Source organism: Metopolophium dirhodum, chromosome 1 (assembly GCF_019925205.1).
Source record: "Metopolophium dirhodum isolate CAU chromosome 1, ASM1992520v1, whole genome shotgun sequence".
Lineage (NCBI taxonomy): Eukaryota > Metazoa > Arthropoda > Insecta > Hemiptera > Aphididae > Metopolophium > Metopolophium dirhodum.
Window position 1 is genome coordinate 90925361 of NC_083560.1, and position 144179 is coordinate 91069539.

The window sequence follows — 144179 nt, forward strand, 5'->3', positions numbered from 1 at the left end:
AAAATGAGGGTTATTCTTATATAATAACTGTTATAGATACGTTTTCAAAATTTTCTTGGGCTTTAGAACTCAAAAAGAAAGATGGAATTAATGTTTCAGAAACATTTCAAAAAATAATAAAACAAGCTATATCACAAAATCATCAAGCACCAAAATTACTCCACGCAGATAAAGGTTTGGAATTTGAAAATAAACATTTTAAAAAAGTTTTGCAAGAATATGGAATTAAAATGTATCACACCCAAAATGAAGAAAAATCGTCAATTATTGAAAGATTTAACAGAACATTAAACAGTAAAATGAGATTACATTTTGAAGTTACAAATTCTAAAAAATGGATTAAAATTTTAAAAAGTTTAATATATGAATATAATTTCAAAGACATACATCGATCTATTGGTATGAGACCTTGTGAAGTAAATAAATCTAACAAAGATGATGTTTTTCATAAATTATTTTCTACAAAAAACAAACCTAAACCAAAAATTAAATTTAGTGTAGGTGATAGAGTAAGAATAACAGCTTCTAAAAAAACATTTGGTAATAAATATAGTAATAATTGGACAAAAGAAATATTTATAGTTAATGAAATTTTATACACAAATCCTATTACTTATAAAATTATAGATTTAAACAATGAAGAGATTATAGGGAGTTTTTATAACCAAGAGTTACAAAAAACAAAATTTTAAATGATACTTTTTTAATAGAAATTATTCTATTAAAAAATTGAATGTAAAAAAAAAATAATATTTTCTATAATAAAGAATGGAAGGATTAAATAAAATTGAATCTTTAGTTAAAGAAATTGATATCAATAATAAAATGGATGTATTAAATAAAAAAATATATCCTGCTAAAACTTGTGATAAATGTAATTTAACAATTGGTTCCAAAAGTTGGTCTGCTCATTTGAAATCTATTCGTCATCAAAAAAATGATATAGATCAAACAATTTTACCTTGTAGAGTCAATACAAAATATAATGGTGTACCAATTAATCAATATAGACTAAAAAATTTTAATTTTTTGAAAGTAATGCAAAATGAAATAAAAAAAAGTATACAAAAAAAAAATAATAAATGTTATGTGAAATTTTGTGCTTTTGAATACTATGAATATTCTGAGAGTATTAAATATAATCTAAATAAAATTCCAATTGATGGAAATATTTTCATTATTAGTCAAGGAGATGATGGTTTTGGAAATGGAAAGCCTTATGTTTCTAAACTATTACATTCACCAACTTGGTTAGAACTTTGTAAAATAGCTAATGAGCAAATTATTACAACAGGTGATTATACTCACCATTTTCTAGATGATATTAAGTTTATTCAAGATTTAGGAAATATTAAAATGTGTGAATTTAGTATGGGATCTTAATATTATTTAAATATTATTTTTAATAAAAATTATTTTTATTAAAATATCGTCGTCGTCATGCAAAAACTGACTACATGCATAAAGTGACCAAGTGAAATAACATTATAAAATGGGTTATTTCAACCATATTATTGTATGGAAAAATTGACCAAGTGATATGATTAATATTTTACGAGATATAAAAAAGCAGTTTTGACTAACTGCAGATTTCGTAAGTATTTTTCTAGCAAAAAGTGATCAAGTTATTTAGTCACTTTTCGCATGTCAATATTAAATATATATAAAAATATTGTTTAAGCAAAAAGTGACCAAGCTATTTAGTCATTTATTACATGTGTACCAAAAACGTTTGATTTGTACAGTTGGTACTTGGTCATTAAATTATTAATAAATAATAATCATAAAAGTAAAAAATATTGATAATGATTGACGTATAAAAATAGGAAATTATAAATATCTATATTTTATAAATAACAAATCTATGGTAATAATTCACGTGACATGGATATTATTATCACCCAAAATATTATTGATAATATTATAAACTTATTTAATTATTTACTTGTCATAGTTGTTAGTTGTTTTTATATTTTATTCATCAAAATAAAAATTTAGTTCACTGAAGTACAGCTATTTAAAATGAATAATCGAAGTAAAAAGCTTGTTGCATTGTGCAAAAGTAATAACAGTAAGTAATATTTTAATTTCCTGCTACCTATGAAGTATTGCCATTTTTTCATAGCATTAATATTATAATAAAATCATAATGTTATAATTAATTGTCCTTTTAAATAAAATATAGAATCAAATAATGCTAATCCTCAAACAATTCAATCTCTGAATGTAATCAATGAATCAAAGATAGTGCATTTAGAAAATAATATCCAAGTCTCAAGTTCACAGAACTTTATTATGAAAAAATGTAAGTAATATGTTGTTAAAATAAGCAGGTAACAAACTCATAACTTTATAATTAATTAAGCTTTAATATAATCACTATTTTTGTACTTATAATATTATAACTTTTTTACACTTTTATAGTTCTGAATGATGTAATTACAGTACCAAAATCAATTGACATTGATTATCAAAACTATAGTAACAATATTACCTCATACAATGATCAAGACCTGAACATACTAGAATCAACTGATATTAATACACAATCAGTAACTGGACCATCTCAGATAGATCTACCTAATAATAATCTCACAGAAAACAATAATAAAGAAACTGATACATTAATTAACAGTAATACACGTAAGATAAAAATACTAACTACCTATTATATTATTTATATTTAAATATAAAATGTTGAAAATGTTTTATAACATTATTTATTAATTTATTTTCAGCTAAATAATATTTGTTTTTGTTTTTATACTATCATGTTAGCAGGTTCAAATTATAATACTAGATTTCAATTAAATAAACAATATTCTACTGATCAAAATGTACATAATAATAAGATATTATTAGGTATGTAATTTTTAATAATATTTGTTAAACTATTTTCAAATAATTAATATTATTCATTTTATAGATAGTAGTGATGAATGTGATGATAGTGGTGATGAATGGCAACCCTATAATAATAAAAATAATGCAATTGACTCTGATAGTGATGGTGTGATAGGGACCTGCAATGATGAAAATATTTTTGGTGTGATAAACGTTACAGAAAATACAGAAAATAAGAAAACAGGAGAACAGAATATAATTAAATCAGTGATAAATTATATTATTGATGAAATTTGCAATCAAAGTAAAGACACATTACTTGAAGCATTAGATGAAACCGTGAATAGTCAAAGTAAAAAATTGGTTAGAAGAGTAAGGGGTGATGCAAGTAAATGGAAAAAAAATGTTATTTCTAAAGAAAAAAAAAAACTTAAAAAACCTAAGGCTATTGATTGTTCCCACTGTAAATTTAAATGCTCTATTAATTTTGATGAAAGTTATAGAAATGAAGTTTGTAATAAATTTTGGGCTTTAGATTATAACCGCCAAAAAGATTTTATTTTAGCCAATGTAAATATAAAATCTGTCAAACGCCATGTCCCAATAACAAATATTAGAAAAGCTAAGGAAAACTCAAAAGTATATAGTTTTAATAATAATACAGAACATAATATTCAAGTTTGTAAACAATTTTTCTTGAAAACATTATGTATTAGCCATGGGCCTGTAGATAAAGCATTTGAAGGATTAGGCACAGACACTGGATTATTCATGGACCATGATAAAAGAGGCAAAGCACCATCGGTGAATAAATCTTCTGATGAAATTATAGCTAATATTAATTCACACATAGAAAAATTTCCTACAGTTGAATCCCACTACTGTAGATCTACATCTAAACGTCAATATTTAGATCCAAATTTATCTATATCAAAGATGTATGAGCTGTATGTGAAAGAATGTAATGAAACAGGTCAAAAACAAGTAAGTTTATCATTGTATAAAAAAATATTTTGTGAAAATCATAATTTATCATTCTTCAAACCAAAGAAAGATCAATGTTTAACTTGTGAAAAGTATAACAAATCTGCAAAACCTCAATCCAAAGACATGGTTATAAATTATGAAAATCACATCCGGAGACGTGATGAATCTTTTGCTGCAAAAAAATTAGATAAAGAACGAGCTACAAGTGACCAATCTTTTTGTAGTGCTACATTCGACCTTCAAAGTGTCCTCCAAATTCCAAGTTCTGAAGTATCAGCCATGTACTACAGTAGGAAACTTTGTGTATATAATTTAACATTATACGAGGCTGCTGCACCAAATAATGCATTTTGCTTTTTATGGACCGAAGTTAATGGTCAAAAAGGAAGCTCTGAGATTGGATCAGCATTATTAAAGTGGATATATCAACTCCCTGAACGTATTAAAGAGATTTCCCTGTATTCTGATACATGTAGTGGGCAAAACAGAAATCAATATGTTGCTGCATTATTTTTATTTGTTGTAATTCATACAAACATTGAAGTACTCCATCACAATTTTATGGAGAGTGGTCACTCATATATGGAGGTAGATAGCATGCACAGTGCTATTGAGTCAGCTAAAAAAAACGTACCAGTCTATACCATGCACGATTGGTTGAATATCTGTCGCCTAGCTCGTTCTCAAAGAAACAATAAAAAATGTTCTGGGTACTCTGTTCATGAATTATTATATACAGATATTTATGATCTAAAAAGTCTAGCAAGTATTTTAATAAAAAATAGAACTATTGATAACTATGGTGATCAAGTTTCTTGGTTAAAAATTAAAGTTATGAAAAAAATAAAAAAGGGATAATACAGTTCAAATACAATTACTCAGACAATGAATATAGAAGTATACACGTGGGTGGAAAAGGTAGGCCTTCTAAACTTCCTGAAAATTTAAAAATGTTGTACGACAAACAATTAAAAATATCAGAAAACAAAAAAAAAGATCTCATGAAGTTGTGTAAGTCTGAAGCAATACCAAAAGACTTCCATAATTGGTATCAAAATATTCCATTCAGCTCAAAGAAGAAAGATACAATACAAATTTCAGATTCTGAATCAAATTCTGAATAGCATACCATATTTTAGTTATTATGAATTAACTATTTTTTTTTTATTTGTAAACAAGGTCGAAAGTTATTTTTTATTTTTTTGTTATTTTATTGTAAAACAAAGTTATCTTTTTATTTTTATTTTTTGTTATATTTATAATGAATAATATTTACTGTTAAAACTAAGATTTGGTTTTAGTAATATACAGTTTCAATAGGATTAAAATAGTTATTAATGTTATTTAAATAATAATACCTAAAAACAGTATTAGGTAATAACACATGTTACCTTCCAAGTTCCAATACTGTATGTTTATACCATTGTTAATAATAATAACATGCTGATGTACATTGTGCATTTTATATTACATTATAATTTAAATTAAAATATAAATGGAAAAAATGACCAAGTGCTTAAAATGCCACTTAGTCATTTTTTACCCATATTAAATTTCAAATTTTTTCAATTTAAGCTTAAAACAAAAGAAATTGAAAAAAAATTATTGAACATATTAATTATACACATTATTACAGTTTATATGATATCAATTTTGAAAAAAATGGATAAAAATTGAATTTTTCATAGCATATCTAAAAGTAAAATTGATATAACCTAAAACTATAAAAATACACTTGGTCAGTTTTTGCATGACGACGACGATATTGAATGTAAAAAAATAATAATATTATCTATAATAAATAATGGATAATAAAAAAATTGAAACAAGTGTTAAAGGAAATGTTAACAATAATAAAATGGATAACAAAACTTGTGAAAAATGTAACTTAACAGTTAGTTACAAAAATTGGTCTAGACATTTGAAATCTATTCGTCATCAAAACAATGATCCAGATCAAACAATTATACCTCGATTTAGAGGAACATACAGAGGTACAACAACAAAAAATGTAAGAACAAAACAAGAGAGAATACCAAAAACAGATAAAACTTGTGATATTTGTAAGCTAACAGTTAAATACAACAGTTGGTCTAAACATTTACAGTCTATTCGTCATCATCACATTAATAGTATTAATGGTTTTAATTTTAATGCAGAAATGTTTGAACCAAAAACAGATAAAACTTGTAGTATTTGTAATTTAACAGTTAAATACAACAGATGGTCTAAACATTTGCAGTCTATTCGTCATAAAAACAATGTTATAAGAATACCTATTTTTAAAAATGAAGAAACAGCATTTAAAAGTAGATTAAGAACTTATACTGTTACAAATAAAAATATGGGTATTAATGATGTACAAGTGTTTTTAAATCGTTTAAATAATCCAGTAATAGAAAGACTTAATCAATCATTAAAAAAAACAAATTTAAAAGTAAATATTTGGTTGAATGCTATATATAAGAGAGGTACTAATGAAGAAAACATGGAATATAAAGAATGTAATTTTAAAACACCAAATAAAATTTTAACAAAAAATTCTAACTTAAATGATTTTTATACAAATGCAAAAATTAAAATTGTAAACGAAATAGAAGATTTTGTAATGAAAGATTCTCAATGGAGACTTCATGAAATTTTAAGTTTGGGAATAAATATAAATAAATATGTTCCTTTTAAAGGTTCTTCATATATTCCATTACCTAAAAACATTGGAAATAAAAAAGCTATTATAAATGTTAAAAATAAAGATGATAAATGTTTTCTTTGGGCAATACTCTCTGCCTTACATCCTGTTGAAGAACATGGAGAAAGAGTAACTAAATATAAAAAATGGGAACATGAATTTGATAAAGAATTTAAAGATATTGATTTTCCAGTAAAAATCACAGACGTTCCGAAATTTGTTAAAAGAACAAAAGATATTTCTATTAATATGTTTTGTTTAGATAACAAAGTAATTGTACCTTTAGAAACGAATGAAATCGAAAAAACTAATCATATAGATTTATTATATTTGACAGTGGATGATAAGGATAATAAAGGACATTATTGTTGGATTAAAGATTTAGGGAAACTAGTAGGAAGACAAAACACTAAAAATACTAAAAAAAGATTTTACTGTAAAATGTGTTTGAATAGTTTTGGTACAGAAAATATGTTAAATGAACATAAACATTATTGTACTAATAATAAAGCAGCTAAAATAATTCTACCAGAACCCTATAATAAAACTTTAGAATTTGAAAATTATAATCATTCATTAAGAGTCCCTTTTGTGATTTATGCTGACTTTGAATGTACACTTCAACCAATATATACTTGTCAACCAAATGATACAGAGTCTTTTACAAAATGTTATCAGAAACATATACCTAATAATTTTTGTTATTATATTAAATATAGTAATGGTGATTATAAACCACCTGTAAAATATTCTGGTCCAAACGTAGCTAAAGAATTTTATGAATGTTTGAAAAATGAAGAAATACTTATTTCTGAAATATATGATAAAATAGTTCCTATGAAATCATTGAATGTAGAACAATTAAATAATTATAATAAATCTAATAAATGTCATATTTGTGAAAGATATTTATCAGATTTACCTCCAATGTTAGAGAAAAAATTTAAAATAATTAAAGACACTATTGAATATTATAAAAATACTGATGATGTTAAAAATTTTAAATTGTATGAAGATAAACTTAAAATAATTAAAGACACTATTGAATATTATAAAAATACTGATGATGTTAAAAAATTTAAATTGTATGAAGATAAACTTAAAATAATTAAAGACGCTATTGAATATTATAAATTATTAAATATTATAAAATATTGTAAATTTAACAAATTTATTTTGAAACAAAAAAGTAAAATAAAAAATCTTATAAAACAAGTTCTTTGTCCTCAAACGGTTAAATTGTATGAAGATAAACTTAAAATAATTAAAGACACTATTGATTATTATAAAAATACTGATGATGTTAAAAAATTTAAATTGTATGAAGATAAACTTAAAATAATTAAAGACGATATTGAATCTTATAAAAATACTGATGATGTTAAAAAATTTAAATTGTATGAAGATAAACTTAAAATAATTAAAGACGCTATTGAATATTATAAATTATTAAATATTATAAAATATTGTAAATTTAACAAATTTATTTTGAAACAAAAAAGTAAAATAAAAAATCTTATAAAACAAGTTCTTTGTCCTCAAACGGTTAAATTGTATGAAGATAAACTTAAAATAATTAAAGACACTATTGATTATTATAAAAATACTGATGATGTTAAAAAATTTAAATTGTATGAAGATAAACTTAAAATAATTAAAGACGATATTGAATCTTATAAAAATACTGATGATGTTAAAAAATTTAAATTGTATGAAGATAAACTTAAAAGCGAAATAGAAAATAAAAATAAAAATATGAGAAAAGTTCGGGATCATGACCACTTAACTGGAGAATATAGAGGAGCAGCACATTCTATATGTAATCTTAATTACCAAAATCCTCGTTTTATTCCAATTGTTTTTCATAATCTTTCAGGTTATGATGCCCATCTATTTATAAAAGAATTTGGGAACGATACTGAAAAAATAAAATTGCTCGCAAATAATGAGGAAAAATATATTTCTTTTTCAAAAGTGATATCACGTGTAGTAACTAGGAATGGTAAAGACATAAAATTATCTACAGAATTAAGATTTATAGATTCATTCAAATTTTTACCTAGTTCTTTAGACAAATTAACAAATAATTTAAGAAATGATTCGAAATTAAATTTAAAAAATAAATTTAAAGAACTTAGTAAATATTTTCCTGAAGAACATTTAGATTTAGTTACTAGAAAGTTAGCTTATCCCTATGAGTATATGGATAGTAAAGAAAAATTTAATGAAACATGTTTACCTCCTATTGAAAAATTTTATAGTTCTCTCACCGATAAAAATATAACTAAAAAGGAATATGAAAACTCACAAAAAATTTGGAAAGTGTTTAATATACAAAATATGCGTGAATTCACAAGTTTATATAATATGATTGATGTTTTATTGTTAACAGATATAATAGAAAATTTTAGAGATATTTCTTTAAAAATTATAAATTAGATCCTATGTGGTCTTTTACAACACCAGGATTTGCGTGGAATAGTATGTTAAGAATGACAAAAGTAAAATTAGATTTATTAACAGATGTCGATCAATTGTTGATGTTTGAAAATGGAATAAGAGGTGGTTTATCTCAATGTAGTCAAAGGTATTCAAAAGCAAACAATAAATACATGGGAGATATATTTAAAAAAAAAGAGGAATCAATATTTTTAGAATACTTGGATGCAAATAATCTTTATGGGTGGGCAATGAGTAAATATTTACCTACTGGAGATTTCAAAGGGTTGATAATCTGAATGATTTTAATGTAATGAATATTTCTGATGAATCATGTAAAGGTTATATTTTAGAAGTAGATTTAACTTACCCTAAAGATCTTCATGATCTACATTCAGATTTCCCTTTAGCACCGGAAAGACGTTTTGATGACAAAAAACTCCCAAAATTATTAACAACTTTGTATGACAAGAAAAAATATATAATACATTATGAAACACTAAAATTATATATTAATTTAGGTTTAAAAATAGAGAAAATTCACAGAGTTTTAGAATTTAGTCAATCCCCTTGGTTAAAAGTGTATATTAATTTTAATACTAATCTCAGATCAGAAGCTAAGAATGAGTTTGAAAAAGAATATTTCAAATTAATGAACAACAGTGTTTATGGACGTACTATGATGAATGTTCGAAATCATGTTGATATAAGATTATGTTCTAATGCAGTCCAACTAGAAAAATTAATTGCAAAACCAAATTTTGATCGAAGAACAATTTTTACAGAAAATTTAGCTGCAGTACATATGAAAAGATGTAAAATAACTTTCGAACAACCAATATATGTAGGAATGTGTATTTCAGATTTATCTAAAATGTTAATGTATGAATTTTATTATAATATTATAAAGAAAAAATATGGAAATAGAGTTAGATTGTTTTATACAGATACAGATTCACTTATATTAGAAATAAAAACTAATGATTTTTATCAAGATATGAAAATTATGTTAGATCATTTTGACACTTCAGATTATCCAAAAGATAATATTTATGGTTTACCTTTAGTTAACAAAAAAGTCTTAGGCAAGTTCAAAGATGAATTGAATGGAAAAATTATGACTGAATTTATAGGTTTAAGATCTAAATTATATTCACATCGAATCTTAGATACTGAAAAAGAAATTAAAAAAGCTAAAGGTGTTAAAAAAAATGTTGTAGAAAATAAAATATGTTTTAATGATTTTGAAAATTGTTTACTAACAAAAAAATCAAAATATATTAAACAAAATTTATTTAGAACTAAGAAACATGATATTTTTACTGTAGAACAAAACAAAAAAGCTTTAAGTGTTTATGATGATAAAAGATTTATTTTGGAAAATTGTATTGATACATTAGCTTGGGGACATTATAAAATAAATATAGATAGAAATGATTTTGTAAACCATCTCAATACACTAATTAGAAATCAAAATCAAAAAGATTAGAAAAATAGATAATAATAACGCGCACCCTATTTGGGTGCGCGTTAAATATCAATTTCTTTTTAATACATTTTTATTTTTAATAGAACAATTCTATTAAAAAATATTTTAATTATTATTGCATTTCATAAGTTTTGCGAAAAATATTTTAATTATTATTGCATTTAGATTTTCTGATCTTTTTGCTCATTGTTTTCTTTGTGATCTTTTATTGATATAATATGAAAATTGAAAACTGTCCCAGGACATACATATATATACTACTTATAACAATATGATTTTGTTTCATAATTCTTAGGTGTGTCCCACTATTTTCACACAAGTTTTCACGATTCTGGGAACATGCAAACAACACGATGCTCATGACACAGTTGCTATTCCATTTGTATATGCACTGTTGTCGTCAAAAGAAACGGTTCAGTATGCCACTGTGCTAAGAGCAGTACAATCTTCATTTAACGAACACAGGATTGTTTGTGAACCGGCTAAGATCATGACTGACTTTGAAAAATCTATAATCAACGCTTGTCAAGAAGTTTATCCAAATTGTCCTCTCAGTTGTTGCTTTTTTCATTTCGGTCAATCAATGTATCGACAAATTCAATCTGTTGGTCTTCAAGCCACATACAATGACCCTGATGATCGTTCATTAAAAATGTACAGTCATATGATGCTAGCGTTGGCATTCGTACCTTTGGCTGAAGTACCTCGCATTTTCTCGCTTTTGAAAAATGACGCGCCTGAAGATTTATTACCAATTTTGGAATATTTTGAAAAAAATTATGTTGTAGGAGTAATAGCTTGAGGGCGAAGACGAGGAATTCTTCCACGTTATCCGCCAGAAATTTGGAATCAGCACCAAGCCGCTCTAACTGGTTCACACAAAACCAACAATGTAAGTGAGGGGTGGCACAATCGCTTCCAGCTTGTTATTGGAAAACATCATCCAGATCTTTACTCCGCTCTCGGTGAGATCCAAAAAGAACAAGCTGATGCTGAGATAATGATCGCGGAGCTGAGTTTAGGACGAAAAGTTAGAGCACTACCAAAAAGAAAATGGCGGGATTTTCAAAAGCGAATAATGTCCATTACTGCTGAATTTAATACATACCAGCCGTTACAATTTCTGAGGGCAATCGCACATAATATTGTTTTGTAATTTTGTTTTTAACGATAACAGCATTTATTATGTTATTATACTTTTTAGTTTTTTTTAAATAATTTTTATATGCATATAATTTGTCGATTTTAAAATATTTAACGATAACGCAACAGCATTTATTATGTTATTATACTTTTTTCGGGTAAAAGGTGTTCGGTAAAAAAGGTTTCGGGTTTTCGGATTTTCGGATAAAACACCATTCGGGAAAAAGTTCATTCGGGAATTTCGATTCGGGAAAAAGGCGTTCGGGAAAAAAGGTTTCGGGTTTTCGGATTTTCGGATAAAATACCATTCGGGAAAAAGTTCATTCGGGAATTTTGATTCGGGAAAAATACCGGTAACCGTCAATTTGTCATTCATTCATTTTTTTCATCAACCGTCGTAGTGATGCTAAACTGTTATTAAAATTGTTAACTGTTATCAACTGTTATTGTTACAAAAAAAATAACAGTGAAAATAACTGTTACTGTTATTTTTTTCCATCCAATATCCAAATCAATAAAGCACGATTGTTATTATGTTACTATTGTTACTGACTAGTAACTGTATGCCAGGGGTTTCCAGTTCAGATTTATCTTGTGTTTCTGTTATATTGATACATTAAATAGCTATTCCCTAGTAATAATTTAACTAATTAAAGGGCAATGTTATTGATAGCCGATTGGAGGCTTTGGTTCTTAAGTCAAAATACCTAACCATCTTATGTATCGTAATTTTTAAGTTTAAAAATCAACGTATTCGAACTTAGTACACATTATGTTAAGTGTGCATAGGGATTAGGGACCTTTCGTCTCTACTAATTGATAGTGAATAGGTACATAATTTAATTGTATATGGATATTTAGTATTTATTTATTTCAACTTACTATATACTACATACATATTATATAATATTTATATATTCCTATATTAAGTTGATACATACTCCCTATAAGCAAAGCTTGTGGCGGGAGTAGGGAGTATTTTACATAATTATTTATATTTTTTACACAGTTTACAAGTATAGCTTTAATTTAATTTTTAAACGTAATAAAAAATAATAACCTATTAATAATATCTATAACTAAACAAATCAAAATAAATGTACAATAATAATGATAATGAGACACTTGTCAAACGAACGCTTGTACATATTTTTAATTGCTAATTTAAATTTATTTATATTATATATTTGCTTAATTTCAGTAGGGAGTTAGTTAAATAATTTAATACCTTTATTTATATAGTAATTTGTCAATTATGCGGTATTTAGTTTAATTAATTTTAAATTGCCATTGTAAATTTAACTTCGTTTCATAATTATTCCTTAAAAATAAAAAAACATTTCCCTATTTGACTTAGTTTTTTTTACTATTTTAAATTTTATTTTATGATTATATAGTACTATATTATATTATAGTTTATGGCTTATGTTAATTATTATTATATTATATAATGCTTATATGTTATTATTAATTAATAAATAAATATATTTTTGAGTATTAAAATTGTGTATTTATTTATTTTTATTAATTCATATTATTAAAATTACCACTTCATTAGAATATAACAAATATTTGAGGCTTAGTTTTGGCTGTTATATTATTTATAGCAGTGAAGTAAAGTAAACATGAGATCCTAGTTAAAATATTATATCTGTTTAGTACTATAAGCCTAGCTGTAGTGGCAGGCAAGATATTACAAACAAGATTATGCAGGTTTATTCCTGGAATAAATGTGTCCCATCTTGCAGTAAAATATTTTAGTATTATAGTCTGTATCTGTCATACATAATTCATTCAGATTTCTGATTTCTTGCACATTACTACTCAATTCTATTGCCAGTATTGTCCTAGTGAACTAATTTTTTAAAGTGTCAAAAAATTGTAATATTATTTAAAAATATGAATTATGGATAGACGCACAAGTAGTATTTGGGGATATTTCACTATTTTTGGAAATATTACCATCAACATCTACTTCTGATGTATCTGATCAAATCCCTATACCATCTTCATCAAATGCTTTCTCCTTGATCCAAGCTTCAAATTCTTCAGTCCGCAAACGTAAACAAACATCTGTTTCAAATTATTTGCCAACAAAATTATCAGTAGATGCTAAAAAAAAAATCGATCAAGTACTTTTAAAACTTTTTGTAAAAGATTTTCAACCTTTTAAAGTTGTTGAAGATTCGGGCTTTATTGAATTTGTAAAAGCGTTGAATCCTAGTTATGAACTGCCTAACCGTAACACGATATCAAATGTATGAGAGATGTTTAGGAGAAATGAAAGAGTTGGTATCTACCATTGAAAGTGCTTGTTTGACCACTGACTGCTGGACATCCAGGAATAATGAAATCACCATTCATTTCATTGACTCCGAGTTTATATTAAAGTTTATACTTTTAGAGTGTCGTTCTTTTAACTTGAACCATACTGGAGTTAATTTGAGCCAAGCAATCAAACAAGTATTGGTTTCTTGGAATTTAAACGACAAAATTACATTCGCGGTCTCCGATAACGCTTCCAATATTAAAAATGCCCTCAATTCATTATCTTTTAAAAATATGGGAAAATATTGCTCATACATTGATCTTAATAGTACAGTCAGCCCTTGTTCTTGAAAATGACCTAATAGACAGTGTTAAAAGCATAGTATCACATTTCAGAAAAAGCACTGTAGCTAATAAATAATAATGTATTTAAAACTTACCAAATAAATAACGGTATAAAAGATCCAAAGAAGCTTATTCAAGATGTACAAACTCGGTGGAACTCTACCTACTACATGATAGATAGATTTGTTGAGATGCAAACATCAATTAGAGGTACATTAGGTTTATTGGATAATGCTCCTGATACTTTGAGACCCGAAGATTGGACCATTTTACAAGATCTAATTAAAATATTAAAACCTTTCGCAGAGGCTACAAAAGCAATAAGTGGACAAAAATATATGACAGCTTTACTTGTAATTGTTATAGTCCAGGGGTTATACAAAGTGTGCAATAGTTTAATAAAAATGAATTTGTCCCCAAGAGCATTGCTTGTAGCTAAAAAGTTACTGAGTAATATGGATGCAAAGGATGTTTTTAAGAACTGTGAAAAAAGTATGACACTTTCTAAGTGTACATTCTTAGATCCCCGATTTAAACACCTGCCTTTCATGAATATGAATCCAATAAAAAATGAAATCATTGAAAATATAGCACAAATTATTCGAGATAAAGAACCACAGAGTCAATCAAATGTAAATATACAGCCGGATCCAATACCCGAATCTGAAGAATTATCAATTTGGAGTGAAATTGATAGTAATGTGGCAAGATTTTCACCATTGGGGACTGCAAAGTCAAGAGCAATAGTCGAAGTTCAACGCTACTTGGACGATGCAGTTATATCCAGAAACGAAGATCCGCTTAAATGGTGGAAAGACCAAAGCTATAACTACCCTAATCTAAGTATATTGGCCAAAAATAGTTTATGTCATTTAGGTACATCAGTTCCCTGTGAAAGGATATTTTCAAGTGCAGGTTTAGTGCTAAATGATCGAAGCTGTCGTCTAAAAAGTGAGAAAGTTCATATGTTGTTATTTCTTCATTATAATTTAAAATAATTTAAACAATATTGTATTTTTATATAAAAAATACTTTATGTAAAAGGTAAAATTTATTTTATTACATTATAAATGTAGTAAACAAGTGTTTATAATTTATATTCATAAAGGTTAAATAGCTTGAATTGTTTTATATTGAATTTGAATAAGTATCAAATTACTAATTAGACATCATTAAATAAAAGAAAATTATAATATACCTATAGTAATATTAATGTTATTTTGTAGTACTGTAAGCAGTGACAGTAGTATCAGTATCACTAAACTTAAATAATTTATACTAATTAAATAATATTACCTATGTGTTAAATATTTTAATAAAATAAATTTTGATATTTTTATTACCATTACTTTTCCAATTTCCTTTTCATTATTTATACTTCATAGGTAGATACTGTAGTAGTGTAGTGTAGCATATACATCCTCTGTTAAAATAAATATCTTGGTTGATAATTATTTTAATTTGATACATGCGCAATTAAAACGTAGGTATATATTATATACTGTTTATAACTATTAACTAAGTAACAACGGAACGGACTGTTATTCCGATGGTAACTACTAACTAGTAACTGTTATTAAAAACAATTAACGAATAACGATAACCGAGAACACAAATTAAAATTAAAATCGATGTTTTCTAAAAGAAGAAAACCAGTAACTCAGTAACTGTTATTTTTTCTTCCAAGTAACAGCTTGTTATTGCTACTCGTCTGATAACTGTTACAAATAACTGTTCCTGTTATTTTCACCCATCACTAAACCGTCGTGCCGTACGTACCACCGTCCACCACTGACCACTGTACCAGGTGATTACTGAATAACGTAAGTACTTATTTATTCAAATAAATTAAATAATTATTAACACATTGGGGACGAACGCCATTATAGGACAATTAAATAAAATAATCGGAAAAATATCGATATTCAATATCGATTCAATTTAATTTATATATCAACTCCGAATTCAATATAAATAAAATATTGATATTATAAATCGATTTTTTTGTACACACAGTTCTAGAAGTTCTTCAGACGTGCAAGCAAGTGGTACCGCGTTATGAACAGCGCTCGTCTTATCGCAACAACATATTAAAAATAGTTCTGTCTACCGTGTAACATAAGTCATAAGTTTTTTATTTTTTGAAAAAACACGTTGCACTTTTCTAAAATCAATTTTTAAAGTTGATTCATTTGGAATAGTTTTATTGCAATATTTTGAAAGAAATGACCGAAAATGTTCGTTGTTTAATTTGTTTAGGGGGATATTCGCCGCTACAAATGCGGAACATAGGTCAGCATTAAAATCAGACTTACAAAATTGTTGAATGAATGGCTGAACTGCATTATGTTTTTCAGCTTCAAGTTTTTACAATACTTCTTTGTGTTTTTCTCTGCCAATATGTTGTTGAACGTTATATTTTTTATCCGAATTTATTTTGACTTCACACAATTTACAAAATATAATATTTCCGTCAGTCATAAGCACATTTTCACCGAATTCTCTTACGATTTTTTTTAATTTTAAATTTAAATTTTTAACTTTTGGCATTTTGACGATTAAAGAAATTATTTAGAACACTATACGTTTATACCTCACTGATTTTCGATTGATATTTACCGGCCAACTAAAGTATTAGCACGTGCTATAAAAATACGTAGGTATAATTCAGATAATTTTCCCTTTCCTTGAGTCGTAAATACAACTATAGATAATTGTAGATAACACTATTTCAGCACAATAACGACAGTTATTTTATCAGTCATATATTTATTACTGGTTTTTTCACGGGTTTTATAATTTCTGGTAATACTAATATAGTCCAAGACGTATAATATACATAGAAATAGATAAAAAATATAATATATAATATAATATAAAATATATAAAAATCAAGAAAAAATAACCAAATAGGGGAAAATCAATAAAAAGCAGATTTTATGGAAAAAAGCAAAAAAAAGTTTACTTCATTAAAATCAGAACGATTCAAAACGTATTTATATAAAAGAATTATCTTTCTATCACACTTCCCTCAAAAGAAGCATTTGCTACAAAATCCGAGCCCTAGTCATAACAATAGTCGCGTTAAATACGGTGCTTGTCTTAAACGCAATAACAAAATAAAAATAGTTGGTCTCCATTGTGAATAAGAAATAACTAATAAGAATCATAGAAATAACGAATCAATGTTCATTTTCAGTGTACATCGAGTGCTTGAAGAGTACGGACGTTAGTCGCGTCTTATCTTTATTTTTATTTGTGTTTAAATAGTTAATTGGCTTATAATTTCTAGATTATCGACATCAAGTGCTTGAAGAGTACGGACGCTAGTCTCGTCTTATCTTTATTTTTATTTTTTTTTTCTCTTTTTGGCTTATAGTTTCTCGATTATTTTCTATAAATAAGTATAAGTTGTGAAAATGTTGTGTAATGAATGCAATGATGATATTTTTGATGGAGATGAAATTAAATGTTCAACGTGTATTACACTTTTACATTTCGGATGTGCTTCGTTAAGAGAAACCTCGTTTAGAAAAATGTCAAAAAACGCTAAATTGAACTGGATTTGTAATAAATGCAAATTTTCTGTTCCAAAGGATAAAACACCGACTTCGGTAAGTGCTACAGTACTTAATAGTTTGGATTCATGTACCTTATCAAACGAAACTTTTAAAAGTCTAATTGACTCAGTTAACTACATGAGCGATAAGTTTGATAGCTTTGGCAAACAACTACAGGAAATGTTAACGACAATTAAATATATGAAGGAGGAAAATCAAATTTTAAAAGAACAAAATAATAAACTGAAAAATGAAGTTACTTATTTAGATCAGCGTATTAATGTCTTAGAACAAAAATCATTAGAAAACTTTGCTGAAATTGTTGGTGTTCCAGAAACAAATAATGAAAATTGTATTAAAACAGTGGAGGCAATCGCGGCATCAGTAGGAGTTGAAACAACTATTTTGAAAGCTTATCGTATCCAGTCGAAATCCCAAAACAAACCCAGAAAAATGATTGTTGAATTCCAGACAAACCAGACGAAAAGAACTTTGATAGAAAATGTAAGGAAAATAAAACTAACAGGTGTAACTGTTAATGCTAATTGGAATAATGATAAGATTTATATTAATGACTGTCTAACTCTATTTAATAGAAATCTGTTTTTTAAAGCTAAAGTGTATGCACGTGAAAAGAGTTTTAAATTTGTTTGGTTTAAAGACTTAAAATTGTTTATTAAAAAAAGTGAAAGTACAAAAGCCATATTAATTGATAATGAGGACGCTTTATCTAAACTAATTTAATTGAACACCATTAAAAAGCAGGTAATTTTTGTTTATATTTTATATCATATTTTAAATGGAAAAATATTTAAATATTGAAGGATATCTAAGTTATAAAACTAATTATTTTGAATCTTTTTCTGAATTTTATCATGTAAAAAATGTAGATAGTAATAATTAGAGACCGGAATTTTATGCATTTGCATGTTCATACTGAGTGTATGCACTTATACGAGGGTTTGAAATGTCAGCAAATCAGACCTAACTGATTCCATAGACCAAATTTAATTTTGCATATAATTGCATATTTGGAGGGTTGGGGCATATTTGTTCATAAATGCATATAATGTGCATATTTATTCAGTCTTAGTAAAATAATCAAACTATTTCATGTTTTCATTTTGGAAACTGGAATTTTTAAATATTGGTGAAAAAAAATGACTGTCAACACTCAACCTGATATAGAATATTATCTCGTATATAGTTCGATAAACTATTATCTGACAAATGAAATTATCTACATTAAACATACATGTCTTAAGGTTTTAAAAAATTTAGGATTCATTTATTGGCTACACTGCATATTTGAAAAGTGTGATATTAAACTGATATTAATTCGTAACATTTCACGTATCAGTGTTTTATCAGGAAGAGAAGGAAGTGTCTTACCCCCAAATTTTACACCAACGATGAGTTCTTGTATGAAATTTGCGCCTATAACTTCTGTGGACGTTGAACGATCCTTTAGTACATACAAAATGATATTAACTGAAAAAAAGAACAAATATGACCCCTCAAAATATGGAAAAGTATATTGTAATTAATTGCTATGAAAACAAAAAATAATGGTGTTTTTTTAATTTAAATATTTTGTTACTATTTAGATGTTGAAAGATCCAACACTTCTATATAATTTTGTTATGTTTTATTTCTTTAAATTGTTTTAAAAACATATTATAATGATGTTTTTTAATATTTTGTTTGTTAACTATTTAGATGTTGTCGATGTTGAAAGGTCCAACACTTTTATATAAATATATAATTTTGTTATGTTTTATTTCTTCAAATTATTTTAAAAAGCATATTAAAATGATGTCATTTTTATATTCAAATATTTTGTTGATTATATACAGGTATAAAGTAATATAAATTTATGATGCATATTTGAGCATATTTTTCAATTATTTCTGCATATTAATGCATAGTTTGACCCTTTTGCTTTGCATATTTGCATCATATTTGCCACATTTTTAGTGCATATAATTCCGGTCTCTAGTAATAATTATGTAAATATTTTTTGTTGCAATATTAGAAGTGTAAACGCCAATTTCGACGAATTAATACTGTTTTTAGAAAGTGATAAAAATAATGAAAAATTAGATATAATTATTCTAACTGAAACTTGGCATAATGCTTCAATTCATTGTAACTACACTATTGATGGCTATAAATTATTTTTTTCAACTATAAAGAGAAATCAAAATGATGGAATAGTTATTTTTGTTAAAAACACTTTTAATGTAGACTTTTTTGAATACGATTATGTAGAATCAAACATAGTGAAAATTTCTTTAATGAATCTTTGTCTGCCAATAAATATTTTATGCATTTATAGATCACCCTCGACTGATATACGTAGTTTTTTGGAAACATTAAGTAAAGTTATAAAGGAATATAAATATAAAGGTGGCTATACTGTTCTCATTGGAGATATAAATATTAATATTGTTGGCGATAATTTAATTAATAATGAATACCTAGATCTATTATCTGTGAGTGGTTTTGCGTCATTTATAAACATTAATACCAGATTACCTAATGGTCGTAATCATGCTTGTCTAGATCATATATTTATTAACAGTAATGAGCACTTAATTAATTTAGTGAACTCTGGTGTGTTGCAGACGGATATAAGTGACCACGTTTCTATCTGTGTTTCTTTACCAATAATCAATACCTTAAAAACTAAAGATAATACTTTTTCTATAATTGATCATAATAAAATTAAATTGTTATTACTAACAGAAAAATGGTCTGAAGTATATAACAAAACTAACGCTAATGAGTGTTTTAATTCATTTCAAAATATAATTAGTAAGGCTATTGATTTATCAACTGTAAATAAAGTGGTAAGTTGTAAAAATAAACGTTTAAAAGAGTGGATGTCCGCGGGTTTACTATGTTCTACACGACATAAACAAGCTCTATCTTTAAAATGTAAGAAAAATCCTAATAATTTTAAATTAGCTACCTATTATAAAAAATATAAAAATAAATATACAAGTGTTCTAAGACTTGCAAAAATAAGTTTTTATGAAAAAAAGTTTAAGAGTGTCTCTCATAGTTCAAAAGCAACATGGCAACTAATAAATGAAATGACGCGCTCTAAATCAAATAACAAGGATAAAATTGAAACGGTAGTTATTAATGACCAAATGTTTGATGCAGAAACGGATCCTGAAACGGTATCTAATATTTTTAACAAATACTTTGTAAACGTAGGAAAAAAATTAGCTGAGAATTTTAGTAATGAGGTAAATAATGAAAATCTAATTGTTAATAATACTTTTTGTTTTGATAAATTTTTTTAGAAAAAATTGAGAGTGCTGAAGTTCTAAAAATTGTAAACAGCTCTAAAGATGATACTGCGGCTGGTTGTGACAGAGTAACGATTAAGTTATTAAAACATATTATAGAATTAATAATTGATCCGCTTGTTTATATTTATAACCTCAGTTTAAAGCAAGGTGTTTTTCCAGATAATCTAAAGGTAGCAGTTATTAAACCTCTTTTAAAGGGTGGAGATAGTAAGAATATTAACAATTATTGGCCAATATCCCTGCTAATAAATTTTTCCAAAATCCTAGAAAAAATAATTAAAGTAAGGTTAATTACTTTTCTGGAAAATAACAAACTTTTATCTAAAAACCAGTATGGATTTATACCTGGTATTGGTACAGAGGACGCTCTTTATAGTACTACTCAGTTTTTATATAAAGAATTAGATAGTGGCAACAAAGTAATAGCGATTTTCTTGGACTTGGCAAAGGCATTTGATACAGTTAATTATAAAATTCTATTACAGTTACTGCCTAGTTTTGGAATAAAAAATGTTAGTCTAAATTGGTTTAAAAGTTACTTAATAAATAGAAAACAAATGGTAAAAATAAATAATGTTGTTGGTCATGAAAGTTCTATTAATTACGGAGTTCCGCAAGGCAGTGTTGGGTCCTATTTTGTTTATATTATATATTAACTCCATCTGTGATATTAATATTGATGGTTTGGTCGTTACTTACGCGGATGATACATGTCTACTTTTCTCGGACAAATCGTGGAATGGAGTTCATGATAAAGCTACATTTGGTTTGAATAAAGTTTATAAATGTCTATGTAATAGAAATCTAACATTAAATGAAGATAAAACTATGTTTATGTCTTTTTCTATTAATAGGACCTCAACTTATACTGATTGTAACTCAATAACCATACATAGATGCCTTAATACAGAACTTTGCAACATACATACATGTAAAATAATAAATGAAGTTTCTAGAATCAGATATTTAGGTATTGTTTTTGATAAACATTTAAAATGGAATTTACATATACATAATTTATTAGGAAAGTTACGTACAATAATCTACAAATTTATAAAGCTTAAGAATTTAATACCTACACAAACAATTCGTATAGTATATTTTGCTTTATATCAGTCGATTTATCAGTATGGGTTATTAATTTGGGGTGGACTAGGTGAAAGTATTTTAAAACAGCTACAAGTAAATCAAAATAAAATAGTTAGAATATGTTTGAATAAGTATGCTCTTGAAGGATCGACCAGTCGAAACTATAGGGATTTGGGTGTTCTACCAGTTAAATTCCTCTATAAAAAAATAGCAATCATGTTTATTTTCAAACAATTAATAAAGGGGAAAAATAACACATTTTCTGTAAATAAAAGAGAAAATTTGGTTTATAATATTCCCGTTAAATATCCCAAAAAATCTTTCGGTCAATCGTTTGTGGACTACTTGGGGCCTACGTACTTCAACTTAATGCCATATGAGTATAAAAAAAACATCCATCAGCATCAAAGTAGTGTTAAACAACGTGTTTATAAGTATTTATTCTTAGAGTTAGTTTAATTATTATTTGTTTTATGAATATATTGATAGATAGTTATATTCAAGTAAATTAACTTGATAATGTCAAATAATATTCTGTTATTTTTGATATTACCTTTTTATGAATCTTAATTCTAAATTTTAATATGTTAAAAAATGTCTATTATTTTCTATTGTAATTTTTGATTTTTCTATATTTATATTTTAAAATTGTTTTATTTAAATAACTAACTAAACTGTTCACGTTTTTTTTACTTATATAATTGTATATTATTATTCTTTTTTCTTTTTTGATCTTTTTTAGAATAGCATTGTTATACTCTCTATCTCTAACTCAAGCAATGCTTAAAAGAGATAGATAATCAAGTATTGTAATTATCAATTTGTTATTGTAAATTGTAAAATTTTATTGATAAATAAAAAAAAAAAAAATGTGTCATCAACTATTATACAATATTAATATTATTTAAAATTTTTAAAATAATATATTATTTTTATTATTATTCTAAAATAATACTTCAAAATGCAAAATAAACCAGTTATATCTAAGTTGTTACATATTACAAAAAATGTGAAAATGTAATATGTTTCGATTTTGATTTTGATGACTTATATTTGAACTTAAAAACTATTCATTTTTCAGTGTTGTAAAATTAATAAAAATGGCACAAAAAAAACAAGTATCAATTTCTTCCTTTTTTAAGTTAAAACCTTCGCCGCCTTCTACCTCAGAATTGAATTCAACACAATATAACAACGATACTTCTACAAATAAACGGGCATCCTCGCCAGTAAACTCGATTGACTCTGTCAAAATTTGTCGTACTTTAAGCTTCGATACAAATGATTCAATTAATGTTTCTAAAGTTATTGAAGACATAAACTACAGTAATAATTATGATATTGGGTTTTATACTAACCGTATGTTATCGAATGAAGATATCTTGATTGTCATGACAAGAATTAGAATGCCAGATATATCTTACAAATTCCCACCAAAACTATATACAGTTCAAAATAAACCAAAATATTTAAAGTTCCAGTATTCATGGCTATTAAGATTCCCTTGGTTGGTATACTCGATAAAAGAAAATGGTGCATTTTGTCGAATCTGTGTAGCTTTTTCTAAATCTAATGAAAATAACGGACAAAACTTAGGTGCATTAGTAAAAAAAAAATATGATAATTGGAGAAATGCAATAGTTGATTTCAAAGAACATTCTAACAAGGGTTATCATAAAACGTGTGTGTTAAGTTCAGATCATTTTATTGATGTTATAAAACATCCTGGGAAGTCTATAACGTGCAAAATAGAAACTGGAAAAGCTTAACAAATTAGAAAAAATCGAAAAAACATGTCTCCAATAATTCAAACAGTAATTTTATGTGGTAAACAAAATATTCCGCTCAGAGGACATCGAGATTCCAAGAAACTTATTGTTGAACAAGAAAATGACAAGTTAATCCAAAACCAGGGGAATTTTAGAGAAATATTAAGATATAGAGCGCAAGGAGATGACCATTTGAAATCATTTTTGGAAGCTGAAGGAACAATAAAATATACAGGTGCAACACTTCAAAATGAAATCATTGAATCCTGCAATAAAATTATTTTAAATAAAATTGTAACAAACATAAATTCCCAAAGATGTTTTACAATACTTGCTGATGATACAGCCGACATTAGTGGAATCGAACAAGTATCTTTATGTGCACGCTATTTAGATGTTGAAAATATGATTATTAAGGAAGAATTTCTTCAGTTTGTGCCTACGACAGATACTACTGGAAAAGGTTTAGTCGATATATTATAAAAAATTTACATTCATTCGATATAGAAACAAAATACCTAAGAAGGCAGGGTTACGATGGATGTGCATCTATGTCTGGTCAATTTAACGGATTTCAAGCTATTATTCGCCAAAGTTACCCACTTGCGACGTATGTTCATTGTGCTGCTCATGTTTTAAACCTTGCTGTTTCTTATTGATGTTCTATACAAGAAATACGAAATTGTTTAGGAAAAATATCTAAAGTTCGAGATTTTTTCATTTACCCGAAGCGGAAAGACGTGTTAAAAAATGAAATCGAAGAAAGTCAAGAATGTATTACAAAAAAAAACATTAAAAAGATTATGTGCAACTAGATGGGTTGAACGTTTTTATGCTGTGAATGATTTTCTTGAGCTTTTCGAGTACGTAATTGAATCGTTATTTATAATTTCGAAGTGAAATGACACTGAAACATCATCACAAGCAAGCAATTTACGAACATCAATACTGAAGGGAGATTTTATAATTTGCTTACTTATTGTGAATAAAGTATTTAGTTATGGACTACCTCTTTTAAAACAACTTCAAAGAATAAATATTGATCTAGGTGAAGCTATGGATTTAGCGGAAGATACAATAAAAGAACTTAAATCTATAAGATCGAATGCTGAGTCTGAATTTCACAAAATTTTTGAAAATGCATTGACCTTAGCAAATAAACTAGATATAAATAATTCCATACCACGTATTACAGGAAGACAAACGAAAAGAGTAAATATTGAGACAAATTCGCCAGAATCATATTTTCGAGTTGCTTTTTTTATTCCTTACTTAGATAAATTTATAGATCAACTAAATTCAAGGGTTGTGAATCAAAAAATGTTATTATTGGACTTCAAATCATTAATTTCAACAGACGAAAATGAAGCTCACTTCTTACGCCTGGCACAAAAGTACATGGTTGACTTAAATGAATGTGAAGAATCTGTGTTATTGGCTGAGTTCAAATTATGGCAAAGACGTTTAGAAAATATTAGATCATCAAATATACCAAGAAATGCCATGGAAGCAATAGTTTTATGCAATAGACAAGTTTATCCAAGTGTATTTAAACTGCTACAGATTTTTGCAACTTTACCAGTATCAACTGCATCTAGCGAGAGGTCGTTTTCAAACTTGAAAAGAATAAAAACATACTTGCAAAACACAATGTCACAAGTAAATCAACATTGGTTAATTTATTCTTTTATAATTATGAGTTTTTAAGTTTTTTTTTTTTTTTAATATAGGGGCGGTTGAATGGTTTAGCTATGCTAGCTATCCACAGAGAAGTTGGAATTGATGTCGATGAAGTGATCGACCAACTAAGTTTAAAGAAGAGGCGCTTAGATTTTTTACTATAGGTCTATAGATTTAATTTAGTTTAAAAACTGTTAATATTTTAAGGTAATTTTTTAAATAAATATTAGTAATCTGCAGTATTAAGTTATAACCTACAACTTGTCTACCATTTACATGAGTCTTAATTATAAGACCGTTAATTCCTAACATAGTAATATGTTAAAAAGTAATTTGTTCAATGTGTTTTTTACATCAGTTAATAATTCTAAAAATGTTGTTTGTGAGGTTCAATAAACGTTGGACACCCCTCGATAAATCACCCAAAATACGCCACTGGCCGCCGCAGTAGTACGCGTCTTAGACAAGTTCTGTTCCGAACGAGGGATACCGGATCGAATAATTACAGATCGAGGTACGTGTTTTACGGCCAACGCGTTCGGAAAATTTTGTAGCGATCGAGAAATACGTCATACACTGAACTCCACACGTTACCCGCAGGCTAACAGGCAAGTAGAGAGGGCCTATCGTACAATTGTATCGTTACTTAGTGTCACGACCACCGACCACAATAATTGGGACACGCAACTACGGTAGGTACGTCGAGAATATGTTGAACACGGCACCGAATAAGTCAACGACAAAACACCGTACGAGACGTTGCACGGTTACCTACCTCGTTTTCACAAGGGAATACTACCTACGCTGAGCCTCATTCGAAATAACTGGCGGGACCCACAGGAAATTCAGACGGAGGCACGACGAAACATTATCAACGCCCAACGGGCAATGAAGATTTCCCACGACCGCAAGAGGTATGAGGGCGTAAGGTACGAAGTTGGTGAAATAGTGGTTATGATAAAACCACCAGTTCCGCATATATCCGCAAAACTTCAATCCAAATACCGCGTAAAACCCCTTCAGGTTATGGAGGTACTGCCAGGCGACACATATCGCGTTGCCGAACTCGCAACAGACAGGCACGAAGTGTACGCCACGACGGCACATGTCTCGCAGCTCAAATCGTGGAAGGTTCTGAACGAAGGGCACGACGACAGTGATGAGGGCAAGAACGACGACCTCAGCTACGACAGTGATGAAGACATCGATGGTACTGCCAACCTACCTAAAAACGACGAAATCCTCGCAGACAACAACGGGGAAGGAAGAGCCGAGCAGACCATGATAAGTTCGTCAAGCCAGGACGATAATGGTCCCAAGCGCAGTACGAGGACTCGACAAACTCCACAACAGGTTAAAAAAAAAAAAAAAAAAAAAAAGAGTAACATTTCAGTTTATATTCGTTTCTTTTTTATATGTATATTTATATTCATGTTAACGAGGTGTCTGGCCCGGGGACGGTCCAGCGGTCAGGACGGTCGAATGTTAGCGCCACCGTGGCAGCACTGACTCGCGCCGGCCGCTCGACCGTGCTCGGCCACGACTGCCTCGTCCTGTTTTGCGCGAACCGCGGTGTGCGACGTTTTGCCACCGACGTCCGGTTTCCGACGACTGCCGTTCGACCGTTTAACTATTATTTACTATTGTATTGTAACGTTCAATAAAAGTGTAACTCTTAAATAATAATTGTGTTTTAACTTCAGAGATCCTGACATCGATATTCCTTAATAAAATATTAACAATATCACTATGCATCTGAATTAGAGAATGAGAAAAAACTGGTATGTAATGTTATACATTTCTTCAAATACATATAGCATGGAAATTTCATATTAGAAAAATATTAAATTATCCATTTTAAATGTAAAAAAATCGATTTTTAAAACCGATGTGGAAAAAAGTGTGTTGCGATTAACAGTTATAAATTTAGTGAGCTTAGAGAAAACAATACAACTAAAGTTTTTCAAAAACAATAATATGGAAGTTCGGATGCACAAAACATACCGCTGGAGGTCTTCCGACGTATATTTGAGTATATAGAGATTAATTAATTACATGAATATAAATTAGAAAATATTTTGACTAAAGATATTATTTCGAAGATATTTTCACCGGTCGCCGTTTTTCAAAGTGTTTATGGCTCATTTTTCTTCTTTTTTTTGATAAAATTGCTCCAACACAAAATACTCGCTCAACTGGAGCACTAAATGGCAGTGGAGTATTATACTTTCATCAGTGTAGGAGTAAAATTAAGAGTGTCCAATTTCTTTGTTGGATTTCCGTCTCTTTAAGAAGTCGCCCATTCCATTTCGCCAGCAATGTTTTCAGGTTTTTTTGTGTCCAAGAAAATAAAATGATGAGTTAGCATTTTCATCACTTTCACTATCAACATAATCATGTTCACTTATGGGACTGTTTAAACGTCCACCTAATGGCATATTTGTATGAGTCAACATAACAGCGTCTCGCAAAAGAGTGACTGCAGTATTGTTCTTGTATTCATTAGCTATCCAAGCCGTTTAAAAAAATTGGACGTGATCTCGCTGCAATTATGAGGAATTCATCATTTAAAAGTTCTCCAAATCTTTTATTACTCCTTCATGGAGAGAAGTTATTAAATGCTTACAATAACACATGTGACTGTTTTTGAGTTTTCAAATTTCGACATTAGTTTCGTTATAGTGGGCAATAATATTAACATAATATTATGTACACCTTGAAAAACTAAATTATATGTATATTAAATATTGGAAACTATTACAATTATTATGCCGAGAAAATAATAATAATTGGTGATAAATTCAAGTTTTTAAAATTATTCTTATTTTGAATCATACTTGAAGGATATTAAAGGAATTAGCTAGTAGCCCAATAGTTGTACAGTATTATACAGTACTCTTCGATAAAATCAGAATCGCTCTTTTTATTTTTGAAGACTAATTTCATCACACATAGTATTAAATTTAGAAGTACTTGACCTATAACAGTTAAGAAAAATTTTTATACTGTCATATACAGAATTCCACCGAGTAACATTTGGTGTTTTGAGATACATGCCTAAAGAATTTTTATTTTGTCAGCAACTTGGGTAGAACGATTATGCTTATTGAAAATATCATTTATTTCTGCAAAAGTTGGTTGACTTTGTTTTTTTATATTGGTAACAGAGTAATGCAGCTACGGAATTCTATGAAATAATGTAATAGGCATTAAATTATATAATTAATACTTCTAATAAAATAAAAGAATAATAGAATCATGTTTCTCTAGAAACCAAATACACATTATCATAATAATGCTGTTTTTGTTATGACCTCCAGAAATGACTAGTTATACATGATTTATTTCATCTGAAAGCTTACATAGATAATCATATAAACAGGAACCTATATCATTAGCCCCTCTTTTAGCTATGGGCTTACTCCAAATGTAACGGGATGCATTAGAAGAAATAATAATATCAATTTTCAAATTGTAAGTCCAGAGCTATCGCTTATAAAATACAACTGATGACTCTAAAGATGGAGTTAGGAAGCATTGCTGGAGATCAAAGGCTAACACAAGTGTATTTGTTAAAGCAGTTGATGCATCAATTCTTTTTGAATTATAAACCTCTTCTGCGCTATATTGATGTTCTTTTTTTCAGTTACAAGCTTATTTTGTTTTCTTTATTCAAATGATTTGAAAGTTGCATTTTAATTCTATCACATTAACCACACGTATATTTTTAGTGTTTTTTATCTTTAAAATTCTCATAGACTACTTACTGGTTTTTAAACAGATTTTACATAATCGTCATATGGACATTGTAGTGTGAAGTAAGGAAGTAAATATTTTTTAGCCGTCTCCTTCCGACAGTAGTGGATTTCATAGCTGGAAAGCTTCTTAATATGTTTTTTTACTAATGTTATATCCTCAACACTCTTTTTGCAAATAAAAATGCAATTGTAATGTAATTGTTAGCGAGTGGTTTTTTTCTGCCTTCATGGTGACGCTTTTCGTAGTGCTCTTCCATTCGCACCTGCCCGTCAGCAACTGCATCATTCACCTGTTTCTGCGCTTCACTCTGGTTTGTCCGCTTGCTTCGGGTGCGGCTGAAGCTGGACAGTGCATCACCTGTGTACCGAGGTCGATAGCCATGCAGAGCTTCTAATGGTGTCTTTGTACTAGTTTTATTAACGGCGGAATTGATGTGTGTTTCCAATTCTCCAACTTTATCGTCCCAACTTTGTTGGTCAGTGGACAAAATACTGAGTAATGGTACAATGGTTCGGTTGGCCCTCTTTACTTGTCCATTAGCCTATGGGTGGCTCGTCTAAATAAGCGTGTGTTATATGTTTCGTAGTCAACAAAATTCCTCGAACGCCTTCCCCATGAATCAAGTGCAACTGCGGTCACTGATTATTAGTGTTGGGAAAAATCCGGATTTACCGAAGTTCGAAAATCCGGATTTCGGATTTTGAAACATTGAATTAATATTTTTAATGGATTCCTTATATTAAAGCCTTGATTAATACACATTTTTTTTGTAATGAATTAATATATTTATAGGAAAACTTTTAAAGCAAAAATATAACAACAACAACAACAATTATCAACATCGCAATAACATGTAGATATTACGACCTAAACTCAATTTATACATGAAATTAGTAAAAACATTTATAAGTATCAGAATAATTTATTCAAAAAGACACAATAAATAATATCTAAATATACTTTGTTTAACTAACAAAAAAGTAAAAGTAATAATGCAAATATATACTTAATTACAAAAATAATAATTTATAATAGTAACAATGAAAATAATAAGTTGTTAATTATGTCTTAATAGTTGTTTTTCAAAAATACCAATGCTGACAAATGATACGGCGTCATTCGGTTTCGCTTGGGTGTAATTATATTACCTGCTGTAGAAAATACACGTTCGGACGATGCTGATGAAGCAGGAATGCATAAGATATTTTTTGCCAATACTGATATTTTAGGATATACATTTTCCCGGGCTTTCCACCATAAACATGGGTCCTCGTTGTGATTTATTTGAGGCTCTGACAAATAACGAGTAAATTCGTCCTCGTCATCATCAGAGAATTGGCCCATTAGCTCGTCTAATATAGTTTATTTTGCAATTTGAGCATTGCCACATACAGTTGTCGAAATGTGATTTACAGATAATATTTCTGAATGAACAATTGACTGAATACAGTATTTAATTTTTTCCGAGTGTTCAAATTTTAAATGTTTGTACCTAGGATCAAGTAGACTTGCTATTTGAGATACATTCACCGGTATTTCATTAGTATTTTTCTCAGACACACTTTCCATAGAAAATCTTTTAGTCAAATCTTTGGAAGCTGTGTTTTTAAACATGGTAGCGAACATACAGTCTGTTTGATTTGAACTCGAGTGTTTAGTGATAAGACTACCAATAAGTGGCTGAACCTAAAACACAAAAACAAGTTTTTAAAGTTTTTACAATTAAACAATAAAATTAATTATTAACAAGGTTTTTGTTTATATTAAATATTTATTGACAATTATCTTGATGCTAGAAATAGAGCAAAAAAAAAAAATACATCAAACTTATCTGACAATGTTGATGAAAGTGAAAAAACAAAGAACATTTAAGAACATTTTTTCAAATAAAAAAGATGTTTGCCTGTGGGACTCCACTCATGAGTATCTGCAGTGTTACGCATAATAATGTATTACAAATTTTCATGTTTTGATTTTATTAAAAACATTATTTTCATATCATTGCTCATGTAATTGTATATTGTGATACACTGGCTAGCATTAAAATTATTTTGTTTTTAGATTCGACATCTGATGATACTGATAACGGAGAAGTACATTATAATATGCCAAATAAACCTTCAGGTAAAAATACTTTGTAATATATTATATTTATTTTTATAAAAAGTGAATGTAAAAATAAGTATTACTTCAAAATAGTTGAATCATATTCTTATATACAAACAAAATTGTGGTAATTTATTTATTTTTTTTTTTTTTTGTTTATCATACAACAATAATTAAATATAATGTTTTAGATTAATTAGATGTTCGCATGCAAATAAATATTTTGTACTAGTTTTTTTATTGAAAATTTTAAATACGATTTTCAATCATGGATTTTTCTGATGATGAATGCATAACATTAATCAGTTATATAAATCGCGTCCTATTTTATGGGATCCGTGCAATTCTATGTACAAAATGACAAAAAAAAAAATTGATTTTTGGCAAGAAATTGCAAATGAGATGGGAAAAGATATCAATCAAACCAGGAAAAAAATGGATAGTTTGTTTGCGTCATACCGGAGAGAGAGGCAACGCGGAGGAACTAATGGTCATTCTGGAGCTGGAACTAATGAAATATACCATTCAAAATGGTTTGCGTTTGCAGAAATGCAATTGTTAAATGACAAATTCAAACCTCTGACTACTACAGATACAATAATTAACGTATGTGCCTGCACGTTTATTCAAATAATTTTTATTTAGGTATACCTAAACATAATTATTAATTATGCATCAATCATTATCATAATTCATAGATATTATTTTAAAATGACTTGTGTATTCAATTATTATATAAAAATTAGTTCGTAAAAAATTGACAAAAAATATTATAAGAAAATATTATCACATGTATTACAGTAAGTAAATTTGAGTATATAGAGCGATTAAAATATATTATTTGAAAAATTACTATTTAAGTATAAAACATTTTTGTTTAATAATTAATTACGAACTAATTATAATTAAAAGTTTTGATTTTTATTTAGTAAATAATATATATTTTAATGATTTTTTTCCCGGACTTTTTTTCATAATATCCCTCTCAGCTCTAACTTACACATTTGTGTATGATAATGCAATACACTTAATAGCCTTAAATTATTTGTACAATAATATAACTTTGGTACTGACCTACACATTTGTGTAGGTAAATCAATATTGTCATAAAAACCTGAGATATACCAAGTGCTTATAACACTTAAATATATTATATACACATCATTATAGTATTGTAGGCTTGTAAACCATTATTAAAAATATTATTTGTTGATTAGGTTAGCAGAAAACATACCAACACATTTGTGTAGGTTAGGTATCAATAAATAAAATAATATATTTTTATACACCAATATAACCATACTTTTATTTCTTAAATGATTATTACAATTTGAATTTTTTTTATAAAATAAAAACCAAAAAAAAAATAAGTCATCTCGACTTTAACATAATTATTTAACTTTTAATTTTAAAACTTATAAAAACAGTAAGTACCTATACTGAGTTAATTTTTAGTTTAAAAAATCTATTAAATATGACTATATTTTATTTATTTTTATGAAAACTAGTAAAGCAGTTGTTTTTTGCTGTAAGGCATAAATAAATATTACATTTTGTACATATTACCCTCGTTCTACTTTTGCAATTCTTCATCCTGCAGTTCCTAGCCGTTGATAATTTACTTACTTCGGGCCAATGTTCAAATCCGTCTTTTACCTTTGTTGTTGGTGGAACTGGAGCTCTATAATTTTGTGGCCTATATAGTTTTTGAGGAACTTCTTCAGTATCTGACGAACTGGATTCTTCAGGTAATGAACGTTTTTTTACAGTTGTAGATAGCCATTCTTGAGCAACAGACATTTTAAAGTTCATAAGGTCCAAGATTTCTTTTTTAGGTAGTCGCATTTTTTCAGCATCTTCACGGTACTCCATCCACGCGTTCACTATAGTTAAATCGATAAAATGTAATGCCACTTTTAGGGTCCACTTTTTAGTTTTTACCCATGTTCGATAACATTCAATCTGTTGATCACATACGTCAACTCCACTCATATATTGATTATATGATTTTACAATAGCTGGACAAGGAACTTCAATTTCTTTGCTTTCTGTCTTACTCCACCTCTTTACCGTAACATGTGGCTCTACTCCTGCTATAGTAGATAGTAAAGTAACACATTTGCTATCTTTCCATTTAACTGCTGTAATTTTGTTATCACCTCTAGTGAACTCTTCCCAGGCACCTCTTTCAAATTTTTTGTCCTGACTAAAATTAACATTTTTAAGCCGATTTGACATTATTGTACCTGTAGCCATTATTTTTTTGCTTATCAATCGATCCATTAACGGCACTGTAGTAAAATATCGATCAAAAAATAAAACTGATCCTTCGGGGATAGTTTGAGATAAATGAATGACAACCGCAGGTCCTAGTCCCAACGTTTTATCTTGAAACGGTGTTTCGGCACATTGATATATTTCAAAATCTAAAACTTTGCCTTTGGACGTTGTAATAACAAAATTTTTTAAACCTGTAGGTCGGGGTTTATTTTTTACGTACTGCCTGTTGGGACATCGACCTGTAAAAGGTATCATCTGCTCGTCGATTGAATAACAGCCAATCGAACGTGATATACTCCTACAAGCGTTACGAACTTGGTCGACAATTGGTTGAATTTTCCAAAGTTTACTATTATTATCGGTTGGACGGTTATTTATATCAACATAGTGTAGACAAGTACGTAAAATTAAAAATCTGTCCCTAGTTATAGCTTGAGAAATACAAATCAAACCATAACTTCTATTCCAGTACATACGAAGTCGTGGGTACTTTATTATGCTAATCATTGCATGAACGCCGTATAATATTTTAATTTCGTCAGCTGTTGTTTTAAGTTCTTTACCCATTTTATTTAAAGCGTACATATTGGTGTATAATACAGCGTTTTCAAAATGTTGATTTGATAGATATTTTTGAACATAAGCCAGAGGTGAGGGAATATTAATTGGTAAGTGAGGTCCATATGTATTATATCCTGGCAACAGTGTTCCAGTAAATGGTTTTTGTGACCAACCAATGTTTACTTCTACTACATTTTGTACAAGAGAATCGCCTATTGCATGTTCAGGGACCGACATAATTGGTATTTCAATTTGATTAGGAATAATAATTGGTACATTACCATTATGTATACTTTGATCACAATCTCCATCTGAATCTGAAAAATCAGATTCTCCAACATTTTGTGAAGTTTTGGGCTTCCAAGTACGATCAGCATCTGAATCATCTCCACTCTCACATTCAAAATCTGAATCACTTAATGTAGCCATCAGTTCAATAAAACTTGTACTTAACTTCGCACGACGCATAGTTAATATTTAAATTAAAATTCAATAAAATCAAAAAATATTTAAAATTATTATGACACCTACTTAACACATAAGCCGAACACGCACTAATGTGTAGGTCAACGATACGACGTTATTTCGCGTGAATGGTGAACAACAACTAATGTCTAATAAATAAATTAAAAACCTCGTAAGATTTTAATTTAAGTCTATATGTATTACGATAAGATATGTTAAATACGAGTTATTTATAACCATCGGAAATTGACTATATTTGGACTGTATAAATGAGAAATTAAAAAAAAAAAAATATGTACTAAATTATAAATAGAAAATTGTGGAATTATTCTGATTGGTTATCGGTAACATACACAACCGTGTTGTGTAGGAACGAAACCCGTATCATATTTCATAAAAATAATACAATATTTTGAATCTAACTTACACATTTGTGTAGGTTAGTAAACAATAAGAACTAAAATAAAACTTAGGCTCGGTATTTAATTATTATGCACATAAGTGTAGGATAGGTAAAAATTAAGGGATAACTAAAATTTCGTTTGCCATATTATTTTATAAATCAGGTTTTTTGGTACTACGATATAATCAAACACATACTAGGGCATGCTAACTTTTTTATAGCTACTTTATTAGCGACATTCATAATCATTGAAGTTTGGAGTTTGGACTGTCTGGAATAGGTACCCGACTGTCCTACCGGCTACCTTCCTATAGTACACATCTGTCCTATTGTATTTACATGCGATAACTCGTAAATGCTCACAATACTGACTCAAATACATACATACAGACCCGGGCTATTATTTATATTATGGTGTCTGCTTATTTATTTTAATTTATACTGTATAACTATCGACATTATAACCATAATTCCCTAAGGGCCGCACACCAGAGAAATTATAAACATGAAACATGAAACTATAATTGCATGAAACTAGCCGATATATTTGTATAGGAAGCACACACCAAGTTTCATCCAACTATTTTTATTTATAGTTTACGAAATTTATAACACGAAATTTGTTATTCTGGTTTCATTGTTTCAGTTTCATGACCATTTTCACACAGTCATGCACGTTTTACTCAGTCATACATGTTTAGTTTTACTCAGTAAATGCTCTATTATATAATTTGATTTATAAGCTTATTTACTATTCAATATTTACAAACTTAAAATAATAGTACTAGTTTAAAAAACAAGATTTTTTTTCGAATTTTTCCACGTACTGAAAGAAAGTAAGTAGGTAGGAACTTTTATTTTAAACCAATCAATACAACAGAAATATACTTTAAATTAAACTTATACTTATTTGTATATTATTCATATATTTTTTGTTCAACATATTCTGTAGTTAATTAAAAATGCCGAAAAAAGAAGATCCTGTCTTTAATACACTATTAGTTGAAGCAGTAGAAAAACATCCATGTTTGTACATTAAAATTTAAATGAATATAGCAAACGTGAGTCAACCCAACTAGCTTTGGAAAGTATTGCTAAAGAAGTGAATGACACAGGTTAGTTAATATAAATACCTATTTTGTATCGTAAATATTATAAATATTATTATTGATATATTCTAAATATTATAGTATGTAAAAAACGATTTTTTTAAAATGTAAAACTAAACAAGTTTTGTAACATCATATTTTGTTATTATTTATATTATTTACAAAAGTATGCTGATAATAAAATAAATGTAACAATAAGCTACTGAATATAACTAGCACATGTAGTCCAGTGGTTATTTAATGGATGACTGACATATCCATATCACGTCTAGTCCACAAGTTACTTCGGATAGATATCATATAGATATCCATACAAGATTACTTCTGGACTAAATTTAATATGGATATGTTGGTCATCTATTAAATATCCACAATATCATAATGATTTACCCATATAGGTAATGGCGCCGGTATAGTCGGTATAGATGCGGTTGTTATATCATCGTTTCCTGCGCAAGCATACACACAAGAGCACAACACACAACTTATTATTGATACATGGGCACGGTGTGTTATTGTGTACTTGTGTATTGCAGTGTATAATATTACTGTATATCACTTTAGTCGTAGCTCGTGTATACTAGCTAGTATACTTCGTAATCATAATTAATAATTATTACTAAACTTATAAGTTGTATTGTTTGAACGCGGACCGCCAATTCTTGAGTTTGGCATCACGGCCGCTATGCGCGCGCCGCGCAGTCTGAAGTCTGAGTAGAATCGTCTAGAAACTAGACGCAACTTCCGCTTATCCGCTCTAGCGCGCCGGTCGTCACTCGTCAGCCTGCGATTTATCCCCGCCGGTTTCTTGTTCCCGGTTCGACTTCGACTTTGACAGTTTGACGCGCGGTCATTATATTATATTATATAATTTGTTATTACTTATTACGCAATAGTCAATACTCATTACTTTCTCTTGTCATAATAGTGTCGTTTTCGTCGTTCTAGCCGTTCTAGGCTCTAGCTTTAATCCGCTTTAATCCTGAAGTTCATATATAGCGCATAGTATTATATGTTTGTCTATGCTTATGTGCTACGGTCCTATATTCTATATACAGTATACGGACAAGTGTCTTTTGTTGTGCGTCCTCATCCACGTTATTATCCTTGTTTGCCACCCGAAACCACGTGATGTGCTAGTTTGAGCTTTCTGTGTATATTAATATTATATTATAAATGCTTATAATAGCACAAACAGTATAGTGACAGTACGTTTCCGTCTTAACGCATGACCTTTGCGCGAGCCCGTACTTATTTTCGTGTGCTGTTCTATCCGAGCCACAACGCGTAACCGTTAGGTCGTAAGTGATGGGCAGAAACGACTATTTGATACTACCGACTATTAGTCGGTTTTCCTCACGTACTACCGACTATTATTCGACTAATAATTTTCACGACCAGCTATATACAAATCATAGAAATTAGTCGAATGATTAGTCGACTATTTTTTTCCAACCAACTAATATGAATAAATGAAATTAGTCGACTAATTATTCGACTACTTTTTTCAACCAACTAATATGAATAAATGAAATTAGTCAACTAATTATTCGACTAAAATAACTGATAAATCGATAATAAATTCTAAGAAATTTAAATTGTAGTCGTAATTCTATTTAAAACTAGTCAAAACAAAAATACCGATAATGACACCCACGACGCACGTCGCACACACTACAAAGGTTTACATAGGTTAGGTTAGGTTACATCTCTGCTACCTCAGTACCTTCAGAGAGAATTTTTTCAAAAGCAGGTGAAATCATGTCAGTAAAAAGAAATAGAACACATCCAAAAAATTTAGATATGTTAATATTTTTAAACAAAAATTTAAAACAGTTGTAAATTTGTATTTATTTTTCCTAGTAATGTTTATGTTTCTTGTTATATTATTATTAATTTTGTTATATTGTTGAATTAAAGTAATTCATGCTAGTTTGCAATCAGTCCAATAAAAATCAGTTGAATAATAAAAAAAAGTCGAATTGAATAACGATAATAAGTTAAATAATAAAAATCGAATAATAATAATTAGTCGAATAATAAAAATGAGTCGAATAATAATAATAAGTCGAATAATAAAAATGTTCGAGTAAGTAAATTAGTCATATGGTACTACCGACCAAGTCGGTAGTAATTAGTCACTTTTGCCCATCACTGGTTGTCGTGTACCGTTCTGTCCGAGACACCACGTGACCGTAAGTTCGTAAAGTCTGTGCTACTCCGTATATAGTTGTGTACCGTTCTGTCCGAGCCACCATCACGTGACCGTCACAGCGTTCAAAATTTCAGATCAATCTACGCATTATTGGACCCGCGGTCGACATTGTGATCCGTGTAACGTCACAATAATAGGTGTATTCACTATAGGTATGTTATTTAACTTAATATAATAACTATAATATTATAGAGCTTAAATATATATATATATATAATAACAGCGTTCACCCCCGCTACCAATCACGGCCCGAGTTGCTTGTATAATAATATTATTAATATTATATAGAAGGGTCATCGTCAGCTCGACGCCGATTATCTGAGCAGATCGTATAGATAGTACTTATATATACTTCATATTATTATTTTAGAAAAATAACTTGGCACTGCCTTATTGTTCATTACATATTTTTATTTAAAAATAGGTATATTTTTTAATTCATATTTATTTACCTACCTATACATGCAGATACCGAATATAAATTAATATTAATATTATTTTGAGCATATGCGTACCAATAAGGTGCCTATTGAATTTTTACAAATTACCTACATTAAAAATAAATTAGGTATAGGTATATGTATATATATATATATATATATATAAATTTAATATTATTAATGAGTTCTACTACCAATATAAGAAATATATCTACGTGTGTGAAGTTGGGGGACCAAAGCTAGGGGACTAATTCTCGGACGACTAAGTGATAAGACACCTTGTACGTTTTGTTGCATTTCATATAAGTTCAGGGGTGCCATAGTATTGCACCGAAACCGTCAAATATATGTCGCCCTATGTCACACAGTAATTGTAAATTGTTTTAAAAGTTATTTTAAAATAATGGAAAGTTAGGTTATAAATTCAAAATTCCTCTAAAGACTATACAATCTAACACACATTGTTCTGTTTATCTTTACATTAGCTAATAAGGGTTTAAACATGTCATTTATCTTGAATTATTTAAAACATCACTTTTTGCGGAAACAGGTATGTATAAACTACTGTCTATTGTACTGAATAGTTTAACCATTGTTTGGAAATGTAAGTCTTTTATTCATTATGTGATGAGTAGTTACCTGAGGCACTAATTACTGTATTATGATTTTTCCGTCGTATGTTTACATCACAGTTTATAGAACCATATTTATTGTAAATACATTAATGCATGGTATTAATACATTTATTTGTAATTTAATATAAGAATGTAATGCTTATGAACTATTCAACTATGTACAGTGACGCATTTAGACATTTTGCACCCCTGTGCAAAACAAATTAAGAGGCCTAAACCACGGGAAATATGGGAGACATACCTCTTAAATTGTTTTTCCTCAAAAAACAACACATCCTTAATAGTTTTATACAATTTTGTATGTATCAGTAAGTATTATATTACCAAGATGTTTTTGCATACTACATGAAGATCATTTATCCATTGTACATTAATATTTCATTGAATAATTACTAATAACAGTTACTTTTTAAATGATTATTGGATACTGTAAAATATGATGAGTAACTTTATAGCTTATAGAAATGTATATGTTTTAATTGAGTTTCAGCATGAATAGCGGATTAAAATGCATATGCTGTTACAAAATTAATTTGATGACAAGAATAATTCATTTATCCATACATTTACTGTCAAAGCATTATGATCTATGACAAGAAATCATCGTTGAATTATGATCTATGACAAGAAATCATCGTTGAATCTGTTATTAAACACAATACTGTTGTATCCTTTTCACATTTTAGATTTAATACATACGATTATAAAATCATAAATCAAATTTGTATTGTTCAAGGCAACACATTTTATAAAATGTTATTATTAAAGCATATTACTTGGAATGGTAATTACTAGGGCTCAGATTTTATGTATTTATATAACCAAAGTAGGTATTTATACAACAAAAATATGTGCTAAAGAATTCAAAATATGTATTATCAAAAAAAATAATTATAATTAATAATGCAACCAAACTAGTCTAAAGTAACCTAACCAGACGAGTGTTGTAGACTGGAATTTAGTATGGAGGGAGGGGTTTCATAATAGTTCAATTTTACTTGATAAATAAATAAATACATTTATATACTTATTTATATGTTTGAAAAAGTGTTACTTGTCAGTACAGACGTGGTTATTTTTTTAGAATGAATAAATTATGAAATTAACTTAGATTATGTTTGTTTGAAAATATGAACTAATTATCATAGCATACTGATCTACACTTAATATATTTGACATTATTGTATCTGTTTGTAATAATTAATAATCAACTTTATTTAATATTTGTATGCTTAAATTATTTTAATTGTAATAACTATGTCTGCTATTGTCACAGTATTCACAAGCTCAATGGCGAATTAAAATAGGAGTGTATAATTTTTGAATATAATATATTTTTGTAATTTTAAAAATTAAAACCTATCTATTTTATATTTTTCAGGTGTTGTGATCCTGCTTTTTCCAAACGATTTCCGCACAGCAGCCTTACCTTATTTACAGCAGCATCACATCAACTCACATAATAGTTGTAGTTAGTATTAGTGGTAGTTTTAGTTTTAGCTATAGTTGTAATAAAAAAAAAAAAACGGAGTTCTCCCACCCCCCCTAAAAAAAAAAAAAAAATAGTTGCAGTAGTTTAAAAGAAAATAGTTCTTTTAGTTTTAGCTGTAGTTTAAAAAAAAGAAAATAACCCAAAAAAAGTAGTGGTAGTCGTAGTTTTAATTAAAAATAAAAATAAATTGTAGTTTTAGTTTTAGTTGTAGTTGAAAAAAAAAACCCAAAAAAAAGTAGAAAAAAAAAATCCAAAAAAAAGTATTTTCAGTGGTAGTTGTAGTTAACAAAAAAAAAAGTAGTTTTAAGTATAGTTGTAGTTGTAGTTTTAGTTATAATATTAGTTGTCGAAGAAGGTAAACTCAGACAGCTTAAAGTGCCAACGAATTGTTGTTAATTCCGACACGAAATAGTCGAAGAGGGTAAACTCAGACAGCAAAAAGTGCCGACGAATTGTTGTTAATTCCGACACGAAATAGTCGAAGAGGGTAAACTCAGACAGCAAAAAGTGCCGACGAATTGTTGTTAATTCCGGCACGAAATAGTCGAAGAGGGTAAACTCAGACAGCAAAAAGTGCCGACGAATTGTTGTTAATTCCGACACGAAATAGTCGAAGAGGGTAAACTCAGACAGCAAAAAGTCGTAGAGGTCTTGCTCAGGCAGATAAAAGTGGGAATACATTTGTAATTCAGACACAAAAAAAAATTATTTATAAGCTTTAAAATGAGTTTAGAAAAAAAATTGGATGAGGTAGCTCATTATATTAAGACTCAATATCCAAATTTAAATTTTGGAAATGTCTCAGTTTCTAACAGTTGTGTAATTAATATTTGCAATATCATCTTTAATAAAGAAAATGATAATAGTTTAAAAAAATCAATTGCAAATGCTATCAATAGAAAAACTTCATCTCTTCATAAACGTATTGAAAGTATGAACAATGTTGATTTATGTGATGGGTCAGAAATGAATAGTACAATAATAAAATGTATTGAAAATTGTAACTATACGTCTAGTGATTTCTTAAATTACAATAGTATAATTCTAAATGCCAAATGTAAACACATTAAAGTAGCTGCAAATCATGTCAACCGTACTAAAGTGTATAGGAAATTTAAAAAACACTGATAATATGTCCTTGTGTAAAAGGCTCAAAAAGAGTCAAAATATTTTCAAAATTTTATCGTGTATAAAAAATGCTAATATAAACTTTCAGTGAAATTTTCAAGTATCTACAGTCATTCGTTTTTTAATTACAATAAAATAAGAAAATTGTTACATGAGAAATCGAAAATGTTGTAAAAATATAAATTTCAGACGCTCATAAAAATTTAATTTAATTTTCTTGTAGACATTTTTTTTTTTGATAAAGGTAGACAAACTTATGAGTAATCTTATATTACATTTTCAAATCTTAGATTTAAAAAGAAAAATTTTTATGAATTCTCAACTCAAAATAATTTGCTAATTTTCGTGATTTTTCAGTATTTTGTCTACTTTGAACTTTAAATGCTTATAAATAAAAACTGTGACTAAGGATTTTTATTTTTTTTCATCTGCCTTTGAAACAATAACTTAGGAGCCTTCTATTAAATTGTCAAGCTTTTTTACTCACCAGATAAAATTTTATTGATAATTATAGAAAAAAATACTAAAAAAATTGAAAACTGACAATGTCCGTAAACAGCTCAAAAAGTTATATTTTCAAAATGTTATCGTGTATAGAAAATGGTAATATAAACATTCAGTCAAAATTTCATGTCCCTACGGTCATTTGTTTTAGAGTTACACCAAAAACCAAAATCGATTTTCTCGAAAACAGATTTTGCGTAAAAATTCCCGTTTTTCCTTAATTTTTCTTTTGTTTTTCACGTCACTTTTGAAAACTACTGGGAAATATTTACTTTTGACCCCTTAAAGTACCAACTAGATTCACTTTCCTATCAGAAAAATTACTGTGGAAGAAAATCCAAGCTCTTTTACTGTCCTAAAAGGTGATGACTGACACAAAAATAAAAAATAAAAAAAAAAGAAAACACACATCATTGTAAAATCAATACATTTATCGCTTCTTTCAGAATCTAAAACTATTAGTTGGTATTATATGATAATATATACTTACTATTCCTGTTGGGAGTTTTACCGCCGCCCGCAGCACCACGACCGCCTCTGCCGCCACCACCACGACGACCGCTGCCGCCACCACCATAACCGCCATAGTTATAGATGTATGTGGTCATCTAAACATAAGTTAAACTATAGGCATAAAGTTTAAATAATAAATGAGACAAAATATTTCAATATTTATATACTTTTTATACTTATAAAACAATAATTAATTGAGTAAACTTAAATAAAAAAAAAATGTTCCCATTAAAATTAAAAATTGTTTATATTACTCTTTATTATACTGTTGTTTTTTTTTTTTATATATACTTAGTTACCCTATTTACAATTAATGTAATAAATTTGAATTTAAATTAACCAAGGAAAATTAAATTTAAAATACAACACTTGCCATAAATTGAAGGAATCTCGAAGCTACAAAATAAAATTATTGAATGCTTAAGAAATATATATATATATAATATTTTAATTTTTAGAAAATGTATTTCGTAAAATTGTATTCTTTTAAAAATCATTATATTTATTTAAAATTTAATCGGTGTATAAAGGTACGTAAAATATTAAATATATCATATTATTATACTAAAGTATTCATAAAATAGTTTTAATAGTTTTAATTATATTCAACATTGTACTTACGATTTGTGTGTTCAGTTGTATATATATTGACTGTTTGGAGGGCTGCTAAAGCGTCGTGACTCGTGACCAAAACCAAATTGCAGAATGAATGATGTTCAGGCAAGGGTCAACCTCAACGGCTACGCGGCGGCGGCATAGTATAAAGCGGCCCCTAGACGATCAATAAAATTGACGAGTTAGATTGACACCAGCGTCAATGTACTTCAATCAGCTCGTCAAACACATCCGTCAATACTCATTCGATTCTGGATTTCAAAGTATTCGTGTCGTGTTCGGAGTGTTAATTTAAATATTTTGAAATGGTTTCCAATAGTGATATGGGGTTTCTAGCTGTGACTTTGGCAATATTCAAACTGAAGAACTAGACGCTGGTCAAAAGAGTGGTTTAAGCTGCAAAGTCGTTTTACTCATGAAAATTTGCTAAACGTTCTTCGAGATACAGAACCAGAAGATTACAAAAATTTTCTTCGAATGGACCAAGAAGGGTTTGAAACTTTACTTGAGCTAGTTTTGCTATAGCTAAATATTTCATACATTTTAAACTTCACATCGTATAGAGCTAGTTGCTGTGATCATTTTGCCGTTTCGTCTGTTCATTGCAAACCATTATTTAAGGTGGTTTAAGGCTGGGAAGTGATCTGCGGTGCGGGGGGCGGTAATACCTCTGAACATGTATTGCATTTGTTCAGCAGACGGGGAGGGAAGTAATATTATACACACGCATTATTATATTAATATAAATAAAAAAAAATCTATTATATACTATTATATATACTATTGACTTTTACCTTATAACCATAACAAGTTTTTTGCAATCGTTCCACACCGCCCAAGGGGCCATTGCACATGGTGCGTTTTTTTTTTTAAGTGGTGATCGCCATGAGCCCTAATCCACTGTTTTACCCTACGTAGTTTAACGTTTTTTAGTTTAAACCAATACATTTTTTTTTCGTTTGGTTATACTACTTAAAAATGTAATGTTGTTCTTCATAAGTGATTTTAATAACAGTTAAATAATAAAGTTACATACACTTGATTGTTTTTATAATCAATTATATATATATATGTAGAAAAAATTAGTCAAATTTTTCAGAGATTGTCAAGAAATGAAGTACGAATTTATGGTGGAGTTGTTGTTAGACACCACATGCCTCAATATGTAACGTTAGTTGTAAGGAACCAATGTGCAGAGGTTTCATTATTTTAATGTGTGAAAAGTGCCACAAACATGGTATAGTACCTGGTGGTGTGTTGTACCCTGAGAATTTTTCTTCACTAAACTGACCGTTTCAAGACATTGCCAATAGATAATATTGAATTATTAGAGACAACTGTAAATTTAGTTTTTGAAAAGGTACCGTGTATTCGAACCCTGGTCGACTCTGCCGCAGACAGTATTCATACTAAACTGACCGTTTCAAGACATTATCAATAACGGTAATACTAAAATATTAACTTCCTAGCAATGTTTGATAATTTTGATGTAGCAATCACGTAGCTAGATAATAGCTTTGATATATATTTAATAATAAAATTATATACATAATTAGAAACCGTTTTTTAGAAACGGTTTTAGAAACCACGAAAAATCAATAATTGTGTCTCAATGGCCGACTAGACTAAGTCGTGATCGTCTAATGGTTATACCTTATTATTTATCATTACAATGTACTTACCGCTAAGTAGGTGAAATAATTAACTTTGTAACTTAATTTTTCAACAATTGTCAAGGTAATGCCCACGTTTCGAAACAAGTAAAAAGCTGTGATGATTAAATTATTATGTAATGGTGATTGAAATTTATAAGATGTAACGGGGACGCTGATAATTGATAAGCTTATGCCCATAATCACATTATCAAAAATTAGATAACCCCGGTGCAACTGATTATATGAACGCGGTAACGTTTTGTGGCGAGCCATCGGCCTCACCACATGGCTCGGCGTCTTAGCGCGCCACAGTCACTATGATAACAATTGATAAGATGTTTGTTTATTTTTTTTTTTTTGATGTTTTAATGTAATAATGAACAATAATTATTGTGATGCTTGCAATATTAAATTTAAGAACCGATCAACATTCTTGTGCCATTTGGCAAGTAATCATCATGGACCATTTCCTCTTGTCAACGCCACAAAAAATATTGATGGTGATGCCAACAAAAGTAATTTGAACATAATGTACTTACCTATGAGTTATACTAATATGTTTTTCTGTTACTTTTCAGAGTCCTTTCGTACCCGACCAATCATTGTTAACAGCAATTCAGAGTCTACTCTCAGCGATGAATGTTCAAACAAACACCAACGCTACCGGTGCAGTATATGCAAAAATAACTTCTCGTTCGACTCATGGTATCAGCGGCACGTGTACACACATATGCCAGGAAAATATTTATGCAATTATTGTTCAAAAGTGTTTAAAAGAAATGACAACTTGGTAAGACACACAAAATATATTCATTCAAGCAATCTAACAGCGAACAAATGCAACACATGTTCAAAGACATTCAAATACAAAAGTTCACTGAAGGAACACAGAATAAATAATCACTGTACGAAGAGACGAAAACACCTATGTGAGGTCTGTAAAAAATGTCTATGGTCGAAGAAAACTTTACATTACCACTTGAATGCACACCATAATAAACAAGAATTCATGTGTGGTACATGTGGATTGACGTTCACCGCACCTTACAAAAAGAGTCGTCACCGCAAAAAAAAATGTATTAACAATAATTTAACCAAAAAATATATATATATCACATTGTTTTAACAGCTTACTTTTTCCAGGACCATTGAAGCATAATCCACAACCTCTGAACTGGCAACCATTCATAAATCATAATAATTCAAATGGAACAGCAGTCACCGCCTCCGTACACGTGTGAATCATTGTTGCAGATGGAAGTGGTTGAGTCTTCATATATTGAGTACAACATATAAGTGTAATGTTCCACACTACCCAAGGGGTCTTACACATAAGCGCGTTTTTTTTATCAAGGTGGTTTCGCCTAGAGCCCTAGTCCACCGTTTTTGAAATCTTCATACTGGATGCTAAAATAAAAATATAAATAGTTAATAGTTATTATGTTTGAATTATTAAGTTTTATAAATTACCATTTTTTTAATATGGCGACTCTTCTGATAAGGTTGGCTGAATTTTTCCTTACAAATTGGGCACTCATACGGTGTGATTGATGCATGAATATTCAAATGATAGGTCAATGTCTTTTCTGATAAAAATGACTTATTGCACACTTTGCACTTGAATTCTACATTGGGATTTTTGGAATGCTTTTGTTTCTTATGTTGTTTCAGTGAATCAAAGTAGTAGTATGTATTTTTACAGCGGGGACAAGGATATACTTGCCGCTTTCCATGAATTTCCCTATGCCGCATCATTGAATCTTCTCTTGTAAAACATTTCAGGCAATTATCACATTTCCATTTGGCCTGGGCCCATAGGCGTAGTTAGGGGGGGCTTAGACCCCCCAGTTGGAATAATAGCCCCCCCCCAAAAAACTTAAAACTGAAGGCCACCTATATTTAAAAAATATTCAAATAAATAATTTTTTCGATATTTAAATATTGATAAAAATAATTCTTTATTTTTTTATGTCACTTTATCCATTACATTTCTTATAAGTTATAATATAATTCAATAATGTGTTGTTTTTTGTCGGTCGATATTATGTCGTTAAGGTTAAATTGTGCTTATTTTATTAAAATACGTCCATACGTCATATTCTATTCATTATTTTATTGTGTTATTATTATTATTATTTACAAAAATCACAGAACAATAAAATGCAATAGCGATAACTGATAAGAATATAAGATAAACGCTACACGCACGTGATGGAAACGAAATGTACCGAATACCTATCACTAATTTTATCGTTCTATGCTAGGGTTATTGCTATTACGAACTTTTGAATAATACAATTATTGTAATTCAATCAGTTTAGTGTTTACCAAAATGGAAAAAAAATAAATTATTTAGTATTTTCTGTAAACCTAAACAGTCTGTAGACATTTCACTCATTTCAGTTAGATTGATTAATTTTATTATTTTTTTCATTATTAGTGTCTAATAAACGGAAAAGATTTGAGCCTGCGTCTTTAAGAAATTTTGTTGTAACAACGACAACTGGTGCTGAAAATGATGATTCTCAAAGTAAAACTAATATTAAGGATTATTGGAAAACTCACGCTTATTATATAATAATAGATGATGTTGTGAGTAATATGAAAACCAGATTTTCATCAGAAAGTTTACAGTTGGCAGTGGCTATTGATTACTTTTTTGATCTTGACTATGAAAAGAGCTTATTTTTTATTCAACAATATAAAAGTGAGTAAAAAATTAAATTTACATTAGCTATTTTTTTTATTTCAATTGCTTTAAATTTGACGATTTCAATTACTTATATTACAGTTGAAACATTTCCGAATCTATACAAACTTCTGAACTTGGCTTTAAGTATACCAATTTCTTCAGCATCTTGTGAACGGTCTTTTTCGACTATGAGAAGAATCAGTATCGAATAATATAAATCCTGAAGATATTTTAGAGATATATTCTAAAGAAAATAGACGGTTAATGTTATAACAGTAAAAAAAAAAAAAAAATAGATATATTTTAAATAAAACCTTTGATTGTCACCACCGTTATTTGTATTTTTTATGTAAATTTGGCATTTGCAGATGTACCGGTTGGGGGGGGGTTGCTAAATCCTTTCCCTGGAAGGGCTAAAGCCCCCCCCAAAAAAATTGACCACCCTACGCCTATGCCTGGGCCTGAATATGTGTAGCTTTGTGCCTCTACCAATGGGATTTAAACTTAAATGACTTGGGGCAGTACGTGCATTAGATTTGTTTCTTAATGTTTTGGTTGTTCGCTAAATACAGAAAAAAAGAACTTTTTAGGTACTAACATTTACAAACCCACAGTATATTACTGATGATATTGAACTGTTAAACTTACGCTTGTCATCATCAGACTCATTATCTAGTTCAACATCATCATCATCACTCGATTGTAGTTGTTTAAGTTTGGGTTGCACACATTTGCGTAAGATTGCTAAAAAAAAATACATAAAATTAACTCCTGGTTATAAATGATATTGAACTTTTAAACTTACGCTCGTCATAATCAGACTCATTATCTAGTTCAACATCATCATCATCATCATCACTCGATTGTAGTTGTTTAAGTTTGGGTTGCACACTTTTGTGTAAGATTGCTAAAAAAAAATACATAAAATTAACTCCTGGTTATAAATGATATTGAACTTTTAAACTTACGCCCGTCATTATCAGACTCATTATCTAGTTCAACATCATCATCATCATCATCATCATCATCATCACTCAATTTTAGTTGTTTAAGTTTGGGTTGCACACTTTTGTGTAAGATTGCTAAAAAAAAATACATAAAATTAACTCCTGGTTATAAATGATATTGAACTTTTAAACTTACGCTCGTCATCATCAGACTCATTATCTAGTTCAACACCATCATTATTAATACTCAGCTCTAAAATATAGCAACAAAATAGTATTTATTATTTAGTTATTAAGACTAACACGCATATAGTATACTACCATTTTTTGACATTTTGTTCTGCAGCTCCCTCATCGTCATGACCAACGCCAGCATCATTAACATTAACACAATCACTATAGGCAATGGATGCTTTTATCAATTCTTCAACCACTATAAAAAATAAAATGTTATAGATATTAAATAAATCACAATAATATGTATATTATATTAATTAACACTATATTTACCGTCATTGACTATGCAGCACAACTTGCATAGACATTTACAATTCGAATTGCCAAAGTAATCATAGCTGTACTCCACTGTAATTTCATCGCCGGTTCCAATGTCCTTGATAGCCTTTACATAAAGTTTACCATCTGCATGCGCATTGAAAATGGAGCTGGGATAACAGCTGTGGTTGACAAACGATATTGGACCAAGGAGCAGGTGTGGTACCTCTTTTTTATTCGACTTGCCCGAATACAAAAGTGAAAAATCATTAACACCTATAATGAAAAGTAAAAATAATTAAGTACTTTTAAAATGTTAATATATTATAAACAATGTAACGTACCAGCTATGATGAGCTCTTTTGAGAAAGGGAAGTGATGGCCACCAACATCATAAAGTACAGTATTTTTTTTAATAAAACAATTGCTTATTACCATCACTTGCTTATAAAGTTCGTTATGTGGTAGGTAATCACACTCTACAAACTTTACTTTCGAGGCCATGGCCATTGCCGCCACGTACATTGCCTCGTGTACCTTCCTTATTTGTCTGTAGATCGGTCTATCTTGTAATTCATCTTCAACATTCAGTGACATTTTGTGGGTGGTTGTGGCCAATACACGGTCCATATATTCCTTAGTGCAATAATCATCAAATCTAGCTAGCACAATTGATTTCTTCATGACTCTGATTTAGAAAAAAAAAAAAAATTAATTAAGTGGTGTTTGCGCGCATTTGGATGAGACCACGAGGTTTGTATTTAAACGTATAAACAAATTGAAAATAGACGTAAATTATGCATTAAATATGGTTTCGGTAATATTAATTAAAACTAAAACAATAGCAAGGGCCTTTACGGTATTAAAAAAAAATAAAACCCGAAAAATGTGGTCGGTCTAAGGTAGAAAAAACAATTATTTAAATCGCTCTTTTTTGAACGGAAAAAAACCAACAGATTTACCACGATATTGCACTACAGCTTGCGGTAAATCACATGTGACAAAGTCGTGTGCGTGTATACCAATCGATAGATATACTATTTATAAAGGTGGTACAAGAATTGTAGTTTTGGGGACGGTTCAAAGTGACTTTACCGCCGGGTTGCCATGCAATATTGCGGTAAAATGAATATAGTCGCGTTTAGACGGTCGTAATAACTCGAGTTTTGGACTTAGAGCTCTGCAAGTGTTATGGTTGCATTCGGGGGGGCCTCAGCTATCTGGGCTTTGCATTGAAAAAATTCCCAAGTGTCTAAAACGGCCGTTTTCCTTAGCATACGAAAAGTAGACGCCATTATTCCGAACACATTTTCGACTACCCAGCGAGCACGTGAAAGACATGTAGTTAAACACCCTTTCAACACTACCCTTAGCATAGGGCCCCGGATGAGGTTTCATTATATTTGTAGATAAGGCAAAGGCATCATCTGCTACAATTACATATGGCATAGGAAGAGTAGGCAAGGGTTGATCTGCCGGAAGTAATAATACGTTATTTTCAATTTTTTTGAACAATGTTGTGTTTCTAAAAACGCCACCATCACTAATTCTGCCTTGACACCCAATGTCGGCGTATAAAAAATTATAATTTGCATCTACTAATGCCATCAGCACAACACTAAATGTTCCTTTATAATTAATATATTCGGATCCACTGTTAATGGGGCGCTGTGTAATTATATGTTTGCCATCCATGGCACATATACAGTGAGGATAATTCCATTTTTCCTCCCACTCTGTTGAAATGGTTTTCCATTCTTGTGGGCTGGTAGGCATCTGAAAGAAATAAAAAATAAAATATTCGTAGGTATAACAAAAGTTATAATAAAATGGTAAATAATCTAACATAAATTAATTAGAAAAAGAAATAGTAAAATAAAATAACGAATAAAGTCGTAATCTTCCATATAATTAATTTTACAATTAATAATTATTCATTTTTACATTTATTGCTTTATCATTAGGTACTATTTATATTGATAATAGTTAATTAAAGTCCTACGAAATTAAAATATAATATAATATAATAAATATTACTTACTTGTAAACCAATATCAAATTATTTTTATTTAAAATTATGTAGTGTCTAAATAATATGAATACCTACGTATTCATTAATTATTGTTGAACTAGATGTTTTTACTGTTGAGTATCAAATGAATCAAGTCTGTCCTATACGACTGTTTGGACTGTTGTGATCAATGAAAATATGAAAAAATTGGTGGGAGAAAGCTGTTTTGGCAGGAACAAAACCGCGTAGTGTGGCATAATGAATACCGTCCGGTCAAAACGCATCCGATTTACCCGGACCCGCCAAAACGCATAGTGTGGCTAGGCCCCTAATATAAATTAATATCAAAAAAGACAATAACACGCCAAAAATGAAAAAAAACAATATAACAACAAATTGTCCAATTGTCTCCACGTTTGAACAGCCACGTCCATTAATTGACCTATATCGTATATGTTAGTGTATACAGTGTACACGTAGGTTCATACATATTTTTATAAGTTTAAAAATAATAGTGGGCAGTGACATAAAATATTTAATTAAGATATAATTATCAAAATAATATTGCAATAAAATATTTTGAAGTTTTAAACACAAGGTAATCGTTTTTTTTAGGAATTGGTGGATACGTCATTTATGGAAGATAGGGACCCAAATAATGACGATCTTCTGAATGTGGATATCGGTGAGGAAGAAACTCAGGCTGAAGCAGGTAGAACTTTTAAAGAACTGGCTAGGAAAAAATCAAAAAAAAACAAACTTAAGTGATGTGGATTTAGAAAAACGTATGGGAGACGCATTTGATATACAAAAAAGCGTTTCAAAACAGCCCCCTAAAGATGATGTACAACTGTATACCGATTTATTGGCAACAAAACTGAGAAATTTTGACGAAAGAACTCGTGAAATAATAATGCATAATATTGATAATTTGGTCTTCAATGCTAAAATGAATAATTATGAAAAATCTCCTTACCAGCCTAATTCTTATTACGATCAACCCATGTCTACCTTACCGCGAATACCACCTATCCAAAGTAATACAATACCAATTTTAGAACGATCAACGTTTATAAAAACTTAAAATATATTATAAATATAATTAACAATGAAATTAATTATAGTTGACCATAGAATCTCGGGCTGATTGTAAAAGATACAACTTATCAAACCTATGTAAAAACAAAAAAATCATATTAAGTAATTTACAAAGTTAATTAAAATTAAAAAATATTTTTACCTGTGGATATGGCCCGATTATGCCTTGTACATATCCATCATTGCGATGTCCAGCCCTTCTCAAAAATCCCATGAGGTCCCCATCTTGGTTCAGTTGCTCCACATGACCAGCTAAGATATTTGTGGTGTTCTCTCGTTCCCTTCTTGATGCACCATCTCTAATCTGAAATGTAATTATTAGGTATATAATTAAGTTAAAAAAAATAATTAAAAATTAATAATCACCCTGAGGTTTCTTCTGGCTTGTTCAAATTCAATGAAATATTGATTTTCAATGATAGTCAGTTTCTCTGTAAGTAAAGTTATTGATCAGTATGAAATAAATAATTGCAATATTTAATATCTATTTTAATAAGACACATGTAATAAAAATACCAAACCCAAAGATAAAAATCAAACATTTTAATTGAAAATCAAATTTTAAACTACGCATTTACTTACCAATTACTAACCAATAACTTCTTTTTGTTAGGTTACACATGAAACACATATAGTTACACATCAACACAAACATATAAGACAAGTAACACATCTTGGAAGTACTACTTCTTATTAGGTTAAACATGAAACATAAAATACAACATTATATAATACATATATAAAAACAAAGACAAGGGGATGCAACATGAACACACTATGTGCTACAAAAACTCACGAAGGAAATTCCAAACATTAGGGTGTCTTTGCATTTGAACAAGAAGTGTAGCGTGGAAAGACTCCAAGTAGTTGTTGGTTCTATATTCTTCTCCAAAAACACTGATTAAATCTGGACCGACCTGTAACAACCAAAAAGATTCTACATAGCCAATTAAAAAGTTTCTCATGCCTCGTTCAATCTCAGGAAATTGTCTAGTGTAATGAATGATAGCCCTGAAACCATCAGTCATGGACAATTGTGGACAGCGTGGGTCATTCCTAGTAGCGGGTAGATGAGGTAATGCCAAAACCTAATAATACAATAGAGAAGTATGAAAGAGAAATACAAAATACATAATTTAATAAAAATATCAAACTTATTTACCATTCTGAGAACTCGAGCTGCTACCGGGTTTGTACGAACCAAGTCCAAAACACTATTCATCCTTCGGTGACAATAACGTACAATTGACTAAAAAAAAAAAACAATTTTTTTAAAATACAATGATCACTTATTACACACACTTTATAACATAGTTACTTGAGTAAAATGGAACCAACAACATCTTAATTGGCTTTCTGGAAATGATTGCTGAACAGCTGACATCAAAGCTTTTTCATAATCTGTAATAAAACAAACAAGTTCATAATTTAATGGTAAAATATTTCGTACAATATCAATCAGAGCCGAATAAACTTCTTCAGTCATACTCCCCAGTAGAGCATAGACCATTGGAAACGACTAAAAAAAAAAAAAAAAATTTATGAGAAATATATCAAGAAAAATAATGTTGGTTATGTATACATAATAAAAATTATAAAACACTTACTACACTTCTGAAAACCACCTGGACTGTTAGGAAACATTTTAAATCTGCTGGAACACGAGGCACAGCCTTGAAAGTTCCATCAATCCCAACCAATGTCACCGTGGCCAAGTCTTCTCGGTATTTTTCAATTGCAGCCATATTTGCAAAGATCAGTCCAACACTCCTTCCATTGACCACTAATGCTTGTTGAAAGAACCTAATACCAATTTTTAAAATAAAAAGTAATAATTTTGAACATTCTAACTAAAAATAATTTAATTATTATTTTATAAAATAATTTATCTATTTATAAAATAATTAATTATTATTCAATTTGTCATTGTAAGGTTAAACATGATGTATTCACAACTACAAATACCTTGATATAATTTTGTTTTTAATAACTGTGAATAATAATTAATGAGTCAAATATTAAATTTGATAACTTAAAATTTGTAAATTTACAGTGAAATTGTTTAAGAGATAATTATGTCAACAGCATTAAGTATAGAATGCTTATCATATTAATAATTATTATAAACAGACAATGTCCTTTAAAAGCAATATTTTAACTACTTGATGATAAATAGAGATTAAATACACAAAAATACTATTCATAGGTATGGGAAAAAAATAACCACAAATGTGTCCATAAAGGCATAAAATATTATTAAAGGTTTTGATAAAAATATAAGCATCTACCTGGAGGTCCAATTATTAATCTCAATTTAAATTACTAGACATTTTTTTATCAGTAATTGTTAATTTAAAATTGAATAAAATATACATTTCACATATTGATATTATATTGTTAATATATTAAATGTATGTGACTAATTATAATAAAATAGTTTATTAGTTATAAGCTTATTACAAACAATTTCATTTACCTAGATGGGGGATTTTGAACTGTAGAAGCATAAATGGCATTACGTTCTTCATTCAGCGCAACAGCAAGTTGTCCTATGTCAAGTGGTTGTAGTGGGAATCTTCTACGTCTCATCTTTTTCACTCGTTCTTGAGCTTGAAGGAATGTGTAGTTGGGAGCTGCTTCTGGGTGGCTAACAGACATAATTAAAAAATACCAACAAAGTAGTTAAAAATTAATTTATATTGTTCATTATTTATAAGTACTAACAAATAATAAATAATATGAATATGATTATATAGATAAGTTTGAATATGACTCACTTGATAATTTCATTATTATACAATGTTCTCATAAATGAAGTTGTAACTGCTGGATCAATTCCTCTTTCACCAATGGCTTCTCTCAAAAACGGCACATTCAGGTCAATCTCTGCAGGTTGGTGATCGTGGTAGTTCTGTAGATGAATCCTATTATCCCTCAAATCTGTACTTACAGTTGCAGTGGAATGACAGTACTGGTTCCGCTTCTTCTGCCGTTCGCATACTAAATACCTATAAATTTAACAAATATACCTATATTATACATAATATAAAATAATGTTAATTAAGTTAACAATAAAGGTCAAATAAAGTTGGGTAATTAATAATTAAATTGAATAGGTACTATATACAAATTAAAAAATAATACTATTATACATACAGGCGGCCTCCTCGAGCTTCATGTTTGTAGTACTTAAATCCTAAATTGTCCACATAAATCCTTGATTGGCTTTGAACTCCAGGAATTATAGAATAAGTTTCAGACACTCCTACAACGACAATCTCTTCATCTTCTTCATCTTCTAGTTCCTCTTCTTCTTCATGCAGTATATGATCATCTTCATACACAACTGGCAAAAAGTAGTCATGGTCCACCAAATGATCTGGAAGAGCGACGATTTCTTCGTTGTTCATCATTATTACAAACCTATATGCTAAAGTAAATACACAAATAAAGATAAAAAAAAGTAATTGTTTTTAATTAATTATAACAAATAATATCAGATGAATAGCAGGTAGGCAGTTTACAACGAATAACGAAACACAGAAAATACAAACAAAATAAAATTATTCAAATTACTACTGAATAGACAAGTGATAGCACAAAGTCGACGGAATCGGGTATGACCGATGGTCAAAGTTTTAAAGAGCGTCGTGCGGAAGCACGAACAAAGTCGGCAGAATGAAGTTAACCGATGGTTAACGTTTTAAAGAGTGACGTGCGAAAGCACAAACAAAGTCGGCAGAATCAAGTATGTCAACGTTAAACGTTTCAAAGAACAAACGAACAACTTAAACAGCTAACGGTGGTGCGTCGTGCGTGTATAGAAGCGAAATAATTCCGTAGACGTAGAGTTCGAGGGCGAGTCGTTGTTCAATCATTTCGACTTAGTGCGGTAGCACATCCTTCGATAATCGTGATGGTGGGAGGTGGCTAGGCGGTGGGAAACTGGGAAAAACGTCTCTCAAAAACCGTTACAAAACACAACAATAGAATAATAAAAAGGCGGGAATTATTAAATACATAATTGATATTGAACTTCAAGGTGGTGAATTTATGAATACTAAATTCTGTATTGAAAAATTTGAACTTATTTGAGGTTGGCTAAGTTGGTTTATCATTTTTTTTTTATTTTTTCTTTTTTTTTTTCTCCCATGATATTTCGGGACAAGTACCCCTATCCCGTCCACACCATAGAGTAATAGACTCTATGGTCCCCACTTACATCGTGTCGTGTGTACAATGTACATATAAATATATGTTATCACCAGAATTGATAATAATTTTGGTTTCATTGTTAACGTATTTTGGTTTAATCCATAGAAAACGCACGAAACGATATCTCACAATCATAAAAACTAAACACAACACGACACGATGAATCGCTATAAACGTTAGAGCTCGGCACGGTCCGGTCTTTTCGGTCTTTGTGCATTGTAATTTAAAGTGGTTCGGTCCGGCTCAATCCCTTCGTCTAAAAAAAAAAAAATTGTCTGGTTCGGTCCGTCTTCAATTCAAATTCGGTCTCGTTCGGTCCGGTCCCGTGATTTTAATTTTATATAATTTCTAAATTTATATGACGTGGTAAAATAAATAACTTCAGAATATCATATTATTTTATATGGTTAATTATAGTTATTAGTTAATTTGCTTAGATAATAAATAGCCGGTGATTGTTCGTGGTGTTATCATTTTACTTCTCAAACTCTGAATTTCACAACATTTTCGTTTTTATTAAAAAAAGAATTAAAATATTCATTGTTATTGGTTTGTAATACTTATTATTTATATTTTAATTAATTTATTATTTATTTTATAAAGATGACTTACAAATAGATTCTTATAGTTCGACCTTAAAAGGAGAGTTTGAATTATGGCAAATGAAGTGGGAAACAGAAACAGTATTTCTAACCAACTCCCTTGATACATTATTAAATTGTTCAGAAGATATTTTTCCTAATATTTATACACTATTGAACATTTTTTCAATCCTGCCAGTTACAACAGCTTCAGTAGAAAGAAGTTTTTCAACTCTTAAGCGTATAAAAACCTATTTGAGAAATTCAACTACTGAAAACAGATTTAATGGTCTAGCACTGCTAAATGTACATAGGGATATAGATTTAAACATAGAGTCATTAATTGATGTTTTTGCTAACAGAAAAGAGAGACGTCTAAACTTTAAATTATAAGTAGGTATTTAATATAATTAAAAAATAATTATGTTTGTCAATAAGTCATTTTTAAACTAAGTTGTTATTTTTATTTTTATCAGTTGGTTATTGTTACTACTTCATAATACTTTATAAAAAAGTGATTTGTTATTTGTAATATTTAAATTTTTTTAACCCATTCGTTTAACTTTATTATGAAATAAAAGAATATGTTGTTACATTTATAATCATTTAAATTTGATTAAATGCTCCAGTGCTCCATCGTAATCTCCTTTGGTTTTAACTATTCCATTTGTCATTTGTGTAAGGTCAGCTAAGACTTGTTTTCTTTTATGTTTGATAGAACTTAAAAGTTATGTTATGATCTTGTATTATTGTTAGTAATAGTAATAATATTTGAACAAAAAATGAAATGTTGTGTTTACAACACATAGGTTTTGATAAATGATAATATTGATATAACGATATTAAATATTAATATAGCTATAATATATAGCCTATAATATATATTAATTAATATATTAATCTATCAATCTATGGTTTACAATAATATTAATACTTTGCTATGTTAACTGTATGGGTGCCATAGTTGTTAACATATAATAATTATTGTAGTCCTTAAAAAAAATAAGCATGTAGTTAACACTTTATAAACCAAGGTGCCATAAAGTAATAAGTGGTAATCAGGTATTCTAATTTCTAGCATTGCAAACATTTGAAAAAAAAAAATAAGTGCCCCCCCCAAAAAAATATTCTGGCTACGGCACTGAGTTGACTCAGAACACGCGAATGGTGTTTCAAAAACTCTGAATTTGGAAACCATCATTCCAAAGGCGCATTCGACCGATTTTCTACCCCTACTTAATCTGTAATTGAAAATTCGCTTTTGATCGTCTTCTGTGGATATGGTCGTAGCAAATAAGATTTTAAAAGAAAAGCTTCATCCCTACAAAAATAATATGGAAAATTGGGGCCGTCGTTGTCGTATGGTAATGGTTCTGATTGTGGAATGTTCATTATTCCAGTTTCCAACCATCTACCCAAACGAAATAATCTAAACACACCTCCATCGCTATTTCTACCCAAATCTCCAATATCCACAGTGATAAAACAGCCGTCTGCGTCTGCACAAGCAAGTAGTTGTATTGAAAAAAAACCTTTATAATTAAAATTTCTTGATCCTGTGTTATTGAATTTTTTTATACGTATGTGTTTGCCGTCGATTGAGACCAAACAATGGGGTAGTTGCCAAGGCTGGGCAAGTTAACGATTTTTTTTAACTCGTTAAGTTAAGTTATTTTAAAATAATAAAGTTAAGTTAAATTAAAAGTTAATCATATTTTTTTCGTTAACTCGTTAAGTTAAAAGTTAACTTTGAAAAAAAAGTAACTTAACTTAGTTTAAAGTTAAAATTTTCTATTTTGCAAAAATAAAAAATTGCACACATAATATTAGTTTTTTTACACTCAAGAAAAATACTGGGAAAATTTTTTTAAATGATACATAAAAGTATTAACTAGCTGTCAAAAAACCTACTTTTCCAAAATAAATCTTAGTCCTAAACTCATACTCAAATCAATTTACCCAAGTGGTACATCCAAAAAAAAAAAACACAGTTTTCTCCCAACTGCCAAGATACCAATATTTTTAATTGATTCACATAAATTATAAAAATCAAACAGGCAGTACCTAGTACCTACCACCCAAATATATTTTCTATACTGAGTAGACAAAATGCAGCCACCGTGTAGTTTTAAAAACTAGGCTCAGCACAACATGAACAATTATTATCAGTAAAAATATAATTACTTTGTACTATATTTTTAGATAAAAATAAAACCACAAATGTTAAACCTTTAATAAATATCTTAAAAAATTACATATTTTGTATAAGCTTTAAACTTTTCGTACAAATTTAAATACCCGTTATAGAATATAAAAATAACTATACATTTAAAATAGTTAATTATAATTATAGAAGTTGTCTTTACAAACTTATGAATTATTACGCAATTATTTCAATTTTACCAATTGTGTACTTCCACTGTTACTAAACATGGTAAATAATAAAATAGTTGAGTCATGACTACAGCATTCATTATTGAAAGTCACCACATATCATTTAGGTAACATATAAATAAGATAATCGATAATCTCATTTATGTTGCTATATATCATTTATGTGTATTATATAGATATTATTTATAAACATAAATAAATATATTTTTTAACTGCCCAATATTAATTAATTACAAGGACAAAACAAAATTTAAATTTTTATTAAAAATATTTATTATATTTTAACAAAAGAGACATTTCAAAATTGTTGTCAGAAATGGATCCTCTCCTTTTGTCAAATAATTGACCACCAGCACTAAACAATCTCTCTACAGGAGCAGATGACGGTATAGCTGTGTTAAATTCTATATAAGCTTTTTTTAATTCATGTGTTAAATCAAGTGGTACCTTAATGTTAGTATTTGATAAATAATTAGTAACTAAAGTTTGGAAATCAGAGTTAATCACTGAGATTTCATCATTGGAAAAAGTGAAAAAATCATCTTCATCTTCACTGTTTGTTTCAATATTTGAAGAACTTAGAGAAGAAAGATTTTTGTTTTGATCAAAATGAAATTGCACACGATCAATAACATGTTGTTTTATGATGTTTCTGTCTTCGGGATTAGCCCAAATTAATTTAAACTTTGGTACCAATGCCGAAGAAACTTGTAATGTTTTTGACTGCATGTAATTTTTAAACCTGAAAATATAATGTATATTTAATGTACCATGTAACACATTATAATGATATAATTCAGTTTTAACTTAAGAATCGTTAAATATTACAAGTGCATTACTACTTATAAATTTAAAATATATAAATATTTGGGCGACATAGGGTAATAATATAAACATTAAACACTATTTATGAAATTGTTCTGTAAAACGTTTTTGTACCATTTTAACTTTATAAATAAGTTTTAACTTTTATGAATAACATTGGAGTACATATATCATTTTTCATTGAGTTCTAATGAATATAATAAAAATTTAAAAATGTATAAAAGTACCTTTTGGTTAATCCATTTTTTAAAGCATGAACCAATGGTCTACAGAAATTTAAATTATTAAATTCATTTAAGGCTTTGTTTATAGCAGTAATTGTTGGTAATAGATATCCAATACACACATGTTGTTCACCTTGTAAAATATCTAGCCCTGTTGCAATTGGTTTCATCACCTAAGATAATAAAACAATAAGTATCATACATCCCATTGAAGAAAAATTTGATTTCCTTCTCAATTCCTTCTTCCCAAAGTAATGACAAATTAATAAGAAAAAAAAATTGTTTTTCTTTAGTTTCTTACTGTTAAACTATTATATTTCTTTCATTATTACCTATCATTATAAGTAATAATTTACCTAACCTTGCAGTATTCAATTAAAAATGAAGACTCTCTTTGACCTGAGAAAGGAGTTAATTGAAATGCTGTGAATATTGTATCCATGTTATCTATATGGTCAACAATACATTTTATGGCATCGTAGAATGAATTCCATCTGAAAATTATAGTAATTTATTTTGTTATTAATAATGAAACACTGATATGTCATAATAATACATGATATTTAATTTTAAAGTATTGAAATTTAAATAATATTAGCTTGCCTGGTTGCGTTTGGTGTTATAAGATATCTTCCCAGAATTTCTTTAATTTTATCAGCACATTGTGTCGATTGATTCTGCTTATTGAAAATAGATTGACATTTAGCAAACACACGCCTACTAAGTACTTTATATGGGCCATCTTTTTCTGCTTCAAGAATATCAACTGTTGCAATTAAATTTAACGTGTGCGCAGCACATCTTTGATGTTTCGGCAATTTTATATCTAATACATCATTTGTGTTTTGAGTTTGACCATCAAGTATTTCAGTGATATTTATGGTTCTCAATATTTCATCATTTTCAATTTCAATATTATTACCACTATAATTGTCAATTTCATTATTAGCACCAAACACTCTGAAATCAAAATAAATACATTTAAAATTGAAAAACTTGTAATAATAATTGTAATTATAAAAATAAAATGAATACTATGATATAATGAATGAACTATTACAAAAAAAATACAATATATAAATACATACAATTAGTATATTATTATTATAAAAAGTAAAAATAATCTATGATTGTATACCAGCGTTTAGAAATTAATTAATTCTAGTATTTTTTATACTGTTGAAAAAGATAAAATAAAATCTGATTATCAGCACTGTATATAAATTACAATTTTAAATAAAATTCAAAAAGTTGGTGTAAAATCATAGCTTAATGAATTTGTTATAATAAATTATTATAAATCATAATATTTATAACTAATACAAATGGGCCATTCTAAAATATATATCTTACTTGAAAGCTTTAACAAAATTTGCTGCGTTATCTGTGACTATTAGAGTGGTTTTAGACTGTACATCAAATTCTGTAAGAACTTTTTCAATTAATTCTGCTATATTATCGTATGTATGCCTCCCTAACATGCGTCTACAAGCGAGGGCTCGGGAATTGCGTTCCAATGTAATTGGGTTCAGCCAATGAATTGTAAAACCCATATACGATCTACAATAAATTTATTTTGTAAACATAGGTTTAATATTATTATTAAATAACAATTAAAAATTTATTTTTTTTATAATTTAAAAATAATATTTTACCTGTGGAAAATACTCCAACAATCTGCAGTAATGCAAACATATTCAATTTTTTCTAATTCAGTCTTCAGTTGTTGAATCATATCATTGAACAATGAGCTTACATTTCTCATCATACTTCTTCTGGACATAGGAACTTTATTCGATGTTAAGTGACAATATTTTATAAATGCAGGGTGCTCAATCAAAGAAAAAGGTGACACAGTATTTATAATGAGTTCTAGGTTAGCCTTATCAAATTCTGTTTGACTAAGATTTTTTACAGTTTTTCCTACTTCCGATAATTTCAACTGTTTTTTGGGTTGAGTACAATTATTATTATTGTACGGTTTCCTTTTTCCAAGCTCATTAAATGTAATTAATTCACTTGGATGAACATGCTGAAAAAATAGGTATTAACTTCAATAATAATATAAAACGCATAAAAATCGCACATTTTTAAATTTATCCACTTATTTTTCAATATTTGATACGAAATTACGGTAATTTATATCTACGAGTTTTAGTTTTACTAAAGATAATATTGTAAAATAACAAAAATCATAATAATTACTGAAATTTTTTTAAAACAGGTAGTTAGGTAGCTAGTACTTCTAAACACGATTGATCAAAAAATAATTTTAATTATTAATTTTTCGAGTTGTTTACAAAAGCTGTACAATTGGTACTTTTACTATAATATGGTGATTTATTTTGATATGTTTGAAAACAATTTAATAATAATAATAGACGGTTGAACCTTAATATTAACTGGATATTTTTTTATAAATTCACGAATAATTATAATTATAACTGTCCGATATGCATGAGGAACGATATATATAATATATATTTTACTATAAAATATAAATAAACTTACCTTGATGTGAGTTTTTAAATTTGAATTTGAACTTATAGAAGTTGATATCAATTTTATTTTTGGCATGCATAGCATGCATTTGAATGTAAAATTTGATTTTTTTTCAGTTGTATCTGATGTTGATAGTTGTTGTTCGAAATAAGTTTTTAAATAGGGCCACTTTAAAATATGGTCTTCAGACATTGTAGTTAAAAAAAATAATAAACTTTTACAGAAATATAATAAGCTAATAAAGTAATAAACTAATAACTATATATTATAAATTCTAACAAGATGCGAACAGAACACATGCTAGTTGGATAATGAAATTAAATTGGAAATTTGGAAATTAAACCACAGTTGTTTTGTGATTAATCCCCGTCGACACTAGCTCTCGTGGTATTTACTATTTTCACAGAATATTCTTAGAATTTCCATGGGTTTATGATGTTTATAGTGTTTACTGTTCGTCTGTTCATACAATAACAATATTATAAAAATAAAACGAACAGAGCCTTGATTCACAAATCATAATAATATAAAATTCTTGTAATCTTATTTACGTTAAATACATACAAATAACAATAATATTATATTATCTTTAGGTACTCTTTATTTTAATATTATATAGTATATCTGTATATACAAAGCTATTCACTCATATCTGTAAAAGTTTAAGCGAAATATACATCATAATATTATATAAATTTAATTAAATACCAAGCAGAAATATTGAATGGGTAATAAATTATAAATTTATATTACGAAGGTTGACACAAATGACACATGATGGTATACTTATATTTTATCATTTTATTGATTATTAGTTGTTTTTATTATAGGCTTCACCAATAACATGTCAAAACAATTATTTATTAAATTCCGCATTTTATCTGTGTTGTGACTTATTATAATGCCGGTAATTATTGTAGAACCAAATTCGGACTAGCCGATTATTATTTATTGCATTTATTTAATAATGGTAAAACGTTCACGACAATATTCAACATCCACTTCAGGGAACCCATTTAAACGATAATCTGTAGGTATAACCTATCTTTGAAAATATTATTAATACAATTTATAATGATAAACGTGTAGGTAGATATTATATTATAGCCCATATAATGACTATTAAAGTTATTTTTCATATTATTTTCGTCTACAGGAAATTCATATTAAAATAATAAATAATAAATATACTAAAAACCTCATTAATAATTTGCATTATTCTTTGCACTAAAATTAACTTAATTTAGATACTTTTAAATAAAATTAACTTAAAGTTAACACGTTAATCTTAAAAAAAAAGTAACTTATTAAGTTAAAAGTTAATTTGTAAAAAAAGTAACGAGTTAATTAACTTAATTAAAATTAACTTAACGGTTTAACTTAATTTTAACTTTTAACTCGTTAATGCCCAGCCTTGGTAGTTGCCATAGGAGATCATAACGTGCTGCAATATTTTTCCATATTTCTATACTTGGTACTGGTAAATAGTTAGGTTGTAGACACTCCCAAATAGCTTCTGTCGTTTCTGCAATTATTTTACCAACAGTAGTTTCTCCTCTCATAAAATGTTGAGCCAATGCTCTAAAATTACAACCAGTGGCTATAAATCTGAAATAATATTTTATTAATAGACTAATTCGATTTTTAAATATTTTTTTTATTAATCAAGTTTTAATTGTCAGAGGTATTTTGTTTTTTTGAAGATATTTCCCACATAATTCGCAATGAAGGATATGTCCGAATAATAAATCAATCATGACAATTTTTTTTTATGTAGATCTGGCATGAGGTCAAAAAGATTACTAATTTTGAAAATATGACAAATAGCGCTACAATTAAAACATAAACGAAAAATCATATATGTGAATCATATATATTATACTTAAATAATTAATTTAAAAAATGTTTAATAGTCGATATTAATTAATAATGTATAACCCTTTCAGCACTGACCTACATTTTTGTGTAGGTGAATAATTGTGTTACTACATACTGAATATTATTTCAATTTTATATCCATTGTCAACTAATCTACACTTTTGTGTAGGTAAATTTTTACCCTCTTTAAATCCTGAACTATTTTTTTACTTCAAATGGACTCATTAGGTATTGAAATGCATAGGAAAAATATTTTTAAAAAAAATTATCATCGGTTTGGCTAAAAAACAACCCACACATTTGTGTAGGTACATACTGTATTAGTATAATAAAAATAATAATAATAAATTCATGTAACACATCAACAAATAACAATTTTAATAAAAGAAAATATTGAACTTTTTTATTTTATTTTAATACACTTTTTTATCAAACATTAAAAATAACATGAATACAAAAATAATAATTACAGTGAATAATATAGTATTATTTAATAGGTACGTGAACATCTTTAAAACAAGTGTTCTTTGTAGTTAAACACAAATAAATATTACATTTACTACATCTTACCCGAGTACGACTTTTACATTTTTTATTTCTGCAATTTCTCGCTGTCTTCAAATCATCAACAATCGGCCAGTGTTCATATTTGTCCTTCGCTTTTTGCTCAGGTGGAAAAGGAGTTCTATAATTTTGAATTTTATGTTGTGGTTCAGTTGGTTAAAGGTTATCTTCACCAGATGATGAAGAGTCGAACGCAAGGGGACGTTTGTTTTTGGTAGAAGCTGCTAACCAATCACGTGCTATTTCCATTTTAAATTCCATCGAGTCTTTTATATTTTTTTTTTGAATTCCCATATTTAAAGCATCTTGTCTATACTCCATCCACGCATTAACAATAGATAAGTCGATAAAGTGTAGGGCAACTTTTAGCGTCCATTTTTTTGTTTTTATCCACGTAGGTAAGCCTCGAGTTGTTGGTCGCAAACGTCTACGCCACCCATATTTTGGTTATAAGTCTTGATTACTGATAGACAAGGAACTTTTATATATTTTTTTTCAGACTTACTCCAACGTGTTACCATTGTGTGTGGCTCCACACCTGTGGCTGTTGACAAAACAGTGACACACTTACTATCTTTCCATTTTATTGCAACTATTTGATCATCAGACCGCGTAAGTTCTTCCCATTTCCCTTGCTTAAATTTTTTATCTTCACTGAAATGTATATTTTTTAAACGATTATTCATAATTGTACCTGTCGCCTTTATATTAATTGCATTTAAACGATCTAGAACAGTGGTGAAATATCTGTCGAAAAATAATACAGAGTGTTCTGGAATAGTTTTTGCTAATCTTAAAACCACCGCTGGGCCTAATCCAAGAGATCTGTCTAATGGTGTATTTTCTCCTTGGTAAATTTCAAAATCAAGTAGTAAACTCTTTGAAGTTGTGATCACGAAGTTTTTTAGACCAACTGGTCTATGTTTATTTCTGACATATTGTCTATATGGAATACGTCCTAAAAATGGAATCATTTGTTCATCAATCGAAAAACTACTTACATTACGCGGTATACTTAAACATGCATTACGTACGCTGTCGATAATTGGTTTAATTTTCCAAAAGCGATCTGCTTGTGGTGGACGATTGTTGATATCCACATAGTGTAAACAAGAACGTAGTAAAAAAAACCTATCTCTAGTTATGGCTTGTGCAATTAAATCAAATTGGATACCTCTTTGCCAGTTCATGTGAATACGAGGATACTTTTTTACCGATCATGGCATGAGCTCCATAAAGAACTTTTATTTCATTCGCACAGGTTTTAAGTTCTTTTCCTAGTTTCGACATTGCATACATATTCGTAAATAAAGCTGCTTCATCAAAATGCGAGTCTGAAAGATATTTTTTAATATAACTAGACGCCGATTCGATTACTTTAAAAGCATGTGGGCCGTATTGCTGATCTGGTAATTGAATACCATTAAAAGGTACTGGAGCCCAATCAGTAGTTGTTACAATAATCGGAGTTTGTGGTTGATTATGTAGTGGTAAAGTAGGTAGTGTTTTCGAGGTATCTTCAATAAAATCATGATCACTAACCTGTTCAAACCCATTATCTTCTTCTTCTTCGTCGTCTTCATTATCTGCAGTATTTTTGTTAATAACTGGAGGTTGCCACGTTTTTTCAGCATCGGAATCGTCACTAAATCGGTCAATTTCTGACTCATCAGACAAAAATGATAAAATATCACCCTCAGTTATAGTTTTCGGTCTCATAGTTAATAATAAAATAAACCTTAATAATTTAAAATAAAAATGTTACTAAATACACGAAAAAATACTATAACAGAAATACGTAAAGTACTACACACGATGAGCGTTGTGAACGAACTAAAATAAATACTATAAAACCAATGTGCACATACGTGTGGGTTAAACATATTCGTGATTATTTACAATAGAATATAAATACACGATTACCATAGTATCTACTATATTCTTTGCTTAATTCTAAACCAGAAACATGTTTAAAAATAAAATATTGATAAATAATTAAACGTCTGGGCTTATCGACAAATATGTAGTCCAAAAAAACCCATTAAAATTCGTTATAAATAGAATATTATCTGTTTATTTCGATATTATTACTTTTTTTTCCAAATATAGTTTGTTACCTACACAATTGTGTTGTATAGGTCTGAAATCTCTATTTTATTTAGTTTCAATTATATCGATTTACAAAACTAAACCACACATTTGTGCATGTTAGTTTTCAGTAAATACGAAAATAGAAAATAATATAAGGATTTAAAACGATAACGATTTGTATACACAAATGTGTGGTTTAGTACGAAATAACACTAAAATTGAATTCTGGTCTAGTACTGAAAGGGATAAATGTGTTTAGTTATAAACTGTAAAGAGACGTGGAGAAATTTACGGATTGTATTTACAAGAAATATTACTAAAAAAAGTGGATCAGCTACAAAAAAAAAAATATTACCTCACAGACAAGATGCAGTTTATTAGACCTTATCTGAACTTAAAAAAAGGAAATTCAGCACCGGGAAATTTACCTTCTCCTTCACATGACAATGACAACGACCAAGACGCATCATTTTATCATGACAACTACAATAATACAGATTTATGCAATAACATAACAATAACTGAAGAAATTCCTTCAACAATTACAAGTAATATTGTAGAAAATAAAGTCGTTGACATTGAACCACCATTGAAAAAGAAAACAAATCAAATAATATCACTAGTGCAGATGAATGTGTAATAGATTATATTAAGGCTAAACAACGTACAACAGAGGAAAATCCAAAAAAATTGTTTGTGTTAAGTTTACTTTCAGATTTGAATGAAATGGATAATACACAATTTAGAAATTTTCGTACCCTGGTGAATGTTTTGATTGATGATATTTTAAAAACTACACAAGATACTAGTCATGGTAACAACACAAGCTTGTGCTCTACACCACTTAGTTCATGGGTTAGTGAATCCTCATCAGGGCTTGATTATGCACCGTGGAATCAAACTTCATCATCAGAAACAACATTGACGAACAATTTGACTAACGTGGACATTTCAAACGCAAACGTGGACATTTCGAATACGATGAACCAAGGATATTACATGCCTGATACTTGAATGATGTATACAGTATCTTTAATTATACACATATTTATAAAACTGACAAAATATAATATTATATACTTGTTATATTTTTTTTTTTTAATAATTTTAATAATTAAAACTAAATTATAATATAAAAATTACTTTTCAAATAATAAATTAGTAGTAATATATGTAATTACCGTAATGTAATTAAAATTCTTTCTTCTACTGGTACTGCAATCCTGAAGTTAGTATCTTTTTTGAAAATGTTTGGCCCAACTATATGTACTAAATTATCAAAATTACTTTTACCCATGCGGTAAAATGTTTTAAATTTAACTGGATCGCTATGTAATTTATTTGCAACAACACTAGTACTAAAAAATATATTAGATACATTTATCGGATGTAACCAATAACGACATTTTTTCGAAATTTTTTTTTGACGTGCCCACCACCAAAGCAAAATCACGTCATCCTCGTCAGACGACATTTTTAAAACTAATCATATTTCGTTTATTCTATAGTTTCATTGTATAAGTTTCTTCAATATATAGATAAACGGGAAACTAGTTTCTGAAACCGATTGCACATAAAAAATTTCATGTTTATAATTTCTCTAGTGTGCCTAAGAACCCCAATATATATAATTTATAATAACTAAAAAAATTAAATATAATATACTAATAGTAGCAATTACCACCAAAATAAATTATACTCAACCTAATAAAAAAATGAACATATTTGCATACTGAAAGACAAACTTTTATATTCCGAGTGGAACGACGAATGTATTGATTTTACAATGATGTGTGTTTTTTTTAATTTTTTTAATTTTTTTTTATTTTTGTGTCTGTCATCACCTTTTAGGACAGTAAAAGTGCTTGGATTTTCTTCCACAGTAATTTTTCTGATAGGAAAGTGAATCTAGTTGGTACTTTGGGGGGTCAAAAGTAAAAATTTCCCAGTAGTTTTCAAAAGTGACGTGAAAAACAAAAGAAAAATTAAGGAAAAACGGGAATTTTTACGCAAAATCTGTTTTCGAGAAAATCGATTTTGGTTTTTGGTGTAACTCTAAAACAAATGACCGTAGGGACATGAAATTTTGACTGAATGTTTATATTAGCATTTTCTATACACGATAAAATTTTGAAAATATAACTTTTTGAGCTGTTTACGGATATTGTCAGTTTTCAATTTTTTTAGTATTTTTTTCTATAATTATCAATAAAATTTTATCTGGTGAGTAAAAAAGCTTGACAATTTAATAGAAGGCTCCTAAGTTATTGTTTCAAAGGCAGATGAAAAAAATTAAAAATCCTTAGTCACAGTTTTTATTTATAAGCATTTAAAGTGGTTCAAAAGCGACGGGAAAAACAAAAGAAAAATTAAGGGAAAACGGGAATTTTTACAAAATTTATTTTGTTTTTTGGTGCAACTCTAAAACAAATGACCGTAGGTGCATGAAATTTTGACTGTATGTTTATATTAGCATTTTCTATACACCATAACATTTTCCAAATATGTTGACTTATTTTGAGCTGTTTACGGACATGTCAGTTTTCAATTTTTTTAGTTTTTGTTCAATAAATATCATAAAATTTTATTTGTTGGGTAAAAAAGCGTGAAAATTTAGTATAAGGCTCCTGATATATCGCTCTAATAGCACTTGAAAAATATAAAAATACATAGGCACAATTTTTTTTTTATAAGCATTTAAAGATCAAATCTTGACAAAATACGGAAAAATCACGAAAATTAGCAAATTATTTTGAGTTGAGAATTCATAAAATTTTACTTTTTAAATCTAAGATTTGAAAATGTATTCCATGATTATCCATAATTTTGTCTACCTTTATCAAAAAAAAAATGTCTACAAGAAAGTCAAATTAAATTTTAATGAGCGTTTGAAATTCATATTTTTACAACATTTGATATTCACTCGATATTTCATGTAATGATTTTATAACAAAACTCTAGGCTACTTCTGATTGCCATGGAACTGCACCATTATCGAAAAAATAATTTGAAAACTCTGTTCTAATATCTTCTGCAACTCTTGGGGATTTTCTCGCGATTTTTTCTATTGGACGTAAAATGGTACTATTTATTTCTTGTCTCCATGAGCCATCAATAATCTGCCCCTCAATTTCACGATCGAATGAATCAGATGGTGAATACAAATCATTAGATGTTTTGTCTCTCCTCAAAAATTATGTAGATATATACATGCCGTTACTAGAATAGTTGCCTTTTCTGGTTCATACGGCATCGTTTTCCGAAAAACTCGAAAAACAGCTGATAAAACACCAAAAGCATTTTCGACAACTCTGCGGGCTCTCGATAGTCAATAATTAAATGTTCTTTTGATGGATCCCTTTTCGTGAGTTCCAGGGTAAGGTTTGATTGATTTTTGCAAAATCATCGCTGGAGGAAGTTCTAATTTATTTTCATCGACTAATTTGAAAAATTACGTGTTTCGAAAAACTCCGCCATCCGATATTCTACCCCGACACCCTACATAGCATATATAAAGTTGTAATTGGCATCCACGACTGCCATCAAAACCACACTAAATGTACTTTTGTAGTTAAAGTATTCACTGCCACTGTCAATTGGTGCTTGAAGCTGGATATGTATTCCATCAATTGCAGATCATTGCCTTAATGAGGAAAGTTCCAAATTTCTTCATAAGTTTTAGCAACACTATACCATTCTTCTTGAGTTTTTGGCATCTAAAGTGAAAATAATATGCAAAATAAATTATAACTGAATACAGTGAAATAATAAGGACATTTTATGATTATATAAAATATAGGTAGGACTAGAGTATTATATGTATGTATGATTATAATGTAGGTACTATAATTTATAACTAAAGCTAGGATTTTGGTGACTTATGCATTTTTTTTCTTTAAGTGCAATTATACAATTCTAACCAAAAACAAATTTCGTGATACATTCAATTTAGAATATGTAATTTTATTTTGCTTATTTTGTATTAAATGTATTTTATTGCATTTTTAAGGTTATTTTTACGAAATATTACACATTTTAAGTTCATATTGTGTATTTAAACTAATTTTTGTTTATTTTAAACTTAAAAATATGTGTTGTATGGGTAAAATAATCATATTTATTTTGAAAATATACTTTTTTCACTCATGTAAGTAAATTTTTTAGTAGTTTTTTAGAGTTTTTAGGTCAATTTTGCATTTTTGTATAATTTTTAGGTCATTAAAATCCTAGCTCTATTTATAACTATACAATTAGCAACAAGCTACTATTTTGATGGTGACTTTTTGCAAAGACCATAAGTATTTATTGTAGGTAATTAATTTTTATTACATAATAGATTCTGGGCGTAGCTTTATGTATTAAGTATGAAGATACATAGTTATATGTTTTACATTGACATATTTTTGTATTCATTTAAAATTCAAATTTTGACAAATTTCCTCAAGCTTATGAAAATTTGCAAATTATTATCTTCTTGTAGTAAAATAGTTTAAATTGTTAAATTTTTATTGCTAAGGGTTGACTGAAATCAAAAAATAAGTGTCATTTAAACAAACAAAAACAATTTTAATTATTTTGTCATAATAATTTCCTAATATATTATTCTTGGGAAGTTAAAACATTTACGTATAATATTATATTGTATATACACAATGACATTTTTAAATGCAATGTTTTTGGTAAAAATTTAGAAATGAACAGTATCTATCCACAAGTTCTCCAATTGTACAGCTCTACGCCTACATCGTCACCCTCGCCATGTGTTTATGAAATGCCTCAATTCCCATCTCAGCCATCACCAGCATATTTATCTTCAACAAATTCACCATCGTTTCAGGATGGGATTCAGTTTTCACGACAATCACCATTACCACACACACAATCTTCGGAATATCAACTGGAGTATCAACTACCACAACAAGCTCCACCAACCACTACACATCATACAGGTTATGTATAATTCACACAAAAATATTAATACTAATACTATCAAAAAGAGTTACCTGTACATAATCTCGATGTTCTTCAATTATAGCAGTACAGACTTCTAGTATAATAGACGAAATTGATGCCTTTGATATTCTAAATAATAATGCCAAGCTAGCGAACGAATCGCCTGTAGCCAAGTATCTCAAAGTTAGGGCCAGTCGTTTGGTGGTATAGGTTTCCTAAATCTTCTTTTTTAATTTTAGGTTCAATCAAGGCGAGTTTATTAAATGTATTGTACGACATTCTGCAGAAATTTACAAACCTTTCTGTGTCTTCTTTTTGTATGTCTTGTAATAATATACTACCACTATGTAAAATTTTTTTCGGTATAGTGTTGTCATCCACCAACGCCTTTTTTTTCTTTTTTTTTTTATCCTGTAATGTCTTCATGATCACAAAACACACGCTACTAGTAAATCATCTTCACTTGATGACATTATTATGAATAATAATATAAAACTTAATATTTGAACAAATGTATAAATTACTTATTCACTCAGTAGTCGAATGAATACTAAATACAATTCCAAACCGAAGGCTAACGAATGGTGGCGAACGCTGGAGAACGGACTTGAATGAATAGTCTAAACAGTTAGGAATCTCTACCGAATTGGCGTACGGATTCATTCAGTAGCATTAGCAACCATTCGTTCGCGTTCGCGGCCTAATGTAAACGCACCTTAAGGTAAGATTTGATAAACAACACAAAAAGCCGGGAATTAAAATGTTAACTATTTTGACTGAGTAATAATATAACTAATGTTTTTATTTAAGTAATTTTAAACATAATGAGTGGTGTATTTGTTGCCATAATTATTGTGATCACTGAAAATTGCCAGTTCGTAGAGGTTAACAATCGCATTAGTCAAATCACCAATCCCAATGATTCTTTGATTAACCGTGGTAAATCTTAAATAGTATAGACTATAGATTTATATATTATTTTTATTACTTAAATATGTAGAGTGGATAAATATTTTTTACTACCTATTATAATAAGTCACTGGCTATTCAAATTAGTTATCTTATACTTCTTAACATCATAGTGTAAACAAAGTAAAACATTTTATTTTTTATTTTATTTTTTTCAGCAAGAACCTAAGCATGTATCCGGAAGACAGTATTATGTGTTGTCTTTTTCCAAATAGCTGTAATATGTTTCCCCGAACGCTGCTAATGACATTTTTGGATACATCTGGATTATCTTCTAATCCGTGGCAGTCAATATGGTTATATGTATACATGATCATTATCATAATATGTTTCTTGGTAGTTAAGTAAAATAAAATAAAAAACCATTTTAAATTAAAATTTTTAAAGTTTCAGAAATATGTTGGTAAATTAATTGTACAAAAAGACTCTTCCGAAGAAAATTGTATACAGGAACTGTTGCTTCAGAAAGAAGTGATAATGGAATGTATTGACAACAAATTCATTTCCGATAAAAATAATTCTGAATGCAATGAGGTAATGGCAGTATCAAAAGTAGGCCAGGGTGAACCTGAACCAGTGGAATGTCCAGTAAATTCTTTAAAGAATAAACCAATACCATGTGCATTGGAAAAAGTGAGTAACAGGTTCTAATTAAAGTGTTGTCCTACCAATATAAAAATAAAATACACCTTAATAGGTACCTAACTAAATTAAAATTAAAATGTATGTTAGTTAATTTACTAAAAAAGAGCATTTTTAATTTTATCTGTTATTATTGATACAAATAATAATTAAAAAAATAATTGCATAACAAATGGACAAGTGGGTACCATTCTGCTGTACAAGAGTTGTCAAGTATGTCGTTTTAATGGATGTATTCGATTTGAATGCAATGATAAATCATTGCAAACGAAAAACGATTCTGAGCGGAGGGTGTGTCATCCTAGCACCTAGTAAACTTGTGTAATTAATAATCAAATGTAATAATTAAAAACAGTTGAATACCAAATATAGTAAAAATAAAAAATCCAAACACTCATAACAAATAATTGTTACTTTCCAGTGAACTTTTTAAATTTTGATAAAGGTAGAAAAAACTGTTGGGTATCTTCTGATGTGTAATGTAAGCTATAAAAATTAAAACTTTTTATAAATTTCTAACTGAAAAATAATTTGCAAATTTTTCGGATTTTGATGATATTTGTCAAATTTTGAACTTGTGAAATGATTACTTTTATAAAATACTAGCTGATCCTGTGCACTTCGTTGTCCGTTAAATGTACCAACTCTATATGACTCAAACTTTGTTTCATTCGTTATTTAATATTCGGTGTATGGTGTCCAAAATTTATCTTAACTTTTCTGTTGCCTGGAATAAAAATTTGATTCGCAGTAAGATTCGTAGACCGCGGACCCAGTGCTGTTTGTACGTAAGTGTATGATTTAACTCTAAAGTATCAAAGTTATACCAAGTTTATTTTGATATAATACGGTATATATTCAACTAATATATAATCCTAACCTAACCAGAGCCGTAACAAGCTCATTTGACGCCTGAGGCAAGTTTGAGAATATGCGCTCCCTTCCGTCAAAAAAAAATCATAATTTTTAAAATAAACTATTATATATATATTCGTTTATTAGAAGAGCATGTAATAAGCAACTAGTATTTATTTTAAAATTCATTTTTATTGACACACAAAAAAATAAGTCTCATAATTTGACTTTTCTTGCTTTGATCGCCGCAATTCATCGATGACATCTTCAAAATTAATTTCTTCAGCCACTTCATTTTCTATCGACAAAATAGATAAATTCGAAATATTATAGAATGTTTATAATAACATTTTCTATACACCATAACATTTTGACTTATTTTGAGCTGTTTACGGACATTTTCAGTTTCCATTTTTTTTAGTTTTTTTTTCTATAAATATCCATTAAATTGTATTTGATGGTTAAAACAGCTTGAAAATTTATTAAAAGGCTCCTAGGTTATTGTTTCAAAAGCAGATAAAAAAAATTAAAAATCCATCGTCACAATTTTTTTTTATAAGCATTTAAAGTTCAAATATTAAAAAATTCGTAAAAATTACGAAAATTTGCAAATTATTTTGAATTAGAAATTCATAAAACATTTTCTTTTTAAATTTAAGATTTCAAAATATAATACAAGATTCCTTATAAGTTTGTGTATACTTTTATCACAAAAAAAATGTCCACAGAAAGTCATTAAATTTTTATGATTGTTTGAAATTCATATTTTTATAACATTTGATACTCACTCGATTTCTCAAGTAACGATTTTCTTATTTTGTTGTAATTAAAAAACGTATGACTGTAGATACTTAAATATTTCACTGAATGTTTATATTAGCATTTTCTATACACGATAAAATTTATAAAATAATTTGACATTTTTTGAGCTGTTTACGGACATAGTCAGTTTTACATTTTTTTAATTTTTTTTTTTATATAAATATCAATACAATTTTATTTGTTGAAAATTTATAAAATGTTCAACTTTTATAGTTAAGGATTGAAAATTTAAATCAAGGTTCCACGTAAATAGACTATATATAAATTACTTTAATCACAAAAATATCGTCAAATATACTTGGTAATATCATAGGCTGACCGACCGTTATCGCTCAGAATCGTTTTTCTTATACAATTATATTATATCATTGAATTAAAATTTAACACCATCCATTACATTGACCCACTTATCACCTACTATACAGCAGAGCGACATCCACTCACCCACCTTTTTTTATGTTGTTTTTCCCGGTGCTTTTGAAAACTATTGAGAATTTTAAAACTTGACCTCCCAAATTCACCAACTAGATTCACTTTTCCATTGAACAAGATACTCTTGAAGAAAATCGAAGCAGTTTTACAGCCCCAAACAGTGATGACTGACAAAAATAAAAAAATAAAAAAACACACATCATTGTAAAATCAATACATTCATCGTCCCACTCAGAATCTAAAACAAAATTCAAAAATTTGAAAAAACTCAAAAAGAGTCAAAAAATATTTTGAAAATTTTAGCATATATGGATAATGATAATTTAAATATACGTTGGAAATTTCAAGTATCTGTGGTTATTAGTTGATCAACATCTAAAAAATTAAATCAATTTTGTCTAAAATTAGTTTTGCGTAAAAATTCCGAACCTTTCAAAAACTACTGGGAATTTTTAAATTATTCCTCTCGAATGCATCAACTAGAATCACTTGATGCTAGTGTACAAAAAAAAATATCAGTAAAAATAATAAAATTCATCGCTACGCGCAGAATCTAAAACAAATAAATAAAAATTAAATTTTGCATGTATTTTAAAAAAATTTAATTAAGTAACATTTTAATTTTTAATACATACCATATAATATATAAATATATCAGTAAAATACGTTAAATTTATATTCATGTTATTAATCAGTTATCAAAAATTATTATTCTCCGGATAATTTAAAAAGAGTTTTAAGTTTGAGCAAAATTTATAAAAAGCGGAATGTAGAATTGGTTTTAATCTAGGATTGATTGACAAATTTTGACAATGTTTAAATAGATTTGAATACGCCATCCGATGCCTACTGTGAAATACTGACAGATTTATTATCTACAAGAATAAAACAAAGTCCTACACTAGTAAGCCCCAATAATCTTATTTACCCACTAGATAGGTAGTGGTAGTATCCACGGACTAATATAATATTATAGTAGATATTAGTCTAAATCTTAGTCCGCGGCTCTATCTACTGTGACTGTAATTTTAGATAATTCCATTAAGATAGAATTATAGCTACATTTTCCATCGTGTTGTAAAAATAATCACCTAACCTAACCTAACCATGGTCAACATCTGTTGGTTAATAATATAATAAAATATACAAGATTTTATAATTTGAAAAAAGTTAAAATACCATAGTAATTTAGAAATAAGTTGATTCGTACAAATGGCTGTTTAAATTTTCTAAGTTAATATTTTGAAAAAAAAAATGTTTATATTATATATAACAGCCAAATTTAAGACTGTTTAATTTGATATTAAAAATATTAAAACATATATTTACTGCTTTAATTATTGTGTTAATAGTATGTATATACCTTGTGTACAACTTTTAAGGTAACATGAATTATTTCTGCTGAATTATCTTGTATTATGTGTAGTTTTTTTTATTAGATATTGGGCGTTAATATACTCATAATTAGATACCTAAAACATAACACTTTAACCTTTTTATTTATGCACATATACACTAAAATACAATTTTATTAAATTTGGTCCATACCATTTTTGAGACAGGATTTTGATTGCTCAATTTTTTTGTTTTATACTTTCTAAATTAGCTTTTCAGGTTTAAAGTTAGACGAATTAGGTACATTATTTGCATTTTTGTTTCCGAATAAATTCAAGGTCATTCAGTTGAAATAATTTGTATTACCTTTAGATTTGAAAACACTAATACATTATAGGTACTATTAAAGTATTCAAAAAAGTAAAGACAATTATTATTTATTGGGGCTTACTAAATTACCTACTAATCTAAAATACCTACTACTTAAAAACATGACTAAATCGGAGAGTTTTCTTATAGTTTATACAACATAAGAAGCTACTCGGGCGACTAAATTATGAGCATAACCATATTTTTTAGACACCTCATATAATTTGGGTATTGAGTAATGGAAATAGTTGTGTGTAACCTACGCATCACCGACAAAGACCGGTCGCTTCTTATGTTGACTCTATAACTCTAATAATACTTTTTGTTTAAACAACAAAACTAGTTGGGAAGTCTCGAAAAATTTTTGTATAGATATCTTCCCATTTTACCATCAAGAAGTATCAACCGTGTTCCAACCACCGACGCCGTAAGCGTCCACTGAGAAGCTTATGGTCACCGAAAACTCGACCAGCCCACTTGTCTCACCGATGTCACAACCGCCAACCGAAGACGACGAAGCATCTGATTCCGGCTATAACGTGTGAAAGCAAAATTAACTACTGTTAATATTTTGTTATATTTTGCTATATTTTTAGTATGGTTATTAATTTTATATTATTAAAATTTAGATAAGCATAAGTACAACATATTATTATTGTTAACCCAAAATATCAACATCATCTTTTAAAATGTAAAAAAAAAATGTTTATCAATGTCATAAAACAAGCAACGGAGAAAACAAAAACTACCATAATATTATACAACATCTATAAAATTGGGTACATAGTAGAGCTTAGACGTTTATAACTATATATTTTATTCACATTAGTCATAACTCAATAAATTATTTTGCTGATATTTCATATTACACAACTTCAAGCATATATTTGCATTTATGGATTAATCATTATTTTAATAGCATATTTTCATTCATTTTATTTAGCTTATAATTTTGAACATTTACTGAGTACGAGTACTATATAAATATTACATTCTATAAGTAATAGATTATTTAAATTTGTATCACTTTTGGTAATCAAGGTGTATTTAAATTGTATTCGGGTAACGCAAGATTCCGCACAATATACCTTTTTATCAAACCCGAATGTAACATTGTTCCGCATAAAAATTGTTGCCATGGTGTCAGTTGTGGTAAAAATATATATATAATAATATTAAGGAAAATAAATAATTAAAAATTAAAGTATCTATATAGAACTGTTTATGATAAATGTAAATAGTATAACAGTTGATTTTTATGTAGGTATAAATAATATATATACATTATATTTTCAAACTATTGTTAAAGTAAAATTCATTTAACCAAAAAATACCTAGTAAAAATGAATTAATATTTTGAATAGTTGTAAGGCAAATACACTTTGCATCTTCCGGACTATACATAATATATTTATTTTTAAAAATGAAACATTTATCAGTTTTTAAAATCCTCAGTTGTTGTAAAGCAAAATTAATTTAATGATGTTGGAAGTGTAACGTGCCGCAGTCAAAGAATAGAAGGACGATGGTAATAATATAGATCTTGAGTCTTATGGTATAATATATTTGATTTATTTAATTTATTCTACTGTGATTGATATAAAAAATACTCTAAGTCCAACTATACAACTGAAGCTAGCGAGATGTGACTATAGTTAACTAATGACTGTTCTTGAGCTAGTCGGTTGTTCGTCTGATGAACGCTTATCCATCAGCTCTCCTTGATCGGTCAGTCCCTGTCCCTTCTTTATTCTGTATAACCGTACATAGTCATCTTGCTGTTAGGCCTACCGTGGGATTGTCACACGATTTGCACACGGCCGGATTTCTGACATATATGTGTTGTTGTTGTACATTTGTGGTGTTTTATTCCACATAACCACACAAGATCTATACGGACATATTATACGAGTTATTTATATACGTAGTCTGGTAGTCATATAAATATTGACGCACGACGTTCATGGTCACGCGCTCGATATTCGTTGTACTACACTACTACTACACTAGGGATGCCAGATTTCAAAATAAAAAATACGGGACAAAACTATAAACAATTAAATTATGGTTATGGTGGGGGGGGGGGGGGGGGTTGAAACGTTGGACGTTGGGTACCTACCATCCCAGTATGTTACAGCCTGATAAGTTTTATACAGTTTATTTTATGAAAAATGCTTTTTAAGAAACCATTTAAAAATATGGCTCAAAACATTTCACAATGTAAGAAAAAATAACTAGTTAAATCCTCCACATTTGATGCATTCAATTTTGTCGATTATTCCTGGTGTTGACGCCACAATCAACGTTTGCACCTGCACGCCGTGTCCACCACCAAAGGCCCGATAAGCTTATCTGTCGGCCGACCGGTCACGGCGGCGGTGACTCCGCGTACGCTTCTCCAGTACCGGTGTGGTTGCCCCAACGAGTGTGTCGCGGTCGGCTGCTCGTACAACCGTGATTCGTACGCATGTAATATTGTAATACGCATGCAACCGTCGTCAGTCCGACTTTTCGCCGCACGACTGAAATTCGCTCGGTTTATGCATTATCGCCCGTCCCTCGTCGCAGTGCGAATGCATTACCTAAGCGTTTTTTACGGCTCATCATTGTCGCCCGTCCGCGAAAGCGCAGCGCGAGCCAGCCGTTCAAGTATTATATAATATTATCATTGGCACACACGCACATACACGTGATATCACACCGTCGTCATAAACCAGCTGTTCCGCCGCGGTGCCATATCACCAGCGTCAGGTCGTACCGTGATAGTATCGTTATTATTGTTTACCTTATTATTATACATATTATTGAATTGTCTATATTTTATATGTGCTGTAATTATTACGGTGGATCGTCTGTGAACGCCTGAGTTAAGGGTACTAACATAGGTTAAGGCGTCATTTGTATTATTATAATTATTATCGAATATTATTTACATATTATTATATATTTTATATCTTCATTCCTTTTTTTTAATTATCTCATTGATATTCCTATAGTGTTGGTAACTTCCTGAGCAATAATAATTTGTCGGGCGTACCAGCCGCAACACCTGGCTTCACACATATTTTTAAAAACTCGTATTCTTTTTGTAAATTTTCATTAAATACGCACTTTCTTTTAACTTTAGGCATAGTTGCTATTGTTAGAGACGTTAGAGTTTATAATAAATAAATATTAGGGCATTATGCAAAGAACAGAAACGATAGGATCAAAATATTTATTTTTTTAAAATAAATATCTATGAAATTCAAATGAAAAGTATGAATCATAGACAAGAATACTAATAGATAGGCAACTGCCGTGTTAATTATTGGAGTATTGCAAACCCCGCTACCGGTGCTTGGTGTTAGAACTACGGCGGCGGCGGCGGCCGCCGCCGCCAGAATACATTCCCGCTTTTTTTTGAATTAACCAATTGAAATTCTTTTTTTCCTTACCAATTTATTTTTATTAATTATTAGGTGTTTTGAAAACAATAGAAATTAAAATAAAAACATATTTTTTCAATATAAAACATTTATTAAAAATATTCAACAGCATAATATACATAACAATAATATACACATTTATTAGGCAAACCATAACAAATTAAATTAATCATAATTGTTCATGAAATATTGTAAATTTAGTGACAGTCAAAATTAAATCATATATATAACATACAAAAATAGTATAAATCATCCAATTGATAATTATTATTAATTATATTTAATAATCCATAGTATAATATTATAGTAATAATAATAATAATGATAATAATAATAATAATAATAATAATAATATCTATAATATACTACACTATTATGCATATAATAGTGGTGTGGAATCTTTGTTACGGGTTAGTTTCTAATCTACTTATTCAATTGTCATGAATTTTTTTTTTAATTAAAGAAGAGCTACTAAAACGAAAAACTAAAATAGAGCAGGTTTTAGGTATAAATTTAGTCCAATAAAGTAAGTAAATAATCAATTATTAACAGGGCTCGGGAGTTCATGCATTTGCATATTAGTTTTGGTAGTTTTTTTTCGGTTAAATGATATTAATAAATAATAATTTTTGATTATTGAGGTACTTGTAAATCAATTTTTTAGTAAATCAAAAATATTAATGTAAAATGTTCATATTTAACGCGTTAAAAATTTTGTATAGAAAACAAAACGTGCGTTGATGACTAAATTTCATGCTTTATGACAAAATAATTTTAATTAACATGTTCATTATTTATTTAACAATTAAGACAAATTATGACATAATATATCACTGTAGCAACGAATAAAAAATTATAACATTATAATATTAATTCAACTTAAATACTATAATAAATAATAAAAATGTAGTCTTGCATGTTTTCAACGTCACCAAAAATTCACATGAGGTTATACACATAGTCAATATTAATAATATAATTGATAAAATTTAAAATTAAAAGTACAATAGTAAGGTACGTAAGAATATAATATGTTATATTCACAATACTAAAAATATGAGTAACAAAATAAAATTATTTGTATTTAGACTTTTTACAAAAAGTTTGGTAACGATGAAAGGCATTCACTTTTATTTGGTCCCTTTCATTTTTACCAATGCCCAGTTTTCCAGACAAAATTCTATTGATTTGAGTGCACCAATTGTGGACCATTAATTTAATTACAAAATCGAAAAACTGTTTAGGAAACAATTGACCATGCTCTTCACAATTTATCACATTAACATTAATTTGGTGTGTCAATATTTTTGATAATTCATTTTTTAATGTTTTATGATGACAAATTGAGGGCAAAAACTGAGCAATCAAGTCAATTGATTTTTTTACTAAAGAACAAAAAATTTTGTTAGGGTACTTTAATAAAAGTTTACCATTTGGATTGTAATCTCTGGCAACAGTTAGTTGATGTCCCTTAGCTGTTGTTAAGGAACACACTTGATTTAAGCAAACTGTGCAGTTTTTAAATAAAATACTATTTAATTTTTTAATTACAAACCCAGCTATATAGTTGTGAGTCTGGAACTGTAAATCTTGTAAGATTTCTGAACTAAAATTTGTTATTTGTTTTGGAGTACCATCCGAAACTCTAGGTTCAGGTTCATCACATTGTTCTGGCAAGTTGTCTTCAAACGTTTCAAACAATGTCTTATACGATGTTAAGCAACCGTCGCTGAAGTCTTCTTCACAATTGCTCCCAGGAGAATGTGAAGACATTAAGTTGTTGAGAAGCAGAGTTCTGTATGAGGAAATGAATTGGTAACAAGTCGGATTGGTGTTTCTGTAGCCCAGGGCACGCAATGCTCCGAAAAAATTCTCTAGTGAATCTTGGTTAAAGTTTCTTAAGAGAATTGATTTTATACCCATCTTGTTCAATAACTTAAATACCTCTTGAAATCCTACAAATGTTAAGTATATATATAGTTACATACTCCGTGTAATGAAATGGACAATTAATATTTACCTTTAATAGTTTTTATCCAATTCTTAATTGTTGGAGGTTGAGGAACTGTCTTTTTTTTACTGACAGGATCTATGAAATACATTGACTGCAACACTTTGAGCGACACTTCCCATAACTCATGGTGTGGAGAGTACCTTTTCAGGCCGGTGCGATATATTTTTCCATCTACTACCTTGTCATAGCTCCCGTTTACTGAATCAAATAATTTGTCAAAAAACTGGCAGAATTTTGCAGTGTCTTTCGCCTTTTCTTTTAAAATTTTTTTTGCTGAAACATGATGAACAATTATCGTACTTATAGAATTATGCATTTTTTTAATGTCGGAAAATATTATTGAGTGTTAAGTACAACAGTATTGATAACTATGCTTAAATAGCTTGGACATTTTTAAACATGCTACTAAAATAACTAAAATAACTAAATAAAAAAATTTTTTTATAGACTAGATTATATTAGATACATTTGTACTTAATGCTCAATGACGGTCCATTGCTGATATTTTTACTTACAAGCTAAAAATGACATTATGGATGCAACTCTTTCGGATAAAACCTGCACAGCACATTTGACTTTCATTTTTTTAATTTTATTAGGAATTATATGTTCGGCTGTCAGCCTTGGTAGCATTCTCACATCCTCGATCTTGCAGTCCAATTCATATAGTTCGGTAATGTCACTCCAGCTGGCCTCCATTTGTTGTCCGTCCATGGTGAATAAAACATTTTTATTGAGAATGTTGTTACGCACTCCTTTCAGTAGATGAGGTGGATCATAGATATGTACAACATTCAATATATCTGCCCCACATTGAACATTGTAAAACTCTTCTTTAAATTGAATATTATTTCTTAGTGCCTCCGCTCTAGTGTCACGATGCAGCATATTAATGGCACCTTTGTTTGTGGCTCCTTGATCGCAAACAGATGCAACAACATGCAACCCTGTTTCGTGCACTGCTTGAATCACATTTTTTATTTGGTTTGACAAATCGTGGCTACTGGTGGTGCCCTTGCAAAAAGTATAAGATATGGGTTGCTTATATTTTTTAACCACGCCACGAATCATGAATACCAAGCTGTGGTCAGCAAAATGTTGGGTCCTTCCTATACCATTGTCTTCAAAACCAGTTATCATGCCGGTATTATGATCATAAGTTAAATTTGGGTCCAGACTGACCTCATCGAATAAAATTGTACAGAGTTTTTGCCTAGCACTTAACTTGACGACATTGGTTTTCAAAACTTTCATCAATGTTTGATCAATTCCTGGATTTACTGGGATTTTGGATAGTAAATTCGTCAAAGTTTTTCTGCCAGGTAGAGTGAATAGTTTTGCTAATGTTCGATATGATTTTGCACTCTGTTTGTAGAGAGATAAGCTGAGTAGTTTTTCATCTAAAGTAAATCTTCTACCTCGCGCTTTTTGATTTGTTGCACGCAGTTGTAAATTAGTGAAAATGGCAGCTGCAAAAGTCATACGACTTACGGCTTTTGAATTTAAAAACCCTTCAGAAAATTTCTCAGCTGCTGACAAACGACTTTTGAAGGTGAATGATTTCTTTTGTTCCCATCGCAAACGTCTACTCAGCAATACACTTCCTCTGTATAGTGACTTGCATTTTGGTGTTAACTGGCTCATTTTTCTTACACCAATGTTAGTCAATACCCCTAAAAAAATTTTCAAAGCAATTTTAAAATGTTTGAATTAAATACTATTAATTGTAACTAAAAAATCTAATTCATTAAAAAAATTTATTTTGGTTTTTAAAAGCTACAATCAATAAGGATAAAAATAAGAAAAACATTAATAATCACCAGTTTTTTTTAAGCGTTTTACTGGTTTTTTGATAGATTTTACAACTACTGCATTAGCTTGAAAACAAAGCAATAAAATCAAGCAAAGAGATGAAGCATAAATACACTAGTTTATTATACATACATTGAAGAAACGAGTCATCGTCTAGCTTGGAAATTCCTTCCAACTCAGATTCTTCTGTTGAACAAAATTAAATTTATTGAACGGAAGATATAAAGACTTTTTTATAGGCATACCTGAGGATTCACATTCAACAAGTGCTCTGTTGAGATGTGATGGTGTAGATGATGGTAAACAAGTTGAGCCTAGGTCAAATGCATTTATTACTTTGTCTGATGTACAAGTAACTATAAACAACAAAACAGTAACATTTGAAAAACTTGCCTGCCAGGGTTTGTTTTTAAAAAATTCTATAATTTCATTAAATTAATAAACATATATTTGTATAAAAATTAATATGCATTAAACTATAACTAATAATTATTTGTTGTTTTAAAAATTAAAAATTAAAATACATACGTTGAATAACTGAATCCTCATAAAATATTGAAATTTCTTCTAAATCAGTGTCTTCTATACTACAAGAAGTAGACGGTGTTTTAAAAGTATCAACAATAGAAACTGTAAATAATAAATGTAATTTATTAGATTTTTTATACTAGTTACACATCAGTTAAATTAGCATACCAGATGATTTGTACTGTGGTCGATCACTACAAGAAGTGGACGGTGTCTTAAAACTATCAACAATAGGAACTGTAAATAATAAATGTAATTTATTAGATTTTTTATACTAGTTACACATCAGTTAAATTAGCATACCAGATGATTTGTACTGTGGTCGATCACTACAAGAAGTGGACGGTGTCTTAAAACTATCAACAATAGGAACTGTAAATAATAAATGTAATTTATTAGATTTTTTATACTAGTTACATATCAGTTAAATTAGCATACCAGATGATTTGTACTGTGGTCGATCACTACAAGAAGTGGACAGTGTCTTAAAACTATCAACAATAGGAACTATAAATAATAATAACAAAAAATGAATAAGTTTATAATACTGAAACTAACCTATAGTAAATAACTTACCAGATAAATGTAAAGAAGGGACAACCAAACATTTCAATTTTTTGGTCCCTGGACTTATATCATTGTCTAGAAAATGACTCGAACAGATCCGTTTTTTCTCATAGACTATTGATGGATCGAGAGATCTCAAATCTCCACCAACAATTTCTACCCATTTATCAAAAGACTCTTTATTTTTTTTTGGATTTGGAAAACGATGTGATGATGTGCCTTAAATTCAAATTATAATGTTATAGTATTTAATATGAAGTTTAGAGAAGGTATAATTTGTTTACAAAATTATGTTATTATAATTAACTTTTTAACTAGTTAATGCCCACCTTTGGTTATACAATTATAGAATAGCATGTATCTACTGAGTATTCAATGTTAAAAGATTTACCCTGTATATAATAAATATTATATTGTATCTATGCTATCTAAAGAATATAATTTCTATAATATTTAACAACACTGACACATAACACATTTTGTTGACTCAAATAATAGTAAGATAAGGTCTGCAAAGGGAATTCCCAGTAATTAAGTTATTTTACTTATATTATTATTAAACCAATAATTATATTTTATGATAAGTTATGAAAAAGGTCACTCTATAATCTCTACGTAAGGAATTTCCAGTAGTAAAAAAACTTATTTTACTCTACATTACACCACAAGTTCATTATATAATGTTTAATATACAAAAATACACCCAATAAAAATGATGAATGAAAGATATATTGCAACCACTCATAAAAACCCCTTAATACATTTTTAAATTTCCAAGATTCTACTCTAAATGGCTTTATTACTCTATGAAGACGGACAATTTTTGGCCTAATAGCGCTAGCTGATTATTTATTTATTTATTTAATGTTCAGATGTGAGTAGTTAAGTGAAATCATTGAAATCATTGCCTAAGTACCTACTACTCCGCTTTTTAAACTCTAAATACTTAAATCAATCTGAAAATATTCTACTTCGAAATATGAAATTAAAATATGGGACCTGGTTTAAAAATTATATAATTTAATATTTTTTAATCAAATAACTACAATATAATATACAAACCTGTTGAAAAACACCCAACCACACAACATTTGTAAGCGTATCTTGGCATCGTTTTAATTTGCCAAAAACCAAATAAAAACAAGAGGCGGCGATGTAGTCAAGCCGGCACAACAGTTTGAAAAGTTTAACTTGAACTATTTACAAGAATTTAGAATACTACTTGAACAGTCACAGCAGAAAACAAGCATAAACAAGAACACTACTTGAATCATAGACAAGAATACTAAAAATTTGAAACAGTGAGTACTGAGATGAACAGTCAGAGCAGAAATGCAAAATGCAGATAACAGTAATTCGGTAATCGGTATCAGCGGCGGTACGCAGCTGATATGATGGGTCATTGGGTGGGTGGCGGTGTCGGTGACTAGAGCGCTCGTGGTGCCTGGTGAATGAACGTCCAATGTCTGTATAACTACTATACAGTTACCATCCCCTGGTATGAATAACTGTAAACTAAATAACTGATAAGTGATAAGAAACGAGTATGCAGTAGTTCACAATCACGGACTAAGATATATCTTAGTCCGTGTACAATCTTGACTTTGGGTATTGATGTTAGGAACCAGAATACCAGATTCCAAATTATTTACGGAACGGTAAGTGATAGGAACGCATAGACCGGAAACATTTATGTTAATATGTTATCAGTCAATCAATGGTTAAAAATATTTTTGGCTTGACATTTGTAAACACATTTTGAATATAATATTATATACAAATATTAAACAATAATGTGTTCTATTTTTACGGGACATACGGGACGAGAATTTTATAATTCGGGACATTTTTACGATATTGGATCTGTTACGGGGACACTGTCATGAATTACGGGACGTTCCCGTATAATACGGGACGTATGGCATCCCTATACTACACACGCAGCGCATACGCTATTATTATTACTATTAATGTTACGCGGCGCGTACTACAGTACGGTCCACGAAAACGTGCGGGTGACCGCTGCGCGCCTCGTGGCAATTTTGCGTCGGTGGTTGGTAAACTATTTCCCGCTAAATTTTGAAATTAATCGTGTACACAAATATATGTATATTGTACAATGCGTATATTTTTTTTATAAAATGTATAAAATGTATATAATTGTACTCAATTAAAAAAAAATTACCGTACATAAATTTGAAAACTGTTCCTACATATAAAACATTTGGTTGCCTCACCGGTATTGCAGCCGGCATGCCGCGCCAGCTGCAACACCGGCAGTCGGCACGGATCATATGTTGAGGTACACTGGCTTTCAGAGAAATCGCCACGAGGCGCGCAGCGGTCACCCGCACGTTTTCGTGGACCGTACTGTATATATGATTACGTATACACTTTGACACTGCCTAAATAAGTGTTATATATTAGTTAATCGGGTAAATAGTCACAACTCGCTACACCTCACCGCCCTTTCAAAGGTTTTTGTAGGGCTACAATTTGTAGGACTACAAAAAGCTTTAAAAATTTTAAAATTCCACACAGATAATACATTTTACATAGATAAAAAGTTTAAAATTTGTTTACATTATACATAATTACATAATTCAATAGTATATAGATAAAATGGTTAATTATTGTCTTATTATGACAATTTACATGATAATAATTATTAGTTACATTTTTTTTTTACTAGATTACTCGACTAGAGTATTACAATTGACTAGATTGACACAATTATATTATTTTTCTTATTTCTCTCTGACACAATAATACGCATTTCTGAAATATTCATTTTAATTTATAAACTCAATCTAGAATTTGGGATAAAACTAAAATAATGTTATAATATATCTAATTTATATTGATATTAACCATTTGTGTGTCTAAAATTATTTTTAAAATACAATCGGCAACGTTGCAAATTAGTTTGCAAAATTATATTTTTATCAAACAGTTCCCTTCAAATTTGGATGATTGGACAAATATTGCCACTGATTTTCAAAATCAATGGCAATTTGTCAATTGCGGTGGTGCAATCGACGGCAAGCATATATGAATTGTTCAGCCCCCAAAATCAGGCGCTCAATTTTATAACTATAAAGGATTTTATAGCATTGTGTTCAGTGCCGGATTTACCTCTTTAGCCACCCTAGGCTATTAGGAAAATGCCGCCTCAAAATCATACAATCATTTTTTAAAACCAATATGAGCTTCATATAAATGTTATTTTAGTGCAAAATTAAAAACTTAGAATTGAAGTCAACTGAGTCACTTGACTCTAAAAAAATAAAACAGGTCCTATTTAGCTTTTCTCCGTTAGATAATGTCTTAAAGTAGTGAGCATTAGAAAACTTTCTTTTATTATCATCAAATGGGTAATACTTTAAATTTATTTGAAGGGGATTATTTTTGACTAATAATAATTTAATTTTATCATTAATCTCAGGCCACTTTGCAGGGTCCTTAATAATTTCAACATCTAAATTTAAATTGTCATCTGAATTGTCCATTTTCGAATTAAAATCTGTATCTTCAGATCTTACATCTTCATCGTTAACTTCGGATTCAACAGTATCATCATGTTCAGATTTAAAAAATTTAAGCATTAAGCCGGATTGTTTGGCAATTTCAGCTTGCGCCGCAGCACGTCTTTTTCGTAATATTTTATTGCAGCCCCTAGACGTCCGAATATATAGGTCCTCCCACACACTATTTGACTTACTATAATCAACGAAATAAATTATTATAGATAGGTTATTTTCACTAATTTACGACTCATCACCATTCGTTTATAAAGCTTGATTTAGGTACATTACACATATATTATCTAATATGATTAAAAAATGCAATACAACTGCTATAAATTATAATAAACAAACTATGAATATGTTTTAAAAATTGGGAAGGTGGGTCGGAAATTTGGTCTGGCGGCGAAATGTCCGGGTTCGGCCGAGACACTGTGCCTCGCGCCCATAGTACCGGCACGGACGACCGCGTCAGCGTCTTATCCGTGCAGTCTGTTTTTGTAAGCGACCGGTGACACCGTATTGTTCCGCGTCCCCGGCGACCATAACCGACCTTACTATTATATTGTATTATTATTTATTTCAAATTTTACGTTCAACAATTGTGTGTAATATACCTGTTACTGCCACCGAGCTCCGTCTAGCTTTGTGTTATATAGTAAGTTCATAAATCGTTATAATAAATTATAAACCGAACCGTTACATTATTTGTCTAATACAATTTACAAAATTTCAACCTTAATCCAGACCTGAGGATAATATATTCACCTAAAATAATAATATTTTATATGGCCCTTGAATCACTTGATCATAGATCATTGACCCGATCAGTGTGCCGTGTGCGTCCACTTGTGTACGTCAAATTGCTACTCTTACAGAACGACTTGTCGCATAGATCGCACGCGTACGGTTTTTCACCAGTATGTGTTCGTCGATGTGTCGTCAAATTGTTACTAGTACTGAACGTTTTATCGCATACATCGCACTCGTAAGGTTTTTCGCCAGTGTGTGTTCGTCGATGTATCATCAAATTGCTACTTTGGCTGAACGACTTGTCACAGACATCACACGGGTAATGTTTTTCGCCAGTGTGTGTACGTCAATGTGTCGTCAAATTGCTACTTTTGCTGAACGACCGGTCTGGCGGTCTGCACTTTTGTCAACCGCCACCACTTGCTACGCAGCGCGACACCGTCGACTCTCCCACCGCGCCGTAAAGGCGATACGACAACCCACCGTCGACGTTTTGTTCGGTTCATCATCACATGATATATATGTCGTTTTAACAAAACCGTTATAACATTATTATTATTCACCACAAATAAAAATTCTCGAGTGTGCGTTGTTTTTTATTTGTTCTGTGAGCATCACCTCTCCATCACAACCACACACAGCGACCAGCATACCACGGACATCATTAAATCATTTGACCACCGTAACCGTGTCAAATTGGCTCCCCGCAGAGGAATCTCCTAAAGACAGCGAAAAGGTAAGAGTCTTCTCGCCGACACATACCCCGGATTATTTGCTTATATTACATTAGTATTAAGATATTTAACCAGGAGTGTGTTTTCACGTTAGCTAGGAACCCTAAATTATGATTACGTAATAAGAATTCTGGTACATAAAGGGAATTCCGCGCGAACCGAGAATAACCGTAATACGGCTTTGGGAAGCAGTTACATAATGTACGTCCACCCCGCTCAACGCTTGCCTTTCGTCCTGCAGCACAACCGCCGATAACAGCACAGTGCGAGTGCGCAGGCCAAAACCGGTAGCAGCCGCTGCCACCGCTGAGCCCGTTGACCCGATTCCGCTATTGTTGGAACGCAACAGCGGCATCGTCAACGGCTGATCTGTTTACGTAATCGTAAATATAAAATATCAAGAGGTATGAATTAACGTGCAACACAATCAAATTTAAAATCGAACTTCGCGAAATTTCATTATTATGGCACATTGTAGTCTACAATAATATAATGTATATATTGCCCACATAAAGCATCCATTCAGAAATACAAATAGGTACTTGCCATGTGTAATAATTTTCAAATACTTGGTAATTAAACACTTGTTAATAAAATCATAAATTGATTAATTATTTTACTAGGTAAATAATTATTAATTATTAACTTAACGCATTAAATTTGTACTTGTACAAAGTAATTAGAATTTTGAAACTTAATATTTTTTAAACGTTCACCTTATAAACATCAACACATTTTACTCTTTATTGAAATAACATTCTTGATGTTATGTAGTGTGTACTAGCATTAACATAAAATAGTACCTACTAAAGTACATAATGTAAGAATCTAATACAATATAAGTTTCAATTGACTGAATTAGGATTAAGGTATTTAATGAAGGTAGATAAATAACACAACAATGATTATGGTAAACACTGTATTTTTTTTATTTATTATATCATTGGTACTTTCACATATTTTTTTACAAAAATTATTAAATTTAAAGGACCAATCGTGGGCCACTTAATCTTGTTTAAGGCACCATTAGCTCAATATTGATTCATTAAATGTTTTGTACATAATTACAAATAATATACAGATAATTACATTATACATATTTACAAATTATATAATATACAAAAGGCTGTACAGATAATTACATTATACACATAGGCGCAAATCACCCAAAAACATTAGGGGGGCTTAAGCACCAAACATTTTTGAGGAAACAGACCAAACTCGTGAGGGGCTTCGCCCCTCACACACCCCAATAGTACTATACCATATATTATTATATAAATAAAAATATAAAATAAAAATCAAACAAACACCACTAAACATTTTATTATTATTATTTATTTATTAAAAATGTAAAGGCAACGTGCGCTTATTTTCAGCAAACTTATTTAACATGATGTCTTTATCAATGACTAGATCGCTCTCAATATGAATTATCGATAAGTCAGATAGTCTTTCCTGACCCATCGTGGTACGTGTCCAAGATTTTATTCTTCTCGTTGCAGAAAAGCTTCTTTCACATGAAGCAGATGATATCGGCAAAACTAAGGCAACTTGAAGTAGCTTGAACAGATTTGGATAAACAGTCTTACTGATTACCTGTTTTAGCTCTTTTAAGCCAAATTTGTTACTAAGTTGAATTGCACAATTTATAGCAACTGTCATTTCCGACTTTAAACACTCCATGTTTATTGAAAACAAATCCTTAAATATAGAATTATTTTATTATATAAATGTACTTAATAAAATATTTAAAAGGGACTCAAAAATATTTTTCAAACCTTGTAATGGTTAATAAAATATAATGAATTGGTAAAGTCAAGACAAAGTCTCTTAAATGATAAGGTTCAGTACGCTGTCTTTTTGATTCTAAAATTGAAGTGTTGTCAGTGTTGACTACTAAATATTTATCAATTATTATAATTAGTATATAATTACTTTTTGGAATATCAAGTGAAATATCATTTTTAGATGCTAAATTTGGAATTTTATCCCAAATTCCAGAAAAGTGATCAATATTTCTCATTTCTTCAAATGTTTTTATCACTCCATTTATGGTATTTGTAGCATTGCCCAAATTAGTATTTTTTTGCTGCAACTGCTTACTCAGTATATTTATTATTTTCAATACTTCAAGGAATATAAATAGATAAAATACGAATGTTGGGGTTTTCATCATGTTCAAGAGACCTTTCAATAGAAAAGATATATAGTTACTAATTAAGTAAAATAAAGTAAGAATAGAAGATATAATAACTAGCAAATGGGTATTAATAATGAGAAACATTTTAAAATTATACATTTATCATTGACATAAATTAAAATGTTCGTATAATTGATTGTTACCAATTGCTTGTGGCACATCTCTATTTAATAGTGGTAATAGTACTATAAGTTATAATTACGGGATTTGGGGTATTAAAATTCAGGGTGCTAAGCACCCTTAGCACCCCTGCGATTTGCGCCTATGATTATACATATTTACAAATTATATGTACAAAAGGCTGTACAGATAAATTACATAACACATATTTACAAATTATATTATATACAAAAGGCTTACATACAAATGCAAATACATATATACAAATTACATTTATTCAATGTGCCAGTCTTCAAAATTTAGGGAACTCAGAAATAAAAGCTGTTGTAACTTCTCCCCCTTTAATCGGTTTCTTTTTTCAGTCATTATATTTCCCGCTTTAGAAAATAATCTTTCCGGAGGGACAGAAGTTGCTACTACAGACAAATATGGTTGTACAATTTTTTGTAAGAGAGGGAACGTATTGCCATTTATATCCCAATATTTTAGTATGTCATGAGCTAACGGTATTGTGGGCTGGCTTAGATAATGTTTAAGTTCGGTAGGAACTCGCTCTTCAGTCTGTTCTGAACTTTGTGATGCAGCTTTTTTTGTAACCAGCTCATTGTGAACTGACCACAAACTATCACTACGTTCACCATCATCATCACTAGAGCCTTGGTATGAGGAGCTAGGTTCATCACGGTTACTTTTAATTTCTTTAATTTGATTTTTAATAAATTTAATAGGTCTTGAACTTGCTATTGGGCTATTCAAATGAATAATTTTGAACCTAGGATCTAATATAGTGGAGATACTAAGTAGACTTCTCTCCTCCATCCTACCGAACCTTTTATCCAAATTTTCTAACAAAGCCCTCTTTAAGGTTAAAGCTGTTGGATGGGTTAAATCAATACTCTCGGTTTTTTTTAATAAGGCAGTTAATTAAAGGTATAACTGTGCTGCCAGTAACATATTTTTGACCGCATAATTCCCTTGTCGCCACGTCCATCGGCCTTAACACTAACAACATTTCCTTAGCTGTATCAATCTCATCAGCTGTCAACATTTCGGGGCCCCGGCGAATATTTATTAGTACGGAAGCTATGTGGTTCGAACATAAAATAAATTGAGTTCCAACGTGTTGGTACAGATTGTTTCAGTTTGAAATCGCACAATTTCCTAAGTTCGTCGGAAGCCGCTACAGATTGCTTAAAAAAAGTTACGATCGATTTTATTTTGTAAATAACATGAAGTACATCAGTGCCCTTTCTGAAACCAAATTCAAAGTATGGGCAAAACATGGCAAATGTTTTTCAGGGGTAAAAGTTTTGTTTACGGCAGATAATATATTTGCCCCATTATCCGTGACAACGGTGAAAATCTGGCTTTTTTTAATACCCCACTCAACAAGAATTAAACTGTGGTTATGCAGGGTGGCCAACTTCTCGGTCCAAATATGCACGGTGGCCGGCAATCGTAGTCGCCAGGGTTTTTCGATATGAAAAATCGATTCTTTGCAGAACTTTTTTAGCACATCACTAATTGTAGACTCGGAAGGCATTCAAAAACAACCTGAAAAAATTATTCTGCATTGACAATTTTCCGGTTAACGTAATGTTAGGGACGTACAAAAATTGTTGGGGGTGTGCAACTGGTAAAACCAGTTCGTAGACAACTACGCGGACACCATAGCGCCCCTAACAATTTACTGAAATAGGAGAATAGGTGGAAATGGACTGATGTCGAACAACGTGCATTCAAATCTAAAAAAAAATGCGCTAGTCTCATCGCCGAAATTGTCCCCACCCGATTATTGCAAACCGATGCAAGCGAAATTGGAGCTAGTGCGGTACTATTCCAACGATGTAACAGACCGGAGGACAGACGCATAGTATCCTACGCAAGTAAAAAGTCTATCGAGACACAAACAAGGTACGCCGCGGTCGACCGCGAGTACCTAGCAGTAATTTAGGCCAACGACAAATTTCGGCCATACCTATCTATAGACCCGACGTTTCGAACTCCTAACAGACAACTCGGCACTAACGTGGTTACTGGTTATACAGGGCCAAAGACAAAAATTCAAAACTTACACGTCGGTCACTACAACTTGCTAATTTAGTCTTTAGTACGGTACACGTCCCGCGAATACAAACAAAGCACCGGATTTGTTATCCCGCGACCCAGTACCGGGCACACCCGTAGACGAAGATTGACTTGAGAAAAAATTTGTAAGGTCACCTACAACGCTGACAGCTAATATTGACCTCGAGTCTGACCGTATCTTCGATTATGTTCGATACCACGGCAGTGACGACACACCCCTCACTGTGACAACTCTCGAAAAGTGGCAGTCCGAAGACGTTACGATACGCGACGTACTCGTAGTTCACAAGTGGGACGGTCTAACGCAGAACGCAAGAAACTCAAAATCGGGAACCGACACATTTGTTTTTTTCCGACATTCTCTTACGCGTAAACGTAGGCCCTCACACACCCATCGTGATACCGAAAACCGAGCACAACATGTAACTTTGAGGTGTAGTGGCCACTTTTGAACGTCGGACACCCGTTCTGGAAGCGGCTTGCATCTGTGATGATTTACCAGGTTACCGTGAAAAGTGAGCTCCGAAACGCTGAACACGTACTTGTCCGGATTTATTGCAACACCGGTGCGCTACAAGCGTTGAAGCGTTTCGCGCACATTGGGCACATGTTCGTCGGCGGTGGTGGAAGAGATTAATACATCGTCGATGTAGGCAAAGGCAAAATCCAAACATTGGATAACGCTGGAAAGTCTGTGCCGCGTTCTTGAGACCAAAATACATGACTAGCGATTTTCAACGACTTCAATTGCGTCTGTACCCGGCATTGTTACGGGACTGCTTGGCGGAGAGCAGGTTGGAGATTTAAGTAGTCAACGAGAGTATATCATGGCACGGAGACGTTCGTCCGAGCTGCTCGATTGCACCACAAAAACATTGCGCGAGACACTGGCCTCCAAAACGCGATCTGCGCGTTCAGCAATGTCGGTCAACGCTCCGTCGGGACCGGAGACTAAAGTGTGAAAAACTAAACTGCGGTGTTGTCCAATAAGTTAGGAAGCACAGCTCTCATATCCCGGAGCATTTGGGAGGGTCTCTGATCACCCATTCCGCCCGGTTCGACGATGGTGCGAAATCGGGTCGACGGCGGCGGCACCGAAAATGTGCTGATGTTGTTTTTTATATAAATGGCGGAACCAAAATGAGCTGTACCGTCCGGATGACAAGTGTGGTATACCTGGTATCCTGATATTATTACTAAAGATTGCGGAGTAAAGTGGGTCTCAGAGATTAACGCAATATCGATATTTTTTGCCTCAATTAATAATTGAAATTGAAACCTAACCCCCGTCCTATAAATAACTCGAAAATCCTTCCTTACATCAAACACCTAATAGCTGAAAAGCGTAAAGCTAGAGCCCAGTGGCAAAGATTTAAATATCCCATAGACAGAGCCAGACTAAATTATCTTAAAAATTAGCTAAGCAGAGCTACCAAAATCACAAAAACGAAAGTTATCGCTCTTACATCCAAAACCTCTCAATAAAAGACTCCACACGGTGGAAGGCTACAAAAAATGTTTAAATCACAAACAGTCATCTCCCCCTTTTTGCAATCTCAATAATGTATGGGCCACCACTGAAACCGAAAATGCCAATGTTTTTGCAACTCACCTCGCTAGTGTCTTCAAACCACATGACATTAGTCCGAACAGAAATCAACTCGCATACATTGAACAATCACTGAATTCCCCCTTCCTATGGTTCTCCCTGCCAAACACACCAGTTCAAGTGAAGTCATGAACATTATAAAAAAACTTCCAACAAAAAAAGCCCCAGGCCACGACCTGATCAGCAACTTCATAGTTAAGAACCTTCCAAACAAAGCTGTCCTATTTTTCACTCTCATAATTAACTCCTTACTTCGCCTATCTTACTTCCCAGGTACTCGGAAACAATCAAATATAATTCTTATATCTAAGCCCAACATGCCACCTGAACTCCCCACCTTCTATAGACCAATCAGTCTCCTCCCAACATTCACAAAAATACTCCTGAAAAGACTTCTATCACTGTCCGATAAATCTAACATCATCCTCAACCACCAATTCGAGGTAAGGCTAAAAACACTACCACCCACCAACTCCTTCGTACTGTTGACTTAATATCATCTAGTATGGAATCCAAGCATTACTGCGCAGCTGTCCTACTGGACGTGGCTCAAGCTTTTGAAAGAGTGTGGCATGTGATGGTCTCCTATACAAACTTAAAAAATTTCTCCCCGGTCCATTTATTGTACCTTGTTAATCGAACCTTTTCAGTTAGAGTGAACAATAGTTTCTCGGAAAGCTTCCCTATTCTGGCCGGCGTCCCTCGGGGAAGCGACATTGCGCCTTTTCTCTATTCCGACTTCGCCCATGACTCTCCAAAATCTTTTCACACTACACTAGGTACCTATGCCAACGACACAATTATCCTGTCCGCAAACGATAACCCCCAAATATTGTCCGATAGGCCACAAAATCATCTAAATATGATTCAGATCGGGTCTAAAGGTCTAAACAATGGAAAATAAAAATAAATGACCGCAAATTATCCTTTATTATCTTCTCACTAAGACCGGGGGATTGCCCACCAGTCTCATTTAACAATAACATTATTTCAGCAACCCCCGAAGTCAAACTTGGGTCTAACGTTCGACAGATGACTCACTTGGGCATCCCATCTTAAAAACAAAATGAAATCCGTAAACTGTAGACTTCACCTAATCCGCCCATTTCTCCGCTTCAAATTAAGCACCAGCAATAAACTGTTAAGTTATAAAGCTATTATATTATGACCAGTGTGGGCATACGGCATCCAGATATGGGGCTCAGCTAAACCCTCAAACCTGTGTGCTATACAAGCCTTCCAGTCCATATGCCTCCATCAAACCGTATCTGCCCCATGGTACACAAAAAATGCCAATCTTCACAACGACCTAAAAGTACCTACACTTTCACATCTGACTAAATCCCGCTTCGTCTCATTTCACTCAAAACTAACCCATTAATAAATAGACTGTCTTCTTGTGCAATCCCTGAAAATCCTCAAAAAAGATTGATACGCTCTTAACCTAGAGACTTGCTCGCTTCTACTGAGTTCCTTCCCATTCCGTTATATTCACCGCTATTCCACTCAACAAAATTATTTACTATACAAAATGATGTATAGCTTGTAATTATTTTTTAAATAAAAAAAGAAAAAAAGATATGGTGTCTCATATAAGTGCCTTATCTGATGTTGGTTCTACAACAATTTATCGTGGGCCGGAACGGCCAAGGATTCATCCTAATGTTTATGTTGATGATCGTCAATGGAGAGCAGATGACAATGCCATTGACGATTTTGTATTTAATCCTGATAATACAAATTCAGGTATAAATCCTGACTTATTTGATACGCTTATGCATGGATCACCGATCGACTTTTATATACTTATTAATAATAAGTTATTATGAATGATGAAAATGTAAATAAAATAGTAGTTGAAACAAATGAATTCGCTGCACAGAAAAAGGATTCTAAATCATTATCACCATTTGCACAAATTAATAAATGGTTTGATACAGATGAAACAGAAATAAACCAATTATTAGGACTTTTAATTTGGACTGGCTTAGTTTCGCATCCTACATATGAACCATATTGGAGTAATTCTGTAGTATTTACTTAGTAGTAAAGGGTTTGCAATGAGTCGAAGTCGCTTTGAAATATTAATGCAAATGTTACATTTTTCTGATAACTCTACTGCTGATAGTACAAAGAGCGTATACAAACTTGGTACTGTTTTGGATGATATAATGCTGAATTCTAATTACTGTATGCAGCCATCATAACATTTATGTATTGGCGAATCACTTGTTAAATTTATGGGTAGACTTTCATTTAAGAAGCATATTAAAAATAAGCGAGATAGATTTGGTGCAAAAGAATTTCAATTGTGTATTCCTCCATGTTATACCATTGCGTTTAAAGTAAATGCTGGCAAAGGGTCTAGTTTCGTAGATAGTGTTAGAACAAAAATTGAGATGGAACTAGGAGATAAATGGTATTCATAAATGGTGTTGAACTAGCTGAAAAATTAAAAACAAGACTCACACATCTAGTAGGTACTATAAGAGCTAATAGAAAATCAAATGCAAAGCAAGTAGTTACAAAAAAGTTTAAAAAGAAGAGCTTGAATCAATGAGAAGTAATTCGAAAGTGTTATTATTAAAATGAAAAGATAAACGGGATTTATATATGATATCCACATTAGTGATATGGTTGAAAAATACACAAGGGGTAAAATTGTAAAGAAACCTAAGATAGTATAACAAATAGTCAGTTATGGTAGCTGTCACTGCTATTTTCTCTGATTTTTTATTACAGTAGCATATTTACAGTGTGAGATATTTTTCGCAATTTAATTAATAGAAAATAGAAAATATTTTTTTCATTAAATGAGCAGTGAGTATAAAAGAAAATTTGTTTAAGTTTTTATAAAACCCCTTGGCCATGTCACTGATTTTTTTACCAGCCTCTTTAGACATTCTATATTTTAATGTTTGAACTACTGCTTTATATGTTTTTAACAAAACATCAATACAACGGTCATGGTAGGTCCATCTTGTATTTGAAAAATGTTTTAACCTTCGAATACGCTCTTTAGGATATATAACTTTTTGTATCTCAACATATTTGGCTGTGCGTTTTCTTGCACTAAGAAAATTTACTAAACTTCTGATTGTTCCAAAAAAATCTTGAACTTCAGCAGTTGCTTCACATGCATTACATACTGCTAAATTTAAGCAATGAGCAAAAAACCCTTCAATGCAGAGCATTAGGCATATGATTCTGAATTATTGTACGTAAACCTTTTATTGCACCTAGCATATTGGAAGCACCATCGTATGCTTGGCCAACTAATTCTTTTTTCCAATTTAGTGCATGATTGTCACACATTTTACTAAATAGTTGAAACATACCATTACCGGTAGAATCCACAGTTTCGTCAACACAAATTAATCGTTCATAGATAGTACCATCAGTAGTGCAATAACGTAATACAAAAGCGAATTGGTCAAGCTTTGATACATCAGTAGTAGAATCTAGAAATAGTGAATACCTACCTGATAACTTGACTTTATTAAGTATTTTCTTATGAATGGTTTCTGCTATACATTCAAGCATAGCATTTTGTGACCCTTTAGACATAAAAGACAGTCTTGTTTTCTTGGACGGTGATTGTAAGTGATTGTAAGTGTGCACGTAAAACTGGATGGAATTTTGAAAAAAGGTTAACCCAGTCAAGAAATTGTCCTTGAATATTATCATTTGCGGATTCTAAATGTCCTCTTAAAGCTGAGTTGTGTTTGGCTAGGCATACAACAATGTCCATGAGAACTTTCACGACTTCTCTATTTGCAGCAACTTTTGTATTAGAAGATTTTGTTAGTTGTAAATCTATACAGTTATTATTAACATACATAACTCGATTTAGTTCAGCCTCTAAATGATCTTTACATTGCATTGCATTGCATTGTACAAAAAGAATTTCTTTAATGTTAATGATTTAATTTAATTGATCGACGGTTGTCTGCCAATAAGTTTTTATATACGGAAAATGACCTCTCTACATCAACTGAAGTGTTATAAACTAGCAATTGAGTTAACTGCTTAGTTTATAAGTTGCAGGTAGCAAGAAAGTTGGTAAAGGATTTCTCAGGTAGGTTTGACAAAATAATTAGACTTGTTGAAAAGTTAAGTTGTTTATTAAATTTCTTCTGCATAAAATACTCTAAGTCCAAATTGACAAAGTTGTTATGTTGTCTCTCGTGAAGGTGCTCGTCTGTACTGTGGTGTAACACGTCTAATCTACAGGCCGTTTCGGGTCTGGTTTTATAGGGCCTCCTGCTCCCCCACTTTCCCCTAGTCTATCGACATATCTGTTGTTATTAAACATAATATCGTTGTTGAATTAATTATCGATACATTCCCACGCCTGGTTATTCCGGTATTGTCCGAGTTGCGGTCGCAATAGACGAATTGCGGTCTTAATAATATTGAAGGTAAAATTAACGTCTTAAAAGCGGGCAGTATCCGGTTATCGATTATCCGATGAGCTCTTATCCAATTTTCGATAATATGTGATGTTGCCAAAATTTTGTAATTTATTATTTTTACGTATTATTACATCAATTATTATGATACGAGACGCGAGCTTTATCGACATATTCAAAAATCAATTCAGTAGTTTTGGAAACTAATAAAAAAAGCGAGAGCATAAATCAGAAATTTATTAAAAATAAAATACAACAGTATTTGAAAAAAACAAATTGACTCGCTGACATTTGTGAAATGTGTATCATACAAATATGAACCGGTTTAATATTATAAATGTATTAATTTTATTCGTTGAATGTGTGTTTTGTATTTTAAAATGTGACTATATTATAATTGAATGTGTAAGTGTAACTCAGTGGCGGTTTTGGGGGTGAGGCAAGTGAGGCGCCGCCTAACCTAAAATTTTAAGTAAAAAATACTATTAAAGTATTTTTTGGCCCACCGATAGCATATACATATTTTGATATTAATTTTTAACGTTTTTATGATTTTATTTGAGAAAAAAATCTTCTTTGCCAAGTTTAACATTATAAATTATTATTTATTATATTGTAAATGGTAAATCATTATATTATTTAGTGTTTATTACCAAAAATAGTGATAAACCGATAAGAAATGTATGAAATAATTATTACGTAAACAAACGCTAGTGTTTCAACCGGCGGCAATGTTCCGATGACGTCAGTAAGCACCGTTTAACTCCGCGTCAGAGTATGTACTATTGTGTACATGAATTACACACACGAGCGTATGTACGCGAATGCACGCGACTATTAAATAACTAGAGTTGCGCATGCGCAATGATCATTGTGAGGCTCGACTAATATCGCCTTATTTACTAAAAATAGACTCGGTATACAGGAATATATAGTCAGCCGGCATTTCAACGTAAAAACACATTATCAGTAAAGATGTTATTGTTACAATCGAGGCTCGGAACAGTCCTAATTGAACCGTTGTCCGTTGTAATATCTATTGATAATAATTTTATATTTATCATTAGTGATTTCTGTCTTGACGTCTTGTACGAATGGTCGCTTGTGTCTTACACTTTTTCGGTGATTCCGGTTCGTCTTAACGTCTACGTTAAAATATATGTGCGAGTGCTGCAGTTTTTTGTAATAAACATTATTAAATTAATTACTGTTGGAGTTATTACGTATCCAGTGACAGACGTGGTAGTTATGTTGTTGGAGACGCCGTTTCGACGATGGAATTCTGATAGTAAAAATGATTTACTAAAAGTGGGTAAGCCTATTCCGATTTTGTCAGCTTTGGCTCCTGACAAGAAACTAAGTAAGGTATTCTGTAGGTCATTTAATCCAAATTTTTATCAACAACACTCTTGGTTATGCGGGAGTCATTATATACAAAAATTGTTTTGTTGGCCATGTTTGTTGTTGGGTAAAATGAAGTCTGTGTGGATTTTTTTATGTTTTTAAATCAGATTTATTGTGAATTCTAATTTTGTATGGGGGGGGGGGGGGGGGGGGTGATACATAGGTTGCCTCACCAAAAAAATACTACCAGAACCGCCACTGGTGTAACTATAAACTAACTATAAATTTGTATTTTAACGTAACGTATTTTGACCGTTTCATTTTTGTATTTAGCATAATAATATGTAACTGTGTCAATATTTAAAACATAATAATTATTAATCATATTTTTTTACCGCAACTAGGATTTTTACCTATTTTAATATTTAACCTGTTTTGATCCCGACCGCAACTCGGATTTTTTTTTTACCTGTTTTAATCTCGACCGCAACTCGGTATCAACCGTTGTTCCAAGAATCGTGTTTGCAATATATGTTATACGCCATCCGTCAATATTTAGATACTGTGCATTATATATATATATATATATATATGTATATTTCATAAGCAATATCTAAATATTATATTCATACATTTATGATTTATGATTCAGGCGAGGTTGTAGGACCTATTGAAATGCGGGTTCAAGATCGCATTGCCCTCTCGTTATATTCCCATAGGTTTTCTAATCGGATAAGATAAGTCATATGACTTTGATTTTTTTTTTTTTTTTTATTTAAAGGAAAAGGCTTCAACAACTAAGGTTATTAGCCTGACATTAGATTATTACATGATATTTTTCTTAAAATTAGTTGTTACATAATATATACATGTTTTATTGTTACAATTTTTTTATAATATTTGTAATGTTTAGAAAGGTTAGTATTTTGTCTGTTTGATTTTCGCCAAGTGCTTCTGCTATGGTGGGTGGCATGTTGAGATCGGTGCGGATTTGGGAGTATTGAGGGCACTCTTCCATTATATGCTTAATGGTTAATGCGGTGTGACAGAGTTCACATATTGGTTGGGGTTCTTTACTGATTAGGTATGAGTGAGTGAGGAAAGAGTGTCCGATTCTGGTGCGGGTGATTGCAGTGTCTTAGCGTCGGTTGAGATTTGGGGGGGTGTTCCATTTTTTAATTGTTTTTTTAATATTTTTGAGTTTGTTAGACAATGTTATTGAGTTTCAGTAGTTTTGCCAAGATGAGAGGATTTTCTGGTTTATAGAGTTTATGATGTCGATGCTGGATATGTTGTTTATTGTAGGATTAAGGATGGTTTTCGTTGCCTGTTCGGCATGTTTGTCTGCTTTTTCATTCCCTATAATTCCGGTGTGAGATGGGACCCACATGAATATAATGTTTTTTTTTGTTTGGACCAAGCATGCTTGGATGTTTGATGTTATTTCATTTCTTGATGATGTGTTTTTGAGTGCTAGTAGGGTGCTGAGGGAGTCACTGATTATGAGTATATCGTTAGTCTCTAGGGTATTTGCAAGTTTTACCCCTTCAAATATGGCGTAGTTTTCGGCAGAGAATATGCTGGTTATTTTCGGGAGTTTGTGTTGGATGATTGTGTCATCCTGAACTACTGCAAAGCCTACCCCATGTTCGGATTTAGATGCATCTGTGTATATTTTGGTATGATTAGGGAATGAGTGCTGAATTATGTCTTGGAACTGAGACTTAATTATGACATGGTTTGTTTCATTTTTACTAAAATTAAGGAGATCCGTGTTTAGTTTTAGTTCCCATTTCCAGGGAGGAAAAGTTTGAAATGTAATTCTGTTTACGACTGTGGTGTGTACTTCCATTGATTGTTGTAGTTTTGTGTATAAATCTCGTACCGAGGGGTTTTTTTTGTGTTCCGTGTTTATTGGAGATATAACATGGTTGTCGAAGATGGTCTTGTATCCTATATGATTGGTTGTGCTTTTCCTTTTGGTGATGTATGTTAGTGTGTCTTTGTCTCTTTGAAATCGAAAGGGTAATTCTCCAGCGTAGTTTATTTAGCCGAATTTCTATGTGCTAATATTTAGCTAGTCTTTATGTTGTCTAATGTAGCCGAAAACGAGACGATCACAATAATATATCATGCGTATTATTGGGTTCGTTACAGAAGTGATAGGAGCAAACTTGAAAAATGTCTGATCGTTAGGTGTTAAGTCTTATGGAATAATATTTTCTTAATATCTTCTTCTCCTTCTAATATTTGACATATTTTTTTTATTTGGTTAAAGACTTTATTTTTATTTAAACGTTGTCAAATTTTAAATTTACGTTTTTTCCAATTTGACTTGGTTATTAATTTATTCTATATGTATATTAAATATTTTTATTTTGTATATACTGTCTAATTTTTATAAGTGTGTTTTCATACATTTGACAAACGTAATTTTTTCTTAAAGTAGATTCGTCTGGTATTTTTTTATTTGTACATTTCTCTAAAAATTCGCGAAAAGTAAGTTGATTCAATTTATACAGTGGTATATTCGCAGATAGAAATGCATTAGTTAAGTCTTCAAAGAATGGTGATTTTTGTACTGTTAATAAATTTTGAATTTTTGTACCTGCAATTTGGCGTTTCAATCCTTGTTTGTGCTTATCTCGTGATACACGTTGAGTAATTGTAAACTCTTTGTCAGCGGCAACTTTCACCTCACATATTTTACAAAATAAAATTTGACCATCGGTAGAAAACACATCACTACCATATTATTCTCTTATGTATCCACGAAGTCTTTCCGGACATGGCATATTTACTTTAGGCATTTCAATTTTAATCATACTACACTTGCAGTAAGTACCTTCGACGTAATACGCAACACTTCTAAAAGCGTCCGACAATCGGCCACGCGCACCACCGATATAATATTATCGCTCTATAAGAAAATACTCCGATAAAAGTTTAGTTATATGCAATAAAATCGGCTAATTGGATGGTGTGACATAAAGATTGTCTAATTTAAAACCGGATTACCTGATGTTAAATAAGTTTAAATAGTTCAAAATGAACTAAAAAAAATATTACGTAGTACTATAAAATTTCCTAAAAATTTAAAAATGCATTAAAAACGTCAAAAAATGCCCCAAAAAATGTTTGTAGTTGGAACACGAAGTACTTGAAACATATTTGTAGTTTGGAAAGCACCGCGTAAAATATCCCAATAAAAAGATGCAAATGCATTGAAATCCGAGCCCTAGGTATCACTAACAAACGCTTTAATCTGTTCGTCAACACCCCAAAGCGTTGACGCTTTGGCCGCACTACCTATTTCGTAAAATCGTTTGTGAGCGCGAAACAATAACGTAGCTCCAGTATAAATGAGGTCACGGTTACAGTCAGAGCGTTTCAATTTGCCAAGCTGAACGGGTCTGAAGCACTGATAAGCGCTGATAACGTAAAAAGCGTCCAAGACGAACGCACTCTATATAAAGAGGAGTTGTTAGTTACCGTCAGTGGCGCCCACACGTTAAACCTGGTGTGGCTTAAGCCACACTTATTTTTGGGGTGGGTGTCTGGTGCCTGGTGGCATTTGGAAGTTGGAACACTTTAATAATTTGTGGATTTAATAATTTATAATATAAATACGTAATATTGTAAATTGTAATTAGTATAACTAGTATAAGCCATAAGGTATAACTATTAACTAATAACTAATTGTTGGTTTGTAATACATTATATAGAATAATGAAATGAATAAAGATACAAGTGAACAATATATAATAACATATTAAATACATATTATTAATACATCTAGATCTAGTGATAATTTATTTTTAGACATTAGACATCGGCTAACTATTTTCCCTCATCCTATAATACTCATTAGTCATTAACCATTATTATGATTTTTGCTGGGCGGTGAATGTCGAATGTCGAATATCGATAATTATATATAGATAACAAAACAGTATTGAATGTTATTTTTAAAAACGTATTGGGATTTTGTTATAATTATATTATTATAATATTATTTGCAATCAGTCAACCAGACGTCCAGCGGGACTATAGTAGAGTGCGGACTAATGTGTAATAATATGTGTATTGTTTTATTGTGATATTGTCCATAGTCTTGAGACTATCATTATATTATTTACTGGTTTACTACTACTTAGTACTTAACGCTGGTGCTTATTTTAGTAAATGTGTGCCGTGTTCATCATGTGGATTTAACGATATAAGAGTTTAATTGTTTAACGTGTTAAAATGTGTAGTTGAAAAACAACAATTTTGAATTTTCTGTGTTAACTGTTTAAAACAGTGAGTGGTGATCGGTAAGTAAAAGTTATTATTCATTAATATCCAAATGTATTAATCAAAGTGTCAAATATTAAATATTAATGAATTATGTATTGTTTCATAATTTTATATATTTTAAAGTAGATTTGCGAACAATGAAAAATTGCGAAATTTGTGGACGTGAAAGAGGAGACATGAACCCTACGAATTGGAATAGACATGTGAAAAGCTGTAGGTTCAAAACTACCGTAACACCTAAACTAAAAAGAAATTTAAATAATGCTTCAATAAAAGAATTCTTCACCAAGAAAATAAAATTAGAAAGAATTGGTAAGCTTAAATTTATTATTATGTTCATAATATATTATAGTTTATTATTTAAGTATTTTATAGTAATTTGGAGAGTATTATTAATTAATTAAAATACCAATATGTTATACAAAATTTACTCTGATTTAAATATTTTATAACACCATGCAAAACTTTTAATGGTTTCACGTGCATCATTAGAATTTTATATATTTATTTTATTTTAGGTATAGGTGTATTTTATGCTTTTTTTCTCTTATCACATTCAAGTGTGTTTTTATTTTTAAATAGGTACCTCTAAAATTCATACTTTACTTATAAGTAGGGCTGAGATTTCAATGACCTAAAAAAATCACAAAAATGCCCTAAAAAAATGCAAAACTAATATTAAATTAAATTAAATTAATATATTACAAGAAAATTTTTTTTTTAATAGTATTTTATGCAAAAAGTATTAGCTATAGTATTAGTATATTAATATAAATTTAAAGAACAATTTACAAGAACTGGTAAGATTATCATATAGTTAAATTGAGATACATTTTTGTAATTTAAATTTGAATATTTTTATTTAGGTACTACAAATAGTAATGACGATACTGAAAATGTAGAAAATAGTCAACCCAGTTCTTCTATTCTGAATAGAATTCATGATCAATATGAACAATCTGTGTCAACTGGTAAGATTATCATATAGTTAAATTGAGATACATTTTTGTAATTTAAATTTGAATATTTTTACTTAGGTACTAGTATATTTATATTTTATTATTTTACATGTATTAATACAAACAACTGACATAATTTGTATCATGTATTGTTAAAATTATTAATTATTATGAATAGTTTTTAATTTATACCTTTATTAATACACTATAAACATCATACAAATATTCAGTTGCTTGCTTATTAATTTAAATTTAAAACATACTTTTTTTTGGATTTCAGAAACGTTATGTATTTCAACTTCAACACAATCTAATTTGATATATGAAAATGATCCAGCTAAATTTCATACATTTATCAATGTTACACCAGAATTTACTGATATGATAGTACGAAAAGGGCCTTGTCAACCTACAAATAATAATTTTAAGTTTCCAAAAAATGAGGAACACAGAAGTTTTCAAGAGTCCTGGTTTACAAAAAAATTAAATGATGGGACTTTGGTTAATAGAGATTGGTTATCATATTCTATTTCCACTGACAAAATGTTTTGTTTTCATTGTCAGATGTTTGGTAGAACAAAAAGAGACAACTGGATCATTAATGGTGTAAGTAAATGGAAAAATGCATTACATAAAATTTTAGTTCATGAAACGTCATCAAATCATATAGATGCGTCTTTGAAATTTAAATTGAGAAATCAAGTGTTACCCATTCTTCCATCACTGACTGAAAAAAGAAAATTCGAAGTCCTCTGTAATCGTGGAATTGTAAAAGAACTCATTGACATCACTTTGTTTTTAGGCCGCCATTCTTTAGCTTTTCGTGGTCATCGTGAAAAATGGTCAGATTCATTGCGAGGAAATTTCAAAGATTTAGTAGAACTTGTTTCAAACTATTCCCCTACAATGGCACCATACATTTCAAATTTAAAAAATAAAAATAATAAACCTCAGTGGTCTTTCATATCATGGCGTAGACAAAATGAACTTGTAGAATGTATATCAGATGATATTGTCGGTATCATATCTAAAAGTATAAAGGATTCTCCTTTCTTTAGTGTTTCACTTGACACAACATTTGACGTATCTCGAAAAGAACAATTGTCGTTTATTGTTCGTTACATTGATAAAAAATCGGGTAATATTTATGAACGCCTAATTGCTGTCCTGGAAACACCTATAACAACAGGTCATGAATTAATGAATGTATTTAAAGAAACTTGTGATTTGTTAAACTTAGATTGGAAAAATCATCTTGTTGGCCAATCGTATGATGGCGCTGCCAATATGAGAGGTAATTATAATGGTCTTCAAAGTTTGATCAAAGAAATTAATCCTCATGCTATTTATGTATGGTGTTGGGCACACCGATTAAACTTGGTGATTACTGATGTTGTAAGTTCAGGTGTTAATGCAATGGATATGTTTGGAAATTTAGAAAAATTATATGATCTAATTAATTCAAGTAAAATTAGAGTTAAGTATTATGAACAGTTTCAAAAAGAAAGATATAAGAAGAAACAAATTCGTCGAATAAAACGTGTGACAACTACACGTTGGATGTCATTTTCATGTGCGCTGGACGTGGTTTTGAGTACATATTTGGCTGTAATGGACACATTAGAAATAATGCGAAGTAAAGATGGACCAGGTGATAGAAAAACTGGATTTGAAGCTGGAGCTATACTTGATTATTTAAGGTCTTATCGCTTTGTATGGACAGCATTGACGTTTAAAAAATTGTTTGATATACTATCACCAACCAGCTCAATATTGCAAAGCAAAGATCTAGATCTGATGTTAGCTGTTTCAATGATTGAACAAAATAAAATAAAAATATCAACACTTCGATCTGATGAGAGTTTTGAACATTTATCTCAAGAAGTAGATGCTTTTGTTTTAGAACAAGGAGATGAAAATGAAGAATTCATTCAATTGCCCACTCCTCCTTTACGTAAGAAGAAAAAAATGTCTGGTGAACTTTCAGATGATGAACTTATTTCAAATCCTATTCAAAACATAAAAGTGAACACATTTTTTTCTGCACTAGACATAGTACAAAGACAACTATCTGAACGTTTCAGTGATGAATCAATTGGTGTTCTTAAGGATCTATCACTTCTTACAAGTAAAGTCATTTTTAAAATAAATCAAAATCCTAATTTTTTACCAAAAGATAGTTTTAAGTTCTTCTTAGAAATATATGGAAAGTTTGTTGATGAAAAATATCTTTGTTCAGAGTACTTACAATTTGCTTCAATTTTTCATACTCTTATAACGTCGGAAGCTTTACCAAACACCTTACATAGTAAATGTGAAGAAATATTTGGGAGTGAATCTGAACCTGAAAGCGACGATGAAAGTGACGAAGAAGATAATAATTCAAAAAACATTAAAAACAATTCGGGAAGCTTACAACCAATTTTTCAAATATTTTTAAATAAAGGTTTAATATCTGTATTCCCAAATGTGTATACAATGTTAAAGATAGGATTGACGTTACCGGTTACTAGTGCTAGTCCTGAAAGGGCGTTTTCTAAGCTGAAAATAGTGAAGAATCGACTTCGTTCTACTATGGGACAAGAGAGATTACAAGGTTTAATGAGAATAACTTGTGAAAAAGATATAACTATAAATTATGAAAATATTATTAACGCCTTTGCATCTAAAAGTCCTCATCTACAAAAAGCATTAGTATTATAAATTACAATTTTTTTTTTACCCTGTTTTATACCTATTATATTACATTCAAAATATTATTTACAATTATTATAATATTAATATATGTATATATTATATTAATTATATTATGGTAATTATTAAAATATTATAGATTTGAAATTTAAGTATATGAATAAATATTTTTGTGACTAGTATAGCCTATTATAATCAAACATTTTTTAATAGGTACATTAAATGTATATTTATTTATAGTATCATAATAATAATATGTTGTAAAATAAATAATTTGAATTTGAATTTACTATTTATTAAAATATAATATGATATCTATAAAAACAATGTAATGCAAAAATATTTTTTCAAAGAGAACAAACGTGTTATTGGTGTGTTATTTGGGGTGGTGGGTATGCTAAAAAATATTTAGGCCATTAAGCCCCACTTATTATATAACCTCTGTGCGCCACTGGTTACCGTTGTTGAAGGTAATATCAGGAACTACTGAACCGATTTCGAAAATTCTTTCAGCAAAAGCCACATTCTTTGTGTGTCATATGGTAATTTAAAAAATGAATTGATCACCCCCGGTAGGTGCTGTCGTATAATGTAGACAGTCGTCAAAATAATATTATTTAATATATATGTGATATAGCCATAGGTAGGAATATTTCAAATTGTAAATTATTGACATAGGTCAGGCCAGCGAACAATATGTGCTGAGGCGACGATGATATTTTCTATATAACACCGCCGTACGCTGAGTTGTTGCTGAGTGTGTGAAACGCCGATCGTAGTACGGGCTAGGCGATCTGAATTTGCTATGTTTGTTTTAATACAATAAAAGTGTTTCCGACCTGAAAACCCGAGTTAAACATTATTTTAGTCATTCTTACGTTCTTACTTTTTATAGGAACAGCGCCGGGATATACGTACCTACAATACTATGTGTCAATGAAGTTTTATTAAACTGAATAGTGCCAAGGTATATGTAATCTTTGAGTCATTTCAACTAGATAGGAACGAACTAAGAATTGACAAGCGCATACCATCGTACCTCATCGAGTTAACAGTATGAAGCCTTTCAATATTTAATAAAGCAATATTAGTTAACCGATCTTGTGATGTTATGTTACGAAGATAATTTTTAATAAGCTTAAGTTTGGAAAATGAACGCTCCGCTGAAGCCGATGTTACAGGAATAGTCATAAATATACAACAACTTGTAAAAATATCTGGAAATATAATAGATAAATCATTACTTATAATATATTCTGCTAGTTTTTGAATACGAGGGTAAGGCGTATAGTTGGTTTACCGCGTATTGTCTAATACGGGTGATACCACAGGTGATAAATATATGTAAGAGAAAGAAAGATAGAGTAGGTAATATAAGAAAAAAAAAATTAAAAACAAAAGTTAAATCAAATATTTGACTAATTCAATTATGTAGTATTAAATAAATCTAAATTTGTATTTGAATTACCAGCAGACGTAAGCATATAGCATATAATTTTAGGAAGTAGAGGAGAGAAAAAATAATGAATTGTTTCTGGAATTAGATTGATAAATATCTATAACATTAAAATAAGTATGAAAATAGATACATGTATCCTTGTTTTCTTCAGATTCAATATTACAGCTAGATGTTAACGTTTGTCCATCATCCTGACAAATTTCACAAAAATCTAAAATTAAAAATAAATATTTTAAGATTTATTTTCAGTTAGCTATAATGTAAATTGAAATCACTAATAGCTAAACACAGTAAGACAAACTTGACATTGTTGTATCCAAGGAAGTTGTACAGGTAATATCTTTTTTTTTGTAACACTTGAATTAGTTGAATTCATGTCTTGTGATTCAGAAGAGCCTAAAATGTTAGTTTTTTATTTATAAATTATATAAGCTTATAAAAGAAACTGAATAAATAATATTTATTAAATTAAATTAAATTAATGTTTATTTTAATTTGTGCATATAATTATAATTATTATTGCCTCGTGTTAAGCAGCAGCATATTTAAAATATATATTTATTATATAATAAAATAAAATAATTATTGAGTTAAGTAGGTACTAAAGTACATATATGTAATTATGTGAAAATATATTAATTCATGCAAATATCGCAACTTATAACACTGAATGTAAATAGTTATACATATTTTTATCTAATTTGATCAATTATGAACATAAAATAACTTACCTTTAGCCCAACTTAGTATGCAATTTGACAATTTTTCGTTTTCTACTAATTGTCTAACTTTTTTTTTCTCTTTTCGCAACCACTCTGATATGTTCTTTTTGACATAATTTAAGTTTCAATAGAAAATAATAAACAGCTTACACACTGTGTCGTTGTATTGTAAACTTTGTACTTGAAATTTTTAAGTTAGTAAGTTACCTACATAAATGTAATAGTCAATAGACTATTTAGAATAATTGAAGGGCTTGGAACAACAACCAGGTAAATCCACTTTTTTCGAAAATACACTTTTTCATGAATTATTGTACAGGAAAAAATGTATTACATTTTGGTGCAACAACCAGTTAAATCCGATAAATATAAACATAGTTTTATCTTGTTTTTATTTTTGATACAACAATCAGATAAATCCGGATTTATCTGGTTATTGCTCCAATGTGAATATCTCGACCCTGATTACATAGTAAGTGAAAATATTTTACCCGATAATACTTTGGACGGATTTGATCTTTAAATTTATTCTGATGATTATGGTACTGAGGTTGAAAATGGAGGAGGTAATATTTTATTAACAACCGATAATGAAAATTTAACCGAAAATAATTTATTGTCAGTAAATAACGAATGTGAAAATAATTAAAGTATTGAGGTAGAAAATAATGAGATCGAAATTGACGAAAATGTTACCATTAAAGGCAAAAAAAGAGTAGCAAATCCAGTAATATTTTTTTTTTTTTTTTATTATTTTAATAAAATAAGACATTCCTAGCCGTTACTTATCGATAAAAGACAATATTAGTTTGTAGCTATTTTAAGAGGATAATTATAAATATAAATATGGACAGATGTATGCAGTTTAACTTATAAGACTAAATAAAATAAATATTTTAAATTTTACAATATATGAATGCGGTATAGTTACAGATTGAGTTATTATATAAAAGCAAAACTATTACAATATATACAGATTAGACTGGAGGTTGATTTTGAATAATGAGGTCATGAGGGCGGCCGTGTTTTAGACGTCGTTGGAGTGGTGGATGAATATGGAGATTGTAGTGAACTGAGCCTGTTGAGTTGAGTAATGAACTATGGAATTGTTTTGAAAGTGTGCGTATAAGGTCTTCGATTTTAACAATTTGGAGGTCTTAGTGAATATTTTCATTCCGGATGAACCACGGAGCATTTGTAATAATTCTTAGCACATTATTTTGAAATATTTGGATTTTTTTTTAGGTGTGTAGCCGAACAGTTCCCCCATACTGGGCAAGCATAAGTAATTACTGGCAGTAGAAGTTGCTTGTATATTAGGATTGAACATTTTTTTTGAATGACTGATTTTTTATTTATAATTGGTTAGGTTAAAAAAAATAAAAAAAAAACGTAACATATGAACAAAAAGTCTTACTTTTAAATTTGTTTAATGATATTGGCAACAAGGAAAAACGGGATACGTTTTTAGCTGGATTGATTACTGTTAATAATATTGTTAGACGTCGACCTATAACCAATGAAAAACCTAATCGGTCTTTCGCAGGCGTCTATAAAGTCCGTATTGACGGTACAAACGAAATAGTAGTTTGTAAAAATGCATTTTGTTTGTTATTTGATGTGGGTAAAGTAGTTGTAGAAAGACTTTCTTCAAATATAAAAAATCAATAATCCTAGTCCTAAAGATCTACGCGGAAAACACGCAAACCGGCCTTCAAAAATCTCTGATCAAATTTTATTTCAAATTAAAACACATATTCAGAGCTTTCCAAGACTTGTTTCGCACTATAGTAGGTACGATAACAATGAAAAGAGATATTTGTCTCCTGAACAATAAGTATCAGTAAAATGTACAATTTATATTTGGAAAAACACGAACAAACCATTTTAGAAAAATTAAAAAACGGGGAAAAAGTTAAACCTATTGTGAAATACGAGTTTTTTTTCAGATTAAGAAATTTAATTTGTCATTTAGTAACCCAAAATCTGATACCTGCCAGACGTGTGATCGTCTACAGAATTTGATAAACGCAGAAATCGACCAAGAAATAAAATTATCGCTTATTGAAGAAAAAGAAATGTATAAAAAAAAGCTGATATATTCTATTCTGATCTTAAAAAGTTATCCCTGGAAACAAAAGAAAATCCTAAAATGGATGTATTATCTTTCGACTACCAGCAGAATATGCCACTCCCTCACGTACCATGTGGTGACGTTTTTTACAAGAGACAAATTTGGTCCTATAACTTTTGTTTATTTTTTTTTTTTTTTATTTAAAAGCCGCTAGTATAGACTATGATAGCTTAACAATTACATAGTAAGAATAAAACAATATAAAATTGAGATTAACAAAAAATTAAGTACTTATATATACTATATAATAAAGCCAGCCTCCTGTATGAAGGCAATTATTGTTTTGATAGCTGTTTCAGAATTAGAGTTTAAGATGGAAAAAAGATTGATGGGAATATTAAGAGACATAAGAGTGTTGAAAAGAATTAGTCTTTTAAGTCTTCTAAGTAATATGAGGAAGGTCACATATATACTCATTAGGATGAAGTGAGCAAAGTGTACAAAGTGGCGTGTCGTTTAGTCCAAGTTTAAATGAGTGACTAGGTAATAATGAATGTCCTATCCGTAAACGATTATAATGGACTATATGAGACCTTTGTAAATTTAGGCTTTTGTATATATTCAGCAAAAAAAAACAAGCATATTTTTTCATGTATGACGAATCGATTGCAAAAAAGGGACAAAATGAAGTGATCAGTTTTATTCATTACTATTTAGAAAATCTACTTCAACAAGGAGTGAAAACCCTTTATTTTTTTTCTGATAACTGTTCTTCGCAAAATAAAAATAATGCAATAATTCATTACCTCTACTCTGTAATACGGTATAAAGCGTTTGGCTTAGAGACTATAACACAAAGGTATTCTGACCCAGGACACAGTTTCCTTCCGTGCGATCGTTGTTTTGGATTAATAGAACAGAAAAAACGAATAATAGAACGAGTATTTTTGCCACAAACATATCAAACCATAGTAAAAGAAACCAACCCAAACAAATTTTACGTCATCAACGTGACTCAAAATATGATTTAGAATTTCTCCGAGTATTTTATACCATTTTTTAAAAAGTACATCACAAACTCAAAAAAAGATCAATTTTGTATTATGTCTTATCGCCAGATAGATTATTCAATAGACGGATTATTTTGTAGTATTACTGCAAATTCTACTGGTAAAGAACATTACATACTTCATAAAATTGACGATAAAAGCCCATTTGAAAATATTCCAATGCTGTATCATAGAGCACTTGAAATTAAAGCAGCTAAGTTAAAAGACGTTCTGGAACTAGCTATGAAATATGTACCACCTGAACATATTATGTGGTTCTACAGACAGTTTGAAGACAATACAAATAATAATCCTGATCTATCTGATTACGAATATTGATGACATTATTTTTTATTAATATTTTTATGTAACTCAAACAAAAAAAAATAAATAGGGAAGGTTATTATACTATTATTATTACTTTTGACAAACATTAGATTTTGTTTTATTGTTAAGATATTATTTTGTTAAATTATTTATATGACTAATTTTGTTTAAAAGTTTTTATTATTTTTTGTTACACATAAATATTGTATTTTAAGAAATAACAAGGAAAGGGAATCCTGTTATTATACTATTATCATTACTTTTGACAAACATAAAATTTTGTTTTGTTGTTGTAAATTTAATCAGTTTTTATGCCACTTGTTTTGTTATAATTCAATTTAAAACATAAGGCACTGTTTTATTATATTTCAAAGTAAAAAAATTAAGATTTCAATTTTTTTTTAAATTTCTATTAGTATACCCTCAAAAAACAATATGTTTGGCGCAATAACTAGATAAATCCATAGGTTTCTTAAATTTGGACAACTTTTGTCTAGAAAAAAAAAAAAGTTAACTAAATTCTAAGTCCACAGTATTATTTTTCATCATGTTAATTATAGAAAAATATAAATGTAATAGCTTAAGTATTGATTATCATGGAATAAAACTGTTTTTAATCAGCCCTGAACAATTTCAAAAAGTGGATTTACCTGGTTGTTGTTCCAATCCCTTCAATTGTACAGTAGGTACTACAGTGTGCACTTTAACAGCACGGCAAAGTCACATATTGCAGGCAATTGTATTTTGAATAGTGAATACGTATTGTAGGGTAAGGGGAAGGGTACCACAGCGATTAATGACGTGTGTACGCCGTACGATACCATAAAACTATTAATACCTACATGGAAATACGCCATACAGACGAAAATCTATATTTATACTTCATAAATTCGATAGGCCCTATCAAAATAATAGGACAACGATAATAGTAAATTAGTAAATAGATACAAAATAACATTGGTTCCATTTTCAATTTAATAACTTATATTTGATATTTGAATAATTTAATAATATGAATAATTAGTCGTTTTGACTTTTGAGGCCCTGCAATATATTATGAGGCCCGAGGCCTGTGTGCGGTGCACACTCTCCACACCCGGTTTTTACGGCACTGCTTCTAATTGAACTGTACCTCATTTACTATATTGCAACATAGTGTAGAATAGATAAGGTACCTATATAATATATAATATATATTTATAGCATAATATAGTATAATATATGGTTTTATTTTTGGGAAGTAGATACTTAATGATAAATTAAAATACCAACCCGCAAAACAGTATCAACTTACATATTTTTTAATCATAATTCAAACTTGAATAAAAAATGATACAAGTATATAAAGCAGCTGGTTTCTATTGTATCTTTATGACTTTATGTAAATATTGCTTAAATTAACCAAAGTTCACTAATAGAACTTTGTATTCTCAAGGCATGAGTTTTGGATTTTTGTGTTGACCTTCACACAACGCAAATAAAATAATAATTAAGGAACTTTAATAATTGCTTTTTCTCTGGAAAATACAAATTTTTTTTTTTAGTCTGTATTAGTATATAATTATTATTTAAAATTAATATTACATTTGAACTACCTAGGTATATATTCCTGTTACCAAATGAGTATACCAATGCTATACTCATTGGTACACATCGGGCATTTTTGTGTTTGTAATTGTGACAAACAATCAACGCAAAGAATTATATGTCTACAAGGAACAAGTGCGTGTGTCCTGGGGGCCACTCTGCAGACCACACAAATATTATCTTCATCTTGTCCTTGTGGGTAAAGTTCCAAAAGATTTTGTGGTACTGGTACAAACGGAACTTCTATCTCATCTTCAATCATAAAATGTTGCCAAAAAGTAATTTCGGCATCCTCGGGTATTAGGGTATTATAAAAAATCTGCTTCGTTTTCATCTAGAAATAATACAGTATAATAATATAGAACGTTGGATTTTAGTTAAAGAATTGTTAAGGTACCTAGGTATGTAATAAATAAGTATAATTATGATAATATAATACTATTATAATATCAAAAAACAATGGTACCTATGAGATAATTGGATAAAAAATAACTTTTATTCCGTAGGTATTACCTTCTACAATGTTGACTTCTGGTTCTGCATCAAAGCGGGGTAGTTCCACTATAGCATCTCCAGCATCAGGAATCTCCGCTATTTCATAGATATCAACTGGTATAATATAAACCTCAGCAGCTTGAATATCACCTGGGAGATTGACCTCAGCAGCTGGTAATGGAACATCAGGAATGCTCCTTAGTTCCTGTTCTTCATCAGAACCTAGCATTATTATAATGATATACAAATTAATAAATTGTTATTGATAAGAAGAGTAGTAAGTACCTATATGATATTAATATACTATGCAAAATAAAAGGTATTATGTAATAAGAGTTATAAGTCCCTTCATCTAAAAAAACAAAAACATCTGCTATACAAGGTGAGTTGGTATACTGTTCTTCAGTTTTTGTTGTTATTTTTCATCATTAATGTTTAAAATTGCTACCCTAAGATTTATAAAATGGTCTTGTACGTTGAGTTTCATCTCTCCAGTCTAGCTCTCTTTCTATGTAATTGTCTGTACTGTGAGAGTACTGTATTAAAAATTGTCAAACTAATTGCACCAGTGGCCAATTGTGCGGTGGAATTTTTAATTCTAACAGAATTCATAATGTATTTTGTTTTGATACCTCTTGGTGTCTGTTACCCTCCAGCCAATTGACTTACAACAATATGTTGTTTCAACAAAATATTGTTTAAGTGTTCTATGACCAACGAGTTATTTTCAACTAATTTATAAGATAACCTTTTTTCAATAAAAACTTAAGCCATAAGTGAAATTATTTAATTTTTAAATATTCTATTTATAATACATGCATGTATTAACTTTAATGGATACCTTGTTTTATGATAGTTATATTTAATAGATTTAAAAATGTCTATGTAAAGAAGTTTTAAAATGTTCAAATAATAATTTTTAAATTTATAGTAGGTATTATAATAAATTAATATGTAATTCATGAAGTAAATCTATTGGCATCACATTACATTAGGTAACTATTTTTGAATGTTATTAGAACTTTAAAATATAAATGAAAACATTTAGAAGATTAAATACAATTTTAATAAAATATACTTAAATTTTTTAAAATATTGAAAAGCAAACATTTCCCACAGATTTTTTTTATTTTTTTAAAGATATTTGGAAATGCTAGTTTTTATTAATTCAGAATAGTTTTAAAAATAGTATGAAATTGTTAACCTTGTTGATGAAAATAATTTTTAATGACACCTAGCATTTTCCATAAATTGGGATGCATCACTTGAAACGTTTGTTTCAAGGATGAATGGAAGCTCTCGATGTTATTGTTTGTTCGGTGGGGTTGCCCGTGCACCAAAAAACATTCAGGCCCCTTTCTTATGATCCAAAAGCTGTTTGAATTTCAATATTTTATATTAGAACAATATATTATTTTCTAATAAGTTTTATATTTTACCAGGAAAAGTACGTAAAGAATCTTGGCAACTGAACTACATTTGCTTGAGCATAGTTATTTACCTCCTGAAACCCTCTCTCTATTTCATAATGCGGTAATAGTGCTAGAGCTGCCGTCATTTTTGCATGCGAATTGTTTTTATCATAACTTGTGTAGCCCAATTTTTTTATTTTTCTCTGTAAGCTCTAGAATGTTTTGTACAATTCTTAATTATAATAATATGCGAATTGAAATGAAAAAAAACACATGGAAGAAGTAAAAGCATTATTTTTTTACTTTGTTTTTTAAAAGATTTTCTTATTAATTTTTCTTAGGAATTTCTTTAATACGTTTCTTAGTTAAATTGCAAGCTGGGGTTATTATTTTTTGATGTTTTAAGATATTCATGAGTTCCGTCTAAAAATTAACTTTATTAGACACGCAAGTATTTTAACACCATAGTATTGATGAAATAAAACAACTAAGAGTATCGCATACATGTTCATAAATGTTAGGGTTGACTTAGGTGGCAAACTTCTATAGATCTTGAATTAATTAATTTAATTAGATCCATCCTAGAGTATGGATCTCCTATATGAAGTCCCTATACTAATTCCAACATTGAGATGATTGAAGGGGTTCAGAAGCGATTTTTAAGGTTCGCAGCATATAAATTCAACTTAACTATTAACCAGCATGATAATACATCAATAAGATCACTTCTAAACCTTCCCTCTCTAACGTTCAGGTGGGATTTAATTGACATTTCTTTTTTATATAAACTAATCAATAATCATATTGATGCCCCTTCATAGGCGTAGAATGGGGGTGGCTAAGGGGGCTATAGCCCCCCCCCAGAAATTCTTGTGTAATAGTTTACTGTCTTATACGTCCATATGTGGGAACTGAAAACATTTTCTATTATTTATTTTGATATCCGAAGAATATTTTATTTGATAATTCAAATTTTAAATTATTCTTTTATTTATACATTACAAGTTCATATCGACATTCGACATCAATAACAATAATAATATTTTGTTATATACCTAGTTCTATCTTCTATATTATAAATTAATAAATCACAATCATCAGAAGACTATAATGACGTTATCGCCGTCCATCGATGTTTCTGGAAAAATACTTATCAATTATCATGTTTACTGTTTAGGTTAAAAATAGACGGCAATAACACAGCGTTGACGATACGAGAGTATTCGTTAATGATAAATCCGCCAAACTTGTAAACACTATACAGTATAATGATATAACTATTAACTACAGTCTACAATCTACACTAAATACGCTGATTATTTCATGGCAAAATAAGTTTTCACCGTGTTCTCATATCACGTTCAGTTTTTTTGTTAAAGTGCATTTAAACATCAAATTTTTTTTTTTTAAATACCCTCAATTTTTAACGATTAAACGATGTTTAGTATATTTAATAAAGTAAAGACCACGATTAATAACCCACCCGTTAAAAATCCAGAGGAAGAATCCAGTCGAGAAAAACTAATTGTATCCACTTGTATAGACTCAGGTGATGTAAAAACATTAAAATTAGATCTTAGACTCTGAATTTTAGACTCTGGACCAAAACAACCGATTTTAAAAGTAAATATTATACTATAGTTTTTATTAATCATAGATACCATAATACAAGATATTAAAGATATTATATTTTTAATTGTGTTATCTAAAATGTTTAATTAATTGTCTGAAAAATATAAAAATTAATCATAGAACATATTATAGTATCTATAATTTAGTATTACGTTAAAAAAATTAATTAGTAAATTAATACTAAATTTAATTACATAAATTTAATAACTATAAGGTACTATAGGTACTTAATTAATAAAACTACTCAGTTTTCACATTTTTTTTTTTTTACAATTACTATTTTTCAGAACTATCCAAAAACTCTTTTTGGAAAGCAAAATCGGTCATTTTCAGACGGCTATTTTAATCAGTATTTATGGTTAGAGTATAGCATTAAAATGGATGCTGTGTTTTGTTTTTGTTGCCGAATTTTCAATACAAATAATATTTATATAGCTGATGATACTTTTACAAAAACAGGATTCAGAAATTGGAAAAAAGTAATATTGTATTTTTTTTTGCACATAATATTGTATTTAACTTAAGTAACACAATATTAATTTTTATTTCATACATTTTTATTTCTCATGTTTAGCTAAGTGGTGAGGATTCCAAGTTAATGATTCATGAAAAATCAAAATGCCATTTAAAATGCATGGCAAGTTGGTCTGGATATTTAAGTGCGAAATCTATTGGTAGTATAGTAACACAAGTTTCAGCACAAAATAAAAAATAAATTATAGAAAACCGAAACTATCTTAAACAAATTATTGATATTGTTTTATACTTGACTTGTCAAGGGATTTCATTTAGAGGCCACAATGAAACAAAAGATTCTTTAAACCAAGGTAATAAGGTATTAAACCTAAGAGTGGAATGTAGTATTTTATATTTAACCGTCTGCTTGTTATAATTTTGTTATTAGCGCTATTATAAAAGTTTTATTTAATAATTTGTTTTATTCAATATTAGGTTATTTTAAAGAAGCCTGCCAGTTAATGGCTAAGCATGATATACAATTTAAAATTAAACAAGAGAGTAAGTTTAATTTTACAAGTCCTGACATTCAAAATGAGTTGATAAATGTTTGCAGTGATGTTTTAAAAACTAATATTATTTCTCAAATAAAATCAGTTGGTTTTTTTTGCTATTATGGTTGACGATGCCAGGTACATGACACTACTTGTTCATATATTATTAAATCATGTATTATACTATTACCATTTTAACAGGTGTCATAAAGTAGAATATATGTCTATATGTGTACGTTATGTAAAAGATTTAGAAGTCTATGAAAGGTTCCTTGGTTTTATGGATGTGTCTGAAAAACAAGATGCACAGACACTTGTTAATACTATTTTTCAATTTCTTGAGCAATCAAATTTGGAAAATATACCAATATTTGCACAGTCCTACGATGGAGCGAGTGTTATGAGTGGTAAAAGAAATGGTGTCCAGAGTAAGCTTCTTGAACGATACCCATGCGCTATTTATACGCATTGCATGGCCCATAGAATAAATTTAGTTGTAGTAGACATGTGCAAGAATATTAGGTAATTTTGTTGAAATATATAAAATATAAATTAATTATTTCCTCTAAAATTCTTTGTTTTGTTTTTAGTATGCAAAAAGTTTTTTTAACAGTCTAGAAGTCTACGTATATTTCTCACGACCATCTACAAATAAAAACTAAAAGATATGCAATTAAAAATGGACATTAAAGCATCTTCTATTACTCAAATTTCTGATACTCGCTGGGTTTGCAGGTATAAATACTGTAAAGCTGTTAAAGATAATTTTTAAGTGATACTAGAGGTTTTGAGAAAAGAAATCGATGATAACAGTAATCTAGATGTAGCACAAGCAATAGGTATATGATCTGTTTGATATTTCATTATAATTTTGTATGAATTAATTATAAAATGTTATTAACATTATATTTTATTATTAATTAAAAAGGAATTGAAGCTATTATAAAAAAAGGACATTTCATAGTATTTTTAATTATACTTGAAGATATTTTAACAAAAATCAATATAGTAACCTAATGCAAGAGAAAAAAGCAACTTTGGGAAAATCAGTAAATTTAATCAATAGTATTTTAAAAACATTTGAAAATATGTGGACAGAAGTTATAGCATTAGCTAAAGAGTTCAACATTTCATTAGAAATTCCAGCTAAAGATTATTTAAAAATATTTTTTAAATCATATTTTATTTTAGAACGAAAAGATAGTTTTCAACCGTAATAGAGAATTTATGTTGAAGTATTTTATGTTATAATATATCTTTATATATTTAATTTGATACTTCACAGGTTCCAAACGTAAAAGAAAAGAAACAACACATTTACGAAACTATCATGTTAGTAATACTACTGGTGCTGAATGTTCTTATGTTAATGTAGATGAACTTAATCTCAATGAAGGAATGAATGATGAAGATACCCAGTTTGAATACTGGAAAATTAATGGTTATTTTAGGATACTTGACTGTGTTTTATCAGGTTTGAGAAGCAGATTTTCAACAGAAAGCTTGAAAATTGGACATAGTATTGATAACTTTATGAAGTTAAAATATGATGAAAGTTTACATTTTATTGAACATTACAAGGTTAGTAAAATACATGAAAATATATTATTATATTAATGTTAATATAAGGTTTTTGTTTTTAGAATGCTTTATGCATTGATAAAGACCAACTTAAAGCTGAAATGCTAATTATGAAGCATTGTATTAATAAAGATGATTTTGATATAGATGCTATTGTATCAGAAATCAACAAAAAAATTTTTCCAAATTTTTATAAGCTTTTGCAAGTAGCACTTACAATTCCAGTAAGTTCTGCTTCTCGCGAAATATCGTTTTCGGTAATGCGGTGAATTAAAACATGGCTACGAAATTCAATGTCCAACGATAGATTTTCAAATATATCGTTACTTCATATTGAAAGGGACTTATCTAATAATATTACATCTGAAGAGGTTCTTAATATATTTGCTCAAAAAAGTAGACGTTTAAACCTTATAATATAGTAATTAGTAATAATTTCCTATTTAAAATGTTTTTTTTTTTAAAAATATTTAATTCAAATACAAAATATGTATTTGATAATAATATGATGTATGGTATATTATTTATTTATATTTTACTTAATAATGTGCTTCTTTAGTCTTTTTTATATTTTGTTCCTTTATATTTTTCTATAGTTATATGTGTAGAATATAATATTTTCTGTAGGTACCTGAACCATTAAAGTCCTTATAAAAAGTAATTTGCAAGCAGTTGCGGCAGCGTCGTTGATACCACAAACAAAAAGGCTATAGTCCCCCAAAAAAAAATCATCACGCCTATGTGCCCCTTACCTATTAGAACATATTCATCATTCCAGCATATAATAATCGAACCACTCCTACGTTCTACTTACCATCACACAGTACAAATTACTTAAAATACTCTCCTATTCTTAAAGCCATGGCTTTGTGTAATATTGATTGTTTCTCTACTCCGCTAGTCTTAATTCTTAAAATTTACTTAAATAACAATATGTAATATTTTACTTTTACGATCGTTTCAGTTTATATTCTAGCCTATAATTATTAAGAATTTATGTTATTGTACGATTTCTGTATCAATTTATTGTAATAACTTATTTATTTTCTTGTACTATTGGGTAATTTGTCCGTTCTATTCATTGAATAAACAATTTGTATTATTATTATTATTATTATTAGTAGTAGTAGTAGTAGTAGTATTATTTTTAAACATATTATGGAAGATAGTTTGTAACAAATTAAAAAATATGAATATTCTAAAATAATCATTGAGTTAAATTCATAAGAAACTTGTTTTTATTTGAAGTAAATATGTTAATATTTTAATTTTTAATTAAAGAACTCCAACACTGGTAATGTACCTGATAAATCTAGTATAAATAATTTCAATACCAAAACTATATATTTTTAAATTTCTCTAACCTAGACAAAATGGAACCAACACGACAATATTGTTGCTTCAGGATAAATCTGTTGAAATGCGTTATGAAGGCTGGTTTCAAAATCAATCATTATTGATGTGGGCCTTACATTTGGGAATTTGGTTTTATATTGCACAAGCACTTTTTTGTATGCAACCTCGGTTTTAGTTTCCATCAATACGAAACAAATGGGGGTGGACTAAAGTAAAATATGACAATGATAAACGTAATAAGCAGGTATGTCAATATAAAATAAAGAATAACAACTGATATTTCTCACATGATTTTGCAGAATCAAGTGAATAATAAAGAGCTGTCTACGCGTTGGCACAGATGGCACTACTTTAAAGGTCCCGTCTGCATGTAATTCGGTCGCCCCTTGACCAACTGCATCTATGAGTTCTTGACAAGCGAACATGACACTAAAATTGCCATTACTATCTACAATCCATTCTTGGTAGAACGGTTGATTATTACACTGATATCTATTGACCATTTTAACCAAACAGAATAGTAAGCATCAATATAATTTAATTTAAATATTAAAACCTAACCTGTTAATATTTAGGTCTAAATATTCACCGAATTCTCGTAATGTTGATGGCAAAGGTGAAACTGTTTGTTTACGAGCTTTGCGCATCAAAGATTCAGCTGTTAGCCAAGAGTACAGCATAGCTGCTTGTGGATTTCTATAAAGTTTTATCATTATGTTTGATTTAAGACTATTATTTATTAATATTATAATTTATCAATAAAAAAACTGTTCTATGGAATAACCGAGTTAAAAGTTTTATAAAGCAGGTACAAGTTAAAATTTATAATGTTTAAAATTATTTAGAAATTTACCTGATGGCTTCCTCGTCATAAATCACTCTTAACGGATTTGTTTCCGATTTAGCACTATCCAACAAAATGCGTCTAAATGTTTTCTTCATTTGATTCACATTAAAATTATTGTCATAAGGATCATGTGAATGGCCTTTTTTAACTACAAATGTACCATTTGCTAATTTAATTGCTGTGCCACTACAATAAGTATTTGGAGTAGCACAAGCATAATAACTGAAAATTATTATTATTATTAATAATTTCATATAACTATGCCATTTTCTTATATCATACCGTTTACCATCTTCAGTAGTTTTGGTACATTTATATAGGAATCCCTCAATATCCATTATTAAAATGTATAAATTAATGTTAATAAAATAGATATTATTATAAAATATGTAGTATATTATAATATATTTTACAGGAAAAACAACAGTTAAAAGCACAATACAAAACAATTAAGCGAACAAAGACTATCGGTATGTTATATTGATGAGCAACTCAGACAAAAGAAATATATTTTGATAAAATGTACAATATAGCATTAATTATTTATTTTTGTTTTTGTTTTTGTTATAGGTTTTTTTAATTATTATTGAAGTTTTATTGAATTAAAGGGTATTATCGAGTTATTATTGAAGTTTTATTGAATCAAAGGGTATTATTGAATTATTATTGACGTTTTATTGAATTAAAGGGTATTATTGAATTATTATTGAAGTTTCATTGAATTAAAGGGTATTATTGAATTATTATTATATTAAAGGGCATTTATTGAATTATTATTATTATGAGAAACGTATTAAATAAGTGGTGAAGTGATTTATGGACAAAGAAGGTACATCTCCCTTGAACGTAGCTAATTCATTGTATAACACTAGTGTAGAAGACGAATTAAACGAAACGAATAGACAAATTGAATTATTAAGCCCGATTAGAAGCCTAGCCCAGTTGAAAACCCAGTTAGAAGCCCAGTTAAAAGATAACCCAAGCCCAGCACTTAAACCCACTACGCGTAGCACAGTTACAGAGAGTTTTGAATTTCAATCATTAGATTATACAACTAAAAATCGCGCAAAGAAAATGGTGGTTATAAGATTAGAAGACGCTTTTAAATTAATACCACTATGTACAGGAATAGACGATATTTATCAATTTATAAATGCATGCGACATGGCAGTATTCTTAGTAGAGGAGGCAAATGCACCAACGTTAGTCAAATATATTACTACAAGGTTAACAGGTAGAGCATTAGAAATGATTAAATATAAAAATGTGTCGAAGTGGACATATATAAAAAGTTATTTAACAGACGCATTCAAGGTCACCGCTACGGCTTCAACCTTACAAATACAACTAAATTCTATTAGGATGCACAATAACGAAGACGTAAATGATTATTGCCATAGAGTAGAAAAATTATATTACCAACTAGTACCGCCAGTACACTAGGTAAAATAGATACAGAAGCAAAAATTATACATGAAACACTTAAAGAACAAACGTTAGCAAACTTTATTAAAGGATTAGTAGAACCGATTAGGACAATAGTAAAATCACGTAATGAAAACCCTTGAAATAACTAAACAGTTATTGAAAGCTGAAGAGGTCAAATATCATACGGAAAGGGATAATTATAGGCGTAGAAATGAAAATTTAAACAACAGAAGTAGTTTTTCACGTAACAATAGTAATAATTATCAGAGAACGAATAATACGAATTACAATAACAGAAACAACGGAAATTTTCGATCAAATAACTTTACGAAACCGAATAATTTTACGCGAACAAATAATGACCAACGAACAGATAATTTTTCGCAACCAAATAATACTAACAGGCCAGTAATAAAATACTATAATTGTAATGGAAATCATTATGCATCGCAGTGTAGAAACAATCCAAGAACTAACTATGCAAATAACAGTAGCAACAACCGTCCACCTAATAGAAACAATTTTACACAACCACCAACGAACTATAATATACAAGTAGCAACATGTACATATTGCAATCAAAACGGCCATCATATTAATGCATGTTACAAAAAACGAAACGATGAAAGTAGACACGACAATAACTCAGGAAACGCCAACGTATCGAACGAACAACGCGGTACTCGTCCGATAAACCAGATTATCGCAGAACAACCAATGCATGATGCTACCACATCGTTACAACTATAGAAAATAACCATATAACATTTAACTCGTCCGCTGCTAAAACAAAAAAATTACACTTAATGATAGATACAGGTAGTCAGGTAAACATACTCAAAATAAATTGCTTGCGCGAAGATTTAGAAGTAAACGAAACTCAAAGAATAAATTTACGTGGGATAAACGAGGACCTCATTCAAACCATAGGGAAATTAATAATACCGATAGAATTAAACGGAAAAAATATCAGTGCAGAATTTCATATAGTAGGAACACGATTTCCAATTCCCAAGGACGATATTCTAGGAAACGAGTTTCTCTCAACTAATAATATAATAGTAGATGTAGCGAATAACAAGTTTATTATCCAGACGACCTCCCATTCACCAACAGTGATTAATGAGATCGTAGAGGAAACCAGTTCTATCAAATTAAAACCACGAACCGAAACAATTATAGGAATTTTGATTGCCGACCCATTAGTCGAAAACAAGAATATTCTAATACACAAACAACAATTAGTAAAGGATGTGTTTTGTAGCAATACAGTATCCATCGTTAGCAATGGTTGGGCAATAGTTAGCATGATGAACATATCAGAAGAAATAAAGACTCTATCCAAAACTGATTTAAACACAATACTTTACGATACTGAGTACGAAATATATACAGTTGAAACAAAAAACAATCACAACGGACGTATAGCAAGACTAAAACAAATGATAATAACTGAAAAACAATCTATTTATGCGATATGTGAACGATACAATGATATATTTCATATAGAAGGAGGTATTTTAACTTTTACAACCACGGGTACACACTATAATAAATTAAAGCAGGACCAACCACCCATATATCGTAGACCTTATAGATTACCTCACGCACAACAAGACGAAATAAACTCGCAAATTAAAAAAAATGGAAGAAAATGGAATTATTGAGAATTCTAGGAGTCCCTGGAATTCCCCTTTGCTGTTAGTACAAAAGAAAATGGATAATTCAGGCAAACAAAAATTCAGAGTAGTGGTAGATTTTAGGGCACTTAATGAGGTTACCATAAATTAATTTCACCCTTTGCCAAATATTACAGAAATACTAAATCAGTTAGGAAACAGTCAGTTATTCAGTAGTCTTGACCTTTCTCTGGGCTTTTATCAAGTAAAAATGGACAAAGGCTCACGGGAGTTAACAGCTTTTTCCACTAACCAAGGTCACTGGCACTTTAAACGAATGATTCAGGGAATGAATACGAGTCCCGGGACTTTCCAAAGAATTATGAATTCAGCTTTAGCAGGTTTAATAAGAATTAAATGCTTAGTATATTTAGACGACAAAATAGTATACGGGAAAAATTTTTATGATCATAACGAAAAGCTAATAGACGTTTTCGAGCGATTAAGAACTAGCTATTTGAAATTACAACCAGAGAAGTGCAATTTCTTAAAAAGAGAATGTATATACTTAGGCCATGTCATTACTAACCACTGTGTGACGGGGAGTATAAGGCCATTCCCTCGGGGGTTTTTACACCTTTAGCCATCTGTCGCGAGGGCGGTTCCTTCACGCCTTTGGATGACGCGGTCACATCCCTCCGACGGGTTACTTTAGGGCGCCCTGGCGCCAGGCTGACGGTTCCCCGCCGGCTGCTCTCGTTCGAGATAGATCGGTGGGTTTCGTATAACCGCGTCGGTGAGCGCTGGATTCGACCCAGTCAAATAGCTCCCCTTCTACTAAGGCACTACTCCCGACAGCCCCCGCGAGGCCATCCACATAATATGTCGCGAACGCGCGGCCGGCGAGCGCGAGCACGCGAGGTACACGCGCGCGTCGGCCGGACGCACGCCACATAGCTCGACGGGCACTGATACCATTCGGGCGTTAGCAAAGTCGGGTTTTCAGTGGGGCTGTCCTCGTCGCCCGCGGGATGAGATTGAAGGATCCGTTATCCAGAGTACTCACAACGACTCTTTTCCCACTAGCATCGGCACCGGGACAGTTCTTACGCTGACGCGATGCGACCTTTTTTGAGTGGTACGGTTTTCTTTTGCCGGGTGCCGTGTCCGTACCGAATGCTCGGGTTTGAGTGCTTGTCGGTGGGTGTCCCCCAGCCGGACTTCCACCTTGCACGTATTCGCGCACGAGTTGGTCGGGCCCGTGTGCTCTCAGTCAGGTTCATGCAAAAAGCGCAAGCACGCTCGCAGAGGTCCGCGTCTGCTTCGCTCGTCGTGCTCTTGCGCCTCTCGCTCAAGCCCACTGGTTTGTCGCAGGTGGTATGGTTCCCCCACTTGGATAGTTTGTTCCCGTGCGGAAAAGGAAGGTGCCCTCCATCACCTCGGTCGTCCTTATTCGGGGACCCACGTCGAGGTCTTTTGACGTGCTTATAAGGTCTACCCTTCCTCAGTGCGTTACTTAGGTCATGTCATTACGAAAGACGGGATAAAACCAGATGAGCGTAAATTAAAAGCAGTAGTAGAATTCCCAGAACCAACAACAGTAAAAAACATAAAGTCGTTTTTAGGATTAAGCGGTTATTACAGGAAGTTCATAAATTCGTATAGCGCAATAGCAAAACCATTAACTAATCTTTTAAAAAAGGACACTAAATTCGTATGGAGTAACGAGTGTCAAAAATCATTCGATACCTTGAAAACAGCGTTATGCTCCGAACCAGTTCTTAAATATCCTGATTTCACAAAGGCCTTCTTATTAACTACGGACGTGAGCAATAAGGCGCTCGGAGACATATTATCTCAAGGTGAAATAGGTAAAGATTTGCCACTTTGTTATGCATCACGCACATTAAATAAAAGTGAAAGCAATTATGCAGCAACTGAATTAGAATGTCTTGCAATAATTTTTGGGGTTAAGCAATTTAGACCATACCTATATGGTAGGAAGTTTATAATACTTAGTGATCATCGTCCACTGACATGGCTCTTTAATCTAAAAAATCCATAATCCAAACTAGATCGATGGAAAATATAGTTAGAAGAATACGAATATGAAATACGCTACAAAGCCGGGGTACTTAATTCTAATGTAGACGCGCTTACGCGAATGTATTCAATTCAGGAAATAAAAAATGAATCATACGAACAATTCCTCGAGAAAATAGAAACACAACTCGTTACGAATAACAACGTGAAAGAAACAATAGGTACACTAATAGAATCACCAAAAGAATATAATATAGTGTCAGAAATTGCAAGGCAGTATAACTTTTGGACAGGAACAAATTACCAATTAAAAAAACAATTTGGAAACGGTGCGATGTTACCGCTCAGTTAAGTAATAGGGGACACGCCTTATTACAAACAGGAAAATAGATTCATAATATTCCTAGTAACAAAAAATAGAGATCGGCAGAAAACAACTTACGAAAACATGTATATATCATTAGTAAATTTGAAACTACTTTGTGAAGAAAACGAATTAAAAAAACTAGTTATGAATAAATTAGGCGAACATGACGATTTAGAATGGGAAAAAATAAGGTCAATGATACAATACATATTTCGTAAAACAGGTATAGAAATCATTATATGTGCAGGTATAGAATATACTGAGGAAGAAAAAGCGATTATTTTAAAACAGTTTCATGATTCAAAACTCGGGGGTCATTTAAGCGTTAACAAAACTATTAAACGTATTCAAAAACAGTTTATATGGAGAAATATGAAGGGGGACGTTAAGAAATATATAAAGAATTGTACATCATGTCAGGTGAATAAGGTATCAAATCGGCATATCAAACAACCAATAGCTATTACGTCTACAAGTTCAAAACCATTTGAAAAGATATTTATGGATATAGTAGGGCCTTTGCCGACAACATTATCTAATAATATTTATATTTTAACTATGGAAGATGATTTAACGCGTTACACTTTGGGGGTTCCAATTCCTGACCAAAAAGCGAACACGGTCGCGGAAGCTTTTGTTATACACTTCGTTTGTGTATATGGCATACCGGGAACGATATTAACTGATCAGGGCACCAATTTCCTTAGTAAAACGTTTGCTGAAGTTTGCAAGTTATTAAAGATAGAAAAAGTTAACACTAGTCCTTCTAGACCACAGGGCAATCCTGTTGAACGTGCTCATAGGACCTTAGCTGAGTACTTACGACATTACGTAGACAAGAATTTAAATAATTGGGATCATTTATTACCCTTTGCATTTTTTGTATATAATTCGACAGTACATTCATCTACTAACTTCCAGCCATACGCACTAGTTTACGGACGCACATTGGAGGTACTGATTAAATTAAAAACCGAACCAGAACCACGATACAATTACGACGATTATTTATTTGATTTAAAGGAAAACATGCAAGTGTCACATAAGATAGCTAGAGAACAATTAGTTAAAAACAAAATAAAAAGTAAGGAAAGATACGATAGGAACGAAAACCCACAAGAAATACATGTTAAGGATTTAGTACTCCTAAAGGATAATAATCATAGAACAAAACTCGATCCATTATGGTTAGGGCCATACGAAGTCATAGCAATAGTGGGAAATGAAAATGTAGTTATGCAGCGTGGGCGGTGTAGCATCACTGTTCATAGAAACAATGTTAAAAATTATTATAATGATGCACAATCCAATTGAAAAAAAATAATATATATATATATATAGTAATATATATTTAATTATAACTTGTAAATTATTAATTTAATTTTAAGAATAAAACTAAATAGGAAGCGTAATACAAGCAATGTAGAACTAAACACTTTTTCGAAATATTCTTTAAAAAAAATATAATAATAAAAATTATAGATAAATTTTAATTTTAGGGACAGACAAAGGGAATTCATTTTGAAACTTGAAATCGCACTCCAACAAGAATTACATGAAACATATACTATAGGGCCGGAGAACACACCGAGGTGTTTTGTAGGTCATATCAATACTGCAAATAATAACGTTGAAGAACCTTTCACAACTCTCGAAATCACTAAAATAATAGAAATTATTACTAATATCATGTATGATTTGTCACCAAATTCAGTGACGTCAGTAGATACATTATGTAAACGACTAACAAATTATATGAAACTTTTATACGATCCAAGGGATATACTAGATTATGATAGGCGGTTTAAAAAAAATATATATATATAAGATAATAAAAAATAAGGTAGTTAGTTTAATATAAATATAATTTTATACTTTTAGATTGGTGATGATGATTGGCTGTCTAGTCAAATCTGACGAACTAAATACATCAGAACACTTTAAATATACGCCTTATGGAAATAGCAAGGGATTATATTACGAAAATTTAGGACCTACTAGGATTATAAGGGCTGAATATAAACTTGTAACATATTTTTCGTTAAAGGAGTACAATACAAAATATGATTTATTGGGGGAAAAAATGAAAAATATTACAAAAATATGTACCGATCAAAAACATATTGATTTATGCGGGAAATGCCAGATAGTAATAACGGATTTATATAGCGAAATAAGTAAACAAAAAGAACGTATGTATTTGTCATTAGGAAGTGGTATGGATCAATTCGATAATAAGCAACGGAAAAGAAGGGGGCTAGTAAACATAATCGGTAACGCTATGTACACGTTATTTGGCGTATGCGATGATAGTGCTAAATGCACTAAGAAAACACGGGAAGCTATAAAGCAAACAGAAAAATCGGGGGCTAATATACTACACATAATGAAGGCTCAAACAACAGTAGTAAAAACAATAGTAAAAAATATAGGAAATACGTTAGATCAAACCGAACAATTATATAGAAACATTTCAACTAAAGAACAACAATTATACGTAAGAATGTTACAAATACAAACTAGAACTGACGATGTTTTAGACTTATTAAAGGCAGGAGAAGTACATAATTTATACACAATAATCACAAATCAATACGCCTACCAAATTCAGACGTTAGGACAAATAGTAACAGCCGCTAGAGAAGGAATAATACACCCAAGTCTTATGACACCGCAAGAATTAGCATCAACTTTAAAATCAATAGAACTAACAATTGAAAAACAAATAGCATTCCTATGGGAACAAAAGCTTCAGAATTAAATGAATATCAAAAAATTACTAAAATGATTATTTACTATGAAAACGATAATTTAGTATTCATTACAAAAATACCGTTAGTTATTGACATTGAACTTACATTATACCATTTAATACCTATACCAATAATCCATGTTCAAAATAATACTGAAAGGTGGTATCTTCCAACAGTTACTTATAACAATATTGCAATAACTAAAAATAGAAAACGATTTACTACATATACAGAAAAACAGTTGGACGACTGTACAGAGACTACAATATATAGAATATGTAGAACACCACAACTAATTCAAGAAAACAGCGAACGCAAACCATGCGAATTACAATTATTCAAAGGTCCTGATATTACTTCTAACCAACAGAACTGTGCAATCGAAAAGTTTAATCTACAAAGAAACATATACCATAAATTACGAAACAAAAACACCTTGTTACATGTGGGAAGTGAAGCACTGATCATAAGTTGTACAGATTTAGTCGAGCCATTTACGCTAGACACTTACGCTATAATAAAGATAGTGAATTAAGTAAACCAATATCTAGCCCTAAGGAAACCAAGAACGATACAAATAACGATATAACTATTATAGCTGATAATAAGGAACTATTAATTGACTTAAGTATAGAAGAAGATTATCAATATTCCATAGATTTTGATAGGGAAAATATTTAGGGGCTATCAGGGAAAAGAATTTATTGAATACAAGTATACGACCGATAATAGTCAGTGAAACTGAACTAAGACAAATAGGTACTCGTACTCAGAAAGGAATTATACACACACAGTTAGAACCAGTTAAACGAACTAGAAAAACCGAAATGCCTACCAAAATTCCGTTAGACAAAGCCACCCTTATGATCCCCACCTGTACCGGTGAAAGGGACGTGTACCAATTCATTAAAGCTTGCGATTTGGCTTCTTCAGCCGTGGAAAAAGATGACCTACCCATACTTATGAAATTTATTAACACCAAGTTATTCGATCAGGCGTTAAATGTATGTCGATATAGGGACACCAGTGATTGGGAGGGTATTAAGTTAATTCTGTTAGATGCATTTGAACCACAACAATCGACATCTTCATTGCAAGTAGCATTAAATTCCGTACGAATGAGAAACAATGAGGACGTAGGTGCATACGCGCGTAGAGTAGAACAATTATATTTCAATCTATGTGTAGCAAGCACTAAGGGAAAAACTACAGACCAAGCTGATACAATTCGCGATCAATTAAAAGAACAGACGCTGGTAGTTTTTATTAAAGGGTTAATACCTAGCTTAAAGACCATCGTAAAATCCCAAAAACCACCCACTTTGGAGTTAGCAATCCAGGTTGCTAAGGACGAAGAGACCGAGATTAAGTCTGAGACCGATGCATATCAATATTATGGAGGCAATAGTTCAGGTAGACAAGTAAACAACTCCACCGCGAATACCAGAAATTCTAACGGGCAAAATAATAATTACAATGCTCCGAATAATAATAGACCTAATTATAATTTATCTAGACAAAATTACAATCCGAGAGGAAATTTTAATCCAAATCCAAATTTTAATCGATCACAATATAATCGAAATACGAATTTTAATAGACCTGATATAAATCACGGTAATAGGAATAATGTTAATAGTAGTAATCAATATCAGCCTCGAGGTAATAATAACTTTAATCGCAATAATAATTATACACGTAATTATCAGAATAATAACCACGCAATGGCCACTATACAATGTTACCAATGCGGAGGAAATCATTTCGCTCGAGACTGTGTTCAAAATCGTCATACTAATAACAATAGTAACACGCGTCCAACTAACAACAATTTCACGCGACAGCCTACTAATTACAACGCTCCGGTAAACATTATATGCACGTATTGTAAAAAATCTGGACATGACGTCTCTAAGTATTTCAGGAAACAAAATAATGATAGGTATAATAATGATTCGGGAAACTCGCAAAGATCGGGAGACATGAGTGGCGCTCGCCCGATAAATTTAATAGCCACAGTCGAAGAAGATTTCGACGATGTTTACACATCGTATCAGTCTTAAACAACAATCACGTCACTTGTCAGTCTGTCAATATAAGAAAAGAATTTATAGAATTACTCATAGATACTGGAAGCGATGTTAACTTAATAAAATTTAGTGCTTTGACAGGTGACACATTAGTACAAGAAAACAGAAAAATATATTTAAAAGGAATTAATGATAAGATAGTGTCAACAATAGGACAAATTAAGATAACTTTAAGATTTAATGATGTTAATATAGAAACAGAATTTCAAGTAGTACGTAATTCGTTCCCTATACCTAAGGATGGTATTTTCGGACAACAATTTTTAATGGAAAATAAGGCAGTAATTGATGCAGCTAATAATTCATTAATAATAAATAATAAAATAGTCAATAAGGTAATTAAGGATGATTTATGTTTTAAGTTGAACCCACGGACGGAAACAGTGGTCTCCGTACCAATTGCCGATCCGGCTATGGAGAATAAAAATATTATAGTATATAAACAGGAATTATTTAAGGATGTTTACTGTGCCAATGTGGTAGGAACAGTAAAATCAGGAAATGTTATAGTTAGTATACTAAATGTTTCTGAAGTAACCAAGGAAATAAATGAAAGTGTTATGAATCGAATATTATATGATACCGTGACAAGTTATGATATACATACGGTACATACTGAAATTAACAACGATAATCGTGTAAATAGGATATTTAATTTAATACGAAGTGACCATATGAGCATTGATGAGAAACAATCCATCTTTGAAATATGCGAACAATATTCTGAAATATTCCATTTAGAAGGCGATCGACTCACTTTTACAAATGCAGCCGAGCATGTTATTAATTTAAATGTTAACCAACAACCTATTTATCAAAGACCCTATAGATTGCCACATTCGCAACAAGCTGAAATTAAACAACAGTTAGATAAAATGGAACAGGATGGAATTATAGAACCTTCCAGTTCACCTTGGAACGCCCCGCTCTTACTAGTTAAGAAAAATATAGATGCAAGTGGTAAGGAAAAGTTTCGTATCGTAATAGACTTCAGAGCTTTCAATCAAGTAACTTTAAACGAATTTCATCCCTTACCTATCATTACGGAAATACTCGATCATTTAGGACAATGCCAATTGTTCAGCGTGATTGACCTTGCCTCAGGTTTTTACCAAATTCCGTTATCTGAATCTTCACGAGAACTTACAGCTTTTTCTGCTTAAAATGCACACTACCACTTTAGACGAATGTCGATGGGGATGAAAACTAGTCCCTCGACATTCCAGAGGCTTATGGATAACTGGAATCATTGGAATTAAATGTCTAGTATATCTTGATGACATAATTATCTATGGAAAAAATTTGATAGACCACAATAATAAGTTAATAGATGTATTCGAGCGATTATGAACGCATAATTTAAAGATTCAGCCAGATAAATGTGAATTTGTCAAACGAGAATGTATATATTTAGGACGTGTTATATCTGAAACTGGAATAAGACCAGATCCAAAGAAAATTCAAGCTGTTCTTGATTTCCCTGAACCAAAGAATGTAAAACAAATTAAATCTTTTCTAGGATTATCTGGATACTATCGGAAGTTTATTGAAAATTATAGTTCAATAGCTAGGCCTATAACAAACTTATTAAAGAAAGATGTACCGTTTATTTGGAGTGAAGACTGTGATAGGGCTTTTGGAAAATTAAAACACGCTTTTTGTACTGAACCCGTATTACAATACCCAGATTTCACGAAAGAGTTTATCTTAACAACCGATGCTAGTGGAAAAGCGTTAGGTGCCATATTATCGCAGGGAGAAATAGGAAAGGATTTGCCCATAGCATATGCCTCAAGGACTTTAAGTCCAAGTGAATTTAATTACTCCACAACAAAATTAGAATGTTTAGCTATTGTTTATGGAATTAAGCAATTTCGACCTTACCTTTATGGAAGAAAATTTACTATCTTAAGCGATCACAGACCATTAACTTGGTTATTTAATTTAAAGGACCCTTTATCAAAATTGGCTAGATGGCGAATACAGTTAGAACAATACGAATATGTCATTAAATACAAACCTGGAATTCAGAATGCTAATGTAGATGCCTTGTCACGAATGTATAGTACACAGGAATTAAAGGAGGAGGGCTATAACAATTTTTTTGTAAAATTCGAAACCACATTGATAACCAATGGAAACGTTAAGGAAGTACATGGAGAATTGTTAGAATCACCTCCCGAATATCACATAGTTACTAAGATAGAAAAGTATTATAACTTTAGGACAGGAATTAACTACGAAATAAAGCAGAAATTCGGAGACACCGTTATTTTGAAATCTAATAAACAAGTAGGTGAAGTAACAAAAGTTAAACATGAAGATAGGTTTATAATATTCCTAATAATTAAAAGTAAGGCTAGACAGGTCACTACGTACGAAAACTTATATATTACTCTATTAAATTTAAAATATTTTAGTGAGAAACATTCTCTAAATAAGCTTATAATGAAACAGTTAGGCCGAAAGGATGGGTTAGAATGGGACAAAGTCAGAACTATGATTAGATATATATTCAGAAACACTGGAATAGAAATCCTAATTTGTTCAAAAATGGAATATACAGAGGTAGAAAAGTTAACCATATTCAAACAATTTCATGACTCAATACTTGGAGGACATGCAGGAAAAAGCAAAACCGTTAGGAAGATAAAACGTCAGTCTAATTGGCCAGGACTCAAATCTGATGTTAAGGATTACATTAAGAAATGTGAGTCCTGCCAAAAGAAAAAGGTCACCAATAGGAAAGTTAAGCAACCCATGGTCATAACCACTACAAGTTCAAAGCCACTCGAAAAAATATTCTTAGATATAGTAGGACCATTAGTCACTACTGCTTCTGGAAATACTTATATTCTAACAATGTAGGATGATTTAACTAAATTATCTTTGGGAGTACCATTACCAAATCACACAGCCAATACTGTCGCTGAGGCTTTTGTCGTACATTTTTTTTGTATTCATGGAATACCAGAGACCATACTTACTGATCAAGGGACAGATTTTCTAAGTAAAACATTTACCAAAGTATGCAAATTACTAAAAATTAATAAGATAAACACTAGTCCATACCACCCGCAAACCAATGTGGGATTGGAAAGATCGCACAGAACCTTAGCTGAATATCTTAGACATTACGTAGACAAAGATTTAAACACCTGGGATCAATTATTACCTTATGCGTTATTCGTTTACAATTCGACAGAACATTCGTCTACAAACTATCAACCATATACATTGTTGTATGGAAAAGAACTAAATATTCCAGTAAATTTGAAAGGTAATCCAGAACCTAGGTACAATTATGATGATTATTTATATGATTTGAAGCAAAGAATGTAGGAATCTCATAAAATTGCTAGGGAATGGTTAATTAAAAAGAAAATCAAATCGAAAGCTAATTATGATAGTAATGCGCATAGTGTAGAATTACATGTAAAGGATACTATATTGTTACGAGATAATAGGTTAGGTTACAAACTAACACCTTTATGGAAGGGACCTTTTGAAATTTTTAGAAATATTAGATACTGAAAACATTATTATTCAAAGAGGAAGAAGAAAGGTTACAGTACACAAAAATGATGTAAAAAAGTATCAAGAAAATCCAAGTTAAGGAATTATGAGAATTATCCAAAAGAAATTAGAATTAAGAAATAATTAACTTAATAGTCACCATGAACAGCTTAAACCATAGTAGTTAAACTAAAAAAAAAAAAAAAACAAAAACATAAGTATAGGTATGAGAATAATTATAAGTATAGTAAAATTCGTACTCACCAGAGGTACATGTAGCTAGTTAAGATAAAGCTATTAAATTAAGTATATCAAACAATTATTGGAACATAAATATATATATAAGCAATAGATATTACGATTTATTATTATTGATTTGATACATTGAAGTTGACATGAAACATGGTTACATGACCTTTAGTAAGACTGTAATCATGTAACATGAAAATGGAGATTAATACAAACATTTAGCATAATTATAGGAAGTTCATAACAATATATTGTTATGATGATTTTGAATTATTTTCTTATATAGGTTGTTATGCATCCCTATCATTCAAGGGTAACTACCGTACTATAATGAAGAATTTAAAAATGAGACAGCTATATTTTTCGAAAATCAGGGCGAATTAAGAATTGTAGGAGCACATTGGGAACTTGTAACTGATGTACCTTTAATTAATTATGATACACGTTATGATCAATTATCAAATGAAATTACTAATATGTCCCACCATTGTAAGGATATAATATCTGAATACGAAGTATGCAAAGATTCGCACATGTAGTAAAAACCATGTTTAAGGAAATAGCGACACAACGAGAACAAATGTATAAATCCATTGGTAGGTATGTAGGTACGGATAACAAAATGTCTGCAGTTGACAGAAATAGGAGAGGGCTCATAAACATTATAGGCAGTGCTATGAAAACGCTATTTGGAGTATGCGACGATGATTGCACCAAAGAAACTAATAATAATATTGAAAAATTGAAAATAGTAATGAAAATATGTTACACATTCTAAAAAGTCAGACCACTGTTGTAAAGGCAGCAGTACAAGGAATAGGGAACACAACCATCGAAATGAATAAACTACAAGATAAATTAATAGAAAAACAAGGGGAAATTTATAAAAACTTTAATGCAGCGGTTAATCATACATATACTATAGAAACAATGATACTTAGTAATAGGATAAATAAAATTTTTACTGCATTAATCACTCAATTTTCTTATGAATCTACGACTATAAGTGCCATAATAACAGCTGCTATAACAGGGATCTTACACCCAAGTTTAGTAACTCCTAGAGAGCTGGCTAGACAATTAACCCAAATCAAATTAAATTTACCCGTTAATCTAAATTTACCCATGGGGTCAAAACCGAATGAAATTTATGAATTAAGTAAGATAACTAAAATGGCCGTATATTATAGTAAAAACCAAATCGTTTTCCTAATTAAAATACCATTAGTAATCGAACTAGAGGTGACATTGTTCAAAATAATACCTATTCCACACAAATTTGATTGCCATCACAGTATAATTTTAAAACCAGAATTCCAATATGTAGGAGTAACCAGAAATAGGAAAAAGTTTACAACATTCACTGAAACCCAATAACTAAGTTGTACAGAAACTGAAATTTTCAATATATGTCCAGAACTTCAACCCGTACAACATGAATCAATTATGCAACCTTGTGAAGTTTCATTATTCAAAAATCCGGATGAGCTACCTAGTAACTGCGAAGCAGGAATTATAGTAATTACCAAAAACATTTATCATAAACTAAAGTATGCCAATACATGGATTTATACCACTACTAGTGACACATTAACTATAATGTGTCAAGGCGATCAAGTAAAATTACAAAATCAAGGGTTAATCAATTTAAAACAGGAGTGTAGAGCTTACGCCAACGATATAGTCTTAAGTCCCACCAGAAAGGTGAAGTCAAAATATTATGTAAATTTCACACCCAAATTAGGAATAGGAAGCTTGACATTAAGAATTCCACGACTCGAAGCCATAACAATACCAAAGTATACACAGAAACATGATTTATTAAAATTAGATAATGTACATGAGTTAGCCCATTCTTTAAGTGACATCCAATCAATGATAGACAAGGAAACGGATAGGCAGAGTGGAAATGCAGAAGATACTAAATATTATATGTCTTATGTTTTATTAGGATTGATTTTATTTATATTAATTTTAATATTAGTAATATATATAATGTATCGTTTCACTAATGTGTTGAAAAGTCCCCGTACTAGTAGGGCGATACAAATAAATGAACCTATTGGTAAAAGTAAATTGTATACACAACAAATGTATGAAACAATAAACAGAGATAACCCACATTCATACGAGTTACAAGGACCGGTAATGCAATGTAAGTCGTATGAAGATAACGAGATAATTGAAAACAAAATTATGCTTAGTAAAGAAATAGCAGGTACAAGTAAATTAAATACAGGTACTAAATTACCATCAATAATAAATAATTGAAATTATTGATTTGAAACAAGTATAACAAGTTATAATGTAATTAGTAAATAATTAATTAATGTAATTAATATAAAAATGTTCATGTTATATATAGAAAAAATACTCACAAATTCGTAATCATAGATTTCGAATTCACCAACATCCACAAGACCAGTATGGTACTGATATCAGGTGCTATCTCAAATAGTCAGGACCGTTTTAAAATAAGAAAATTGGAAGGAAGACCGTTATATTTACCAAAAGACCAGGAAATAAGACCAATGAGAGACAAGGAAATATTAGTGGCCCGAACAGCCTTAGCACGAATCTTTAGGACAAAAACGGAGATGAGAGACGTATGTTTAGATCAACTCAATCAAAGTTTGAAAGCACCAGTAAATAGCCTAAATGTAACATACATAAGGAACTATATAATGCGAGAAAACAAGATTAATATAATAGTAGCAGGGGGCGGGAGTTCGGACAAAATCATACTAAAAAGGTTAGGATTAACAGAATTTCCATTATTAAATTTGCGTTGTTACGACAAACATTTAAATCAACAATTCTATTTACAACTCGAAAAAGTAGAACAAGAAGTTTCGATGACACGCCAAACTTATACCATGCCCCCTCCTCCACACACACCTATGCGTCACAACAATCGATGCTGATACCATACGACGACGTATGTGCAGCGAAACATTCGCTGCCGGAGTTCCTCGGAACAACGCCCGAGGACCCGGTACGATTCATACACAAGGCGGAATCGATATTGTACCAAACGCGTATAGATAGGTCGGCCTGGACTAATATTGTCACGCAG

The 144179-nt window shown here is 30.1% G+C and overlaps 8 protein-coding genes and 4 pseudogenes across 8 annotated transcripts; 7 read left to right on the forward strand and 5 right to left on the reverse strand.

The window, feature by feature from the left end:
* Window positions 1-1536: 1536 nt before the first annotated feature.
* LOC132945077 (uncharacterized) lies at window positions 1537-4689 on the forward strand. The gene is made up of 5 exons (XM_061014700.1): window positions 1537-2071; window positions 2186-2305; window positions 2425-2643; window positions 2779-2862; window positions 2927-4689. The coding sequence occupies exons 1-5, from the start codon at window positions 2023-2025 to the stop codon at window positions 4687-4689; spliced, it is 2235 nt and encodes a 744-aa protein (XP_060870683.1). The 5' UTR covers window positions 1537-2022.
* Window positions 4690-10938: 6249 nt separating this feature from the next.
* LOC132934052 (uncharacterized) lies at window positions 10939-11604 on the forward strand (annotated as a pseudogene).
* Window positions 11605-23969: 12365 nt separating this feature from the next.
* On the forward strand, window positions 23970-24428 carry LOC132945084 (52 kDa repressor of the inhibitor of the protein kinase-like). Its single transcript, XM_061014713.1, has one exon. The coding sequence runs from the start codon at window positions 23970-23972 to the stop codon at window positions 24426-24428; it is 459 nt and encodes a 152-aa protein (XP_060870696.1).
* An 11733-nt stretch (window positions 24429-36161) lies between these two features.
* On the forward strand, window positions 36162-69036 carry LOC132945093 (uncharacterized; annotated as a pseudogene).
* On the forward strand, window positions 45964-57937 carry LOC132936266 (zinc finger MYM-type protein 1-like; annotated as a pseudogene).
* LOC132936531 (uncharacterized) lies at window positions 53000-56664 on the reverse strand. Its single transcript, XM_061003271.1, has 8 exons — window positions 55905-56664; window positions 55526-55756; window positions 55225-55395; window positions 54356-54551; window positions 54067-54267; window positions 53911-53997; window positions 53545-53836; window positions 53000-53179 (listed from the first exon to the last, which is right to left on the reverse strand). Exons 1-8 carry the CDS (start codon window positions 56159-56161, stop codon window positions 53097-53099), a joined length of 1518 nt encoding a protein of 505 aa, XP_060859254.1. The 5' UTR covers window positions 56162-56664; the 3' UTR covers window positions 53000-53096.
* Window positions 58147-64834, reverse strand: LOC132936280 (uncharacterized). The gene is made up of 8 exons (XM_061002978.1): window positions 63499-64834; window positions 62643-63019; window positions 62341-62547; window positions 61591-61947; window positions 61349-61481; window positions 60991-61160; window positions 60234-60680; window positions 58147-58264 (listed from the first exon to the last, which is right to left on the reverse strand). Exons 1-8 carry the CDS (start codon window positions 63679-63681, stop codon window positions 58147-58149), a joined length of 1992 nt encoding a protein of 663 aa, XP_060858961.1. The 5' UTR covers window positions 63682-64834.
* A 5079-nt stretch (window positions 69037-74115) lies between the features above and the next one.
* Window positions 74116-74595, forward strand: LOC132934469 (uncharacterized). Its single transcript, XM_061000768.1, has 2 exons — window positions 74116-74280; window positions 74338-74595. Exons 1-2 carry the CDS (start codon window positions 74116-74118, stop codon window positions 74593-74595), a joined length of 423 nt encoding a protein of 140 aa, XP_060856751.1.
* Window positions 74596-82642: 8047 nt separating this feature from the next.
* On the reverse strand, window positions 82643-85815 carry LOC132936994 (uncharacterized). Its single transcript, XM_061003818.1, has 4 exons — window positions 85786-85815; window positions 84357-85514; window positions 83848-84114; window positions 82643-83782 (listed from the first exon to the last, which is right to left on the reverse strand). Exons 2-4 carry the CDS (start codon window positions 85483-85485, stop codon window positions 82902-82904), a joined length of 2277 nt encoding a protein of 758 aa, XP_060859801.1. The 5' UTR covers window positions 85486-85514; window positions 85786-85815; the 3' UTR covers window positions 82643-82901.
* A 7288-nt stretch (window positions 85816-93103) lies between these two features.
* Window positions 93104-93445, reverse strand: LOC132934639 (zinc finger MYM-type protein 1-like). Its single transcript, XM_061000966.1, has one exon. The coding sequence runs from the start codon at window positions 93443-93445 to the stop codon at window positions 93104-93106; it is 342 nt and encodes a 113-aa protein (XP_060856949.1).
* Window positions 93446-105462: 12017 nt separating this feature from the next.
* On the forward strand, window positions 105463-111496 carry LOC132945106 (zinc finger MYM-type protein 1-like). The gene is made up of 4 exons (XM_061014751.1): window positions 105463-105526; window positions 107958-108146; window positions 108701-108805; window positions 109074-111496. The coding sequence occupies exons 1-4, from the start codon at window positions 105463-105465 to the stop codon at window positions 111494-111496; spliced, it is 2781 nt and encodes a 926-aa protein (XP_060870734.1).
* A 7234-nt stretch (window positions 111497-118730) lies between these two features.
* LOC132945112 (uncharacterized) lies at window positions 118731-126661 on the reverse strand (annotated as a pseudogene).
* Between the last annotated feature and the right edge of the window lie 17518 nt (window positions 126662-144179).

What these genes read in the sequence shown, in the direction of transcription:
- LOC132945077 (XM_061014700.1), top strand. Translation starts at nt 2,023, where the DNA reads ATGAATAATCGAAGTAAAAAGCTTGTTGCATTGTGCAAAAGTAATAAC. An exon ending in GAACTTTATTATGAAAAAAT is followed by an intron (nt 2,306 to 2,424) that starts GTAAGTAATATG and finishes ACACTTTTATAG; the next exon opens with TTCTGAATGATGTAATTACA. An exon ending in TAATAATAAGATATTATTAG is followed by an intron (nt 2,863 to 2,926) that starts GTATGTAATTTT and finishes TTCATTTTATAG; the next exon opens with ATAGTAGTGATGAATGTGAT.
- LOC132936280 (XM_061002978.1), bottom strand. Translation starts at nt 63,681, where the DNA reads ATGTCTGAAGACCATATTTTAAAGTGGCCCTATTTAAAAACTTATTTC. An exon ending in AATTTTGTTAAAGCTTTCAA is followed by an intron (nt 61,948 to 62,340) that starts GTAAGATATATA and finishes TTTTGATTTCAG; the next exon opens with AGTGTTTGGTGCTAATAATG. An exon ending in TCTGACAACAATTTTGAAAT is followed by an intron (nt 58,265 to 60,233) that starts GTCTCTTTTGTT and finishes ATAACTTTTAAG; the next exon opens with TTCTATCAAACATAAAAGAA.
- LOC132934639 (XM_061000966.1), bottom strand. Translation starts at nt 93,445, where the DNA reads ATGGAGTGTTTAAAGTCGGAAATGACAGTTGCTATAAATTGTGCAATT.
- LOC132936531 (XM_061003271.1), bottom strand. Translation starts at nt 56,161, where the DNA reads ATGATGAACAACGAAGAAATCGTCGCTCTTCCAGATCATTTGGTGGAC. An exon ending in GAAGCTCGAGGAGGCCGCCT is followed by an intron (nt 55,757 to 55,904) that starts GTATGTATAATA and finishes TTAAATTTATAG; the next exon opens with GTATTTAGTATGCGAACGGC. An exon ending in TATAATAATGAAATTATCAA is followed by an intron (nt 55,396 to 55,525) that starts GTGAGTCATATT and finishes TATGTCTGTTAG; the next exon opens with CCACCCAGAAGCAGCTCCCA.
- LOC132936994 (XM_061003818.1), bottom strand. Translation starts at nt 85,485, where the DNA reads ATGAGCCAGTTAACACCAAAATGCAAGTCACTATACAGAGGAAGTGTA. An exon ending in CATAATGTCATTTTTAGCTT is followed by an intron (nt 84,115 to 84,356) that starts GTAAGTAAAAAT and finishes ATCATGTTTCAG; the next exon opens with CAAAAAAAATTTTAAAAGAA. An exon ending in TTGGATAAAAACTATTAAAG is followed by an intron (nt 83,783 to 83,847) that starts GTAAATATTAAT and finishes TAACATTTGTAG; the next exon opens with GATTTCAAGAGGTATTTAAG.
- LOC132934469 (XM_061000768.1), top strand. Translation starts at nt 74,116, where the DNA reads ATGTATCCGGAAGACAGTATTATGTGTTGTCTTTTTCCAAATAGCTGT. An exon ending in TTATCATAATATGTTTCTTG is followed by an intron (nt 74,281 to 74,337) that starts GTAGTTAAGTAA and finishes TTAAAGTTTCAG; the next exon opens with AAATATGTTGGTAAATTAAT.
- LOC132945106 (XM_061014751.1), top strand. Translation starts at nt 105,463, where the DNA reads ATGGTTGTCGAAGATGGTCTTGTATCCTATATGATTGGTTGTGCTTTT. An exon ending in AATAAAATTAGAAAGAATTG is followed by an intron (nt 108,147 to 108,700) that starts GTAAGCTTAAAT and finishes ATTTTTATTTAG; the next exon opens with GTACTACAAATAGTAATGAC. An exon ending in TGAACAATCTGTGTCAACTG is followed by an intron (nt 108,806 to 109,073) that starts GTAAGATTATCA and finishes TTTGGATTTCAG; the next exon opens with AAACGTTATGTATTTCAACT.
- LOC132945084 (XM_061014713.1), top strand. Translation starts at nt 23,970, where the DNA reads ATGTCTCCAATAATTCAAACAGTAATTTTATGTGGTAAACAAAATATT.